This window comes from Urocitellus parryii, chromosome 6, assembly GCF_045843805.1.
Source record: "Urocitellus parryii isolate mUroPar1 chromosome 6, mUroPar1.hap1, whole genome shotgun sequence".
Lineage (NCBI taxonomy): Eukaryota > Metazoa > Chordata > Mammalia > Rodentia > Sciuridae > Urocitellus > Urocitellus parryii.
In genome coordinates this window covers 186,980,422-187,119,426 of record NC_135536.1, presented here as the reverse complement: position 1 = coordinate 187,119,426, position 139,005 = coordinate 186,980,422, and the positions used below count along the sequence as shown (strand labels likewise).

General features: G+C 55.2%; 3 protein-coding genes across 6 annotated transcripts; all 3 read left to right on the top strand.

Moving 5' to 3' along the window:
• Window positions 1–17,932: 17,932 nt before the first annotated feature.
• Window positions 17,933–32,023, top strand: Spo11 (SPO11 initiator of meiotic double strand breaks). Of its 3 annotated transcripts, XM_026406793.2 has the most exons (13): window positions 17,933–18,063; window positions 19,941–20,054; window positions 21,645–21,733; window positions 22,051–22,117; window positions 22,346–22,454; window positions 22,908–22,994; window positions 23,946–23,982; window positions 24,441–24,550; window positions 27,721–27,820; window positions 28,107–28,144; window positions 28,887–28,963; window positions 31,281–31,392; window positions 31,904–32,023. In XM_026406793.2, exons 1-13 carry the CDS (start codon window positions 17,933–17,935, stop codon window positions 32,021–32,023), a joined length of 1,191 nt encoding a protein of 396 aa, XP_026262578.1. The 3 variants fall into 3 exon arrangements, with proteins under 3 accessions (XP_026262578.1, XP_026262580.1, XP_026262579.1); XM_026406795.2 differs by lacking the exon at window positions 19,941–20,054 and having other exon boundaries at window positions 24,453–24,550; XM_026406794.2 differs by lacking the exon at window positions 19,941–20,054.
• A 4,219-nt stretch (window positions 32,024–36,242) lies between these two features.
• On the top strand, window positions 36,243–54,999 carry Rae1 (ribonucleic acid export 1). 2 transcript variants are annotated; one of them, XM_026406786.2, is made up of 14 exons: window positions 36,243–36,426; window positions 36,689–36,786; window positions 38,185–38,306; window positions 39,117–39,213; window positions 39,741–39,845; window positions 41,783–41,875; window positions 44,461–44,547; window positions 45,483–45,569; window positions 45,675–45,746; window positions 46,895–47,002; window positions 50,450–50,556; window positions 50,639–50,714; window positions 51,261–51,455; window positions 53,983–54,999. In XM_026406786.2, the coding sequence occupies exons 3-14, from the start codon at window positions 38,272–38,274 to the stop codon at window positions 54,067–54,069; spliced, it is 1,149 nt and encodes a 382-aa protein (XP_026262571.1). In that variant the 5' UTR covers window positions 36,243–36,426; window positions 36,689–36,786; window positions 38,185–38,271; the 3' UTR covers window positions 54,070–54,999. The 2 variants fall into 2 exon arrangements, with proteins under 2 accessions (XP_026262571.1, XP_026262572.1); XM_026406787.2 differs by lacking the exon at window positions 38,185–38,306 and having other exon boundaries at window positions 36,244–36,426.
• A 13,667-nt stretch (window positions 55,000–68,666) lies between these two features.
• On the top strand, window positions 68,667–83,708 carry Rbm38 (RNA binding motif protein 38). The gene is made up of 4 exons (XM_026406775.2): window positions 68,667–69,040; window positions 69,756–69,879; window positions 70,356–70,410; window positions 82,214–83,708. The coding sequence occupies exons 1-4, from the start codon at window positions 68,804–68,806 to the stop codon at window positions 82,515–82,517; spliced, it is 720 nt and encodes a 239-aa protein (XP_026262560.2). The 5' UTR covers window positions 68,667–68,803; the 3' UTR covers window positions 82,518–83,708.
• Window positions 83,709–139,005: the final 55,297 nt, after the last annotated feature.

The window sequence follows — 139,005 nt, the reverse complement described above, 5'->3', positions numbered from 1 at the left end:
TGCTCCTAGAGAGGGTGGGAGGACGCCTGGCCGGGAGAGCTGGCCACAGAGGTCAGATTCCACTGCAGTGACCTGGAAGGGTTGTCACATACCGTTCACAGGGACTCTCAAGGGCCAAGTGTGGCTTTACGTGGGTGACCCGAGGGCCGAGCTGGGAGATGGTCTGCTGGTCAGAGGTGCAGGCCATCAAGAGTGGGATCGCGGGCTGGGGATGTGGCTCAGGCGGTAGCGCACTCCTCTGGCATGCGTGCGGCCCAGGTTCGATCCTCAGCACCACATACCAACAAAGATGTTGTGTCCGCCGAGAACTAGAAAATAAATAAATATTAAAAAAAAAAAATTCTCTCTCTCTCTCCCTGTCTCTCACTCTCTCTTTAAAAAAAAAAAAAAAAAAAAGAGTGGGATCGCGGTGCTACCAGCCCACCTGGGCCACCTACCGAGATCACTGCACGCTCCAACCATGGTGTCTTTGGGTCTGGAGGCGACAGACGGGTTCCTCCACCCTGGGGTGCCACCACCCACCCCTCCTTCCCCGTCTCTCACACAGCATTCTCAGCCATGGTGAGTTCATGCAATGACACAGGCCCTCTGGGTCACGGGCACTGAGGAAGTCATCGTGGGTCCCCCGGGGGCCTCGAGCGTGCTGAACCCTTGCTGTGTTCCTTACACTGCGCCCTGGAACAAGCCTGTGGGTGGCGGTCAAGAACCTGAAGAGACTGAAATGACTTATCTCAAGCCACACAAATCAGAAATGGTGAAATTCACAAATTTGAATATCTTGGGGTTCCTGGTACGATTGTCAGAAACTGTAAATGCTAGAATTTCAACTCACTGCCTGTTGAAATCGTCACAAAACAAAACAATAAGTAAACCAATCAATGAACAAGAATGTCCTTACTGGAGAAGCTCTTCAGAAATTCATCTTGTTGCCCAACATTTTTACCAAGTGTCTTTGCCACCCAGCGACCTGTCCACCTGCTCTAGGTCCTGAGAGGCTGCCAGGACTTCAAACAGCTCCAACACCTCCCAGGACTTCAACTAGTGTTTTATTTATATTTTATTTTATTATTTTGTGTTTGGGGGATGGAATCCAGGAGGGTTCTACATTTCCAGCCCTTTTTTATTGTGAGATTTCTCACTAAGTTGCAGAGGCTGACCTCCAACTTCCAGTCCTCCTGCCTCAGCCTCCCAAGTAGCTGGAGTTACAGGTATACACCACTGCTTCCAGCTTCAATTCGTGTTTTGAAGTGAATGCAAGAATGAGTGAGTGGCTGTGAACAAGGATCTTTCACCTGCACTTGCCATACCGAAAGTTTACTTTAAAATTCCTAGGTCAAAACCTAGTAGATGTATTTCGATGAGTTGGGGAAGGGAACACACTTGTCCTAAACAGGAATACACATTTTCAAAAACGTAAATGAGTGCACAACATAATTCTCCACCCTGATCCTATAAAACCTTAGTCGACTGAGCTTCAGGCTTATCTGAAGCCTTTCACAATATCATTTAAAACTGTATTTCCTTATACTGGTGTCTAGAACTTATTCTGAAACAAGTCCAGAAGGTAAGATGGAGTGACAGGTGGCAGAGAGACGGGGAGTGAGCGACGAGAGACAGCAACTTGAGTCAAATGTTCCTGATGGAACCGGGGCTGCGGGGCTAGGGGTGTCGACGGTATGATTTTTTTTCTCACTTTTGTTTGTGATTTTTTTCCCCACTTTTTTATGTCTTTGAAATTGTCATGATCAAAAGAGAAAACATGTGGGCTTCTTTGTGGAGCAGATCTTAAGGTGTGGCCTTAATTACTCATGCTGATGTCTATCTGTTAATGAGCTAACTGACCATAAACTCTGTGTTTCATCTCCTGACAAAAAAAAAAAAAAAAAAAAAAAGAACACAGGAAAGAGAGACAAAGGGAACCCATCCAACAGGAGGAGGCCGGACTCAGACGTTGATGGGAACAAATCAGTTGTTCTCTGGGCAGATGATAAACTTGGCGCCCTCGGGCCCTGGGAGGGAGGGGCCACTCCAGGGCGGAGACCTCGTCCCAGACTTCTGCAGCCCAGTGAAGCTGGGGACCCCAGAGGCCCTCCTGGCTGGTCCTTGGCCACAGGGCAGGACTCGGGACACCTTCTCTGTTTGTCAAACTCCCCTCCAGGGCTCTCACACCCTGCATTGCCCAAGATTGGAATGTTGGGCAGAGAAGTCCACCCTTTGGCTTGCCCTGCGTCTTTGAAACTGGGCACAGATGACTGACTCCAAGACTCTGCTCCCATCCCCATCTCCTGGTATCCAAGTCCTGTGTGACCCTTTCCCAGGGACCTGCTGGCTTATGACTTACTTTTCACCAACAGCAATCGGCAGTGACGTAGGGGTGTTCCACGCTGGTTGGGCCACAGGAGACCGTAGCTCTCCATGTGACCAGCTGCCCCCTGATGATGGGGGCTTCCGGGGTTTCTGTGCTTTTAAAGGTCCCACCACAAGGACCTGAGGCCCTGGATTGCACAGCCTGGAAGACACCAGATCCTGCCAACAACTTCAGGGAGCTAGGAACGTAGCCACACCCTCTGTGCTTTCAGATGAGACCTCGGCCCCAGCCAATGGCCTGACAGCAACCTTCAAAGAAACGAGGTGGCCGAGAGCAGCCAGACTGGCTGTGGACTCCTGCCACAGGCTGAAATCATATGCATGTGTGGCTCTGAGCTGTTCAGTTTGTGGTCATTTGCTCTGCAGGAAAGCATGACTAATGCCTGGGGCTAGTTTATCTTCTGATTTTCAGTCTGTTTGAGCTGCTGTAACAAAATACCTTAGACTGGATTCTTTATAAACAACAGAAATGTGTTGCTCACAGTTCTGGAAGCAGAGAAGTCCCAGATGGAGGTACCGGCAGGTTTGGCACCTGGGAGGGCTGTTCCTCGTGGGCAGTGCCTTCTGGGTGTGCCACGTGAAGGGGCACACACCCTCCTGTCAGCCTCTCGAGGGAGGACCCCCACCCTGCATGTCACACACAGCTCCTCTAGCCTACGGCTCGGCCCTGCCTCCTGGGCCAGGTAACTTCTCATCAGTCAGACCACAGCGCGGGCCTCACCTCTGAGAAGTCAGCCCCAACTCCCTGGAGGAAGCCTCTCGAGGGCAGGCCTCAAGGTCCAGAGCACATGCCTGGGCCTGGTGTGAGTGTGAGCATGGTCATCTGTGCACCAGGCCGGGCTGGACTCTTCAGGAGAGCAGGGCCACGTCTCTCTGCTGCCTGTGGTCTCTCTGGCCCCAAGCACAATGCCCCAAGGATGCTCACCGAGTGACCACTGCAGGAGCCACAGGAAACATGCTGGAAAGCTCTGGGACATCCCAGAGGTGGGGAGGGGCTGAGTGGTCCCCAGCTGGGACACGCAGGAGGCAGGGAGCCAGGGCCTGGCGGGGAAAGAACCCTGGAGAGGACAGGGACGGGGCTGCAGGGCCATCCTCTGAGCAAGGTCCCCCACAGTGTGTCCCTTGGCCCAGCTGGAGGTGAGGACATGCGGGGCCTGGGGGGTAAGACACGACCCACAGGGACTCATGCATCTGCACGGAGGAGATTCCGACCTTCACCTGAAACTCCTTCCCCCACTCATCCTACGCAGTCCTGGTGGGGCTGCAGGCCCCTGTGCCCAGATCTCAAGGCCCTGGTGTGGGGCACGAGACTCACCACCCAAAAACCCCTGCACCACAGCTGCCTTTATGATGAAGTTAGATATACCTCATCAATAGACCTTTATTTTATTTATTCCTATGCTGAGAATCAAAGCCAGGGCCCCACACATGCTAGGCAAGTGCTCTACCGCTGAGCCGCAGCCCTACAACAAGATTTTCATGATGCAGGGAAATGGCTCCACACTAAGCCGCGGAAACGCACAACTGAGACACCCAGTGAGCTCCGCCATGGAGAAGGGCCTCTGCTCACGGAAGAGGCTGGAAGGACACGGGGCTTCTTGGGGTGCAAGGTTGTGGGTGTGTTCTTTTTCTATTGTTTCTTACATGGTCACATGATCAGCTAGGAGGGGAGATGATTCCTGAGCAGCCCTTAGCAAGAGCCTGCCCCTCAGGGTCTGGAGGAACAGTAGGTGGTACATTGGGAGTGACAGCCAGGGTTTCTGTGGCTCCCGTGGTGACACTGGAAATGCAGCAGTGTGGACATGAGATCTTTGTTTATTGAAAGTCCTAGTGGGAGACGGAGTCCTTGCCTTCTCGTCCTGTTGGACGCCCTCCTCTGTGTGCTTCTTTGGAGATTGATGTGGACTGAACATTGGGGTCACCCTGGTTCTGCAGTTCTGACCCCCAGGAGGCTTTGGGGGAGCAGGGGACAGGGTGAGGGGAGAGCTGGTGGGAACAGTGCCCCTCCGACCTGCTGCCCACTCCCCACACAAGAGCCACACCAGCAGGCAGACGTGTGCTCCCACCTGGCAGAGTCCTCCCCACTCCCTGGCCCCGCTGGTACCCTGCTCCAGAACCTCCAGCCTCCAGAACCGGAGGTGCCCCTCTGTGGCCTGAGCCCCAGCCTACAGCAGTGGGCTTCAGCAGTGTGGGGGACCAGCATGGAGACCACCCTCCAGGCCAGCAAGAGGTTCAGGCGGGGCGGGGGCTCTGTGTGTGCAGGAGCCAATCAGAGGGTGGCATCCCCACCCAGCCACAGAGACTGCTCAGCAATGGACACCGAACAGGCCAGTGAGTCAGAGCCAGTGCCACTCAGGCCTGGGCTGCCCTTTGAAATCCTGGGAGAGGCATTTATTTCTTTCCCAAAGAGAAACGGGGCATGAGGCTGCAGCCCTGACCACCATCTTTCTGGGAGAGTGCCTGCCTGAGACGGCAGAGAAGAGCACTGTCCGAGCACCTGGAGACAGCCTTGCCTGAAGCATCTACTCAGCAAATTTCAGTTACATGAGCCAATATTTGTTCTGTTGGGCTGTGCAACTAGGTTTTCTGTCACTTGCAACCTGGAGTCCTGCTGATATGCTGATACCCAAAGGCAGAACACACACACACACACACACACACACACTCACGCTCACACACACACTCATACACACGGCCACCCTTGATTAACAAGAATTCGTCACTGGGTGATTTTCCTGGTGGGTGGACATCCCAGTGCACTTGCTCAAACCTGGCACATCCCACCACCCACCTGGGCTGCAGGGATCGAGTGGGGTTTGCACAGCGGGGTCGTTATGCAGCACGTTATGCAGCTGCTTTTGAAGCTGGTTTGGTGACCACACCTCCAAGATATGCCCTCGAAGTTCTGCAGATGGCTATGCGCTGACCCTCCTGCCCAACAGGTCTGGCTCCTCTGGGAGGCCTGGGGCAAACCATCAAGGCCACCAGCTCACTCCCTGTCGCCTGCCATCCTTTGTCTCTCTTTGTCTTCTCCCCTTCTCTCCTTCAGAGGTGGTCTTGTTTCCTAAGGAGGAGAACCGTGGACCGGTTAAGGCTCAGATAAGGAATCTGGAGTCATCCATCCCACCAGTGAGGCCACCAAGCCCCGACCTCCCAGCTGTGGGATCCAGGAAGGTTTCTGAACCTCCCCAAGATCCAGTTTCCTTTCCTGGGATGTGGATATAATAATTCCTTCTCGTGGGAGTTTTAAAGAAGGGCCTGGCCCAGAGGAAGCACTGATGGCTACTACTATGAACTTGACCCTCTCTCCCCAGGATGTTGTAGCCTGAGTCTACCACAAGGCCCATGTTCATCAGTGACCTTGAGGACTGAGGAGCGTGCCGGCCCTTGGCCAGATCCTCGGATGTCTCTGTGAAGTCATCTGCAGCATGATCGTTGATGGCTTCACCCCTCAAGTGAGGCCCACCCCCCGGAAACGCCGGTCTGCTCCGCCAGGTCCTCAGACTGTAAACACCACCATCCGCCAGGTTCAAAGACAAGGGCCAGGTAATGACTACCCGTGGGCCCTTCCCAGGCAGGTTTCGGCTTGCTGCCCGGGCAAGGGTGCTTCTGTGGCGAGGCTGCAGCCCAGGTCTGAACTGCAAGGAGCAGTGCATCTCAGCCTTCGGTATAAGCAGCGTGCAGGAGCCATGCTGTCTGGCTGCATCTCCAGGCTCAGCGTTTGTGAAGCAGGAAGGAACTGGCAGTCAGCGTGTGCCCTGCCGGAGGGCACGTACCGAAGCCCTGAAGCTGCACTTGGCCTGCGAGCGAGTTAGAGCAGCGTGCCCTGGACACCGTCACCTGCAGATTGCTGGGTAGGGATCTGTATGGTTGGAGCTCTCCCTGTTCACAGGGAGCTCTTCAAACAGCCTAAAGTTCATGTAAAAATCTTCACAGCACGTGACACCTGGGCACCACCCAGCCCGTGTCCTTGTGTGGAACCAGGTGAGTCAGCCCGAGGCTTTCAAATCACGGAATACAGGTTTGGGCATAGGCTTGGGAGGGTCCTAGTGAAGCGCAGTGTCTGCACTTGACCTTTGTGTGGGTAAGGGGAGTGGTACTGGGGAGTGAACCCAGGGACAATCTACCACTTGGCTCCACCCCCAGCATTCTTTTTTTTTTTAAGATGGGATCTCCTAAATCACTGAATCTGGCCTTGAACTTGTGATCCCCTGGCCTCAACCTCCTAAGTGGCTGGGATTATGGGTGCCACCATGCCTAGCTTACACCTGATCTTTTCAAAAGTGCGATGCATAGTTCGGTTGCTGTTTGCCAGCCTCCTCTGGCACAGGAGACTGCAGGCCACGAGGGCTGGATGGCTCTGATGGCCCCCAGCCGCGAGCACTCCACAGGCTCCTGCCGTGCTCCAGCTGCTGCACGGGGATCCTGACAGTCTGCTGTGGAGGTCACCCAGGAGTGGACTCCTTACCCCACTCTCCTGGCTTTCGGATCAGCACAGGGTGAGGGTAGGGACCAGCCCCCAGCAAGAACTGGCCACATTCCTCTCTGCAGGCAGCTGGACGTCTTGGAAGGGGCCTCTTGCACCTGCATTATGCCTACTGTCCAGCCGCTGGCAAGAAGACCACCATAACCTCAAATGTGACTTCATTATCTGTGACCAGCACATAAGAAAACACAACCCTCAGGTGGCATTCCACAGGGTGCCAGCACAGGGCCGCACCCCGGCAGCCGCCCAGTGCAAGACGCTCATTCAGAGGGGCATCTATCGGCACATGGCGAGGAGGACAGCCTCCTGGCTGCATATGATGCCAAAGAGGGTGGGAATCGTGGAGCTGCAGATAAATGGATAAGGAGAAGGAAAACAGATCTGCCTGTGATCATCTCCCTGTCCTGAGTCACGAGGCACGTGAGCCCCAGGGTGGCTGTGATCTGCAGGTTGCTGGCCTCCACTGCCAGCCTCCGCTGCTGCCTCCTGGTTTCTCGGCCTTCTTTGAAGACTCCAGGGAGCTCCGTGGTGACTTAATTAGCGTCCAGCTACAGTGCTCCACAGGGAATTGACCGTGAAGTGGCCCTATGAAGCCGGCCAAGGAAATCCACAGGCAGAGTGGGGCAGGGTCTCAAAGCAAACAGAAGTGACATTTTCTGTCCCTGGGTTTCCCCCGGCCTGCATTCTGCTACCTAGGAGATGTGAAGGACGTTGAGAGGACCCCCTGGCTTCCCTCCCGCTTCACGGGCTGATCAGATGGCAAGACCCCCAGAGAGGGTGTCACACCACCACCATTTGCTGCCCCAGCAATCGAGGTCTTGCAGGCTGACATTGAGAGTGGCCTCAGAAGAAGGGGACAGGACAGAAACAGGAAGAGTATCCAACAACAGAAAAGGCTCCCAAGGCTCCCTCAGGGAAGCTGGACTTGGTGTGTGACTAACAGGCCCTCTCTGTACCCCTCCCGGAGACCGAAATGCCTGGGCTGAGTGACATGTCCCTCTGTCCTGAGGATGTGGCCTGCTTCCTGACAGAGCACTCTAATTCTACCAGTGAGGCCTCTGAGCCAGGGGCCTGGGGCTCTTCCCACCTCTGCAGCTGAGCTCAGGAGTGGGGCCCCTCCACCCACAGGTGCAGCCTCACCTGCCAGTACCTCCACCTGAGGTGTGGGCGGGGCTCCTGCCCCAGGGGAACACCTGGATAGATGAATGCTGGAGTGTTGGGGACCGGCCAACACTCAGATCCCATCCCCCCACCTTCTCACTGCAGACCCTTAATGTCCCTGAGCCTCAATTTCCTGGCACTTAAAATGAGGATGAGAATAGTGCCAACCTCCAGGGCCCTTTGCAAGGACTCAGTGAGCTATGGAGCACTGAATGACAGCCAGCTCGGGCCAGCAGGAGCCCCCGGGGCGCTAGCTTTGCTGCAGTCACCCGGTCAGAGGCTCCTGTGTTCCAGCCACCACGCGGCCAGCCTTGATCCAGCGCACGCAGGCAGAAGTGCTGCGCTAAGTGCTCTGTAAACAAGGCTACTCGGCGACTTCTTGCAGCCATCAGCGCCGAAGACTGTTGCTATGCCCCCAGTCAGAGTTCATCTCACAGCAGAGCCCAGGGGGACCGAAGGACGGGGACAGAGCATCCTCCCCCAGCACGTGTCTCAGCACAAGTCTTCAGGCCCTCAAACCCGCCCTTCCTCTTGCTCCCCAACTATGCAAACCAGCTGTCCTGAGTGGTGGCGGGAGGCCTGGGGGGTAGAGCCCATGCTCCTTGCTCGGGAGGGAAGCCTCCCCCAGCCTGCGGCCCTGTGTCCCCTGGGCCCGTGCACTGGAACCTCGGACTGCACCTGGACCTGCCCCCACCCCTGCTGAACTCCACTTTTATTCATTGGCGTCTGCGGCTGGGAAGCTGGCCCGCTCTCCGGGAGCCTCTCCTGACAGCTGAGCCTCAAGCCAGGTTTTTGAAAGAGATGCCAACCCAAGTCCCCACTAAACTCAGTAGAGGGAGGAGCCCTGTCACCTTGGGGCAGTCTCCAAGAACCTCACCAGCAGCAGGTGTGACCACTCCTCTTCCTGCCTGCTGTTTTCTCCCCCAAAAGTGACCTGTCTGGACTCCATGCTAATGAGTTCACCCAGAAGGTCTGAACCACAGAGCATGTTTCTTCACGAAACCGACGTGGCGCTGGCAGGCAAACCCAGGGACGGGAGCCTGCAGGGGTGTGGAGTGCAGGAATCACGCTGGAGGGACCGTTGCATTGGAGGGGTGCGCAGCGCGGGCAGCACCTTCACAGGGAGAGCTAAGCACGGGGAAATGGCTTTCAAGGTGGGTAGAGGAAAGCACAGCAAGAGCTGGAGAGATGTTGACCCACTGACCCACGCACGGCTACTCCGGAACAGAGGCTAAGGGCCAGTGGGCATCTGTGCCACCACATAAGGCCACCTTCATAAGGACAGGTGGGCAGGGCATCCGCGCAGGGCAAGAGGAAGGCCACCACACCCTGACAGCAAGACCACAGTCAAGCCCTGGAGACTTTCTGAACTCCACTTTTATTCATCATCAAATTAAGAGTTCCCAAAACACCAGTAACAAGGTTTTCTGTTTTCAGGATCCCCAAACTCTCTGAAATGGAGCCAGGAAAGGTGGGGAAACAGACTCACAGAAATTCAAAGCTCCAAGGTGAATTCCATCACACGAAACTGGTGTCTCTTCTTGATTTTTTTCTGATTACAAAAGAACTCTACCTTATAATACAAAAAAAAAAAAAAAAAGCTTATAAAACAGCTTAAACACTCTAGAAACACACACACTATGGAAGGTGAAGTCCCCAAAATGTATTTTACTATGTTTTTCTAATTTACTATGTTTTTCTTCCAAATTCTACGCAGGCACCACTTGGTTCCTGTCTTGCTGTGGCATTGCATGTATGCAAAACACGGATCGAATCGATCTTATATCACTGAACACTGAGTGTCCGCAATGTTTGTTTGTTTGTTTTTGCTTTTCCAAATAGTGAGGGAACGATGGTACTGTGCCCATTTTTAAGGACACCCAAAGCTTTAGAAGAGGCATCGGGAGCCACTAGAGCCTCGGAACCAAGGGTGCTCTTGCTATTGAGCACCTACTGCATGTCTTTCTATGGTCAATGCATTTAGGCCCTATTTTACAGGTGGGGAAAATGAGGCTCAGGGAGGCTGAGACGAGCTCGGAGCCATGGGCTAGTAAGGGGTGGGGCTGGAACCGGGATCGAGCACCTGAGAGGAAGGGCTGCACCGGATCTGTACACAGCTGGGCCACGATCCAGAGAGAAGACCAGGGCAGAGCGGGAGAGGGAACGGGAACCCAGGCAGAAGCCAGAGACACACCTGGACCCCTGTGTAACCACGCACAGAAGAAAACAGAGACTCTCTCCCGGGGCTGGAGAAGTAGAGCGACAAGGCTGCCCAGCTCGATGAAACATCTTGCACTAGGTGCCCATCACCGGGCTTCACGGTCAGGGAGGGAAAGTGGCTCCCACTGACTGGCCAGGGCCTCAGGCTCTGGGCCGATACCCTGGCTGTGAGGTCAGCAGGGTGGCAGGGCGGCTGTGCGGTGAGTTCTCCAGCTCCACATCTGGAGGGCAAGTGCCTTGGCGTCCCTGAAACCTGAGCGGAGCCCTGGACAGCCGTCAGCCCTCAGAGTCCTCCTCTGTTCAACGAGAATTTGAACCAACTTGCTGCGGTGATTATCAGGAGCATGAACTAAGAGGGTGCCCGTGCCTCCCTTAGCACAGGGTTGGGCACTCGATGATTGGTGGACCCCCAGGGCTGTGCTGGGACATTGTGACTCTGCCCTACTGGTCACAACTGGCTGGGGCCAGAGAGCCTCTCAGAGGTCATGGAGCTGGCTCTGCCCTTTCTTGTGGCGTTGAGCAGAGGAGTGAGGGGCTGAGCCATAGGGCTGTGTGTGTTACAGAGTGCTGCAGGCAGAGGGGAGAGCATGTGCAAAGGCCCTGAGACAGGAGAATACCCAGTGTATTTCAGGACCAGTGAGGAGGCCACGTGAGAGGAGAAGTTTGAGCAGAGGGAGGTGGGAGAGATGGAGTCCGAGGCATGCACTGAGAAGGAGGGAGGCTGGAGATGTCTTTACAGTAATACGGAGATTACTGGTATTTGGGGAAGGGGCTCTCAGATAGAGCCAACCAGCTCCACCCTCCTGGAGCCATCTCCAACACTGCCCTTAGGAAATACCACGAGAAGGCCCAGTAGTCAGCGCCTGCCCCCAGCCCTATACAGGCCGAGCACCCCCGGCCATCCTCCCGGCCCCCAGTCGACCTCTGATCTGGAGTCCTCCTCCTCACTGGCTGGGGAGCCTCAGCTGGCTTCACATTTGGCAGCAGGTCCTCATTTGTTTGGGGCTTGGACTGACTCTCTGAGCAGCTCCCCTCGGCAGCGTGTGCCTGTTTACCAAGCCTCAGCCGGATGGGCCTCCCAGGGCTGCTCCGTTTCCCAAGCATCTGTGCAGCCGATTTTCTCTACTTATTTCTCCAGTAAACAATCAGGGTACAGGCAGGTTCTGTCCTATTTCCAGGACTCCCGCTGCGAGTGCCAAGATCTCATAGAGATAACGAGGGGCGACCAGGGCACAGCAGAGCAGGAGGCTCCGAGTCTCCGCGCAGCAGCCCTGTCGTCCGTCCTGAGTGCTCCAGAGGCGGGGACCTGTCTGGCCTCTCTGCAGGACATCTGCAGACGTGGCCACCAACATCTGTTCCCTCTTGTGCTGCTCACAGCATTCCAGCGAACCTCACCCCCACAGGACAGCCCTTCGCTCAGTCCCGGGGGTTTCCAGGTGGGCCCACAGCCTCTGCCCCGACCCCAGAAACAGGTCCCCGGCCAGGGGAGGCCACGACTTTGTTCTCTTCTCAGTTTGGGGGTTGGTTCTGCAGAGGTCACGTGCCCCAGCCAGGCCAATGCACACCATCCCCAAGACTTCCAGGCAACCACTGGGGGAAGGCGGAGTCTCTGTTGGACTGCCAAGGTGGCAAAGGGCGGACTCAGAGCGGCGGTGACAGTTGCAGTCATCATGGTGAGGAACCTGCCTGAGAATAAAGACAAATGAAGAAAGCCGAGCAGAGAGCTGGGGACATGGGGACCCCCGGACTGAGCTGCTGGCCTCGGCTCGGACTGCAGTTCTCGGCTCTGGAGGTGGCGTGGTCTGTGCTGGTTTCCTGTCCCTCACTCAGCAGGGCCCTGACTGACTCACATACACACGAGGATAGATGGACAGACAGAAGAAACGGAGGTGGGACGGTAGCACAAAAGCTGGGCAGGATGAAAAGCGAGAGCAGGGAAATGGGTGAGAGCCCCTGGGGGGGCCTGGCAGCTGTGTACTCTGGGGACCCCAATCCTCCCTACAGCAGGCACGGCCCTGCCTGATCCAGCCACCACCTCTGGGTCCCATCTCCTCTTTCTCCCCCTTGGGCCCACAGCCTCTATGTCCGTTTTTAAGCTGTAGAGCCAGTTGCCCCAAAGACAGCAGCTGAAAGCCACCCCTGCCAGGGGCTGGCCATTCTCCAGGCTGGAGCTTAGCCCGGCGGCAAGGCTACCATCTCCACTCAGGCCAAAGCCAAGGCATTGCCAGCCACGTTCCCACCTGAACTGGAGTTCTGTCCCAAGTTGGTTCTGGAAACTGGCAGGATTCAGTTGCTTGTGGTTGCAGGACTGTAGTCCCCGGGTTCTTTGTGGCTGTCAACTGAGGACAGTTGCCTAGAGAGGCCACCTGAGTTCCCAGTCTCATGGCTCCCTCCCTCTCCAGCCAGGGGCCATTGATTCCTCCTTCTTCCAATTCTTCCAATCCCTCTGATGTCTGATGCCAGCCAGAGACAGTGCTCTGCTCTCCAGGGCTGTCCTGATTAGATCAGGCCCTCCAGGATCACCTCCATATCCTGAGGCCACCTGACCTGTGACTTTGTTAAACAGCAAACCTTTCCCGGCAGCACCAACACACCTGACTGACTGAATAACCAGAGAATGGGAATCCTGGGGGGCAGCACTGGGATCCACCTCCCACAGCTTCCTGCGGTTCCTCAGACACGCCCAGGGGCTCCCCCGCCAGGCCTGGCACATGGTGCTCCCTCTGCAGGGCAAGCTCTTCCTGCAGGTAGCCCCGTGGCTCGCTCCCTCCTCCATTCCAGTTGGTGCTATTGTCCCTTGTGGAGAAGGCTGCCGGAGCTCCCGGGGGACACTACTCCCCAGGCCTGGGCTGCTGTGCTCTCCTAGAGCCTGTGAGATGCTGCAGGCTTCTGCATCTCCCCACGCTGGATGTGAGCCCTGGAAAGAGGCACTTTGGTTCTCAGACTGGCACAGAGCAGGTCCTCCTCGGATTGACTTGCTGGCCCTGGGCTCCTGGGAGGCAGAGTGAAGCCGAGACCAAGAGGCCACAGGCGGGAGCAGACTGCCTGGCTTCACATCCAGCCCTCTGCCTCCCAGAGCCTGTTGCCTCACCTGCAAAATGGGGACCCCCTGAGTGCCTCCCTCCCACAGTCTTCAGGTGCTCACGAAAGCAACCCTGGTGCCCTGCCTGCCATCCTGACGAAAAGCCATAAGGCGGCACTGCTTCACGCCCATCAGCTGGGCATGGGACACTGCCAGTGGCAATAGGACCCTGGAGCTGGGAATGCCTGGTGCAGTCGCTTCAGAGATCCCCGGGGCAGACCCTAGTGAGGCGGAGCTGCACACTCCCGCGTGCTGCCCGGGGACAGCTCTGGGCTTCGCAGTCGCACCTACCAGCACATGGGTGCTTCATCTGAGAACTGTGGGCACACTATGTGTGCTTCATCTTAGACCTGTGGGCACACTGTGTGCGGCTGCGAGACACCAGAAGAGGGCCCAAACGACAGGGAATTTCAGTCAGACGGCAGGGAGTGTTCAAGAGACCCAGTGAACATCAGGGTGACCACAGTCCACAACGGCCTACTGGACTCTTAAAAAGGCCTGCAAAGGTGTTCTCACTACCAAAACGGTCAGTGTGTGTGATGGACAGACGTGAACAGCTCAGCGGGGCGCAGACATTTTTCAAGATAACATATTGTGCACAATAAACAGACGATATTTATCTTCCCATTAAAAATGATGTTTTTTTTAAATGGAGAGCGATTCGTGAACTGGGAGACTTCCACAGAGAGCACGTCTGCGATGTTAAACAGCCACGGGGAGCAAGCATCTTCCTGTGATTAAGGAATCCTTGGTTTTCACAGACACATATTGAAAACGTCATGGATGGAATGATTCAATGCCTTGGGCGGGGGGGGGGGGGTTCAAGACAACCTGGTGGGAGGGAAGCAAGTGGGGGGACGCATGGACTGAAAAGTGTGGCCATGAGTGGACAGTCACGGAGGCTGGTTGGGACCCTGGGCCTCCATGTGGGCTCTCTCTCTCTCCAAACAAATGGACCCCATGCCTCTGTTCATAAAATGACCCAAGCTTCCAAATACATGGGTGATATTTTTTTTAAATTAGATTTAAATTTCCTTTATGGATGTGCTTGACGTCCCACATGCTATTTATTATTCAATCGCTGGCTACGGAGAGTAGGCAGACAGATGCACCCATCAGTACGCATCACCCTGACTTTGGGGCAGTATTGTGCAGCAGCCTAGACCAGTACTTTGTCACTCGCTTCTCCCTGAAGCCCAGGGATTTTATTTATACTACTTCTCAGAGCCTCAACCTTCTCCCTTGTGAAAAAGGGAGGAGGTGAATGATATTTTGTGCACAGAGCGAGTGGCTCTGACCATCAGCGAACTATTTGCTGTTATTACCAGATGGGGATGAAACCCAATGACCAGGTCACAGAGCTGCCCCCCGAGCCATGCAGTCGGCCAGCCTCTCCCCCGCTGTCTGTCTGCCAGGGGAGCACAGCCTGCTGCCCTCCTGGGGCTTACAGTGCAGGAAATGCAGACAGGTGAGATGGGGAGGCAGGAGGCAAGACCTAAGGGACAGTTCAGGAACATGTCCAGAGGGCCATCTGCAGGATGCAGCAGAATGAGCCAAGGTGGACAGAGAAAGGAGGAGAAGAGTAGGAAGAGCAAAGGCCAAAGGGTTCCAAGCTGCTGAGGAAGGCCAAGTGCTAGGCCCCTGGAGAAGGAGGATGATACCAGGGGTGGGTGACTGACAGGTGGAGCCCAGGGCACCTGAGGGTGGAGTCAGAGGGCCACAGTGGGCGGGGCTTGCTTCCAGTCCTGCTTCGTGCACACCCCAGTCAGGTGGCTATTTTATGAGAGGCCTGTATCATTCTTATAATTTCTTAAAAGCCAAAACAAAAAACAAAAAAACTCACAAGAGAAAGATGCCTTGTAAACCCTCAGAGAGCAGAGAATGTTTTATGGTGTTTTCTCTACTTTTCTTTCAATAATCCATAATATTTTAAATGTCACTCACATCTGCTAATGAAACCACCTCATTTTTTTAATATTTATTTTTTTAGTTTTAGGTGGACACAATATCTTTATTTTATTTTTACGTGGTGCTGAGAATAGAACCCAGTGCTTCGTGCATGCTAGGCGAGCACGCTACCACTTGAGCCACATCCCCAGCCCTGAAACCACCTCACTTAAATATAACCAGTGCCATGTCCTCCCGACTGGTTTGTTCCAAGGGCCTCATCCTTGTGGACCTCCTTTCCCTTGTGTTAGAGGTGCCGATGACAATCGGATAATTGTGCCTAATTTAAAGGCTTCCCACCCCAGCGGCCCTCAGACAGGGTTCAGGGGGGTGGGACAGAGGTTGGAGGACAACGGTCCCCTAGTGAGACTGGGGAGAAACGCTGGTGGCCTGCAGCATGAAGGAGCTCCTTTTGGGGAGGGCGCAGCAGGCTGCGAGGGGCACGATGTGTTTTTTGGTTCCTTCTCACAGTTGGGGGCCCGGGCGCTGATGTGAAGCAGGGGTGGTGCAGCAGCCACTGGGCTGGAGTGGGGCTCTGGAGCGGAGGCAGGACGCCTGGCGGGCAGAGGCCCTGCTGCAGCTGCTGGAGGGACTTGCCAACCCATTTTTGTCTGTTGCAGAAGGAACTCCAGGGACGCCCTTTCACGGGGCACCTTGCAGTCTCTCTGCAGGATGGCAGGTGTAGCCTGGGTCACCTCACTTCACCACTGGGCCTCCTCCCCGTGCCCCCACCCACCGCATGTCAGACTGGGAGGCTGCAGCTTCTGGGTGAGTCTAGAGCTGATGACACAGAGGGCTCTGTCAGAGAAGAGGGGCAGAGAGATCTAGTGCAGGGAGAGGTGGGGAGGCCACCAGCTGCTGGGCCCGCGTGTCATCGCCTCTGTCCTCCCAGGGCCTCTTGCCTGTTTCTCTTTGGGGTGATCAGTGAAGGACCCCGGCCACAAGACCCTCAGCTGAGAGAGGAGAAAACTGAGGCAAGAGGGGTAATTCTGCCACCAAAGAAACCCCACAAAATGGCCACAGCCTTCTAACCCGACCCCTGGAGGTGCCTCGCACCCTAAAATCAAGAGCATGAACCTGGAGTCAAGGTTCCCTCCTACGCTGTCACTTACTGGAGGTGCAGTCTCCCCAAGACTCAGTTTCTCCGTCTGTGAAACAGGGATAATTCACGTGTGTGTGTGTGTGTGTGGGGGTGCTGGGGATTGAATCCATGGATGCTCTACTACTCAGACATAGTCCTTTTCTATTTTGAGACAGGGCCTAGGATTTGAAGTCTTCCGGCCTCAGCCTCCTGAGTAGCCGGGATGACAGGTGTGTGTCACTGGCAATGGGGATAATAATGTTTATCCCTTCGGGTGCTGATTTATTTAAGTGCACTTTCATGCTGCCAACACAGCCCAGAGTTCACCCGCTTGTCCTCGATTCCTGCCTGCCCTTAGACTGTGAGGTCCCTAAGTGCGAGGACTCAGTTCCTCGTCCCCAGGAGGTGGCATGCTGAGTGCAGGACTGACAGTGGGAGGTGGCGAGATGGTGATATTGTCAGGCCTCAACACAGCACATGCACATGGGGACATGCGTGCAGACACCAGCACCAACACAGGGTGCCCATTGTTTATGGTCAGAAATCAGTTTTAGGTTCAAAACTATCAAATAACCAGGAATAGAAGGAAAGAAGAGTTCTCTGGAGTGGGTCTGTGGCCCCGTGGCTCTTCTGTGGCCAAGCCCCAGCACTCATCCATGAAGCATGGGGACCTCACCCCTCTGTATGTCTGTCCCCAGCACCAGGACTCCTTTCCTGGGTTTCAGAATTCCCACTTTCCGCTCTGAAAGTAGGGTGAGGAGTGCTAACCAGGTCTGCAAAAGAGGATGTGGAGTTGCTAGATAAGATACACCCTGCCTGGGTAAATATGAATTTTACATGAACAACAATATAATCATTTAGTAAAATGCTGTCTCAACGACTATGTGGGAAGCAGTTACCCTTTGAAAAGCACTCCTTGTTTATCTGAAATCCGAATTTAACTGGGTCACCTGTATTCATTGTGCTAGGTCCGACAGCCCACAGCATGATGGAGGTGCGATTTTAACCCAGGCCTACCTGGACAGAGTGGGCCCTTCTATGTTCTTGCAAAATTAGGATGGTGCATGAGGAACTTCCTGGAATTAAGGGAATTAGAGGAAAGGCTTAGTGAAGAGGGCTTGGTAAGCCTTCAACTACTTGAAACTGAAGTTGTGTTTGCCTCACTTACAGATAAACCCAGGACTTGGAATTGCTTCCCACACGAAGGTGGATCTTCGTGTCATTCGTTCTTGTTGTTGGGTGCTGGCTTGGAACCCGGGCCTCGCACACACGAAGCTAATGCTCTACCATGGAGCTACTTTCCAGCCTCATAACTGGTTTAATGAAAATTTGTGGATAACACTTTCCCAAAATAGTCCTGCTCCCCAGAAATAGTATCAGCTCAAGTAAGCCCCAGTGGGCTGGAAAGCGCGGCTGCCCAGGTGCGTGACTGACAAACACGTGCCACCAGCCCTGCGCTGCTGCCCGCGCATACGTGGCCCTGCCCACACTGCCGCGGAGTGCGCATGCGTGGGCGCCCCCCTCCCCCAAGGCTGTGGAGCGCGCATGCGCAGCACAGAGCGCGGGAGCGGCCTGCTTGTGAGGCCGTATGGCCGCTGCGCCGGTGGGGCCTGGGGCTGCGTTCTTCGAGGTCCTGGACCGGCACCGGGCCTCGCTGGTGGCCGCCCTGAGGAGAGGTGGCCCGGAGGCTGGTGCGCAGGGGACCCGCTTGGCCTCCAGGTAGAGGATCCCACACGGCCCGAGCCGTGAGGAGCCGTGAGGACCCGCGCGGCAGCCCGGCCTCCTCGCCCGGAGCTCCAGGCCAACGGCCGGTGCAGGGCTGCTCGCCGGGGCGCCGCAGTGCCCTAGTCCAGCTCCCGGGCTGGGCACCCGGCCGGCGCTGGCTCGGGCCGCCCGCACCATGGATAGGAAGGCGAGCCAGGAGGTGGCACCCGGAGAGCTAACGGCCCGGTCAGCGAGGCCGGCGGCGGCGTGTCCGGCTGGGCAGCACTGTGTCCCGGCTGGGCAGCACTGACCGCGTGCAGATTTAAATGAGATTCATTTAAAGTCAGCCACAGAGCTGGGCGCCGGCGGCGCGCACCTGACGGCACTGTGACTCGGAGGCTGAGGCGGGAGGACCGCCAGTGCGAGGCCAGCCCCAGCAACGTAGCAAGACCCTGTCACAAATAAAATACAAAGGGCTGGGGTGTAGCTCGGGATAGAGCGCCCCGGGTTCAACCCCAGTGTCCAGAAACCCCACGGGGACTGCACCCCTGTGGCCCTTGACAGAGGGCAGGTTCACTGGACCGGCCTCCTTGGAATGGCGCTCCTTCTTTGCTTTCTTCAACCGTTTCTTCATCCTAAACAGTTGCTTTTAATCCCAAACCAACTACCAAAAACCCCACAAGCAAACCAGTTTTACCAAAGGACTTGCACTGAGGGGGGACTCGGGAGGGTCGTGCACTGCGGGCGTAGGTCCATCCCAACAAAGGGGCTCACAGTATCGTCCTATGACTTCTTTGCCTTTCAGGCTCGAAAAATAAATGAGATATTTGGGGTCATTTTGACCTCTCAAAATCAGTATTAAATGTTTTAAATTTTATTTTCTGTTCTGAATTTTATTCTATTTTCAATAAAATCTCCAAAGTTTCTGTGGAAAATTAAAGTTCTTCAACATTTTGCCCATTTTCTAGCATTAATTTGATTCCCCTTTCTAGACAATATGCTAATGTTATTTCTAGTAGAACAATTTTTGAAGCTGATGGCTTGTGAAATTAAAAGCCAGCTGACAAGATATGAGGCTGTGTCTTCTTCACATTTCGCTGTACAGTGGCATATAGTAGTTGCCAAATCAACCATTAAGTGCAGAACTCATAATTTATTCTTCTCATGGTAGTAATTAAACTTTTTTCTTTTTTCAAGCAAATTCAAAAGGGCTGATTTTAAGGAATGAGATCAATTAGGGAGTGTGCTACAATAAATGTTTCTTTTGAAATATTTTTGCATTACATTTTGGGAAAGAAATTCTGAACCAATATTATATAATTTTAAATTAATGTATTTCAGGCCAGTTTATATTTAAATTCAGCTTATATTTAAATGCAGATTAAAGTAGGCGAATATAAGTAGATAAAAATATACTTGTAAGTTATATCATTAATGAAAAAGGAAGAGATTACTTCAGTTGCAATTTGAGAAATGAAATTACAAGCAAATGAAATACTAAGTACTATTGTAAATTCTATTGTTTTAATGCAGTATTGATAGGAGATTTAGCAGAAGAGATCATTACCTACATGGATTTCCAAGTCTTAAAAAACAACCAATGATCTGGAAGCTGACGCAGGAGGATCATGGGTTCAAAGCCAGCCACAGCAAAATCGCAGCACTAAGCAACTCAATGAGACCCTGTCTCTAAATAAAATACAAAATAGGGCTGGGGATGTGGCTCAGTGGTCAAGTGATCCTGAGTTCAATCCCTTATACCCCCCTCCCCCCCCCCAAAAAAAAAGACAACCAATGAAACAAAAAGTAACTTTAGTACTAATAGAGCAAACATTACATATTGAAAAGCATACTTTACAATTAAAATTGAATCACTGTGTTTACTGTTTCAGTGCTGAGGTTCTCGCATCTATAGAAAACATTATGCAAGACATAATCACAAGCTTGGCAAGAAATGAAGCGCCTGCCTTCACAATAGACAACAGATCCAGCTGGGAAAATATAAAGTGGGCATTTTGCAGTTCTATTTTTAAATGTATCGGTGTCATTCTTTCAATGTATTTGATTTAGAATTCTAGTTATTTTTCACTCTTTTATTGCCTTTACCCAGCCAAAAAAATGGGAATACATATCATACAGGTAGGTTGCAAAAGCTATAAGAAGGTATAAAAGATAAGGAAAAGAGGGGCTGGGGTTGTGGCTCAGTGGTAGAGTGCTCACTTAGCATGCATGAGAAACTGGGTTCAATCCTCAGCACCACATAAATGTAAAAGATAGTGTGTCCACCTAAAACTTAAGAATAAATATTTTTTAAAAAAGATAAGGCAAAGAAAAATAAGGTTAGGGGAAAAAAAAGGCACCAAAAGAGGTTAGAATTTCAAATGCTGGGACCTTGCTGAAAATAGGCATCAGGCTTGGATCTAAGCTTCCCAGCAAGTGGGGAGGGGATACTGTGGGTACGGTTCTCATCCGCACCGCAAAAGCAAACCCTTACTCAGAGCAGCCATCAGTCCTGAGCTCAGGCTGAAGTCAAGTGTCCTGAACGTGGAGCCCATTGACCAGGCTGCCTTCTGATGATCTACTGCTGAGTCCAAGGGCTCCACCTGAGTTAGCACCAAGTGATAGAGTGTTTTTCTTTTTCCCAGCCTGTAAAATCTTCTCTACTGAATATGGAAAAGCAGTACAAGAATGGTTCTCAAATCTGAAAGAGTTACAGAAACAGAACAAAGGGAATTTTGAAACTGCTTAGTTACTATGGCCAATATAATTGATGTAGACTGTATTCTCTTTTTTTAGAGAGAATTTTAATATTTATTTATTTTTTAAGTGGACACAACATCTTTATTTGAATGTGGTGCTGAGGATCGAACCCAGGCCAGGCGAGCACTCTACCACCTGAGCCACATCCCCAGCCCTAGACTGTATATTTGGAAAGATGGATCTTATCTAGCTTCAAAGAAGATGACATCTGGTGTCTTTGCTTGGTGCCTTCTGCCACCTTTGGGAGAGGCTTGGTGGTTCCATTTAACAATCTAAGATAGATGTTATTTTATGTAATGTCGCTTTGTGGGCAAATTAGAAATAAAATATTTCAAAACTTATTGAGTCAAATTATTCAATGAATAAATTATTAAAATGAGTAAAATTCTAGTCAAATTGTGAAATACTTGAAAACATTTTACATATACTTAATGTCTTCCCAAGAAAGAAGTGTACACACACACTCCATAATAAAAGGTATTTATTTAAAACACTTTATCTTATTGCTGTATGTCACAAAGCTAATTACCTAATTACCACCTGGACTGATCTAAGCTCACAAACCAGGTCTATAAAATTTTAGTGCTTGTGTCAAGAAGAAATGTGGGGTTTACATGATGTTCTCAGAAGAGAACATTAAATGTGTATTGTTGGGGGCTGGGATTGTGGCTCAGTGGTAGAGGGCTTGCCTAGTACACGTGAGGCACTGGGTTCGATTCTCAGCAACATTAAAAATAATAGAAAATGAATAAAATAAAGTTAAAAAATGTGTATTTCTTGGTGTTAAGAAGTTAAGTAATTTTCATTTTATTCCTTTGCTTTAAACAAAATTACAGGTTTGAAGATTCTGTTGGTCTTCAGATGGTGGCTCATTGTACCACAAGAAAAATCAAAAGCAATTCTCTAAAATCAGTTAAAAAATTTGGTAAGTTGATCTTTCTTAGCTTTGAGTGATGAACAAATAAATTTGGTTATTTTCTAGATTTTTGTTGTTGCTAGTTAAGGGAATTTACTTGGTTTATGATTCAAGATAAATGTATTCTCTCTGTTTTGAGTCCTCAGAGCAATTAATTTTATCTAATTTTTCAGGCAACTATTTTATACTTAATTCTTTATTTCAGAAAGATAATTTTTTAAATGTTAGGAATGGTAATTGTGGACAATTAAGATTCTTGATAGCAGTGTCTTTAGAATCAGTAAGATAAATGGCAAGCAAACTGTTTATTGCATTTTATCTTCCAGCTCTAATCCTTAAAATATTGTCCATGATTTATAAATTAGTACAGAGCAACACTTATGCAACTAAAAGGTAAGTATATTGTTCTGGTAAAGTATTTTTAAAGGCAACATGAGATTTAGTTGGATCAACTTTATTATCTCTTTTGAGGAGTCATATAAGACTACCTTCTGGGAAAGAAATTACTTTCCTTATATGTTGTGTTTCATTCCGTTAAAGTTTTCACAGATAGCACTCCAATATTTGTCATATTCCAAAAGTACATGGTTAATTAGAAATGTGTGTTTTAAACTTTCATAGAGACATCTATTATACTGACAGCCAGCTCTTTGGAACTCAGACTGTCGTGGACGACATTATCAATGACATTTCCTGTATGCTCAGAGTGCCAAGGAGGAGTCTGCACATAGTAAGTGGTACTCGGCACAAAGCTTTTCATCTTTTTTCTGTTTTACATATCTATTTGAAATAGTAAACCCATTATATAACATAAACATGATACTTAAAGAAAAACAATATTTTACAAGTTAAAAGAATGACGCTGTTTTACAGTTTTGCAAACAAAACCTTCCATTTTAAAATAAGATATTTGTATAAAAATTACAATAAAAGTAATCTTTGCCTTATTTTGATATCATTTGATATTATATTTTTCTCATAAATTTATCATCCTTTTAGATGAATGGATTAAAACAGGTAAATTATCAAAAAATTTTAATTCCTAAATACCTTTACACATTTTCTCCATATCTAAATTCCATCTGAGGTAAAATACAAATAATTTAGAAAGTAACATGAAGAATGCTTAGCAGCATGAAATATCATAGTGGAAAAGTTTTCAAATACATCTATTATCTTTCAGTTATCAACATCCAAAGGGCTAATTGCAGGCAATTTAAGATACATTGAAGAAGACGGCACCAAAGTGCATTGTCCCTGTGGCGCAACAGTAAGCATCCTTAAGGCTTCACATGCTTTAACTACCTTTCAGGTCACTCAGTTTTGAGATGTATCTTATTTCTAGCTCTGTTGAATAATTTGGAGCTTAAGATTTTTAAATAAAAAAGGATGGAAGGATGAGTTAGGTACATGCTTTATGGAGTTGTGTAACACATAATTATATGCCAATTGTCATATTGAAATAAACATACATATATACTCTCCTTAAATATGTACTGTTAAGCTGGACATCCTAGTGGCTCAGGAGGCTGAGGCAGGAGGATCACAAGTTCAAAGTCAGCCTCAGTAATTTAGCAAGGACCTAAGCAATTTAGCATGACCTGCCTCAAAATAAAATTTAAAAAGGTCTGGGGATGCAGCTCAGTGGTTAAGCACCTCTGGGTCCAATCCCCAATACCAAAAAAAAAAAAAAAAAAAAAAAGAGAGAGAGAGAGAGGGGGGCGGGAAGAAAGAAAAGAAAAAAACATGACATTACAGGTAGAGTGTGGCTTACCCATTTTAGCAAAGTCATTTACGTAATTTCCATAAAAAATTACTGGTTCTGAAACTAATAAGTTTAACACTAAACCTTTTGCTGGGCTCTGGTACATAGAAAACATGCAGTACTGAACCAGCACAGCAGTTTGGATGGGTGACCATTTAGGACAGTGGAAGATGATGGCCCTGAGACCCACATCAGGACATTTAATTTCCTCAGTCTCTGCTTAAAGTCACATATCTACAGTGCTTCCCAGAAGTTCTCCCTGCTGTGAAGTATTGTAGCTTATGTGTCTGTTTTCTTATTGAGGGATTCATCTGTTTCTTACTGTTTCCTCACTGAGCAATAAGACTCTTGTGACTGGTAGTCAAAGAAAATGAAAATATAGGATTTTTGTAATAAATTGTGTCATTTTTATTTATTTTCCATTTAAAATAAAACTTGTCTTTTATTTTAACTTAGGCTGTTGCTGTGCCATCTAATATTCAAGGAATTCGGAGTATCCTTTAAGTGGGAAAGCTAATTAAACTTCTGGAATGTTCATTCATTCCTTTGATAAACCAAGCCTTCATAATATTTAACAACAAAGTTAGACCCTGTAGCCATCAAGATGAACACACACAGTCCCTGCTTTAGTACTGTTTTAGGAGCTCTCCATTATGTGAGAGAGACATATCTAAATATATGTTTATATATTTAAAGGTAAAAATCAAAATATTCTTTCTACAGCTATTTTTTAATTTTTTATTAGTTGCTCAAAACATTACAATGATCTTGACATATCATACATTTGATTCAAATGGGGTATGAATTCTTATTTTTTCACGTGTACATATTGCAGTATCACATTGGTTTTACAGCCTCTACAGCTGTTTTTAATTGATCTATATGGTACCATAAGATAGTTGATTAAATTGAAATACTGTCATCTTCAGTTTATCAGCCTTAATTTCACAGATTTAATTACAGATGCAAAATTTCTGTTAATTGTAGAAAAAGATGCAACATTTCAGCGGCTCCTAGATGATGACTTTTGCAACAAAATGTCTCCATGCATCATGGTCACGGTATAGTACCTACCTTTACTTCACTCCAGGACTGTGGTGACCGGTGAGGGATTCCTAACATTATCTGTGCAATTTGGGCCACATTCTATTTTCAGTACAATGCATTGTTTGGGGTCATAGAACAGGAATGTCTACAGTGTGTATTTAAACATCCTGAACCTAACCTGGAAGAGATGCTCCTGACCTGTTCATACCCATGATCTTGCAACACCAGGGTGAGCCTGCTGGACCCTCAGCCACCCTTGCACCAGTCTCACAGTGGCTGTCTGTCTGTCTCATGTCAGTTCTGGGGCCTGGAGAAAGGATGAATGAACTGGGCTGTTCTTTTTTTCCTCACACACATTTGTATACCATTAATTTCATGAGTTAGTCGAAAAGAGCTTGCTATTTTTAAACATCTCTGTGCTAAGAACACAGAAGCATATTTTATGATTCCCATGGGTGAGATAATATGCTGGGAACTATAGCATTGTTTAGCAAAAGGTGTTTGCTAGTCCATGCTGCCCTAACAGAATACCACAGACCAAGGGTCTTAAACAACAAACCTTTGCTTCTCACGGTTCTGGAGGCTGGGGAGCTCCAGATCTGGAGTTTGACGAGGGCCTGCTTTCTGATTCACTGGTCAGTCATCTTCTCAACAAGTCAAGAGGACCCTTCTAGGCTCCCTTTCACAAGGGCATTATTCACATTCAGCCCATGGGAGCTCCATTCTCATGACCTAGTCAGTTCCCAAAGGTCCCACTTCCTAGAACATTGCACTGAAGGCAGGGGAGACAGGTAGTAAGCATCCTGCTATAGGTAATGTGAGTGGAATCCATAAAACTGGAGTGATTTGATGAAAACTGCTGCAGTAGTAAGGGAGGAGGTGGAAGTGAAGCTGGGCTTTGCACAGGTAGAGTGACTGCAGGGGAAGAGATGGGATCATGTTCTGCTCCTTTATAAGCTCTTTTCCCAGCTTCTGCTTTTATAGATCTGTGTAAAATCCTAGTTCTTTGAAGAAGAAAAGAAAGCTCTTCTACTTAAAATTCTTCTGGCTTATTGGATTAACAGTAAGTATGGTGTTTGTGAGGTATGTTTGTGGGAGCAGTGAGGAGAGCTGCCCTGGAGAGGAAAGCAGGACTTTGGGCGCTGGGCAGAGTCCTGAAGGCCTGGACAGTCCCAAGGAGGCATCCTGATTTAGTGCAGAAATACCAGGCCTCAAAAAGTTTTTGAACTGGCCAGGAGGGAAGTGACAGGATTAGTGTGATAACGCATCTGTTAGATAGAGATGACAGGAGTCAGGGAGCTATCAGGAGGCTGAGTTATCTCATGTGAGGATGAAAGGGGCAGGACAATCGGGAAACAGCTGGATCAGAGGACATTTCAAGGGACTTGGTGACCACAGGATGTGATGAGCCAGTCAAAATGGCTCTGGTATGTGGACCGTCACTGTAGTATCACAAGGATAGCTACAGGACAAGAGGCAGGAACACCCAGCTGCTCTTCATGAAAGATCTTGATGTGATTTTAGAAATAAAAACTTCGGGTGACAGTTGAAACTCTTGGTGGCATCTGCCTAGTTTGAAGTTAAGGGACAAGAGTGAAGATGGAAAGTACAGACTGAGAGCTCATAAGTAATAGGCCATGTTATGGAGCCTGAGATGGACCAGTCTCTCGTGGGTTGTCCTACGCCTCATTCTTTGGCTTAGTCCTCTTCTTTCAGTTCTCAATGCTGAGAGGCCATGTTTGTCCAGCTGTAGACAAGCCACTCCAGAGAAAGCTGCAGTGGCTCTGTTCAGCCCTGGTGTTTGGAGATGCACATCAAGCAAAGCTCTTGTCCCACTGGGTTGAGGAGAGGCATAAGAGTGCTTATAAAGAACACAGGTGCAGGGAGGGGAGCCTCACCCAGAATCCACTGTTTTTGCTCTCTGCATGCAGCCCGCCAGTCCTGCTGAAATACACATGCATGCAGCCCCATCCTGGTGCCACTGGTGTCCACTGATGATTGCCATTATGCCCACAAGAAGCTGGCCAGTGGAGCTGGGATAGAGGGTCAGGCTAGGAAGAACCACTTAGACCAGATACTATTGGACTCCTCTACTACGTCCATGTGCTATCTTTTCCCCAAGGAAAAAAATGAAAAATGCACTACCCTTCACTAAGTGCTGTGACCACCAGGAACACTTCACCTAATAAGAGTTCTCATGTATTGCCATTGTCACATATCAACTTGTAAAGACTTTGAACAACTCTGCGAGATCTGTAGTCATTACCTCTGCTTTAATAACAGGAGTTACAGTGCAGGGAGGTGTCTTCCACAGGCCTGTGGCTGCTCAGAACTAGGGCTGGAATCAACTAGCTCTGTGTGGTGATAATGCCAGAACTCCTGGGCAGGCATGTTTACTGTGACCTTACAGATAGAGCTAGAGCATTAATACTGACGGGTAGGGAGCAAATTCAAACTCAGCTCTCTGCTGCAAGTCCATTTGTCATGGGAACGTAGGCCCTGCTTCCTCCTCTGCCCCATTTCATTTGGATTTCTGCTTTTCTCCTCCATTATTGTAATGCTCTTTAAATTACTTTTCTACATTATTGTTTAAATGACTTCATATTGTTCCAGCATGCAGGGTTTATTAAACTCCAAAATTAAACCAGGCACTCTTCTAAAGACTTTATATTGTAAAATAATTTCATTTATATAATAACCTTTTAAGAGGTTACAGAGTCCTAAACTACAGGGAGGTTTCCATACTCATTTACCTTTGTGCCACTGGGAAGAGCAGAGCCACGTGCCAGCCCAGACTGACTGATTCCGGAGCTGGTTTCCTGGTGCTGCCCTGTCCATGTCCCTGCTGTTAGATTTGTGGGATAGTTTTTTTTAATTTTTCTTTTTTCATTTTTGCCATTTTAAGTATTACCACAGTGGGCATCTTTAAGTGTGTAGGGTTTTTATTACTTCTGTTTCTGCTAAAATATTTCCTAGGGCTGGTATAATTGAGGCAAAGATATGAATGTACATGGGCTCCTTCACCCTGCACATATTGGACATTGGTTCACTGTGAACACCAGTCTTCTCCCATCTGAAATTCAAGGTGGGAGGTCTCTTTTTTAAATTACTAACCAAATAAGGGTGTAGCTGTACCCATTCATCTTACTGGAATTAAAATACCTAATACCTATCTTGCTTTTAGGGAAAGGGTGTACCTGATCTGAACACAAGGCTTTTAGTCAAGAAGCTGTGGGACTCCTTTCACATTCCTGTTTTCACACTAGTAGATGCTGATCCACATGGTAAGTTATCCTTGGACTATTTGGAACAACAGTCATAATTAGTCATATTTGTAGTTGTTTTCCTGCTTTTAGAATACTTTCATCAAAATATTTTAAAAATATGGTTAAAGTGAAAGAATGTAATCATTTAAGGCAATTTATATGACATATGAGATGGAGAACCACAAGTTTATTATTGGTAGTGTCCACAAAACTAAAAATTGCGGATGTTAGATAAAATATGAGTGCAAATTATTTAACCTGTATTATATAAGACTAATTTTAAAGTTAACTTTTTTTTTAACAGGCATAGAAATAATGTGCATCTATAAGTATGGGTCTAGGGTGAGTATAGAAAAGTAGTTTTCCTTTCTCCACTATTTAGACATTTTACATTCATTGGGATGATGTGCTTACTTATCACCCCTAGTATGCAAAAGACCTCCAGAATGGACTCAGGAACTAACGTCCCATTCCAGGATCTTCTGCTGTTCAGTGGCTGGGAGTCCAGCTTCCAGCATGACTAGTACACACAGGGAATAGATGAGCTGTGGGCAAAAGCCATTACCATCCTGCACCTTCCAGCCTACTAAAGTACCTGCAAGGTCCCAGGGTAACAATAGTGTCTGATCACCAAACATACTCTGAATCTTACATCTTGAATTTTGACTTTGAGATCCCTTTTCTTCCACTATAAGGAAGAAGGAAAACACCACCAAATTTCACCACTAGTCTGCAACAACCATACATCAGGGCTTCTCCAAATGTGTCTCTAGCTATCAGCATCCACATCACCTGGAAATTTGCAACTCTCAGTCCCCATCCAAACCTACTGAACCTGCACCTCCATGTGATTCTGATGCCTGGTTAAATTTACTACAGATAAAAAGGATGGCAGAGCAGGTGGAGAGACGGAATAAATGCAGATCAGAGAGGTTAATTTGTAGTTTGCTCCATAAAAAATTAATACAGAAATAATACAGAGCATTTCGGTGCTTTTCCTTAGAAAATGATTTGTCTATGAAAACCAGTATGCTAATTTTCTGCAAGTTAGCCTCACCTAACATACTTTTGCTCTTTGTTTCAGTCCATGTCTTTTGAAGCCCACAACCTCACAGTTCCAGCTATGAGATGGCTTGGTTTACTCCCTTCTGATATTAAAAGGTTATTCAGTATAGCAGAAATAGGACATTTAAAGTGATTTATTGTGATCAATAACAATAGCCTGAAAGTCACTGTAAGGAAAAGCTCTTAATGTTGTTTTTAATTTATATTGTTCACTGTGATTCAAGATTACTAATTATGAATTTAATTTATCAGTGTTTCTGCTGTAGTACTAAAATACTTAATGAATAAGTTTAGTTAATTATAACACTTGCAGCTAGCTACAAATTTTTATTTTATGGTTAAAACATTTTATAATTTTTTGTACTTAGAGTATAATACATGGATTCTAATAATGGTAATCATTGACAACATCATTTGCCATATGAATCAATTTTTTTATCATACATTTAAATTTTTAACTTCATAAAAATCTCATTTGGGGATGATTTAAAGTTTGGGAACCTCAAGTGGGGCACATTTAATATATATTGTTCATTACAGAAAAAAAATTAATAACAAGATAAAGATCACCTACAGTTAAACAGCTGTGCTTTTGTAGATTTTCTGTGCACAACCATACTTTTTCACAAAGATGTGATCATACTGTACTGTTATTTTGTGTTTTTCATACAGCACAATGTGATCACTTTTCCCTACCAATACATTTCTCTTTATGACCTCATTTTAATGTGTCCTACTATAAGTTCCAATTCTGGATATTCTGATGTTTGTGTGGCCAGTCCCTCATAGCTAGACACTTAAGTGGTTTCCAAATCTCTGATAGTGCTTGATGGGTTCCTTAAACTAAACCTTTACCAGCATCTTTAAAGAAACCCTGAGGCAGAATTCCCAGAAGAATTGGTGGCTAAAAGATTTTACACATTTTAAGACTTCTTCTTTTTTTTTTGTACTAGAGATTGAACCGAAGGGCTCTTAATCACTGAGCAATATCCCCAGCCCTTTTTATTTTTTATTTAGAGACAGGGTCTTGCTAAGTTACTAAGGCTGGCTTTGAACTCTGGACCCTCCTGCCTCAGCCTCCCAAGCTGTTGGAATTACAGGTGTGTGTCACTGCACCCAGCTGGATAGGTTGTTTTATTCTCTCTGCAGAACAAGAGCCAGTATAATCTCTCCAGCATAAGATAGTAACACTTTTTCCCTTTCTACTAATGGGATAAATTTTGAAATGTTTCTTATTGTTTTAATTTGCCAGTGAAAATGAATTTAACATGCTTATTGGATTTCTTTAAGCAGTGCACACCTTGATTACAGGTGCTTGTTTCCTAAATTGGGAGCATGAACAGTTTTGGGGTAGACACTTATTACAAAATGAGAGAATGACAGGAAACCTTTCTCTCTCTCTTTTTTTTTTAACATTTACATCCAGTGAATTAAAGTTTTGTTCAATTTGATGTTATGTGTCATGACCACAATGCCTTGGAGGTGATCTATTTGTATGAAGGCCATTTCTAACACTAATTCAGGACACATGATCTGCTCATTTTTAAGTTAGAGGGCCTAGGGAAACTCTAGCTGCATCTTATAAATTCCACAAGTGTCCTCAGAACCACCCCAAATACATATACAAAGGAGCTATGCAAACACACTGTAAGGGAAATGCTCTAGGTCTCTCTCAATCAAATTGTCACATCTACCCAGAAGCTGTCACTGGCAAATGGTCATAATTATGGGGACATAGAAAAAGACTGAAACCAGAGATCCTTTGAGAAATCTAGAAGGATCTAGATTTCTCTTTAAATCTAAAGTTGTGACTTCAAAAAGTAGATTACACCCTAAATCCCAGACCTCTCATGTTCTATTTTTAAACACATACCAAGATAAAATTACATTTTTCTTTTTTCAAAGTTAAAACTAGATAGGTGAGTGTGTGTATGCTCGAGCACACACATGAATGGGAAGCACTACACAAACAATGTCCTCAATGAATCACAAACAAGTAAGCACCTGTTGGAACCTAATGTCCCTCAGTGAAATGCAGCTTCTAGCCACCCCCAGTGGAACTCAGGGCTCTGAATTCAATGCTTTGGGATGCTTAACCACACCTTGTTCAACTGCCCTAGTATGACATACACAGTGCCAGTGCTGGGGGCATGTGCTTAATAACAAAAGTGTGTCTTCCTGTCATCATCCTGTGATGAGAAGAAAGTAAAATGCTTAGGATTTATTTACTGTAGAAACAGACTTCCACTACCTGCTTGAAAACTTGCTGATCTAGGATTCGACAGGGTTGTATTGATTTTCTTATCTGTCATTTCTGAGTTTTTTGAAATAGTATAGTAAATACAAGCAAAACATATGTGTGATGGGAACAGGCTTTTTTTTTACTGATTTTTTTGCATTTATTTTTTACCAGGCTGAATGTACCTAGAGATAGTTTGATCCCACTAACAAAACGGGATCAAGGGAAACTTGACAGCATCCTCAAGAGACCTTATATTACTTGCCAACCATTTTGGAGAAGAGAAGTATATGGTGTTTCTTTTTGAATTCAAGTGTTGTATAAAGTTTAACTGCCTTTTGCTTTAATGGTGGCTGTTCACATAATATTTTGAAAACATACTTGTAATTTTATATAACCAACAACTAATGTTATTGTGGTTTAGCAGTAAATAGTTGTTGAAATGGAATCATGTGAAGGCTAATAGATGAGGTCAGCCAGATGCAGCTGGTCTATTTTTACCCTTATCATGGTTATTTACCCTTTGTTGATGGCCCTATCATAGTTTATGAAATTAAAAAAAATGAAAAAAGAAATCATGAATGGTCCCAGACCATGCCTCATTACTGCAGCATCTGTACTGGGTATTCTCTCCTCTGATGGTTGCTCCTGTAGCAGCTCAGGATATCCTGGCTGATCCTGAAGACTACTGTTGTGGTTGTGAATAATAAAAAAAAGTCAAGGCTGATTAGTTTGTTGAATTAACAGAACTGCAGCAAAGAACTCTGATTTTGTGATATTTTACCTCTTATTGGCAGATGGAAATAATGGCAGAATCCAAAATGAAGGCAGAAATCCAAGCTTTAACCTCCCTGTCGTCAGATTACCTTTCCAGAGTGTACTTACCCAACAAGTTAAAATTTGGAGGATGGATATAAAAGCACACGTGGAGGATGGAAGAATCTGTTTTCCAGAGGCCCTTCATTAGTTTAACTGGCAAACACTGTTGTGTAAGGCAAATAATTTCCATTAATTATATGTTTTGTCAAAATAAGTGCTATATTCTAATTTTCTCTAAAAGATTTTATGTAGGGCTGTGGTTGTGGCTTGGTGGTAGAGTGCTTGCCTACGTGTGTGAGGCACTGAGTTCAATTCTCAGCACCACATATAAACAAATAAAAGTCCATCAATAACTAATAAAAATTTAAAAAATAAAAGATTTTATGTAGACTGATTTTTATTCTATCTTCTAAATTATAAAAGAATATGATTTTGACTTTTAAATTTTATTTGGAAAAAATGTTTTATTTGAATAAAAGTCTGAAATATTTGTCTTCTACAATATAACTAATGTAAGACATATGGGATTTTATTAGTAACAAAAATAACAATAGTCAACATGAAATGTTGCAAAGAAATTATAGCATCTGGTAGTTTCTTTTTACATTCTCTTTTGCCTTCAAGAATTAATTTACTTGTAAATTAATTTACTCTTTTGTCCTCAAGAATTAATTTACTTGTAAAACTAGTAATATTTACCCCGAAATAATACTTGAATTGATGTAGTCCTCCATGCTTTGCTTTACTTTGTTTGGGGCCTACTTTTTTATCGACTGTATTACTAGAAAATTTTTCTCCAGGGGTTGTTCATTATTGCCCCAATTCAAGTCCATTATTCTTTAGTTTAGATCAATAGAACAAAGAACTTCTTCAGTTTTAAGATTCACAGAAGCTTCAAATTTTAATAGGTGCTTCTCCAACAGTAATAATGTGATCTTTTCCCTTTAAAATTTACCTTAATTTTGATATACATGAGTTTTATGATTTTATTCTGTACTTTCAGTAGATCATTAGCTGCACCAAACATTGCTAGTGAATTCAAGCAAGAATATGTATTTATATCAGTACATAAATGTTGGGTTGGTTTATAAAGATAAATGGTAATAATAGCATTTCTGAAGTCTTAGATGTGCCAGTCACTGCTCACACATGATCTCATTTCATTCTCTAAAGAACCCTGTGATTACTCAGCAATTACACCAGGGTTTATAGGTGACAGCACGAAAGATGTTACTTGTCCAAAGCTACAGTCACACTAGGGGACAACAATACCATCCACTTCAAGAGCAGCACCAGGTACAGAATACGAAGGCCAAAGGCAAATTGTAAGTGGGAACCCTTGTTCTAAAGTTAAGAATCTCAAGAAAATAGCATAGGGAATTAAACCAAACACAGGACCCTTCTTAGCCAGGGGTCCTGTGTGACTACACGGGCTACGGGATGGCCTGCCTGAAAGGCTGGAGTAAGGGTAAAGCAAGTGATAACAATTTAAAAATACTTTGCTGGCACTTGGTATGTGCCAGGTATTTTTCTATGTGCTTTGCAAACAATAACTCATTTCATACTTACACCCCTAGGAGCAGGTACTTTTTATTATCATCCCCATTTACAGATGAGAAAATAAAGGAACAGAGTTTAAGTAACTTTCCTAGGGTCATATAATTAATAAGTAATAGAAACTGGGCGTGGTGGCACATGCCTGTAATCCCTGCAGCTCGGGAGGCTGAAGCAGGAGGATCGCAAGTTCAAAGCCAAAAGCGAGGTGCTGAGCATCTCAGAGAACCTGTCTCCAAATAAAACACGAAATAGGGCTGGGGATGTGGCTCAGTGGTAGAGTGCCCTGAGTTCAATCCCCAATACCGCTCCCTGAAAAAAAAAAAAAAAAGATATAGTCTAGACTTAAACATGAGAGTCTGGGTACCACTACTCTGGTACATGTAAAGTGCTTCACATTTGTCCTGGCATGCACCCTCTAGGTGAAGGTCTGTGATTCTTATTGTTGTATGCCAAACTAAGGTCCCCCTGAGGACATGTGTATCACATTAACAAATATTTATATTCCCTGGACACTTGAATATCAGACATTTCATTTTGAGAGTATTTCTGGTATGCTGTTAATTTGACTTGCTTGAGAGACTATTAAAAATTTTAAGCATATTATTATAAATTTCAAAGTTTTTCTTTGAATTTATACCATACCTAATACCTTAACATGTAACAATGTCACTGAATTTTGACAGATTTAAAGGAGGAAATTACTAAGTTAGAAATCTATTTAACTCACAAAACACCTGCGTTAGGATACACTGTCAAAAATGGGAGTGACAAATATACAATATTATTAAATATATTGTATATTAAATATACAATATTATTAACATTTGAAAATTATTTTCAGATATATTTCAGTTCAGATAAGAAATCTACTCACTTTTTTTTAAGTGAGCAGTAAACTAGTACAACAAAAAGATGTCCAGTCTTTTTTTTTTCTCAAGTGCTCATAAAGATCCTTGTAAAAAGCTGTTTATAATACCCATTTTCTGAGAAATTTAAACCATGTAGGTATCTGTTCAGTGCTATTGAAGAGAACAGGTGCTCTCAAAACTAAGCCATATGTACATATACACTAAAAGCATCTTCAACGGGATGTTTTTGTAGTAAAATATTGAGCAACTCTCACTTTGGTTTGCTAGGTAGACTTGGGTTCACCATTCCCTGGTGTCCTAAGGTCACAAAACCCCCCAAACAAGCCAAGGTTGCCCTCTGCTGGCAGAAGCTCATTGTTCTCTCATCCTTCCACTATTTTGGGTAGAAATTCCTTTAAAATATTTTCAAGTCATTTTTTTTTTTTTTAAAAGAAACAGAGTGGAACAATCTGAAACACAAAAATAGAGATTGGGGAAAATCACCAAGGAATTACATGTTGAGTACTTCTTGACAGGAAACCGCTTTGAATGTCCCAATTCCTGGTACAGATAACACTCAGTGTGTACACTTTGCAAACAAGGTGATTAGAAATCTTAGGCCAAAATATTAGAACTTTTTAATTAAAATTTCAAAATTATATAATTTAAAATATAAATAATTTATTCTAAAATTACAAACATACTCAGTTTCTATTCATCTAAAAACAGAGTATAAACTATCATTCATAAATATCCACCTGTGTAAAAACGGCAGAAAAGTTTGCCAATGTGAATGATGACCACAATAAAAATTTAATTTTAATTATTTTGCTTTAAAATTATTTTCGCCTATATAGTCCATGGATACAAATTTTATAGATCTTCCCTTCTAGGGGAAAAGTGAGCCGCCAGCATTTTGTCATCTGTAAGTAGCCCTGTGGCTGGGAAAACTGCAGTCTAATCTCAGTTTCTGGCACAAATGTGGGCTCTCCGACGGAATCTGCGCGTACACCAAGATCCCACGGATCCCGGGGATGCTTGAGGCGGTCACGGCATGCAGACCAGGCCGAGTAGTGAACTGGGCCGAAGGTCCCGTGCTTCTCTGAGTGGGCACAGTGGACACGGGTCCAAAGGACCCACAGCTCCTTCTTAATTCAGCTCAAGGTGGCCCCTCTTTGGAACTGAACTCCTGCACTGGGCCGGCAGAGCAGACGGACGGAGTCAAAAACGGAGTCACCAAGCTGAAACTTGTCATGTGACCTTTCAGAAATCAAGCAAACTGAGGTCACGGCCACGCGTGCTAGACCGCCAGCTTCGGTCGGCATGACAACGAGGCTCCCTCCGCCTGGACGCCCGCCACACCAGCAGCCTGGCCTCAAGCAGTGGGCCGCTTACCGCTCTGCGTCCGCGAGGCTCACCCCACGCCGACGGCAGGACCCTCACCTAACCCCGCAGTCACCTTGTCTCCCGACGCCTTGACGTTTCCACCGAGCGTTACCGGTGGCAGGAGCCTTCGCGTGACATCGCACCGGCAACCTAATCAAGAACCTGGACTCCAGGCCCGGTTATCCCCCGAGGGCGGAGAGGATCGCGCAGGGGGTCTCCCCCAGCCAGGTCCTGGACATTAACTGGCAGTAATCAGACCTTTGCTTTTTTTTAGACTTTTAATCACGACAAATACGAGAATTAATTCACAAGCCGAGAGTTAACTACCTTCCACTAGCCTGGTCGGCCAATTTACAAAATCGGTTGCTCGGCAACATGCCCCGCTCCGCCAATTTACCGCCAATTCGCAAACTGCTAATGTAAGTACTTCCTCTCGACGTCAACGACGCTTTTGCGCTTGAGCCACCGCCCCGGAAGGAGGAGCCGATTTCCTCAGCGCTTTCCGGGAGAAACCGGAAGTGTCTCCGGAACGCATGCGCTGTCTTTCCGCGGTAATTGGGGCTGTTTCTACCACCAACTGGAGGAGACTCGGGCTCCCGGTGTTTCTGCCCGGGCTACCTTGCCAGTGCTCCTCCGCGCCAGAGCAGGTCTGCAGGCTCCTCGGGTCCACCCGCGGCCCGCCCCCGGCTGCTCGCCGCGGCGACTCTCAGGTAGGCCCCGAGCCGTCCGTTGCAGCGCCTCGCAGCCCGCGGAGGCCGGAGTCCCCTGAGGGGTGCGCCTGGCTGCAAGGCCGCGGCGCGAGCCGCCTGTTGGCCGAGCTTGGGCAGAGGCTCTGCGAAGCTCGGCCGGGCCGGAGGGGGCCTCGGGGGTCGCCTAGGGCCTGGTCTCGTCGTTGCCCTTGTAGGGAAACTGAGGCCCCGGGGAGGGTCTCCCGGGGTTAATGGCAGCGTTGTCGCCTTTTCCTTCCATCAGGCACACGTCGCCTCTTAGCAGAAGCTCTCCTGACCGGTCCTCTGCACAAAGGCCTCCCTCGCAGGTTGCTTCGTCGCCCTTGCCGCTGTCGGGAGCAGGTCTGTTCCTTGGTCTTCCCTGCCGCGCGTTTCCCCCAGCGTGTGCGTTTGCACTCCCCGGGCCAGGCTCCGTGCTGCCGGACCGCTGCGCCCGGGGAAGGACCCAGGCAGCTGCGTGCGCTCCTGGAGCTCGGGACGGACCAAAAACCAGAAAACGCAAATCGGTTCCGGGCGCCGCCACTAAAACAAGGGGGTGTGGCAGAAAGTTGGAAATGTTAAATTAGGGAAGCCGCCGAGGGGATGATTTTTAAAAAGAACAGGGCTGACAGCTTCATGGAAGTCCAACTTACAGGACGTGAATTTCCCAGCTAAAGGGTACATTTTGACGAAATTGGGAACATTTCCATCACCTCAAAACAGTCTGAGGAAGCAGCTTTTGGACTAGAACGTGAAGATTCAAAGGGAGGCAACTGGGGGCTGGGGGGAGGGTGAGCCATTCTTTGGGGTCTGAAGGACCACTGGTAGGATGCACCCTGTGTTCAGGGCAGAAGCAGCCAGCAGATCTGTGGCTGGGGTTCAGCAGGGAAGAGATTGACACGTTGGGTACATGCCCTCTCAACTTCTCGGGTTCCCATTGCCCAGCACAGCATGTGGCTCATACTAGGTGATAAGTGGTTGAGTGACTATTACCTAGAGTCCTGAAAGTCCATCCCTGATGGCAACCTGACTGTTGGGGGGTGGGGTGGGGTCAGAAACAACATTTGTTAACAGCCTGTTGTGTTTCAAGTATGATGTGCTTGACCTTAACTTATTACTCTGTGAAATAGATATTAGTGTCTTTATGTACAGTTGAAAAAGTCAGAACTAAAGAACTTTCCCAAAGCCACAAAACTGTTCCCAGACCCTGGTTACAGAAGCCCTGTGATTCCTTCGCTTGTTTGATCCTGTAGCTAACTGATGCTTCAAGTGCATCTCTACATCTTGGAGCAGAGATGCAGTTGGCAAACACCATGTCCTTTCACAAGGTTGCCTTCTGAAATGTCGATATGCCCATAGCTGTTGCTCTAACCTATTATGTTTTCACTTTATTTTTTCATTAAGCCAGGGAACTCAGATGCCTTCCCCAAGTTCCTTGCAGTTTCTCCATTCTGTTGTCCTGTTTAAGGATATTGCCCTCATTAATCAGTATGTCACTTAGCCGTTAGGCTTCTTTTGGAGAGATGACTGATGTGGTAGACTTCTAAATGTAAAGATTTGCTAACCAATTGAAAACATAGTATCAAAGTATGTGAAATCTTTAGGAAATTATGCATAGACTTTCTCCTTAGAAAGGAAGAAAAAGAAGGAAAAACTGCTTATTGTACTTAGTATGTGCTAGGCACTACACTTTCTGCAAATTCTGATTTGATCCTTCTTGCAGACCTGGAGAATATACAATATTTTTTTCTCTGTTTGCAGTGAGAAAAATGAGGCCTGGTGAGATTAAGGTTCCAGCTTAATCTGAGTGGCAGAGGTTCTATTCAGACTCTGGTGGGCCTGCTAGTTATGCCCTGGAAAAAACTCAGTGGAGATTCTTCTAGGTATATGTCTGTGACCTAATGCCAAACCTTTTGGAATTCAAATGGACCAAAGTGGATTACTTTTTAAAAACCACTAAATATAGTTATTGAGTCCCTTCTAGGACTGGTTGTTTTTCTAGGTGACTTCATGCAGATGTTGACCTGACCAGAGCACAGCACTGGGAAGAAAGTGAACTCCCCCCAGATGGGGAACTGAAATGTGGGGATCTTCTGTCCTTTCTGTTGTGTATCTCTGGTGTGGAGCTTAGTGTCTCTGACTATTTAAATGAGCAGATTTATTTCCTAGCTGGTAACTGAAAACTGCCCTGGTGTACCATGTCAGTATTGGTTCATTAGTGGTGACAAATGTGTCATACTCTATCAGATACCAAAGGGGAAACTGGATGTGAGGCATATGGAAATTTTCCTGTCTTTTTGGTTTTCTCTAAATCTTAAACTGTTCTAAAATAGAAGGTTTTTTTTTTTGGGGGGGGGGTACTGGGGATTGAACTAAGAGGCACTGAGCCACATATTTTATTTAGGGACAGGGTTTCACTCAGTTGTATAGGACCTTGCCTTTTGCTGAGGCTGCCTTTAAACTTGCAGTCTTTCTGCCTCAGCATCCCGAGCCATTGGGATTATAGGTGTGTGCCCCTGTGCCCCTCATAAAGCTTAGTCCACTTAGGCATTTTTAGATCTCTTCTGAAGAGAGGAGCCTGGCATGAATCCACTATTTTCTTTCTGTGACTTAAGATCTTTATATATTGCCTCTTAGTGGATTTTATTACTTAAGAAAGACCTCTCCTTAACATGTTGCATTTTATTGTTTAGACACAAAATGAGTCTGTTCGGAACAACCTCAGGTTTTGGAACTGGCGGGACCAGCATGTTTGGCAGCACAACCACAGACAATCACAACCCTATGAAGGTACTGCATGAGGCCTCACAGGGTTTCCTACATCTGTGACCTCAGGAGAAACAAATGGCTGGGGATCCTCCTTTGGAATGAAAGCTCTGGAATTTTGTCTAGCCCAGTTTTCCTGAACCTTGGAGCCCAGAAATACCTGAATCCTGGCCTAGTGTCCGGTTCCCTCTTGACTTGTCAGGTCTCTATAATCACCCAGGTGCCTGTGAGAAGTGCAGATTCTCAGGGCCAAGCTGAGGACTGTTGGATCAGCATTTCTGTGGGGTGGGAGGTGGGTAATAGATGTGAAGGATCACTTGGAGCAAGAGTGAACTGGGGGCCACCATGTAGAAAAGGTTTGGGGTCTTTCATTTAGTGTGCTGTTTATAGTCCCAGAGGGCTTAGTACTTTCCTTGGCTTATTTGATCAAAGTAAGGGAAGGTCTGAGTTCTTGAGACAAGGAAATTCCACCATGGCAAGTTCAGTGAGAAGGAAAGCAGTTTTGACATTGTGATGATGTGTACATTTTAATATTGACTTTCCCTCCCCAGGATATTGAAGTAACATCTTCTCCTGATGATAGCATCGGCTGTCTGTCTTTTAGCCCACCAACCTTACCGGGGAACTTTCTTATTGCAGGATCGTGGGCTAATGATGTGAGTGCTTCTTAAATGCATCTTCTCTAATCCTATCTTGGTATGGATAAAATTGGCTTTTCCTTAACTCCAATCTGTACCAAGTGAGTGGATCAGAACTAAGACTTATATACATGGTCTTTTTCAAGAAACTGGCATAGAAACTGTGAACCCTTCTGAATGGAGATATCATTATGCATTGCTCAAAATTTCCTACTCTAGTCCAGTATGTTAAAGCATATTCCCAAACCAAGAGTACCATTCACTGAGAAGAATGTTACCCACATTGATGCACACAATTTCTTTCTTTGTGTCCTGAAAGTGCTTCAGGCCTGTGTTCAATTTTAGATGATAGCACCAATCCTGCATAGACATTATAATTATCCATTGTGTTCAGAAAGAAAGATTAATCATAATGTCCAAAAAAGAATGATAAAAGTTAGTAGAATAGTAAGCACAGGATGTGAAGAGGGTCTTCACAAAAGGAGTAAACTGAAACCATTTAGCCACCTTTATATCACTAAGAGAAAAATTTACATGATAAATTATTTTTTTCTACCCAACAAAACATTTTAAAGACTAATAGTACTGGCAAGGGTAAGCTTCAGCCTTTCTTGTACTGCTAGTAGTATGCAAATTGGAACATTCTGGGTAGTAATTGGCAGTATTTCTCAGAGATCCTTAAGTCCCATTGATTGTCCTAGGACTTGAGAAGGAAATCTGATAAGGAATTAGTCCTTACATAGAGAAGCACTGTGTGCTTATTGTGTCCATGTTATGAGTCAGGATGCTGAGGCTTAGGAAGCAGAACAGCTGGCCCGTTTTCCACAAGTGGTCAGCCAGGGTGCACAGGGAGATCGGGGCTGTGTCACTGCTGCCTGACAGTACCTCATTAAAGACTGACTTTGTGCCAGTGAAGATGTGAAAGGTTTTGCCTTCAGCAGTGGTGACAATTATGTGCTCAACGGATGGAATACCACTTTCAAGGTTTCTGGAAGAGCAAACTGGCTTACAGGTGGGGGATGAGGGAAGGACTAGGGAAGAGGGAGGTCAAGGTTGGGCAAGTTTATATGTAGTTTTTGTAAAGAGTGGTGTGCTTTTTGATTGGTTGTTTTTTTGTGGTGCTTAGAGATTGAACCCAAGACCTCATACATGCTAGGCAAGCACTCTATCCCTGAGCTACATCCCAATTGTGAACTAGGAGTCATATTTATGACATCTCCAAGTAAATTGCATTACTTTTGTAAACAGAAAAGTGAGGTAAAAGTTAAAGCATTCAGAGTAGAAAGGTAAATTTCCACTTAAGTTTTGATTTTCTAAATAGTTATGATTGATAGTCTATTCTTATTTATACATTATGTATTTAGTTTTGCAAAACTGGGTATTGGACCACAGCCTCTGTACCACTCAGCTATATCCCACCCCTTTTTATTTTGAGACAGGGTCTCACTAAGTTGCCTAGGGTTGACCTTGAGCTTTCTTTTCTTCTGCCTCACCCTCCCAAGTAGCTGGGATTACAAGAGTGGGCCTCTACTTCTGCTTTAAAAGATATCGCATATATGTGTTGAGGAAATTACTTGCAGTTTTAGATGTAAGCAATAGGATTTATATATTTTAATAGCTTAGAAGTAGGAAAATAGCTCCTTCTATATGCATTTTGATGGCTTTGTTCTTAAAAATTACATGATTAGACTAATAGAGGAGTTTGTATAAATTATAGGGGGCTACAGATATAGCTCAGTAGGTTGAATGCTTGCCTTGCATGCACAAGGCCCTGGGTTCAATTCCAAGCACCCCCCCCCCAAAAAAAAAAAAGACACTATGAACTATTAACCTATCTCTTTACAAATTAGAACAAATTAATTATTTAAAAAATCGTACCACATCATTCCTGGATAACAGTGCTTCTAGTGCTTCACGAGTTGCCTCGCTTGCTTTAATTGGTCTTGTTCTTACAGGTTCGCTGCTGGGAAGTTCAGGACAGTGGGCAGACCATTCCAAAAGCCCAGCAGATGCACACTGGACCCGTGTTGGACGTCTGCTGGAGTGATGTATGTTCCAATCCATCTCCCACATTCTCTTCTACATAGCGTGCTGTGTGACACACAAAAGTTTATAACACAAACACAAGTCAGGTGTCCCGCGTCTGATATGCTTGATGGCACTGAACAGTGAATAGTAATTCATTGTCACTCTTAATGTTAACTTCAGTTAGATACTCTCTCTGGAAGCTTTGCTTGCATTAAAGCCATTTGTTTTGTTGATATGTTTGTTTTGTTTGGGAGGGGGTATAAGGGATTGAACTCAGGGGCACTTAATCATGAACCACATCCCCAGCCCTGTTTTGCATTTTATTTAAAGACAGGGTCTCACTGAGTTGTTTAGGGCCTCACCATTTCTGAGGCTGGCTTTGAACTCATGATCCTCCTGCCTCAGCCTTTAGAGCCACTGGGATTACAGTGTGTGCCACCGCGCCTGACTGTTTTGTTGATATGTTACCTGGAGCAAGAAATTATATCATTTCTTGAAACCTTTCCTGTATCTAAACACACCATAAGCTTATGGGTTTTTTTTTTTTTAAATATATTTTTTTAGTTGTAAGCGGACAAAATACCTTTATCTTTATGTGGTGCTGAGGATCGAGCCCAGTGCCTCACACGTGCCAGGCGAGCGCTATACCCCTGAGCCATAACCCCAGCCCTAAGTGTATGTTTTAAAATCAGAGATTTTATTATTCCAGAAATACCTAGAGGGGAAAAAAGAATACTTTCTGTTATTAGATATTTGAATTGTATCAGTTTTCAACTTCTTTCTCCTCCTAAGATCCTGAATATAAGCACTTGCACACATTTATTCTGAGCTTTTCTTTTTTCTTATTTCTTTTTCCCTCTTTTCATATTTGAGGAGAGCGTAGTGATGAAGGGACCATTGGCAAGGCAACAGATGGGAGGCAAGGCACCTGTGCTGCTCCCTGGGAGGGACAGCTGAGCTCTGGAGGAGCTGCTGCTGTGGAGGGCTGGCCACCTTGGCAGCAGGTTGGCTCTTGCCTGTTCTCCTGCCCCTGCTGCCTGGTTCCTGAACCCAGCAGAAGCAAGAGGCAGGTGTACATGACGCTAAGGAAGCCAGGCCTCCAGGCCCTTTCCAAGCTTTGTTCCTGTCTTTTCTGACCAGATTTATTAGGTTATTTTCAGACATTTATTTATTAGGTATATAGTAAAACTGAACCTTTGAGGTCTAGCTTTGTTTTGAGGAACAAAGACCATGTTCAGTTGTGGAACATTCCCTCAGCCCCAGATACCCTCCTGCCCTTCTGTAGTCAGATCCTTCCCAGCTCTCAGCTCCTGGAAACCACTGATCTATTTTCTGTCCCCAAATGTTTTGCTTTCTAAGAATGTCATATACATGGGATTGTACAGACTGGAAACTGTAAGTCTAGCCTCTTCCTCAGTCTGCTACTTCGGAGGTCATCCAGGTGGGGGCATCACTTCCTCCTCTTCATTGCTGAGCTGGGATCTGTGTGTGAGGTGTTCCTGTCTAGTCATCAGATTGCTCTGCATCTAAGGTTTATGGTGTCACCACTGTAAATTCATTCATGGAATGAGGGACAGGCTTCCCCTCTTTTTCAGATGGAGAAGTGGTGGCTTCAAAGGGGAGAAATTTTTGCCAAGGAAGAGTGGAAAGTCTGTGAGCTTTGACACCAGAAGTGAAATATCCTAGGCCAGGGGTTAGCAGACTTTGGCCGTGAGCCCGATCAGCCCTTGCCTGCTCCTGTGAGTGCACTTTAATTGAGCCCAGCCTCAAGCATTCACCACAGATGCACGTAGCTCTTTTAAGCAGTGCTAGGGTAGGCCTGCTCCGTGGCTTCTGTTTCTGAGTTTATCATTAGTCAGTGACTGCTGATGTTTTGAGCTAGTTTGCACTTTATACCAGCGATTCTTATAAATTAGTGTAGTTTTATCACACATACTTTGGAGTGCCATTAGACATAGAGCTGAACAAGCTAACTGTGTGTGTGTGTGTGTGTGTGTGAGAGAGAGAGTGTGAATACATGCGCTGGGTGGGGGCAGGCGGAGTAAGTGTGGCATATGTTTACAGTTGGTGAATCTCGGTGAAATGTTTACATTTATTTATTTTTCTGGCATTGGGGACCACTGAGCTGTATCCCTTCCCCTTGTTTTTGTTTTTGTTTTTAATTTTGAGACAGGGTCTCACTAAGTTGCCAGGCTGGCCTCAAACTTGTGGTCCTCCTACCTCAGCTTTGTAAGTTGCTGGGGTTCCAGGCGTGCACCCCTATGCTGGAACACTTTGTATTATTATTGTAATTTTTCTGAAGGCTTAAATTTCTCAAATAGAAAAAGATTTTAAAAGTAGACCAAAGTTGCCTTTAAGGGATGAGATTTAGTTTTCATTATATAACTTTTAAGTGTTATTTGGTGGATTTTTAAAATATTCTATTAATATATTATTTCTTAGGTCAATAAAATATAAAGCTAGAGCTGAAAGTGTGTTTTGTTTATGACACTATGGCTTGCAGTATGGTGGCCCCCAAATAATTGGAAAAATAAAAATTGGAAAACAAATGTTCAACCTAGTATCTGAATTTACATAGATTTAATTTTTCTCCATTTTATTTTAGGATGGGAGCAAAGTATTTACAGCATCATGTGATAAAACTGCCAAAATGTGGGACCTCAATAGTAACCAGGCAATACAGATTGCACAGGTAACACAAGCCCTTTGCAAATCAGCAGGATAGGACTGCTGCCCAGGGTTGTGATGATTGTAGTAATTCCCTGCTATAGAAAAGAACAATGAGAGTGTACAAAGTCAATCAGATTTAAGTGTACTAGAAAGTTCTTAGCACAAAAATAATGTTTTTTGGCCTTTTTTTGTTGTTGTTCGTAGTATTTTCCTAGAGCCTTTTGCATGTGTCTTCCCTGTATGTGTGGGTGGTGCCATCAGGAGTTAGTGGCATTAAAACCTATAAAGACAAGGGCTAGAAGTGTTCCTCAGCATGGCCATGTGGCCTCCCTACACCTGTGTGTGACTTGTCTTTCACCAGCTGCGTTGGCTTGCTTGCTCTTCAGGTGTTTACTGAGTGGCCATGTGCCAGGCACTGTCTTCAGGGTCTGGAAATACTGCCTCAAGTAAGCGGGACACCTCCACGTGCCCACAGAGCTTTTGAAGCATGTCTAGCTTTTGTAGCAGGCAGGTTCTCCCATGAAGAATGCCAGGAAGGGGCAGCAGCAGTCATGAAGGCAGGCAACCTGCAGCTTCAGGGCCTGCCTAGGGGCATTCACAGAGCCTCTTGGCAACCGTGTGTTTTCAGGACAGCATCGTGTACTGAAGTCCCAGTGCCACATGCTGGGGCCTCTCCATCTCTCCTTGGTACATGTGTAAAACTGGCGTGGTTCTCACTAGCCATTTCTGCATATCTCCCCAGGGAGGGCCATGCTGTCACTCTTAGTTATCAGTAAGTCAAATTGAAGTTTGTAAAATGGAAGGTGGGTCTATGCTCTTGTGTCAGATGGACTACTTTTGGTCCTGGGGAAGCACTGAAATATCCTTTGATAATTAGTTCCTTTTCTTCGAATCTCTAGAAGTGTCGAACACATTGTTAGGTTACATTGATCTGCTTGTTTTTTGTCTTGTTGAAAGCATGATGCACCTGTTAAGACCATACATTGGATCAAAGCTCCAAACTATAGCTGCGTGATGACCGGGAGCTGGGATAAGACACTGAAGGTGCAGTATGCTAGAGGGAGTGTATGGCCCCGGCATGGCAGACCTAATTCTTCCCTGGGTAGATTTCAGCTTGAACACTCACACAGTGCTCCTTTTGGCTTTTAGTTTTGGGATACCCGGTCATCAACTCCCATGATGGTCTTGCAGCTCCCTGAGAGGTGTTACTGTGCCGATGTGGTAAGGAATTTTATTTTCTTTAAAATAGCAAAATAGCACTGGGCACAGTGGCTCACACCTGTAATCTCAGCAGCTCAGGAAGCTGAGACAGGTGGATCTTGAGTTCAAAGCCAGCCTCAGGAATGGCGAGGCACTAAGCAACTCATTGAGACCCTGTCTCTAAAGAAAATACAAAATGGGGTTGGGGATATGGCTCAGTGGTCGAGTGCCTCTGAGTTCAAACCCTGGTACCTCACCACCACCAAAAAAAAAAAGCATTTTTTTCCTTCTGGCATCCTGCAATTAGTAGGTAATTGAAAAATTCTCCTTTATTAATAGATATGGGGAAGGGGTATAGTTCAAATTACCCCAGTCACCTAAATTGGTTTAGGGGTTGCATTTGTTCAGAACTCCTAAATACTGATGGTCACTTTTTAAACATATGCAGCTAGGTATGTGCCATCCTACTGTGAATTTGTTGTGAAATGGTAGCAAAACTTGTGGTTATTTTGTGATGTGATTCCAGTTTTCACAGTCCTGTCTCTGAGATGGAAACCGAGGTGCTTTTTCCATCTGTTAGTCAAGAGCCAAAGTTTTATACCAAGTGTCCCAGAAATTCCACTTTTTAGGAATTTATCATGAGAAAAATGATGGGTACAAATGGTCTTCCCTTGACATAATGTAGTGAAACATTAAAAGTGACCGGTGGACCTACATGGTGGGCATAGTTAACCACGCCCCCTGAGCTGTGGCATGTTTGAGGGAACACGAGGCAGCCACTGTGATGTTCTCGGATAAATGTGAGTTCCTCACCGATGCTCATAAAGCACAGCTTGAGTGGAGGACACGGGTTTCACAGCACAGTGTAGACACACAAGGCTCAGAAGACTTGAGTGTGCCGTGGTGTTAGCTGTGAGCTTTTGAAGGCCTGGTATAGGTGATTATCATTTCTTCTCAGTTCCTCAGAATATTTTCTAAATGTTCACATATTTTATGGTTTTAAAAAACAAGGCTTAAATATATATGAATGTTCTGCCTACAGATAGTTTCTCTAGGTTTTTGTGAAACATTGATGCCATTGAATAGTTAAACTTTTAAGAAGTTGAGGTTTTCGTGAGTAGAAAAGCCCGCTCCTTCCTGTTCAGTGTCTGTTTCCCTCCATTCCCTAGATCTACCCAATGGCCGTGGTGGCGACTGCAGAGAGGGGCCTGATCGTGTATCAGTTAGAGAACCAGCCCTCTGAATTCAGGAGGATAGAATCTCCACTGAAGCACCAGGTAAGCGGAAGCCCGTGAGGAAGCATGTGTTGAGCACTGCTGTGTGCAGGATGGTGCTGCATAGAGGACAACTGTATCTGCTTTAAAAGCCTGGAAGTTACCTAGGGAGTAAGTTTAAGGAAACAAACAGATGTTTGGTGAGTAAAAGCCACCCATCCGTGGGTGAGCCCACCTCACCTGTCTTCTGTGGGTGGCCAAATGCTGCTGAATAAACCACACACTTGCTGAGTTGGCTCCCGGGCAGTTCATCACTTCCAGCCTCAGCTCTGCCTTCATCGTGTGCGCGTGGTTGTAAGGCCCCCTCCAGCTTTTGTACTCACCAAAGACTGTGTCTCCTTAAATCCCTAGAAGTAACTGCCAGCCTTTCCAAAGTAGGGGCAGCCACACTGTATGCAGCGGCTTCATCTTCCCACTGGCCACAGGACTGCTGGGCCTGCTTCGTTCTCCTTAGGCTCCCTTTAGCCTTTGTCTCAGTGATTGAATTCTCCTGTTCAGAGAATAAAGGAGGGTCCTTGTCTTCCTCCTGCTAGATTTGCGAGTCTGTGAACCTGCATCCTTCCCTGCCTCCCCTGTCAGGTGGGGTTCTTAGGCCAGTTCTATGGTAGCACCCCTTGCCCTGCAGCTTAGCAGGAAAGATGATCTATTTTCACTGTCCTGTAGCTTCTGGCTCTTAGTTCTTCACCAAAGGGTGCCCAAGCCTATGCGTCCCTCCGCACAGATCTCCCTGACCCCTGTCCTCCTACAGCTCACCTGCACACTTGTTTCCTTTCGTGGTCAGGTGTCTAGCATGGCCTGTGTTTGTCCCCTTCCAAACTTAACTGATGACTTAACTGAAACTGTGGTGTGACCCCTGCTCAGGTCTGCTCATGAGCCACTGGGCCTTGGCTCCGTGCTGCCAGCCTCTTCCTTGTTGGCTCTTTGCTGAATGTTGAGATCCCCCCTCTTCTGCCTGTGCGACCACCTTCCAAGCCAGACTCATCTCCCATTCGTCACTGTCCGCAGTCATGCTTGCAGGCTAGAGATGTGGGTCCCCAGCAGACCCTGCTACTATGCTCCCGACAACGACACCCACACTCTAGTAGCTCCCTTGTTTCTCCCAGAGGTCCCCATCCAGCAGCACCCTCTCCAAACCCAGGACCCCTTTCTGCATCGCCTTTCAAATATTTTCCTCTCCTTGGGATTCTCCTTAGCTGTGGCCCTCAGTGCCATGGTGCGTGTGTATACATGTAAACACCGGCAGGTCTGGACCTGCCCCTTCCACCACTCCTTCCTGTTCTTCCTGATGCACTTGTTCCACATCTCATTAGGTGGGACTTCATTTGCTTGGTTGTCTGAGATGGAACTAGAAGTCATTCTTGATTCACCCTCCTTCTTTTCTCCTCTCCTATCTCATTTATCACCAGGCTCCCTTACTTCCACCTGGGAACTATTTAGAATCTGTTCTTTTCTCTCCCTTCTACCACCATATTTGATCCAAGTCTTCTTAGCACTTAGATCAAAACTTTATGACATTGGCTTGGCAGTAATTTCTTGGGTGTGTTACACCAAAAATATAGGGAACAAAAGCAAAAAAAAAAAAGAAATGAACATCTACAAATCAGAAAGGTTCTGTGCAGCAAAAGAAGCAATCGGGTAAGAAGGCACCTACCAGTGGGAGAAGACGTCTGCCGGTTACGTATCTGTCCAGGGTAACATTCCAGAGTGTGTGAGGAACTCCTGCAACTCGAAGAAAAAAAAAAAATTGCCCCAGTTTGGACTGAGTCTTAAGTGGACATTGTTCCAGAAAAGACATGCATGTGGTCAGCGAGTATGGGAAAGGTGACCACTATGGCTTCTCACTGGGAAATGCAAGTAAGAGCACTGTGAGGCATCCCCTCACACCTTTGGGACCACAGTTACCAAAATGTGAAAAGACGAGTCAGCAAGGACCTGGAGACGTGAAGCCCTGTGCACTCCTGCAAGGCTGCAGGGTGGAGAAACCACGGTGGAGTCAGCACTGCAGAACCTGGTGGTCTGGCCCCTGAGTGCTCACCTACAACCATGGGGCCAGGATTCAAGCTGTAATGTTCACTGCCGTAGTCACCAGCCAAGTGAGTGGCTGCAGGAAACGCGGTGTGCATGCTGTGAGTACTCTTCAGCCACCGGAGAAGGAGGGCAATCTGCCGTGGTGACAGCATGATGAGCCTGGAGGATGTGCTGTCTTCACACATTGTTCCTTTACGTAAGATCCTCCAGCATCTCCCTGGCTTCCTGAGACGCAGCATAGTGGCCTCTGTGGTTACCTGCTGCGCAGTAGCACACCCCAGCTTCTGCCTTCTAACGCTCGTAGCAGTGCGTACACATCAGGGTTCCCCCTCCCCTCAGCCTCTGGGAACTACATCTCTCCTGGCAGCTTCTGTGGGAACTGCTTGATAAAAAACCATAATTATTAACATATTAATTGTTCACATTAATGCGCTTCACTGTGATGTTTCCATACATGCACATGCTATGCTTTGATCATGCCCACCTGCCTTTTTAAAGGATATGATGCTTGTCTTCCTACGTCTGGCTCATTTCATTTACCATGCTGTCCTCGAGTCCTTCCATCTGCCTGCAGATGACGTGATTTCGTTCTTCATGGTTGACTACTTTTCACATGCTATGTTTTCTTCATTCCTTGGGTGATAGGCACTGCGGCCGATTCTTGTCTCGGCCACTAGTAGTAGTGCTGCAGGAAATGTGGCAGCTCAGGGATGGTTCTGCATGTGGACGTCATTTCTCTTGGATAGGTCACAGCAGTGGTATAGCTGGAGCACGTGATAGTTACAGTCTTTGTTTTTAAGCAGCCTCTGTCTGCCTTCCATAGTGGCTGTGGTAGTTTATGTTCCCTGCAGCAGTGCATGAGGTGCCTTTACCTCACACCCTGACCAGCATTTCTCATTTTTTTAATAATAGCCTAAAATGGTCAAGTTCATTGAGATAAAGAATAGAATGCTGTGTCACTGTGTAGCATGTTCAGTTTATATATCAAATGCTGTCCTGTCTGCTGTCTCCACCCTGTTGCCCCCTAAGGTGGGCCTGGCCAGCACTGCTGCCCAGCTGGAGAAGAGGAGCCACACAAACACAGGTCATAGCAGTACATACACGGCTGTGGGGCACTAGCCTAGCTGGTGATGGCTGCTGATCCAAGGGAGCACCTGCCAGCCCAGCAGGGCCAGTGCCTGCATCGGCCAGTATCCCCAGTGTGCTCCACTGGGGAGAATATGGCTTCCCAGGGTGGCAGAGGGAGAAGGGACAGTTGCAGTTAGTTGTACAGTTGGGTCACAGAATCTCGTGGCAGTTTAGAAGTTAGAAAGCAGTGCTAACGGTGCAGGAATGCCTTCATCATGGCAGAGTGGGGTTTCTGGTGACCGTCTTACATTTACATAGTGGTAATGTACTTTTCCCCCCCCCCCCAAACTTTAGCATCGTTGTGTGGCTATTTTTAAAGACAAACAGAACAAGCCGACTGGCTTTGCCCTGGGGAGCATCGAGGGGAGAGTTGCTATTCACTACATCAACCCCCCAAATCCGTAAGTGGAATTCAGTCAACTGGAAATTTCACTCAAGATTTATTTTTTAAAGGGAAGACTTATATGTGCCTTTGTTTTTCAGTGCCAAAGATAACTTCACCTTTAAATGTCATCGATCCAACGGAACCAATACTTCAGCTCCACAGGACATCTATGCGGTATGTCTCTAGAAACTTAACTTTGACATGTAGAATCCAGACCTGGAGTGGGCTCACCAGTGATTACAGGGTCAGAAAGGACACATCCCAAGAGCACTGAGGAGCCTCTTATGTGTTCTCTGGGGGTAAATGGCTTCTGCATTGGTTTCAGTTTTCTGTTTTTATGAACGTATAGTCTGATTTGTTCTTAGTCTGTTTTGAAATGCAGGCTTGAGACATTTGGGGAAGTGTCTCATACCTTCTTCATGAGAGGGTGCTGGTCAACAGTTTTCACACACAGCCAATAACAAATTGCTCTTCACTGATAAAGAAGAAAGGCGCTTTCCTGAGATGCGCCCTGTGGTGCTCCTAGCGGATGCACACGTCAGTTCTGTGCCCTCAAGGGGGGGCAGGGTTTAGCTCTGTGCTGGCAGTTGGTCCAGGAGACTTGGGAGTGAGGGACGACTTTGCCTTCTGCCTTCTGATTCCTGCAGGAAGCAGGTGCTGGCACGGACCTGCTTCTCCACTGCGCCTGCCTCTGCTCTCACTGTGTGTCGTCCTCTGCAGGTAAATGGAATCGCATTCCACCCTGTTCATGGCACCCTGGCAACCGTGGGATCCGATGGGAGGTTCAGCTTCTGGGACAAAGACGCCAGAACAAAGCTGAAGACTTCCGAGCAGTTAGATCAGCCGATATCCGCCTGCTGCTTCAACCACAACGGGAACATATTTGCTTACGCTTCCAGCTATGATTGGTCCAAGGTGAGGGTGCCCGCCTGCTCCCCGTGGTGTAAGGCAGCAGAGGCAGGCTTTGGCCAAGGCCTGCAGTTGAGCTGTGACTTTGTTCTCCAGAGTTGCTGTTGTCCCCTTGGGAAGATCCTGTCACCTCCCTGAACTCGTAGGCCTGCCTTTAAGGCGCTGTGGGTGCAGTGCAGGCTTTAGTCAGACCCACCCAGAGGTGCTCCGCCAGTGCAGGCCGTCGCCAGCTGCTTTCTCCTTAAGCACAGAGGCCTGGGCATGCAGGAGGCTGGTGTCTGGGAGCTGGGGTGGTTCCTGTGGTTTCTGGAAGGGTCATAGGCCAGGGCATGGAGCTGTCACCTGGGCGGCCCTGGTGGTTTGCTCCTTGGCAGGAGAAGTCAGGAGCTGTTACGGTTCTGCCTGCCTTTCCAGGCATCAAGTTTGGTGGTCAATCGCAGGCCAGGGCTGCGTCCCACAGGGGAAGGAGCGGTGGCATGCTGGCCTCCCTGCCTGCTCCTGTGGGCTTTGGAGAGCGCAGCTCTGCAACTCGTGGTTCTGTCTCCCTCGCCTCTCGCCTCTCACCTCTCCGCTGCAGAGCAGCTTTTGAGCCCTTTGCCACCTGACCCTTGCTCCTGGCAGGGAGGTCACCAGCCTCCATCTCCCCTACCCATCTCCAGCTCCCTCCACCCTCGCCACTTGCCTCCACATTCCCCATTCTGTTCCTTTCTATCCCTTCCTGGACTCCTTCCTTGTCCACCAGAAGCTGCTTTCTATGTCGGGCACAGTGGTGCACATGCTCCTCCCTCGGCCTCTCTGCTGCTGCTCTTTGCTGCTGTGTTCCTCTTCCTACCGCTGATCGGGCCTGTTTTGCCAGCTTTCTTCCCGCCTCAGCCAGGTTCTTGAGATGCTCCTGCATGCCCGAGGCCCCAGCCCTGGCCTTGTGCACCTGAGGCTCCTTGGTTCCCACATGGCTGCTAACCTCTCTCCCCACAGCACTGATCTCAGCCCGGCCAGCTGCACCCGCTGGTGCTCCTGAGGTCACCTTAGTTTTACCTCCTCAGAAGAGCTGGGCAGTGACAGGTTCTGTCTCTTCACATGGCTAGCCTGTGTGTGTCCCCTCTTTGGGCTTTTTTTTTTTTTTTTTAAAGTAACCTTATCCGTGTGATTGAAGTGGAGCACGCAGCATGCGTTCAAAGTGCACAGTTTGATCAGTTTCGACGTCTGTAAATGCCTCTGAAACCACCTGTCAAGATAATGAGTGTGCCATCTTCCCCCAAGGTCTCCACCTGTGTGCTGACTCCTCCCCCCTGCACACACTGAGCTCTGGATCTGCTTTCTGTCACTGTAGACCCACATGCACATTCTAGGATTTCTTGTAATAAGAGTCACACACCACACACTCTTTTCCCCCGGCTTCCTTTACCCAGCTTCAAGGTTTTGAAATGCAATGTGCTGTTGGCACATGTCACATCACTAATCCTGTCATTTCCCATGCCAAGTAGTGTTCCATGTTGTGGACACACCGCCATCCCTCTAACCACAGCTTCAGCTTTGCAAGAATGTGGACTGGCTGCTCCACCTGGCTGAGGTTGGGGTCTGGAGACCCCTAGCCCTGGCCATGGGCTCTGCTCTGAGTCTCCCGTGCCTAGCCCAGCAGCTGCATCACAGCTGCTCCTTAAGCCACACTCAGGGCTCTGCTCGCCGTGCAAACATTTAAAAAAGTAGTAAAGTGAGAAGGCTTATCTGCTTTGAGTGCTCCTTAAAAATTGTGATGCAATTCTTCCAGGCAGTTAACGTCAGCTCACATTGGGTTGTATAGGTCACAGTCAAGTTATAAAAACACCACCTCAGGAGTTTTCTGTAGTTCTTAGCTCAAGCACTATTAATATTAGCTTGCTGCTTGACTGTAGCCATTCAGAAAGCTTCACTTTATGTTATGGTGAACATCCAGAACTTTCTAAGCATACCTGTTGGGATGTCATTGCAGCACAAGTGGCAGAGTTTGTGAGTTGTGACCACCTGTCTCTCCCAGGCCTGGGCTTACATGCTTTCTTCATAGTCGCCTGCCTTGCCCTCCCACTTGGCTCTACCTAAAGGTTGGATCTGCTGGTGTCCCTGACCTCTTTGACAGTTTGGCAGCTGCCATTCCTTCCTGTGGGGTGATGTTCAAAGTGCTCGTCTGGCATTCCAAGCCCCAGGCAGTGTGTCTCCCCCACCCCAACAGGCACACAACCCTGGGACCCCTGCTTTTCTCAGCTTCCCAGGGCCAGCTGCACCCTCCCTTAGGTCAGAGCTATCTTGACTCGAGGGTGCAGTGGTATTGCTCGTAGTTATGTGGGATGCTGCGGAAGGACCTGAACCAGGCCCTTAGCCTTCTCTCTGAGGACTAAAGCTTTTAACGCGTGACTTCTCCTTCTCTCTACCTTGGTTTGTTCTGTTCCAGGGAGGTTTTGCTTCTAGCACTTAGCACAGGAACCAGCATATAAAAAGGGTCACAGAAGTTGACTGTTTTCTTTTAGTAAGAAGATCCTTGTGTTTTTTTCCTCTTTAGGGACACGAGTTTTATAATCCCCAAAAGAAAAATTACATTTTCCTTCGTAATGCAGCTGAAGAGCTAAAGCCCAGGAATAAGAAGTAGCAACCTGAGATTTCTGGTTGTCCAGAGTTGTTTTCTCTCCGCTCTGAGGGCCCCAGCTATGGGTACCTCTGCCATGGACGTGGATTCCAACCCCTGGAGGACACAGGTCACTGCTGAGCAGGCAGCCCAGCTGTCCACGGCAACTTGCCGCCTCTGTTCTACTACTTGCTGCAGAGTTTTCTTATAACTCTAAGGGGAACAAAATTATTATAGAAGTTAGAGTCTTGTGGGCAGTGCCAGGTATTTTACTGTGCTTCCTTCAGCAGCATATGTGTTAGAGAATTTGGGGAAACCAAGTATCAACCCTGTATTGTATTTTGTAATAAAATATTTTGAAGGTTGCCGCTAGCTCTTTCTGTCCTTCTCCCCTGTCCTGCCTGCCCTGAGTCCTCAGCAGTGATTATCCTGCTCAGCATCAACACTGGGCTGTGAGTTATTTTCACCCATCTTGGGAAATGGAGAAATCTCGCACCTTAGAGAATGAATCCCGAGCTGTGATCACCCCTGCCCTGTGGCATGTCCCAGTCCCTCCATGTGTTGGCAAGCAGAGTGGAATGGTTTTCCTTTTGCTTCCCTTTAGAATTCCCAGTGCTCCCCGGCTCTACTGGGTAGTTTCCTGGCCATTCTGAAGTGGGAACTGTCCTCTTCCTAAGAGACAGGACTTTGGTGGGCTGCCTTACAAGGCCCAGATGGGTGGCATTTGTGTGGTCTTCAGGTTAAAACCAGGTCCCCTGCGTGGGAATTGCTCTGAACTTGTGCCCCCAGTGGTGGTCATGTTGAGGGTTGCTCTTTCACTCTGGAAATGCCCTGACTGGTAAGTATCCAAAATGAAACTCGGTGTTTGTTGTTTGAGGCTGTTGTACCCTGTGGTTCCAAGCACTGCGAATGCCATGTTGCTTTGGGGTTGCTGACTGTGGAGATCTGACATCAGTACTGTTCCAAGATGGATTTGCCTGTTCAGAAGCAGCAGTAGAAATAAAGTTTGCTGCCAAAAGAGTTTGCCTGTAATCCATGCTTTAAATTCTTTGTAGATCATGAATAAATTAGACCTGTTAACTCTTGGCCCCTGTTTTTCAGCCTGCAAATTTTATTTTTTAGTGAGTAAAAAAGTAGGTACACAGGGCATGGTGGCCATGCCTATAATCCCAACAGCTCAGGAGGCTGAGGCAGGAGGATCACAAGTTCAAAGCCGGCCTCAGCAACTTACCGAGACTCTAAGCAACTCAGCAAGAACCTGGCTCTAAATAAAATATTAAAAAGGGCTGGGAATGTGGCTCAGTGGTTAAGGCCCCTGGGTTCATTCCCAGGTATCAAAAGAAACCTGTTATTCTCAAGTTAACTATTCAGAGCTAATTCTTCCCTGTGTGAATCAGCCCTGTGGTTTTATGGCCCTATATATATGTGAAGATGGAGCAGAAAGCAGAGATGTGTGGAGAGATCCAAGCTTGAACATCTCCATGGCCAGCTTTACTTGGGACTTGTCAGCTTTAACTTGGTGCATCATTCTTTTAAGTTTCATCATTCTTTAAGGAGCTAGTGACTGGCTGTGGTTGAAAATGACAAGTCCAAGTCATGAATCTGTTAAGTGGTCATTTTCCAGGATTGGGCCATCCACATCATCAAAGGGGGGATAGTTTTTCTAATTGGCAGGTTTGAAACATTTGCTTAAACCCAGGATTGGACTTGGGCTGCCAGAAACCCAGAGTGAAGGAGCTGGGTGCCCACAGGTGGGAATCCTAGTTTAGACACCAGGGCTCATGTCTCCGCCACCCAGAATCTGGAACATAAAGTGTGACGAGCCAGTGTTTGTTGAAATCATGAAGCTTCTTAAAGTATTTGCTTACACATTTCCTAAAATGTACCTGGACTCTTCGAGGAGCTTCCTCGTCCCTGCAGGCTCCTGTACTGAACGTTGCTTGAGTAGCTGCCCTTATGGAAGGGGCCAGGTGCCCTTGGCTGCTGTGATAAAGGTCAGGAGTTGTTCTACCACTGAACCTTCACCCATGAGCCTGTTGAGAACAGCTGCACCTATGGAGCCCTGAGCCTTGTGCAAAAGACTTTGAGTTCTTTCATTTCATGTTTTCAAACATTTTTATTAAGAAAATTCACAGCATAGAAGAAGGGGGAGAGATGTGACAGAGACACCCTGGGCTCATGGAATGTGGACTTGCCTCTCCCATTCTTGCTACCAAGCTTTCCTCTCACCCCTGGTTTGCAGCACCACTGCCTTGGCAGCTCGTCAGCACGGGCTGGTCCCCAGAGCTGCAGGCGAGACGGTGCTGGGCGAGGTGGTGTTGCAGGTCTGGAGGCGTGGGTGGGGGACAGTGGCAGGGGCATGTGGCCTTGTGAAGCCTGCCTGAAAGCCCTGTGGGCACATGCACCTGAGAGTGACCAGCTGACCCCTGCCTCCCAGCCCCACTGGAGATCGCTTCATGCCAGAGGAGCCTCTGGGGGAGCAGAGCACACACCTGCCCATGTGGAGTGTGGAGAGTTAATGATAGCTTTCCCGGGCGTGCACGTTCAGCCACCTCCTCCCTGTTTTTCACTTACTTTTCTTAAATTCACCCTAAAAAACAAAGTGTTGAAAATTTTAGTCCCCAAGGCAACAAACTGTGAAGAAGTGACCACTAGGTCAGGAGGCTCTGCCCTGGCAAGTAGGTCAGTGCTGGTGTCCCAGGAGAATGGCTCCTAATAGGAGGAGTGTGTTCCCTGCCTGCAGCGTGCGCTCAGGCTCTTGCCTGACAAAGCAGCAAGGTGCTAGCACCTTGAAATTCTCTTCCTCACCTCCAAACTCTGAGAAGTTTCCTTATAAATTGCCCAATTTGTGGTATTCTTTTACCAACACAAACTAAGACAATTAACTTTTTTAAAATGTAAAATAAATGTCAAGTTTATAGGAAAAAAAAAACATGGAAAACTAGGATCTTTGTGTAAAGTCAGGCATAAACACAAGAACTGATACAATGAAAATAAACAACAAAGATGAGACCTGGGACAAGAGAAAATGTGCCAGCTGACAGCATCCTGGGGTCACCTCACTGGAGAGGTCTGTCAGCCGACGTCATTTGACGTCATTCTGTCTCAGCTACTTGATGGAGCCCATCTCCAGTTCTGGGAGTGATTCAGGAAACTTTTTTTTCCTTGTTTAACCAAAATCTTGAGTCTCCTTTGAAGGAGGGTTCTGTCAGGAGTGAGCTAACATGTGCCCCAAACACGGGGCCATCAGGCAGCCTTTCCCAGGTGGAATCACAGCCCACTGTGAGTTCCAAAGTGAATACAGTTGTGGCACCCGGAGTTTAACTAAAAAATAGAGCCACAACAGAGCCCAGACCCTGCCGAGGAGCACCACTGGAGGCAGCTTGGTGGCCGCCTGTGGTGCCCCTGTTGCTTTGTGTCATGGATCTTGACACCCATGGGTGGGATTTTCCTCCGCCTATTGTTTGGGTGGTTTAGGATGCACTCTGAGGTCCCATGGCCTTGAGTCGCACCTGCACATGGTAGTGGAACTGTTTCTTTGCATTCCTCCCAAAGAGGGGGCGACCATGGGGGTGGCTGACATTGATGATGTGGTATTCGGCACTTGCATATGCTCCTGGAGTGGACGCCTGGCAGCAAATCCCTCCCCTCACCACTGTGCAACCTGGAGTGTGTGATTGGAACCTCTGAGCCTCAGTGGCCTCAGCTGTAAGACAGTCAAAAAAGGTTGCTGTCTGTAGTCAGCGTTGAGGCCCAGAGGGGGGCTCCATGGCTGGCCCATGTGCTGTTGCCAACATAACTGCCAGATGGGGTGGCGCCTACCTTGGTTGTCCTTAAGAATTCCCGTAGTGGAAGGTGGTTTGGGTCAGGCCAGCAGATGGCGCCAGTGAGCCTGGTGCCAGGACTGGAGCAGGTGCTGGTGTGTGGTCCCAGGACACTGGCAGTGAGAGTCATCTGCCTGGCCAGTTTGCTGTTGTCACCAAGCTGACAAGATATTTGAAAAATGCCGTTGAAAGATTGTTTTTCCTGTTGAGAGAATATTCTTCATACTTTGTAGAACGTTTGGTGGCCTCCTTGGAAAATTGAAAGAGACAATTTGTCAGAAGTCGGATTCCTGATTTCTCTATTTCATACGTAATGTCCCCCTCGGGGACACTGGAACCTGGAGCCCACTGGGGCTCTGGGCACTTGCTTCCCTGAGCACTGTTTGTGACCTGGTTTGGGAGGAACCGTAGGAAATGCAGATCTCTGTTCCAAGCCATCGTGGTCATTCAGGGCAAACAGGGTCATTTAAGAGGAGATTTAACTTTGAAGGCACCGGAGTTGGTTGGCCTAATGCACAGCAGACTCAGATCTTAGTACAAAAACTTGGTGTAAAAGTCTCCATTTTTATACCAGTTGGTTACATGTTGAAATGTTGATGTTCTGGATAATAAAATGAGAATTTCCCCTGCTTAATGTGTTTTGTGTCACTATAACAATCCCTGAGACTGGGCACTTTACCAAAACAAGAGGTTCATTTGGCTCACGGTTCTAGTGGCTGAGGTCCACACAGCACCACAAGGAGCCCAGCTGCGACACACGCTGGTGGTGGCATTGGATGGCGGGAGCTCAAGGCAGGTGAAGAGGGGCTCATGGACAGAGAAGAAGCGTGGGAGCCCTGAAAGCAGGACTTGCTTGGCAGCATGAGGTGCAGCCCCAGAAGCGACCCTCCTGAAGGGCACTCATCCCTTCCCAGGCCAGTGGCCTCTGCTCTCCTGCCTCCCAAGGACCCAGCACCTCAGCCTCCCATGCTGAGGCCATGCCCCAGCCCTGGCCTTGGGCGATGGAGCACAGCTGGACCACAGCAGTGCGCTTCCACCCTAGCCCTGGGAGAGCTCCGTGGCCCACGCACTGGCCTCTGGCCTGGGGAGGTCTCACCACTCATCCCCCAACTGTTAGCACACGCTGCACGATCTTGTAAAAGCAAATTTTTGCAGAGAACTATTCACATTTTACTTCTGAAACTGCTTGGCAGAGTCAGTGAATTTGCTCCTGTGTCGACTTCTTAACCGTCGCTGACTCCAGGGAACTCTTGGTGAAGCCACAGGCCTCCTCAGATGTGCTGGATGTCAGGACTCCAGAAGGCTTGTGTGCTCCGTTTTCACGGCTGCAGGGCTGTTGGACTCGGGGTTGAGGTCGAGTCTGTGTGTACCCTAACATCCTCGCTCTGGCTCCAGGGCACAGGGACAGCCGTGTTGGCACAAGCTTCCGTTTGTTTCCTGTGAGGCGCTGGCTCGACACCCAGAGAGTGACTGTTTCACCCTGGGAACTTCTGCCAGCTGTGGTCAGCTGTTTCTAGGTTTCACGTACCACATGGAGATGGGAGAAGGCAGGGACCTTGTGGCTACAGCTCCTGTGACATGAGGTCACTACAGGCAGACACGGAGAGTCAACCATAGCCGTGCGTGGTACGTGTGAATATTCTGACACCATGTCCCCGTCCCCACCCCACCCTACCCCACCCCACCCCCAGCTGGTACTGAGGATTGAACTCAGGGGCACTCGGCCACTGAGCCATATCTCCAGCCCTATTTTGTATTTAGAGACAGGGTCTCACTGAGATGCTTAGCGCGCCTCACTTTTGCTGAGGCTGGCTTTGAACTCACGATCCTCCTGCCTCAGCCTCCCGAGCTGCTGGGATTATAGGTGTATGCCACAACACCTGGCTGATAACCATGTTATTAAGGGATGATGGGCCTACAAAGAGCTATACGTGTTTGAAATACACCATTGGATGAGTTGGGAGGTGAACATGCACCCATGAAGCTGTCACCACGGTCTGTGAATGTCGTCCCAGGACACGAGGAACATTCTTTAAGATGAGGGCTGTTCTCAAAGCCAGAAACCCCGGGGCACGCTGGCTCAGCAGCAGACCTGCTTCTGAAGGGTTGGCAGCCTGTACTTGCTCTACCCTTGTCCCTCCTGGGGTGGGACAGGGAGGCAGCCCGGCAAGGAGGTAGAAAGCAGTCACCAGCGGCATCCACAGGACATTGTGCCATGCTCACTCCGTATCTTCATTTCCTGCCCTGGCAGAACCACAGCCGAGTGCCCCTGAGTTCAATCCCCAGTACTGAAAAAAAACACACGGGGTCAAAATATTTAACACACACGGGCTGTGGTTGACTCTCCAGGAGTCCCATCACTACCGTGCAGCCCGAGGGCCCATTGGACAGCGCTGTGGTCCTCACTCAAACTTACCTAGCTAATGGGGGCCAGCAGGAACTGACCCCAGCTCTCCAGACGAGCTTCCCCGCTGTGGCCACCTTCACTGAGGAGACTGAACTCTGGGTAGAACCGCCCCCCTCCTGGCCTTGGGCACCTCCACTGTACGGAGCTTCCCATCATCTCTCTCTCTCTCCAGGATCTTTCTGGCTCCAGGGCTGACCTTGAAGACAGGTGCAGAGAGAATCCCTGAAGTGTGGTGCCTCCTGCAGAGTCTGGGGCCTCCGGTCCCTCAGGTCTTGGGACTTCATGTAAACTGGTCCCTGAGCTTCTTCTGTAGGGCCACTTTGAACAGGGCAGAGGGTTCTGTCTAACCACTGACACCTGCCAACAAGCCACATTGTATCGGTGATGCATTGGGTTGTGGCCCCTGCCTCAAATCCACAGGTCGAAGTCCTAACCTAGGGCAACCCAGATTTTGGTTATATTTTGGATAACAGCCTCCAAATAGGGAACTAAGTGAAACAGGTTTCACTAGCAAGGCCCTCATCCAACAGGTCTGGTGTCCTTCTACGAAGAGGAAATGTAGAGGCCGAGGAGGAGCCACCTGAAGACGCCAGGAGAAGGTGGCCACCCACATGCCCGGGAGAGGCTGGAGGAGTGGCCTTGCCACCCCCTGGGCTAGGCCTCCCGCTTCCAGAATTGAAAAGAAGCAAACTGCTGTATTGCCAGGGGTCTGCGGTGCTTGTCACAGCAGCTCAGCTGAGGCCCGGTCTCCCGGGGCCTTTACCCTGCAGCCGTGCGCCACGGTGTCTCCACCTGAGCAGACCTCATCCCTGCGTCTCTGCAGGGCCAATCGCAGCAGGCCCTCATCACCCTGGAGGACAAGCTCTGCCGCCTCCACTTGGCTCTCACCGAGGACTCAGCATTAGCTGTGGCCACACTGAAGCAATGACTAGCACCTGCTGGACGGGCTCCCCCGCCCACCACCTGCGACCTGTAAAGGCTGAAACTCAAGTGTGTAACCTCCAGGAGAGACCCCTGCTTCTCTCCCTGTGTACAGCCCAGCGGGGGCTGGTCATCTTAGGGTGACCACTCACTTGACTTCCTGGCAACTGGTCTCAGCTGGAGAGATCCTGGCTCTTTGTAGCACTTGGTCTTCTTAGCAAGAAATGCCTCCTCACAGAAACCAAAGTGTCCAGGTGCGCGGCCAGGGGAAGCAGCATTGGGCGGGGCCTCCAGAGTCTCTGCCCGACACAGACCTGTCCCCTGCAGGCATATCTGTTCCTACTGCCTGTCCTTCTTGGGAAAGATCCTGGGGCATGGGATCGACTCTGTGGACAAGGGACCGATGAGTTATTTCCCTATCCAAAGGGAAGGCAGCTTTTCCCACTCTCTTTGCCCCTGGGCCTAAGGAGCAGAGCTGTAGTTCTGGGGGCCAGAGGTCCCACCCGAGTCCCACGGGGTTAAATGCAAGGTGCCAGCAGGACGGTCCTTCAGAGACCTCAAGAGAGTCCGCGTCCCACTTCCTGCGTCTCTGTGGATGCTGCCTGCTGAGCATGAGTCCACACTGCCTCAGCCTCTTGCCTCTTGGTCATGTCTCTCCTTCCTCCTGGAACTACAGAGGGCCTCCTGGGTAATCCAGGGCACCATCTCCAGACCTTCAACGTCAGCACGTCTCTGCAGGCCCTGTTGCCACAGGTGAAACATTCACAGTCCAGAGGTGAGGACCTCTTTGGAGGCCAGGATCCAGCCTCCCACTTGGGTTGGTGTCTTTCTTTGCAGTCGGGGCTGATTAGGTGCCAGCAGTATTTGACAGCAGGGGTGTGGCCTTGAGGGTACCCTAGAGGGGAGACAGGCCTTTTGCCCCACCAGCAAGTGTGACCCACTGTGGATTGGGGCCTCAGTGCTCGATAGGGTGTGTGGGTGCCACGGACACTCCACTCAGAGCCATGATTAGGGAGGTGCTCTCCTGGCAAGTCCTCGGCCTTTCTGGTGTCCACTCTGGGGACATGTCTTGGCCAGCAGAGTGGTTGAAGGATGACCTCGTCCCATCTGGAATTGTTTATTTGGGTCCTGCTATTTCCCTGGGGCTCTTGGCTCCAGCATCCAGGGCCACAGGGTGGGGCAGGTGGCTGCCAAGAGCCTGGTGCCTGGGTGAGCTTCCCGAAGTGTCTCTAGGGCAGCATCTCCTGCTGGAAGCAGAGCAGGCAGAGCCACAAGTGCTAGGTGCCCGAGAGGGAAACCCATCCCTGGGCACCAGCAACACAGTGACCCAGGCAGCCTTCACTGTGCAGCGTTCTCTTGTGGTCACTTGGTGGTGGTCGGGGGGTGGAACCCCTGGAAAGCTGGGGCCTCAGGGGAGTGGCAGGCAAGTGGGCAGAGGGAGGCGAGCTGGAGGGAGGCGGCTGCTGCAGACCCTCCCTGACAGAGGGGTTCACTGAATGGCCAGAGGAACTGAGCTCAGCAGGTCCAGTTCTATGAAACAGTGGGTCTCTCTGCTCCTTTGGTCTGCTGGAAAATAGGTCAGCCTGTGTGACCCCATAGTGCCAGGGAGTGAAAAACCCCAAAGCTGCAGGACAAGTGAGAAAGAAAGGGGGGTGCAGCACAGCCTCATCCAGAGAGGTCCCTTGCAGGACCAAAGGGACCTGGCAGATGGCATCTGTGTTCTGGGCCTGAAGAATGGGAGACCAGAGTGTCCTGGGTTACCCGGTGGCCAGTGGAATCCCCAGGCCCTTGGTGGTGGAAGACGGAGGCAGAAGGAGGCACTGGAGTGGCACAGCTCCGGGAAGCTCCGCTGGCTGTGGCTGGCTGCAGGGTGGAGGGCACAGCCCGGGCTGCGAGGGCATCCGGATGCTGGAGAGGCCGGGAAACTGTGGGCTCTGCTGAGAGCTTCCTGCCAGTGCCCACCGAGACCCAGCCACTCTGGCCCACAGGGTAAGAGAATGCGTGTCACCGCAGCCACAGGGGGCTGATGCAAAGGAGCTCTTCCTGGACCCACAGAGGCCAGCGCTGCCCGCAGGTCTCTGAACTCCATGGACGGATCTTGTCTTCACCAGTTGGAGCCCAAGTGAAAGAGGACCACTGTGAGCACAGGTAACAGCCCAGCGCTCGGTGGCACCTTGGTCTCGGATGCCACAAGAAGTCACGGAGGGTCTGTGCCACAGGTAGCTGTCACTGTCGCTGACAGTGTCTGCTCCACCACACTTCCAGTCTGCGGGCCACCCAGCACCACTCCTCTTGTCCCTAACACACAAAGGGGGGCTCTGCTGCGCCACGTGCCTGCTGCAGCTTTTAACAGCGCTGCTTGGCTGCGACCTTTGCAAAGTGGGACATTTTCAAGTGTCAAAGCCGTGGTTCTGAGAAGGGCTCTCAGGTCTCAGTAGGCTGCCAAGAGCTCCCTGGCCCAGGGAGACCCCTGGGAGGAGGCATGGGCAGGTGAGGTTGGAATGGAGTGCTGGGCGGAGGTGACTCTGCCCCTAGCCTGGGGTGAGAGGGAGCAAGGTGGGCAGGTGCCAGCATGCAGGAGGCCTGCTGGGGGTGGGCAGGCTGGCGTTAGCTGGGTATTGACTCATTCCAGCTCCCAAAGCCCTGCGAAGAGGTTGCTGTCATTACGCCCACCTTGAGCTGAGGGAACCGAGGCCCAGAGAGGTCCTCACCTGCAGTATGGTGAGTGCAGGGGATGGGCTGAGGCCACCCGCTCTCTGTCAGGTGATAGGCACTCTGCAGTTGGGGCTGGTGGCCCAGCTTTGGCTTATAGCCCCCATGCTCCTGGGTGCCCCCTCTTTGTTGGGTTGGTGTTTTATTGTGAGACTCTTCTGGGACTGCATTTGAGTGGAGGTGGCCGGCACACTCCCCTCCTGCAACCTGTCTCCAGCTTTGAGGTGAGGAGGAAACCTGCATTGCTTTTTCCATCTGTCACAGCCCAAGGATCTGTACTCAGGGGAGGAGACACAACTCCAGAGTGGAAGCCAGGCAGCCACCATTACAACACACCTGCGGACTTCCCCTTCCACCTCCCCGGCCCAGCCCAGAAGACACTGATGTTGTCCCCAGTGTGCAGAGGAGCTGAAGCTTCAGCGGGAGCCAGCTCAAGGTCATGACTGAGGGGGGCTAAGGTTAGAGTCTAGGCTGACTCCCAGCCCACCTGAGCAAGGAAGGTGGGGAGGGAAGATCTGCTTCCAGGCCCTGCCGACTGCTGAGTAGCAGCTGTCAAGCTGCATCTTCACGGCTTGGGAAAGCTGCTTCTTGTCCCCAGGGCCTGACAGTGGCCCAAACACATAACAGGGTCTGGTTGTCAGTGTTGGGTCAGCACAGGGTTTCTCAGTCTCAGAATTACTATAATTTGAGGCCAAATAATTTTTGTTGGTGGGGGAGGGGTGGGGAGCTCCTCAATTGTCAAGTGCTGGCAGCTTCCCTGACCTCCGCCCTGAGGCGGTGGGTGTACTCCCCCTCCAAGTCCTGACGACCAGAAACATCTCCAGCCATTGCCAAATGTCCTCTGGCTTTAGTGTTTTCAGGACCAGTATCTCTGGATCTTGCCAAAGCATCACAAAACGTTGGTCACAGCTTCGGAGGTCCATCCGATCTCTAGGCAGAAAGAATGCCCAAGGACTGGTACCAACAGCCTTTCTCTCTCTCTCAGCAGGAGAGTGGAAGCCTTCAGGGGCCCCATCAGACTTCCACTTGGATCACACTGGCCACAGCAGGGTGACATGATATGGTCACCCCTTTCCACAGGGAGGCAGGCAAAGGAACTCTTTACTTCCCCCCCCCTCCCTTGAGCTAATGGGTGGGGAGCAAGGCGGGGAAGGCTACTGTCACCAGCCCACAGGGCCCGCCAGAGCCAGGGCTTTTATGAAGGGGCTCTGTCTCCACCAACATCAACTGCCAAACTGGCTGTGTCCACGTGCTCAGGGAAGTTTGCAGAGGTGCTGATAATGGGGGAGACCTGCCTAAGCGCTTCAGTGGGCTGAGCTGAAGTTCTAGAGAGCAGGGGCCTCCTGGGTCTACCAGTGGCCTTCGGATCTGGTTTGCTCAGTGCCGTGCTTGCCCTCAGGCCTGCCTCTCGCTTCCTTAGGGGCCCAGCCCCTCGTCGCTGGTCCCCTCTCTCCTTCTCGCCTTACCAGCCTTTCCTGGGATTATGGGACATAATTTCCCTCCCACTGGGAAGACAGGGGAGCCCCAGCAAGAACCCCCAAGTTAGTGGCCACTGGTGGCAGTACTGCAGGGGTGGTGTGATGGGTAGTGGGCCCCCCTGTGCCAAGGACTCCCCTGGCAGAGCCAGAGTTTTCTGCTGACCATGTGACAGGTGCTATAATTGTCTCCTGTCACAGAGGGTTGTGGGCGGTGTCCAGGGGCCTGGCTGTAGCCTGCCCCATCCCTTCTATCCATTCTTGGGCAGGCTCTTCGTGGCCATACCATCAAGAGCCATGTCAGGGTGGCTTTCTGACAAATGGCCTTTGCCACCATGGTCACGGGGCAGGCCTTGTGGACTCTGAGGGACCAGGACTAGTGAAGTCCAGAGGCTGGTGTGTCCTGATTATGTTGAGAACGGTCTCTCCCAGGTCTTCTGTGCCCAGCAAGGAGATGACAGTTCATGACTGGTGGGTTGGGCTGGCTGGGGACGCCGAGGGCCGCGGAGTTGTGCGCCACCCTGGAGTTCTGCCCTGACTGCTGCCCCTCCTGGCAGTATGGGCAGCTCACTTAGCCTATCTGAGGCTCCACGGCTCAGCCCCCCAAGTGGGGAGATGAGTCCCCTTCCAAAAGCTGTTTGAGGACAAGATGGGATTCTGCACTGGACCTGCCGCACTGACCTCAGCAGCCTTGCTCAAGGGATTTTGAGGCCCAGTCCGCTTCTCTTGAAACTGGCTCACAGTGCCTACTTATGGCAAAGGTTAAGTCACCTCGTCCAGGACCTGCCCCTTCCCAGGCACTCAAAGGCGCTGACTTCCATCATTATTATCAGTGACATGTGAGGAACTGGCCACATAGCTGTGTCTCTCACCTCCGAGCCTTTGCATTCTCTGTTCCTAATATTTCATGGCACTGACGCACTCTTGTGACCATCAATTCCAGATGCTGTCCCTGGCTTTAAAGGACACTGCTCACTCTTTGCCTTCTCCCCTGCCCCTTGTTTTTGCACCCTGTTCAGTACCTGCCTGGGGAAATTTACCTAAATATAAACACTGCCTGCTATTCAGTCAGTCATTCATTTGTCAGCTCGTGCATCCATAGAGTCCTTCGTTGTCCCTTTGTCTCTTCACCCCTTTATAACATGGGAACCTCCGCTTCCCGCCTGCTGTATCCCTGGGGCCTAGAGCTCTGTGCATTAACGAGTACATGTTTGGATGAATGGCTGAGTGTTGGTGAACTGGGGATGTGGGGCAACCTGACAGGTGGAGAGGCTGGTGACTGATGCAGGAACCCAAAGGGGCCAGGGGGTGGAGTGTGGAGGAACTGTCCTGGGGCAGCTCCTATTTCAGACAGGAGGCTCCTCCCTGCCCAACCCCCTCCCCCTGGCTGCAGCTGCTGGTGCCCTGTGGGGCAGGGGAGGGTTGGGAAGGTGACAGTGCTGGGACTTGTAGGGGGCTTCAGTCAGGCCAAGGGAAGGCCCTGAGACTGTTAAAGGGAGCCAGCAGGCCCAAGATCACACAGCAGGACAGCCACTGTCTTCCTGGGCCTCCAGGAGGCAAGTCAAGGTTACAATTTAATAAGTTTTCCAAGAGCTTGGAGGGGCTCCTGGCTGGTCCCCAGCTCTCCTGGCCCAGTTCATTCCATCCTGAATTCACTCTAGAAGCACTGTCTGAGGGCCTCTGTCGCCAGGCCTACAGCTTGAGCAACACATCCCTGTTTTCATGGCCCCACCTGGCAGGCCAGGAGATGCTCAAACAAGCAGGCAAATGTGTATGTGCTGGGGGTCGGAAAGTACAGGAGGGGAAGGAAAAGCTGGTGAATGGCAAGTGTGAGGCACAGGCCCCAGAGGCCAGAGCTGGGGAACAGCAGGCAGGAAAAGAGGACATACAGAAGGCTGTGTCTCCAGTACACTTTCACAGACTTGGGGTCCCTTCCATGTGAAGGGGGCTAGGGTGGGACCACTGGGTCCAACACAGCCTGGGCAGAGAAGAAGCTGGGCAGACATTGGAAAGATGGGGCTGAACCAAGTAGCCTCACTGTGCCCCTCAGCCAAGGAGGGCCACTTTCCACAGATCCTACCTCTGTCCCACTGTGTCAAGAGGATGCCACAGGGCTAGGGCCAGGAGGGACCCCATCTACAGCTGCAGCTCCCCACTCGCACAGGTCCCAATAGCAGTGCCTGGAAATGCAGAGGATGTAAGCCCCAGACCCAACTGCACAAGATGGGGGTGCTGAACCAGGGTCCTTCATGGGCCTGTAGTGACCTCAAAAAACCCAGAACTTCCTTCCAGGCTGTTGCCAAACTAAAGTTTGTAATAACCTTTGTTTTTGTTTTTTTTTTGAGAGAGAATTTTTTTAATATTTATTTTTTAGTTTTCGGCGGACACAACATTTTTGTTTGTATGTGGTGCTGAGGATCGAACCCGGGCTGCACGCTTGCCAGGCGAGCACGCTACCGCTTGAGCCACGTCCCCAGCCCCTTGTAATAACCTTTGAACACGGTGCCCTACATTTGATTTTTGCATGGGACCCAAGAATTCTGCAGATGGAACTGCCTGGTCCCAAGGAAGCCCCAGGATGGACCTCCTTTTTATGTCTGGGGACAGGGACAGAGAGAACAGGGATCAGCCCTCTGCTTGCTCTTCCCTTAAAGGAGCCCCAAAAGAATCCCTAACACCAGCCCCAGTGGGGCTGGCTGGAGCTTTAAAAGGCCCAGACCTTACTGTACCCAGCTCACCTTTCAGGGGTGGCCTCTGGGACCACTGAGCCCAGCTCCACTGCAGCTCTCATCTAATTCCTCCGGAATGTATATCATGTACTTACTGTTTAATTACTTCTTCACAGAAGCTCGGAGGGGCCAGGAGGTGTGCTTTGCTGTAGCCTGGTCCTAGAAGGCTTGTCCCCTAGGGGCCCTGATAAATACTCCTCCAGTGAAACTTTTAATATGATTATGCTGTTGGCCCCTAAGTAGCTAGGTAATAATCGGTTACATCTAATCCATGAGGGCAGAGCCTGGGCTGTCGGTCTGGGTACGGCGCCCGCCGAGTACTGGGTCTGGCGCGTGTGCAGCAGGTGCTCAGCTAAGAAGTCCTGGTGCCCGGGGCTCCAGGCACGCCAGGGCGCGGCTGGGCGGGGCCGGAACTACACTTCCCGGCAGCCCCCGCACCTGGGGCGGGCCCTAGATGGGCGGGGCCTGACGACGGGGGCGGGGCCGGCTACAAAGCCCGGGGGCGGGCGCCTGGGCGCAGAGTCCGCGCAGCGCCGGTGCCGAGCGCAGCGCGGCGCGCACGGCGGGAGCGGCGAGCGAGCGGACGGGCCTGGCGGCTGGACGGGCGCCCTCGCCGCCCCACGCGCTCCTCGCTGCCCCCCATGAGCGCAGCCCCGCGCGGCCCAGGTCCGTAGCGGTGGGGCGCCCCCTATGCTGCTGCAGCCCGCGCCGTGCGCCCCGAGCGCGGGCTTCCCGCGGCCCCCGGCCGCCCCCGGCGCCATGCATGGCTCTCAGAAGGACACCACGTTCACCAAGATCTTCGTGGGCGGCCTGCCCTACCACACCACCGACGCCTCGCTCAGGAAGTACTTCGAGGGCTTCGGGGACATCGAGGAGGCCGTGGTCATCACCGACCGCCAGACCGGCAAGTCCCGCGGCTACGGCTTCGTAAGTGTCGGCGGCCGCCCTCCCCCGCCCCGCCCCTCGCCGCGGCCGGGGCGCGGAGTCAACTCGGGCGCTCGCCGGCCGCCTCGCGGGTCCGCCCGGCGCCGCGCGCCCGCACCTGCCGCCCGCTCCCCGCCCCCACCGAGGCCCGAGGGCAGACCGCCGGGTTCGGTTAGGACGGAGCGCCGAGAGGGCCGGGCCCACGCCCGCAGCCGGGGCTTTTCTGGCGCAGTCCGGGGGTCCACTGTGCCGCGGGCCCTTGGGCCTCCCCCACGGCCCGGCAGCCCCTCAGCCGCCCCGAGTCAGCGTCAGTTTAAGTACAAACGACGGAAGACACGCTTCCTACTTCCGAACGACTGGAGGGTGCCGACTCCTCCCATGGGGAAATTCGGGGCCCCACCGGTGGACCCGCCAGGCCGGATCCCCCGCCCAGGGGGTTCGGTTTTTTTGCCCTACTCCCAGGGGATAGTTTCTGTCCTTGAAGGCAAGATTTCCCAGCACTTGAACTTTGAGGGAGGAGCTGGAATCCAGGGGGCAGCCTGGGGGAGGGCCCTGGGCTGGGGTCAGAGGGCACTTGGCCCAAGGGTCCTGAGTAACAGATTCTAGGAGGAAGGGGAGAGGGGAGGGGTGGCCTGGTGCCAGGGTGATCTTCTGCCCCTTCCCCACTTCCTCAGCTCAGCAGTGGAGGTCCTTGACCGTCTCATCTGTGCTTCTCCAGGTGACCATGGCCGACCGGGCAGCAGCTGAGAGGGCTTGCAAAGACCCCAATCCCATCATCGATGGGCGGAAGGCCAACGTGAACCTGGCATATCTGGGTGCCAAGCCCCGGAGCTTGCAGACGGGTGAGAGCTGTTTTCCTTCCCTGCTCTTCTCAGTTTCTATATTGAGTGTTGGTATCTGCTGGGTGGAAAAAGGCCCCCCCCTTCCCCGGGAGTGGCAGTCAGCTATCATGTGCCTGCAGGACTGTCACCGGGCAGTCACCCCCAGCTAAGGAGCTTGGCCCCTTCTTAGCAGTATGTGGCCCTGAGGGACAGGGTGGGGAGGGTACATCACCCCAGTTGTCAGACGTCCTTGCAGGAGGAAGTCAGCCACAGGGCTGAGGGCCAGGAGGCCAATACAGAGAGGCTGCTGCCACACGGGGCCCTGGGCCTGCTTTGGCCAAGTGTTGGAGGTTCATGAGCAGGGCCGTGGTGGAAGTCTTGGCAGGGACAGAAAGCTGGTTGTCTTTGTGTGTGGCCTGCATGGCTCTGCCTCCCTGCGTGTGGGCTTGGGTACCTTGCATGTGCAGGCAGTGTCCCTCACTGCTCTCTCGTTCTAGGCTTTGCCGTTGGTGTGCAGCAGCTACACCCGACGTTGGTCCAGCGGACTTATGGGTGAGTCAATGTGGCTGGCTTGGTTGGAGATGAAGTGGGTCTGCAAGGCTGGGGAAATGACAATTTTCAGAAATATGACCATGTTTTGGGGGAGAGGAGGTAGGAGGAGATCTATTGCATTTCTCTATCCCTGGCAGAGTTCACACCACAGAAGGGGAAGCATGAGCCCTGGAGCCTCTGCCTGGTGCATCCCCACTCCCCACCTGTGGTTGGGTGACCTTGGGAGGCTTACAGGCCATCTGTGTCTAGGTTTCTTCATCGGTACAATGGGGATAACAGCCGTCTGGAAGCTGTAGGATGTACCTGGAGCAGGGTGGCACTCTCCATGTTTGTTGATAGTGTTAGGGACAGTGGCCTGGGCTGTTTCCCAGGTACCCCTCTGACCTCCAGTGCTGGAAAGGTGGTAGCAGTGGGTCACTGCTGACCAGGCTCTGATTTTTGTGAATGCTGCAGCAGGTGAGATGTGACAGGGACCAGGTATCGCTGGTCTGAGTGGGCCTGGCCTATGGGCCTTTTGTGACTCATTTTGGAGCTTTCTGTCCTATCTTCCTTCATCCTAAAAAGACTCCCACATCCCACCTCTCCCTGCTGATGTCTGACAAGACCTCCCAGCTGGGTGGGGAAGGACTTGTGTGATGTATGGGTGCCTAGGACGCTCCACCTGCTTGGATTTCCCAGCACAGTGATTCATGGGGGCTGTTTGATGTTGTTGATGTGGTTGGGGTACCTGGGGATGGCTGCTCCTTAGACAAAGTTGCTGTTTCTTAAAGCTTTCTGAGTCTAAATTCTGGCCTCTGGATTTTGTACCTGAGTCTCGTGCGCACGCACATGCGTTCATTCACACAGTTGAGGCTGGGTCCTGACTCAGGCTACTCTGTGTTCTGGTAGATTACATGACCCAGGGGAGAGTGCTGCTTGCCCTGTGAGACAGCACTGTGGCTCCCTGGCTCCTGTGCTGTGACAGGAGCTGCAGGTGGTGGAATGTAGCCTGGACCCTTCCAACATGCGCTCCGCCCTCAGCATCTGTGTCCTCCTGGGAGGGAGCTTGGAGGACAGAGTATGAATGGTTATGGGCTTCCTTCTCACACATGGAGGTTTTTCATACGTTCAGAGCCATCTTGAAAGCTGCCTGGGGACACCCTACCCTTTGTGTCTTCATCCCAGGCTTTCCTCTGGGGTTGAGGCCACACAGGGAGGGCCGTCTTGGCTTTCCCTTGGCCTGCTGTGGTCCAGGTGCCCAGGCCTGGGCAATGGCCTTCACTGCTCAGAGAGGAGGATGTGTGACTTAGCACCTGCCGGCTCCTGCCAACATTGGGCAGGGCCTTCCCCCAAGGCCTGGGCTCTGCTTATCCTTTCAGCTGCCTGTGGGACCCTAGAAACTGTCAGCACTCAGCCTCTGGAGCCCACAGACCTAGGTTCAAGTCCAGCTTGGCCAGTAGCATTCTTTTCAGTTTTCTCATCTGGGAAGTGGGAACAGTGCCCTTTAAACACAGCACACTCCCCACACAAACTTCTGGGGTCATAGCTGGTATTGTCCTCATTTTATAGATGGGGGATACTGAGGCAGAGACAAGTTAAAGAAAGGATAGCAACCTGTCCAGGGGGCAACATGACAAGTATCCGGGATGAGGTTTGATCCAGGTGGCTGGCTCTGGAACCCACTCTCTTTGGTTGCTCTCTGGTGGGAGTAGGAAGGGCACCCTAACTTTTCCCCTTGCCATCTTGAGCCTGTGGGTGCCACCTGTCTGGGGAGTTAGAGGCTCTGCCACAAGTCTCACTGCCTCATGCACGCAGCTTTAGGCAGCACGATTATGTGTCTAGACCGCGGGACTGGCCATTTAATCTTGTGACAGGGCAGAGGCCTCACTCTATTTGAAGGTTGCCAAGGGATGGAGACCCACATGGATCTTCTTGTCCAGTGAGTGTAGATGCTGGGAATGTGCTGCCTCCTCTAGGCACTGCCAAGACCCAAGCCCAGCAGCCGGGAAGCCCCTGTGATATGGCCACAGAGCTGGTGTGGGGTCAGCTGTGAGCTCCAGTTGCTGCATGCCCCTGGCCAGGCTGGAGAGTTGGGCTGTCAGCGTCCCCTTTGTTTTTGCAAACAGTTGGGCCCCCGGGCAGAGCTGGGCCTGACTCAGCAGTCAGTTTTGTTGCCTGGGGCTGGCAATGGGGTGACCTGCAATGGCCTCGGGCACCATGGGACCCAGATCCAGGGTAGTCAGAGTCTGCAAATGCCTGGCTGAACTTCTCCCAGACTTTTCTGGCCCCAGTCCTGTGCCTGTGACAGCTCTGAAGATTCCACCACCCGCTTTTAGGCTGAGCACTGCCGCTCTATTGCCTGCCTGGTCCTACAGGGACCCAGAGAGCCAAGAAGGACTTGCTGTGATTAGAGAGCATCCCCAAAGAACTTCTGTGCTTGATTGTTTGCCTGGGTCCCCTTTTAGGCTGCTGTTTTAATTTGAAGGGGTCCTCTTGGGACTTAACATTCTGTGTGATCCTGCTGTGTAACTGTGTAGAGGCCAAGCCCCAACACATGGAAGAGCTGCCTGGGGTAGGTAGCAGGTGGCTCGTGCCAGCCCCTAGGTCTGGGCGAGGTCACAAGAGGAGGCACACTGCTGCAGACGACCCACCCAGGGTCTTTTGGGGCTGGTAGGACATTCAGTGGCCTGCAGGCAGGAAAGGAGGTGGAGAGTTTGGGATCATGTGTCCAGGCAGAGCACTAGCCTGGCCTGAAGGGCTATCTGTCTACTTAAGACCAAAAGCATATCAGGGGCTGAGGTTTATGCCAGGCCTGGTTGGATTTGGAACCTCTCCTGGGGCTATTTTAGAAGGGCCAGCTGCTTCTCTGCAGGTCGCCTTCCCTGTTCTTAAGGGGACCTTGCTGTCAACTTGACATCCATTCACTGAGACCTTTGCTGCATACCAGGTGGAGAGCCAAGCCCTAGGGGTCTGTGATGACGGTGCAGGGTCTTGGGGCTGCTGGGCATAAGGCATGCCCTGTGTTGGAGTTAGAGCTTGCAGGACTGCCCCAGCTGAAGGCCAGGCCCAGTTCAGTTATCAGGCTCCTCCCTATTAGGGTAGTGGGGATAGTGACAGTGCCAACTCACTGGGATTACTTGAGGGCTTAGCTAGCACCCATGTGCAGAGCTCATTGATCAGGGCCTGGCCCCAGGAGGCCTGGGATTTGCCCCACATTGTCTCAAACAGCCTGCAGCGAGGTCTGTTGACCCGTCTGCCGCTGTGAAGCATCTTGGAGCCATGGGAGACTTCTGGGGCTCACCACCAGGGTTAGCCCGAGACAGGGATCTGAGCTCCCTTCCCCAGCTCCACACCTCCTGGTCATGTGGCAGCTCTTGAATGAATGAGCCAGACTGTTGGCCTGTGTAGAGTCCCTATCATGTGCCTCCCCACTGAACGTGTTGCTTTGGTGACCCCTGCTTCCTCCACATGAGGGTGCCTAGTGCCCAGGTGGAGACACGTGGCCCTCACTGTCACCCAGCCAAGGGCCTGAGCAGAGCACAAGTGGGAATGGAGGGAATAGAAAGAGCTGCTCCGGAACCATCTGCACACCCGCTGTGTGCGGGTACCTGCCATGCAGGAAGGCCTGGTCCCTGCTGGATCTCAGGTGCCCACGTCTGTCTATCTCTGCTGGCGTGGTCAGGGCTGGTGCTGAGCACAGTTGGACAGGAAGCGGCTGTGAGTGCCTCTGTGGGAGCGAGCAGCCTGCGTGGTGAGCGCAGCTGGCTAGGCAGACCTCTGCGTGTCAGATAAAACAAAAACAGCACGTGCCAAACTTGGGGAAGTCCAACCTGGGCCTGGTGTCCAGGTCCCAGCCCTGCGCAGTTTCCTGCATGGGAAAGTGCATTTGCTTATGTGGATGCCATCCTGGGGAGGGAACATGGGCCCCCTTTGCACCTTTAAATTTCTGAGGAGTCTTATGATTTCATAATACAAAATGAAAAATAAGGCCAGGACGGGGTTGCAGGTGACGGCAGGGTGTGTGGGTGGCTTTTCATGGTCTGCTGGGGAAGGCCTGCTGGGGAGGGGTGAGGTGGTGAGGAGGTTGCCCCGGAGGTGCCTGGGTGGAGTGCTCCAGGCAGGGGAGAGGTGTGTGGGCAGCAGGCCCACGGGTGGGGTGGGCTCGGCTCAGAGCCGGCAGGCCATGGGGGCCTGACCCTCACGATTTTCCCTTGGGGTGTCTGCTCGCTGCGTGCACCGTTGCTTCCTGTTGGCATCTTGTCTGGAGCAAGGCGTAGGCTGCACCTGGCCCTCCCCACGGGCGGCCCTGCCGCACCTGTTGTTTGTCCTCAGCTGCTGACAGAAGCCAGCCTGCAGGCGTTCTCGGGTTCCTCGCCAAGGCTGAGTTCCTCGCCCGCCCTGCGGCCCTGCTAAGGCTGGGGAGCCTCTTCCGGAAGCCTCAGGCAAGGGGCCCAGGCCTTGGTCCCATGGGAGAGGCCTGGCCATAGGCAGCCACCATGCTGTCCAGAGCAGGGAGCGGCACTAGGTGGGCCAGCCCGCACCCTCAGGGTGCTGTGGAGGAGCAACACTGCTTCCTGCTCCCTCTGGAGCCACGTGGGTGTGACCCTGGCTTCCCACCTGGTCCTCAGGTAGTCTCAGCATCCCCACTCATGCTGGACAGGCATGCTGGGAGCCTGCAGTGTGCTCCTCTCATGTCCCCTTGTGTGCTGGCCAGGGGCCGTGTGCTCACTGGTTAGCTCATCTTGTAGGGGTTTGCTGAGAGAGACCCTGTCTCAGCCTGCAGTTACAGTGCCCCCAGGAGGGTGGGCTGAGAGACCCTGTCTCAGCTTGTAGTTGCAGCGCCCCCAGGAGGTACATACGTCTTAGCCTGTCTGAGTGGAGACAGGTTGGCCTCTGTGGGGCAAGAGGCAGCCAGGCTGTGGAGGCAGAGGTGGCAGGCAAGTGGGGTTCGGGGTGGCCTCAGCTTGTGTGGGGCTGTAATGACAGGCCCAGGGCACTGGGACCACACTGGGTGGCCTGGTCCTCGCAGGTGCCGAGCAAGGAGGGCAAGTGGACTTATGTTTGTGTTTAAGGCAGCCTCTGTCTGCTGGGTGGGTCTGGACTGCTGAGGGGCCAGATGGAGGCTGTTGGGGCCGTGGGGAGAAATGGTGGGATTCCGCAATATGTGTTTGAAAGGTAGAAGCTTCCAGAGCAAGTGGAAGAATGTTGGACTGGCTTTGATGGCGGGGACCATGGCAGGGCACTGGGAGGAGCAGCGGTGGGACGTGGCCAGGGTCAGGTGGAGCTGCTGTCTAGAGCCTGGTGTTGCGCAGAGGGCACGGATCTACCACAGCTGCCTTCCCAGCTTGCCTGGCCTCTCTGTGGGACCCCAGAGAACCCGAGCGTCCCGTGGCCAAGGCCTGGTTTCTTGCCTGCCAGGAGGCTGCACAGAAGGCACCCCCTGCCAGGCCTGGAGGTGCCACTCTAGCTGCTGCCACCTTGTCCCTAGCCTGGTGGGACAAGGCCCCAGAAGCAGAAAAAGTGAAATGGGCTCATTTGCCATTTCGTTTTTATTTTCAGAGGTGGCTTTGTGTGCAGGAAATGAGCCCTCCTGGGCCGCGGCCAGTTATTTTTCGCTGAGAGTTTTGCTTTGAGTGTGGCGGGGCCCCTGCCTGTCTCCTGGGCACCATCTGCACTGACTGTTGCTCACAATGCCCTTGCCCACTGGGTTCCCAGAGACCACTGCTCAGAGTCGCACGTCCTCCCCTGAGGGGCAGCTAGGATCCAGGGGAGAGCCCACTGTGCTCTGGCAGCCGTGGCCAGAGGAGTGAGGATTGTCCTTGGGGCTTCACTGGCATAGCCAGAGTCTGGACCTGTGGCTCTTGCCCTGGGACCCTGGTCTCTATGGGCTGAGTTTGCAGGGTGCTGTTGGTGAGGTGGGAGCTCAGTGGAGACATGGGCCTGTTGCCTCAGCAGGAGGTAGAGAGAGAACTAGTTGTCCCCTCCTTAGCTGCAGCTCCTCTGTCCCTCCCAGAGCCCAAGTAGGGCCCCCCAGACTTGGCCTGGTGCTGTTCTGGTACTAGGGAGGTAGAGAACCCAGGCTGTCCTTCCCCCACCCCACCTGCTATCGGGGGCCCTGTCCATGGGCCGTGGACTTATGTGGACCAACTCCTGTCTCATCTGGGCGCCTGAGCTGGTCCTGCCCTTGTCACCTGCCCAGGGGTGCCCACTTCTCCCGCTGACATCTTGCACATGTGGTGAAGGGACAGGTTTCATGAGAGGGCAGGACTCAGGGCCACAGGGTTCCAGGACAGGAACCTCCAGAAGCCAGGAAGGAAAGGGACGGTGGTGTCTCCTGCCTTTGACCTGGTGTCCTGGCTGGGAACAGTCTGCGGTAGCAAGTTCTGTGTCCTGTGAAGAGCACCCTGAGGTGGCAGTGGGAGCCTGTCCCTGGAAGACCATGCAGGAGCCTCCCTGTGGGCCTGGGCCACCTGTCCTTTGGGTTCCCTGCATGGAGGCTGGCTGCCTGGCCGCTGGTCTGCTGCTCCCTCCAGGGCTTTCTGGCAGCCACTCTGAGCCTGAGGCTGATCTTGAGGAAGAGGAAAGGCCTGTCCAGCCTTCTTCAGCCAGAGGACGGGGTCGTTGATTCTGCCTATGTCTGGGGCACACCCAGCAGTAAATCCTCATGCATCCCCGTGGGCTGGCCTCTCGTGGAGGCAGCAGTGAGGGCGTGTGATGCTGGGTGGGCACTTGACGGGCAGAGTGAAGCTGGTGGGCCCTTCCTCCCCTCTGGACCTGCCGAGCAGAGCCTTGCCGCCCCCACCCCACCTGCCTGGCCGCAGCTCTTGGAGGCTAAAGGCTTTCTCTGTCATCTTGGGCTGGAACTTCTGGCCCAGGAAGCAGCTAACAACCTGGGGAGGCTCCTTTGCTACCCAGGGGCCTGCAAGTTGGTTCTGCCCCAGATGCTCAGTGCTTGGGACATTCTGTGCTGGGCACTTGGGTCAAGGCAGAAGTCTCATCCTCTTGGGACATGTGATGCCCATGGCCATTTGAGTGGCTTCAGATTGTAAGAAGAAAACTAAAGTTGGGGGTCAGGGAGGACCCTGAAAGGTGAGCTTTGAACTGTGGAAAGAACCAGCAGGTAAAGAAGCAGCAGGTGCCAAGGCCCTGGGGTGGGAGGAAGAAGTGGACCAGGTCTGGAGACAGGAAGAGCCCAGGGTGGTGGGAGTGTGCTTGTGGAGGGAGCAGGCAATAAGGGGAGAGGAGTTGGAGAGAGGGGTTGGGCCTATTCAGGGGCAGTTTGAGTTGATTCTGCTCCTGGGGGGTGACGAGGTCTGGAGGTCTTCTAGACAGCTGCTTCACTGGCAGGTGGGGAGGCGGTGGTGGGGGCCTGGCTGGAGAGGTGGAGAGGAGGGGTAGTGAGGGTGGAAGCAAGGGCTCCTGGTGGGTGGGGGGGTTGTAGCAGTTGGGGAGAGGTGTGGTAGTCGGATGGGCCCTTCCCTGGGGCAGGAAGGTGATGAGGCCATCATGGCCTGCAGGCCCTGGGAGGACAGGCCTGTGCATGGAGATGCTGAGGTTTGGTGGCCCGACAGCTTGTGCCCCAGGCCTATGCCCTTCCCTGCACGTGAGGGCCGGGCACAGGAGGCTGTGGCACCCGGGCCCTCCTGAACCTGGGTCAAGGTGTGAGTGGGTTCCCCTGCGCCAGGCAGGACTTGGCCTCTGAGGTGCAGGCCCTAGGGCCAAGCCGCCCTCCCTGTCGATGTTGCCGGCTGCCATCTCCTGACTGGTGGCTTCTTGTCTGTATGCGTGTGCTCCTGTGTGTGCACATGCCCCGCCTCGTCACCCCGCCTGCCCTCTCCAGCCTCTGGCTGGGGCATCTGTGACTGCAGCAGCAGTGACAATGCCTCGTGCTGCCTGTGGCATGGTAGTTTCTGGTATGTGAGGCAGAGCTTTCGACCTCTGCACTAGTGACATTTGGGGCTGGAGAGTTCTGTGCTGTGGGGACTGTCCTGGGCATTGTAGGATGTTAGCAGTGTTCTGGCAACTGTCCCCACCCCAGCTGTGACAACCAGAGTTATTCCAGACCCTGCCATTTCTTCTGGTTGGGAGCCACTGCCCTCGTGCAGTCTGTGGCCCCATAGCTAGCCGCGACGGGGCTTGTGAGACCATTCTGCATCATGGAGGTGGCCGGCGACTCGCCTGCGGACAGAGCCAGGCCGGCCAGGAGAGAGACTGTGAGAGCCCTGTCGCTGCCCAGGCCTCATGGTCCTCACTCCCGGCCTCCCTGACCTGGGCTCCTGGCACGGCACAGTTGGGCCCCCTCCCATTCCTTCCTTTTGTTTTGACCCAGGCCTGGGCCCACCAGTCTTCAGGGCACAGGTGCTGTGCAGCAGGTGGGCAGTGGGTGGACTTCACTCGGCCCCTCCTTTGTTGTGTGGTTTGGGCCTCTGAGCATCTTTTTCTCTCAACAAATGGGGCAGAACTGCACCTGTTCTGGGCTTTGAGGATGAAATATAAGGCCTCGGGCTCCTCGTATTGGTGGGGCTGACCTGAGCTGTCCCAGGAGGCACAGCCGAAGACACACAGATGCAGGGTGTCCCTGGGAGCCAGGGACGTGGAGGCAGATCCCCTTGGATGGCACTGGGCCTCGGTAGAGGTGGTGGGGCCAGTGGCCTGTGAGTGCTGGAGCCTGGCTTTCAGCAGTTGGCCCTGTTCTGAGTGGCATTGCTGGCACGTGGCTGGGGACCAGGACCTGGGCCACCTTGGCAGGTCCTGCCCATCTGACTGCAGTCTGCAGGAGGTCCACCCCTGTGTGACTCAGGGCCTGTGGCCAGGTGCCCTGCCTATGTTTGGAGGAGGTCTAAGCTCAGGGAGGAGTGTTCCCAAGGGTTCCAGAGCAGGTGGGCACCAGGACTGCAGGGCAGCTGGTGCAGCGTCAGCATGGCTGCCCTGTCTGTCTGCTGTCTCTCTACTCCCAGCTGGGACCCTGCCTCCCAAAGGCTTACCCCACCCTTCCAAAAAAAAAAAAAAAAAAGAGCTTTTGATTCCTGCCAGGGAGCAGGGGCAGTGCAGGGAGACAGCAGCAGGCCTCTGGTGAAGGCCAGGGTGGGAAGGGCCTACGGGCACTCCCTCCCAGGGACGGCTAGATATGCATAGGGGGACAGGCGTGGTTGGCACAGCAAGGATTTGGGGGTCAGGGCTGTGGGGGCCATGTGCATGAAGGGTGGCCTAGTGTTCTTGTCCAGCCCCTCCAGTGCTCACACTTGCCCCTGCCTTAGACTCCTCTCTGCTGTCCTCTGTGGCCAGCTTCTTGTCCTCAGGTCTCAGTGTGGTCTTCCCACCTTGGAGGGGCTTCCTGTCTCTGCAGCTTGCCACCTCCCAGCCCTCTGCCCTCTCAGTTCCTCAGAAGCTCTGGCTTCTGGCTGATGTGCCTTGTTCTCCCCACCCTGGAACGGAAGCCCTCAAGGACAGGGTCCTGTGTTCCGCTGGTCCAGGCAGGTGTGTGGGAAGGTGTCAGCCTGCCTCAGGATCTGAACTCAGGCCTCAGCCATTCAAGGCTTGAGTTCCCTTGGTAGAGGCAGGGTTGGACCGCAGAGGAGCCCGGTGAGGTGAGGGCGGGCAGGCACCTCTGTGGGGGCCTGGCAGAGGCTGCCTGGCCTGCAGACAGTGGCTGCAGGATGTCTTCTGTGCAGGGCCCAGGGTGCTGCCTGCTGTCTGTGTGTGTCATTGCAGCCTCTGGGGGAAGGCAGTTAGCATCTCTGAGCATGCTGTGGCATAGGGACCTCCCGACAGGAACTGGGGTCCCTCAGGCATGGGGGCATGTGGGCCCTGAGCCCTGGCATGGTTCCCTGCTCTGCTGTGCTCCCCTGCCATGCATGTACCCGCACTGGACACCCCTCCCTACCTCGGGTTGTCCCTGGCCTGCATAACCTCACTGTGGCAAAAGGGACATGCTCTGGACCCCACTGTCTTGACCAGTGCGGTGGCAAGTGTCCACAGAGCTGTGTGGCTACTACCACTGTCTGCTGCAGAAGTCTCAGCCCCCGGAGGAGGCTACTGGAGCCCCTCCCCTGGTTCCCTGCTCCCCAGCCCTTGTCTGATTGGCCTCCTGGGCCATTCACGCACATGGACCCATGGGAGATGTGGCCTGGGCATGCAGCTTTCCTCGCTCAGGGTGGCCCTCCAAGGCTCTCCTACGTGGGGCCCGTCACTGCTGCAGATCACACCTCCTTTAGCCAGTCCTGAGGGGGTGGGTGCTGGGGCTCTTCCTTCCTCCTAACCTTTCCTTCTTTTGTTTCTTTCTTTTTTTTTTTTTTTTTTTTTCCGCACCAGGGATTAAATTCTGGGGCGCTTGACTGGTGAGCCACATTCAGCCCTTCTTATTTTTGAGACAGGGCCTCACTAAGTTGCTGAGGCTGGCTTTGGGCTTGTGATCTTCCTGCCTCGGCCTCTGAGTGGCAGGAATCACAGGTGTGGCCACCGGTAAGAGTTGGAACCGACATGCCCCCAGCCTCCCTCATCTGTCCTGTGTCCACCCTGCTCTGCAGGGGAGTCAGGAGTGGCGTGCACCCCTGCGCAGCATCGGTGTGCGCTTGGCCTTGTCTGGGACACCTGGAGATGTTCTGCATAAACAGCATCGCAGGTGTGCTGCTGACCGACCTCAGCAGTGCAGTGTGTGCTCTGGAGGGATCTTAGACACTGCTCTGTCCCCTCCGGTGACCCGGGTTTTCCATGTAGCACCCTGGGGCTGCCATAGTGCCCTCCCAGGCTGCCAGCTCTGTTTGGTCCAACGCATCTGCGTGGCCTTCTCATGGTGGCATCTTTCTGAGTTGGTCCAGGGGTGGGGGCTCCACCTGGGTCACTTTGCCCTGGGTAATTCACACGGGCACAAGTGGAGGAGCACTGGTGCTGTGGTGGCCACGTCTCGCCTTGACATGGTCATTCTGCACCTGACACTCAGAGCATCTTGCAGTGGTGCTCTGTGGGTGCTGCTGCTGCTGCTGCTGCACAGGCCGTGAGGCCCAGGTACGCACAGCAGCTGGGCAGAGCTGCACCCACCAGGGCAGCGCCCTCTGTCTGCCTCCCCCGCCTCCTGCTGGCCCTGGGCTGCCATTCCCCCCTGGCACGGGGACTTTCCCTCCCATGGAGGGCTGGGGCCCTGTGCCCAGGACACAGGGTGATGTCTCCAGCGCTCCTGCACGGCAGCCTGGTATGTGGCTGCCCAATCTCTTCCCTTCCTAGCAAGACGAGGGTCAACTGCTCCTGGGTGAGGAGCACTTTGTGGCTTGCCACCTGTGGCGGGTTTTGCCCTGCTGCCTGTGGGATCGCCAGGTGGCCGTGCCCCGGGTCTCCCCGTCCCCTCACTGTCGCAGTCCTTCTGCCTCTTTCTCCTCCTGCTGTGCGCCCCTCAGCAGGTGCTCCTCACTCCTGCCTTGGCCAGTGCCAGCGGGGTATGAGTGGCACTGAGCTGGGGACAGGCAGGACAAGCAGCCTGTGAGGGTGCCCTGGGCAGGGCGTGGGCTGGGCTTGCTCCAGGCTCGCTGCTAGAGCTGCCTGGCGTCTCTTTGGCCATTCTAAACATCACACAGGGGTCCTGGGGGAGGCAGGTGGGGCGTGGGGTGGCTCAGCCGGGAAGGCCTCCCTGGGAACAGGAACCATGGGCGCTGCCAGGCCCCCTGCAGGTGGAGGGCATGTGGGCACGCAGACTGGGTAGGGGTTGCTAGTGCCGATGGTGCCGCTGGGGGATGAGGAAGAGGCTGGGAAGGGGCCCACTGTGTCCTGCTCCACCTGGGCCCTGCGTCTCCCCACTCTGCCTGCTGGCCCTGACTCTCTGCTTGGCCCACAGGCTGACCCCCCACTACATCTACCCGCAAGCCATCGTGCAGCCCAGCGTGGTGATCCCGGCCACGCCCATCCCATCGCTGTCCTCGCCCTACATCGAGTACACGCCTGCCAGCCCGGCCTACGCCCAGTACCCACCAGCCACCTACGACCAGTACCCATATGCCGCCTCGCCTGCCACAGCCGCCAGCTTCGTGGGCTACGGCTACCCAGCCGCCATGCCGCAGGCCCTGTCAGCCACGGCCCCCGCGGGGGCCGCTTTTGTGCAGTACCAAGCACCGCAGCTGCAGCCTGACAGGATGCAGTGAGGGCCGTCCCCGCTGCAGGGACTGCGGTGACGTTGCCCACCCAGCAGACACATTTGGGCCAGTGGCCGGCTGAGCTCTTGGCTCCACCAGCACCTGTGCCTCCAAGACCCCCTGGCACGTCCAGGCGGTGTCTCTTCAGGTCTAGGTCCCATCGTGCCTTGAGGGGGACTTCAGGACGGAGTGACCAAGTAGCTGTCTGAAGAGGCGAGTGCAGGCCCCTCGCCCCTGGCCCACCCCCAGGCCTGGCTGCCCCCCACACTCCCGGTGCCGTGGGCCACGCTGACACCCTTTCCACCGAGGTGCCTTCTCAGGGAGACCTGGCAGGGAGAACCCAGGACTGTGGCCGGCTGCTGTGTGGGGACCGCCCTCCTCCTCGAAGCCGCTTCCTGAGCGGGCCGCCAGGTCCCCCCAGGTGCCAGTGATGTCCCTTTCAGTGGACGCACTGCGCCTTTTCCTGTTCTTTGTTTGCTACTGAGCGATTCCAGAATTTCAGTCTATTTTTTTCAACAGACACTGATGCCACCAAGAACCCAGAACCTAATTTTGACTGAGAGACTTGTTTTTGTTGATGGCTCCACCCAGAGATGATGACAGTATTTCTGTGGTACAGTGTCTGCCGCCGGTCGATCTGGCCCTTGGAAGGCAGGCATCATGGGACGAGAGGGCCCTCCTGGGCAACTGTCCACTGCCTGCTGGGCTGGTGAAGTGTGTCTGGCCACCATGGTGAGTTCTCAGGTGTCTGTCACCACATTGTTGCTGCGTGTCTCCCTGGGCCCTGCTCCTCCCACCCGGGAGTGCGCGCCAGCTGCTGTGGGACAGGACAGTGGCAGCCCAGCCCTCTGAGGCCCCTGCAAGGCTCTGAGTGCAGGTTCTGCGCCCACTCTCCTGTCGTCACCTGCTGCACGCAGCCCGGAATGCACCCTTCCTGCTGCTAAGAGGCGCAGTGGGGGCTTCTGGTTTGCTGTGGCAACTCCTGTGGGGCCCGGGACTGGAGGGTGACGGGCTCCCAGCACGGAGGGGGGCCCCCAGCAGGCGGGCAGCTGGGCTGTGCCTTTGCCCTACCTCAGGGAGCCGAGTGGCCGGTGTCCCATGGCACGCCTGGAGTAGAGAAAGCCCGGAGGCAAAGTAGCTAATGTTATGGTATTTTTATTAGAATGTTCTGATTATAAAAATAAAACTTGTTCTCTGTAAGGAGAGTTGGTCTGTAATTTTTCTCTTAAGCCCAGTGGCCCTGGGTGGCCTCTGCCTCTGGCCCTTGCAGCCTGGGCATCAGGGTGACAGAACGAACACGGCCCCAGAGCGCCTTCTTGGGGGAGAGGCAGCCCTGCCCAGGCAGGTCCCCGCAGGTAGGGTGGGCGGGGCACTGCCATCCTGGCTGCACAGGAGGCCTGAGCTGGGGGTGCCTGTGGGAGCTGCCTGGGATGCTGCCCGGGTTAGAGAGGATGTCCGAGCATGCCCAGAACTCGGAGCCAGGGAGCAGGGTGGCCGTGCGGGGAGGCAGCAGGAGTGAGGAGGAGTGGACCCTGACCACTGCAGCCGCTCGCTCCTTCCTTCCCTCCAAGAAACGTGCGCTGGTCGGTGGGCAGAGTTCTGGGGAAGGTGGTGAGCAGAGCATGGTCCTACCATCAGGGTCTGTGAGGGGCACACAGGCCACTAGTCAGCCCGATGGTGACCAGCCCTGCGAAGGAGATACTGGGAGGCCGATGGAGAAGGGCGGGCTCCAGGCAGAGGGCAGCAGGCACAGAGGCCCGGAGGTGGGGTTCGTGGACCAGGAGGCCAGTGGAAGGAGGTGAGCTCAGGGAGGTGGTGAGGCTGGAGCTGGGCCCACTGTGGGGTGTGTACACGGACATGCCACCCAGCTCCCTGGGCACAGGGTGATTGGGAGACCCAGAGATTCGTGGGAAGCCTCTGAAGGGTGGCAGGGCAGTGTCACAGCAGAAGGCACAGAGGGTCATCAGGGCACTCCACACGAGGATCACCCAGCTGCTCCCGACAAGAGGCAGATCCGAGCCACGGCTGAGGCAGAGGGAGGCTTGGACCTCTCTCAGGTGCTCGTACCCCAGCCCCTCAGGCAGGGCTTGAGCCCTGGATAGGTGCAGCTCCAGCTGCCCCTCACCTGCCATAGTGGCCAGGCCAGACACCACCCCCGCGGCCCTCCCCACCACACCCCACGTAGCAGATCCGGGGTTTCTGCTCCTGAGCCTGTTGGGAGTCTTCTCCAGCTGCGGGCCCCCACCTCCCCTCACTGTCCGATTCATGTCACTGTCCAGAGCTTTCCTCTCCCCCAGCCCCAAACCCTCCATGCTCCCCATGGCCCTTGAAGTGGCCGCCCTGGCCTCGCCTGCTGCCCGCCCCTCGCTCATTCACGTCCAGCATCAGGGCTCCAGTCTGTTCCTGGACACACAGGCAGATCCTGCCCCAGGGCCTTTGCCCTGCTGGCCCTCTGTCGGGAACCTGTAGCTTCACCAGCTGAGCACGCTGTCAGCTGCTCCACTTAGTCTGTGTCCTCACCTGTCCTTGCCCTGCTCCTGCTGAGCAGGGACCAGGAGCTTGTACCTTGTTCGCTGCTCAGCAGGGAACCTGGTGCTGACGTAGGCTTTGGGGGGTGGACTTGGTCTGAAGGCCAGCAGGCCGCAGGGATTCTGACAGAACAGGTCTAGCAAGTGCCAGTGAGGGTTTAGGACCACCCCTGGGTGGAGGGTGCCTGGCTGCCGGTGGGGAGAGGTCTGGACACACGCTGGGAGGAGCAGCCTCTGGAGCAGAGGCACAGGCAGCGTGAGGAGTGGCCACCACCACTGAGCCCTTGGTGTCTCCTGAAGCCCACCTGCTGGCCGACCCACCTGGGGGAGGGATGTGAGTGGGTGCATAGTAGAGTCCTCTGTCAGTGCCGCAGGGTCGCCCTTGGTTGGCCCTGGGCTTGGAAATCAAGAGAGGTCACCCCGAGGGGGGAGGATGTCGGGTGGACCTTCCCCACCTGCTTCTGGGGTCCTGGGGCCCCTGCTTTGGCTTTTCCCAGTCGGTTTGTCTCTGACGTGCAGATTGCCCCTCTGTGGTTCAGGCCCAGGCTCTGTCCAGAGGCCTGCAGAGGCCACATCAGGTGGAGTCTGTGGGCTTGCTTTTCTCCCCAGGGCCCTCCCTGCCCTTCCCCCACACTGAGGACCCACGGCCTCCCACCCAGAGCAGATAAGGGCCAGAGGTGCCACGGAGGGGGTTGTGGGCACTGCCAGGGTTATCGGGAGGGCCACTCGCGGCTACCGCATTTCCTGTCCCTATCAGCCAGGGGCAGCCTCTGATACAGGCCTTCAGGACGGCCTCGGGTCTTGGGAAACACCCTCTGGGTTCCGGTACTAAGGACCCTGGACGGGCAGACTTAGGAGAGAGGGTTCCTGAGGTCACCTGTGCTGAGCCGAGGTGCAGGGCCACAGGACGCCAGTGAAGACCTGGCCCCAGCCGCTGACGTTCACAGGCTGGCCACTGCCAGGCACTCACAAGCATTTTCCATGGATGTCTCAGTTGCCCACGAGAGCCCAGGTGACAGCTGGGGACCGAGACATGGAAGAGTGAAGTCCCTGCACAGCCCCAGGAGGCCTGTGGAGGCACTGCCCTAGAGGTGAAGGGCAGGGGGACCTGGGAGGCCCTGACCCCACCCAGAACATGGTACGCCCTGAGCCTTGCAGTGCAAGGGGCCACGATCATCCTCCCGAGGGCAGGGACGTCCTGCCCTCCGCTGTGTCCCTGGCAGCAGCACAGTCCTGACAGAGCAGGTGTCGAGTGGGTGTGGGCTGCAGGGCATCCTCCCCTGTGTGCCCCTGACCTGTCGGCCTGGCCCGGGTCCCACAGAGCTGGGCCCGGAGCACAGCCAGCCACACACCTGGTGCACCGGGCGGGGAGGTACACGCAGGCACGGTCACGCACGTCCACACCGCCTCACGAATCTCCTCCTTCGCCCTGACGCACTCAGGCACGGTGAGCACTTGCAGGTGTGCACATATGTGCGTGTGTGGAGGCTGACACGTCGAGGGCCAGCCTCCCTGGCTACGTGCTCCCCGAGAGCCATGTGCCCGAGGCCGGAGTGGCAGGAGGGAGGTGGAGCTGATGGCAGGCCTGACCCTGGCGGCCCTGTGAGGCCCGGGTGGTTCCGCCCCGTTCCTGCCCGGCCTGGGCTTGCTTGGGGTGAGAGTCCCTAGGGCCTGAGCCCTGGTTGCCGTGTAATGGCCTGCTGTGCTGTGTGCCCCCAGGTCCCTACCCTCTCTGACCCTGCTGCCGCGAGTTACCCGCAGGAAACCACTGCTTGTGGGGCTTGTGCAGCAGCAGGGCCGCGAGGAGGCCACGGTCACGGCTACCCTGCTGGACTGGGCAGGGGAGCCCTGAGGCCTGTGACTGGGGGTGGTTCCTCCTGTCTCAGGAGGTGGTGAGGCTTGGGATGCGGAGCCGTGGCAGTGTGGCCAGGGTCCCCGCCCACTGGGCCACCTCTAGCTGTTACCCTGGAAGCTGAAGGAGGACACCTGGGGGAGCAGGACCAGCCTGGACGTGAGACCCCAGCGGGGGCAAGGGCGGACACAGGGTCAGGGTCCCGAGAGCCATCCCATCTGTGGCCTTCCTGTCCCCCCCACGGCCAGGAACCTCGCCTTGGAGAGGAGAAAGGGCTTCTCCACGGCCACTCTCAGGGGCAGCCATGAAGGGCCTGGGCTGGCCACAGCGTGGGAGCCACACAGCGGGTCACCCTGCCTGCTGCCTGGGGAGGGCGTCCCTCGTTCCTGCTCTGAACCTGGGTTTCTTTCCTGTACAGATTAGGTGCTGCCTGCCCAGGGCCCAGCGCCTCCACGGGCAGCAGCTCTGGGGTTCTCAGGACAAGAGGTTCAGCGGGCTCAGTGGGCCACTCCGCCTGCTCCACAGTGAAGACCATCGCCCCAGCCCCTGGTTCAAGGCTATTTGCACACCCCAGTCGGGGTTGTGAGTCAGGCTGAGACTTACACTGGAACCCTTGGGGGAAGCCGAGCTGGGGACAGATAAGCCCAGAGCTATTGGGGGAGGGATTTGTGCATAGGAAGAGGCTGCCCAGAGGAAGCCTGCCAAGGGACAGTAGAGCCAGGAGTGGATAAGAGCAGAGATGGGTCTTGGTGACATCTATGGGGCTCCCTGATCCCACTCTGCCTGATGGTGGACCCTAGACGTTTTTATTGCAAAAGCTCATGTTCCCCCTTTCACTTAAACCTGCCTGACCTGGTCTTTCGATCCCATGTAACCAAGACTGGACCTACACAATCTCACATGGTATGTGGTACTTAGAATTAGGTTTAGTGACATATTACAGAAAATCCATTGTAATGATTTTAATCTGTTTCTATGTGAAAGAAACATGCACAGTCCAGGGCTGGGGTGAGAGCACTGTGGCATCAGGAACGCAGGCTCTTATCTTCCCAAGTACAATCTTAAAACATTGTTTCCTTCCTCAAAGTCATCTCATGGACCCACATGGCCACGGGAGCTCCAACCATCAAGTCCAAGTTCCAGGCAACAGAAGGAAGGAGGAACAGCCAGGGAGGGGGTGCCTTGTTCCCACTCTGTCTGAGCCTCGGTTTCTTCCCTGCAAAGATTAGGTAGAGCTGATCCCCTGGGTGATGAGCTGAGCCATGGTCAGTTCAGCTGTAAATGGGCTAATAACTGTGGTCCCCTCCCCCCCAGCGTGTCACGGGACGACAGGACCAGTCAGGTGGCACTCAGTGGAGCCTTGTGTGGTGTTGGGTGGAGCCCCAGCCCCACAGCCAGCAGGAATAGCAGAGCAGGCAGCAGAGGGGAGGTGAGAAAGTGCCACTTGGGCCCTGTGGTTCCCGCAGGTGGACCAGGACCTTTGGCCCTGTCAGACACAGCCTCTGCCTCAGCCTCATCCCTGGGCCTGCGCTGTCCTCAGCCTCCCAGGACTCGGGAAAACTGCTGTCCATCGAGCACTGCTCGGGGATCCCCGCCCATGATCCCTGAGCCCTCCCAGCGTCCTGTGGGGGCTGCCTGTGCCCACTCCACAGCTGGGGAAACCAAGGCAGGGTCCAGAGAGTGGACTGGTGGCCTCCTGGACCCGAAGCCACGTGGTCTTCCCCAGGACCCAGTGGGCCACCGCCTGTCTTCCGTCTCCCCACTCTAGAGCCAGTGGGTGTGTGCCCCCCCGCCCGCCTCTCTGCTGCTCCTGCTGAGTCACCTGTCTGTCCCCTGGAGATGTAAACACCAAGCAGGCTCCAAGCAGCAGGTTGGGGCTGTCTAGTGAGGGTGACAGGGCGCTGGGTGTCACCCGGGGCATGCACGAGGCTGGCACCTGGCCCTGCAGATACCTCCTGGGCCTCCCGCTGTGGCCGATAGGGCCACCCTGCTTATCAGCCTCTGCCTGCCCACTCCCGGGCCTCAGCGGACCAGTGGACTGCACCTCAGAGCCCAGCCATGGGGGACCCCACCCGGCTGAGCGCCACACACCGCAGCAGCCCAGGGAAGCCAGCCAGAGACACTGGAAACGCCGTGTTTCCCCAGGTCACGAAGCACGCTCCCGGGCGACTCCCAACTAGACACAGTGTGTTCCAGTAAGATGACCAAACAGGCAGTGACCAACACGAGTGTGGAGAGTCAGTAGCCGGACGAGGCGCTGGGCAGCTGGAGGGGGCGCTGGGCAGCCGGAGGAGGCACTGGGCAGCCACGGGGATCCTAGGCAGCCACAGGGGGTCCTGGGCAGCGGGACAGGGTGCTGGGCAGCCAGAGGGGGTCCTGGGCAGTGGGACGGGACACTGGGCAGTAGGACCCGGGGCCTCACTCTGTTCTTAACCAGCTGAGAGCTGGAGCTGGACTGGGAGTCGGCGTGGGCTGTTGGTCACGTCACCACACTCGGGCAGCTTCTGTGTCCTGCATGTGCCCTTTTGTCCCCTGGGTTGAGCTGGGGCTGCCACTGCTGCTCCTCCAGCCACCAGGCTCCTGTCTCTGGTGTCCTGCTCCATCTTAAAGCACAGGGCGGCCTGTGCTGTCCCCTTGCGCCACCTCCATGACCCATGTGAACTGGCTCTGCCAGCCCCAGGTCCCCCTCCTCCCGTGTCCCTCGCCCCCCATCGCCCCAGCCCTGCCCTAAAGTCACCTTCAGAGAGCCTCGGGGACTCCTTGTCTGAGTGTCTCTCCGTGTCCTCAGGCTCTGACGCTCCCTTTCTGAGCCAAGTCCCTCTGCTGTGGTCACTGGGATGGGGGAGGGTCTGGCTGTCACTTGCTCCTCCTCCCCCTGGGTGACGCCCCCTCCTGGAGGGCCCAGGGCTCCCCAGCCCAGCTGGGGCAGGTCAGTGTGCCCCGGGTCGGCCCATCCCTGCCCTGGACAGTGCTGTCCAGCTGGAGTGGGAGTTCTGTGGCCTCCAGGGAGGGGACGCTGCCAGGCCCAGTCCCCCATCCCGAGTCCAGGCTTCAGGCAATCCTGGACGAGCAGGGGCTGTGGCCGTGTCCCCCAGGGCAGCAGAACAGGAGCCTCAGAGAGGCAGCCTGAGCCCAGTGTCATGGGGGTGCCTGCCCGGGCCACACAGCAAGTGGCGGAGAGCGGGACCCAGCCGTGGACCCAGCTGGGGCCCGTGCCAACAGTGCGCTCCCGGCCTGCTGCTGGCAACCCACTGGTGGCACCCCACTGGTGGCACGTCCCCAGGGGAGGGCCCCGGGGCCCTGAGGACAGCACTGTGGAAGGGCATGCACGCAGAGACGTCTGCCATGGAAGGAGCATGGGAGCAGCGGGCGCTGCCCACTGGAGCTGCGCTGCCGCCTGAGGGTGAGCGCCGGCTGCCAGCAGCCCCCACCTCTCTGCACTCAGCCTCCAGCCCCAGGCTGGGGGAGAGGGACCCGCCATTGAGGTACAGGTGTGTTTGATCAACTCCCCCATGGACTGGGCTACAGAGAACCCTCCTGCCATTAAGCCCTGGGCAGAGGGAGGCCAGAGGAAGGCTGTTAAGGAAGAAGGGTGGGCGGGGGAGATGGAAAGCCGGAAGGAGGGGGGAGGGGGGGTGGGGAGGGCTATGGGGAGGGAGGAGGGAGGGGGAGGGAGGGGGACCCCTCCCGGCAAAGCCAGCCTCGCCTGTGAGGTGGTCCCCTGGCAAGGGACAGTCACTCAGGGGCTTTGGATCAGCATTCCTGTGTTTGAATCTGCCTCCCTTTCCTTACCAGCTGTGTGACCTTGGCAAGCCACTTGCCTTCTCTGACCCTCCGTTTCCTCATCAGTAAAGAGATACTACTACAACCTCATGGTGCCCCCTGGGACACAAAGCAGAGTGGGCACCTAGGGCCTGACGGAGGGAGAAGCATGGACCCGAGCCTCTTATGTTCCTGCTGCTGCGCCCAGCCTGCCCTGTCCCGAGAAAGTGCCCTCTTCATCAGTCCTGGATACCAGCATCCTCCTCACCACTTCTAAAGATATTGGGGTCTCCCTGGACCAGCACCACCCCCGATGGCATCCGTCCCCTGCTCTCTGGCTCTAGCCCCAGCTGGACTTGCGAAATCTGTCCAGACCCAGAGACGGCTACGGCAGGCCCAGAAGGGGCCTGGCATCCCCCGGAGCAGCTCTAGGTTCCGGCCACCCGGCCTAGATGTGGCCCTGCCTCTGCCGCAGGGACCCAGCTCCAGGGAAGGCCGGCCCTGGCATCTTGCCATGAGCCACTGTGTGTGGCTCCGCGGACTTTTCTTGGTGCCCCCACCGCCTGCTTTTCCTTTGCTTTCCCTGGTCTCTTGAGCCGTGAAGCAGCCCCTGCCCTGGAGCACTGAAGAGTCCACACTGGGTCCCTCCAGAGCTCTGAGAGTTCAGTGTGACGATGATTCTTTGTTAATCCACTTAGGGCAGCTGTTTTGGGGGGATGGGGCCCTGCCCCCTTCCCACTCCTCTGTGTGGCTCTGAGATTTCTCCCCAAGCCTGGCATGAGGCTGGTTTTTATTAACTTAAACTGGGTTTAATAGGTGACACTCACCTGATGTGGTGGTGCAGACCTGTAATCCCAGCAGCTCAGGAGGCTGAGGCAGGAGGATGGCAAGTCCAACGCCAGCCTCAGCAACTTAGTGAGGCCCTAAGTAACTCAGCAAGACCCTGTCTCTAAATAAAATATAAAAAAGGCTAGGGGTGTGGCTCAGTGGTTAAGCACCCCTGGGTTCAATCCCTGGTACAAATAACTAAATAAAACTAACAGTGCAGAATCAAAGCAAACAGGAACAAGATGCCACTTCACACCCACCAGGATGGCTGGGACCAGTAAGTCCCACTCGCTGGGGATGACACAGAGACAGGAGCCCTCACCCACTGCTGGCAAGGATAGAGAAATGAAAACCGTCTGTCCAGAGCTTTAAGTGATTAGACACAGAACTGGCACACGACCCAGAAATTCTGCTCCTAAGAACACATGCCCGAGAAATAAAAACACATCCATCCCCAACCTGGACTTCACTGTCCTGAGCTGCACTGTGCTTAACATCCCCATAGCAGAAACCACCCAAGGGATACACCCAGTGTGGTGGGCCACAGGTGGAATATTATGTATCCATGAACAGGAACTTAGTACTGATGAGTCTTGGATACACGTTTCCCAGTGAGAGAAGCCGGTCACAAAGCCTCTGGTAGGACTCCATTTGTGTGAAATATCCAGAATAATCAAATTCACAGAGTCAGAAGTAAAGGAAGTAGCCGGGTAGAGTTGCTTAGGGCTGGGGCAGGTGGCTGCCGCCCACCAGGAGCTCCCTCCAAGCAGGCATCCGGAAGCCATCGGGCCAGAGCTCTGAGGACAAGGGGACTCTGCGAGAGAACACATCAAAACTGGGGAGGGGAGGTCTGCAGGCCCTGCACTGCGACTCCCACCCTCTGTCCTCAACGGCGCGGCTCCTTCCCCTCCTCCTCACCATCTGCACCCACAGTCCCCGATCAGCTGGAATCCTGGGGTGGAAGCAGGGAGGTCAGGCACGGCCTGCATCTCGCTCTGGCTGGGGACATGGGCCCTGCTTGGCAGAGGCCACAGGAGCCAGGGAGGAGGCGGGTGGAGTCGGGGGTCCACCATGGGGCATCCCCAGGCCACACTGGGAGCCCCAGCCCCGTGTGAGCAGACAGAGCTGGTCGGCCCCCACCAGGCCTCTGCTGCCACTCCCCAGCCTCTGCTTCTGGCCTCAGTGACACACACCTGCCCAGGTTCAGCCCTGGACAGGACTGTGAGGGGGCCCGTGGAGTCAGGGTGGGCTGGGCGGAGGGCCTGGAGAGCAGGGACTTGGCACTGTATTCTCATCTTTGTTCCTAGGGACACCCCAAATGTGGGTGGCTCTGTCCTTACAAAACCAGCAAAGACCAAGAGCAAATGCTGTGGCGGCTCCCAGAGGCTGCAGTCTGAAGGGCAGTCCCCTCTAATCCCGCCCGTCGGCCTGCCCTTCCCTCGTGCCCCTGCGGAGTCACAGCCTGGGCCTTCCCTGAGCTGCATCCGCCCTCCCGCCAGCAAGGATCCAGCAAGGAACCAGGGGCCCCTCCTGCCCCCAGGCTCTGGGCTTCCACCCGAGAGGAGGAGACCCAGGTGGCCTCTAGAAGAGTCACTGCCAGCAGGTGGGTGAGGCTGGGAGGCTGAGGGCTGGCCCGACATTGCTGTGGGTGGACACACTGCGGCCTCCAGGGTCCTGGGGGACAGCTTCGCTCCCCTTCAGGCCGCAGACTCCAGTTTTGACCATATTTGCCGCAGAGCTGTGTGGCCCCCTGGGCCGTGGTATAAATAACAGTTATTTGCTCTGCCTCCCAGTGAAGCAGCCTCCAAGGAGCCCGCGGCTCCTGTGCGCGGCCGTGCAGTTTGGGGACATGGCCCTCTGCAGGAGGCTGTGTGGGGCTCTGCTAGGCTGGGAGGGTTCTGGAAGTTTTGACTCATCTGTGGGATGCTGGGGACAAGGGTATGGGTGTCCCCCTGCCCAGGGCAGCCTACAGAGTGAATCGTCGGCCTCCAGAAACTAAGGTGAGGCCACCATCCTCAAGGGTGGGCCTTGACCTGGCCCTCTCCACCAGTGGTCCCGAGGCTGCTGCCTGAGCTCCCGCCACTGTGCCCAGGTTTCTCCTGGGAGCCAGCCTCCTTGCTCCCAGCCCCGAGTCTCGTGGGTCCGGCTCTACACTGGAGTAGGTGTGTGACCCTGAGCTGGTGAACAAGGACACTGCATGCTACCAGCCTCAGAGACTGGCTTAGGAATGGACACACGGCCCTGTCGAGACCACGGGACAGGCTCTTTCCACAGACATTCACCTGGAGCCTGCAGCCCGAAGCGGCTGGGACCACCTCCTGGAGGGTGAGCAAGGAGCAGCATAGGAGGCAGCCATAGAGGAGCAGAGAAATCAAGTCCTGAGAAGTGTTGAGGCTGCTGGATCCAGCTGTTCCTGAAGTGCACCTATGAGAGGGCCAGTCATCTTTTTTCATTAGACTGGTGGACTGGTCCTGACTAAGTCATGACCAAGACTCTGTTATGTCACAGTGTTAGGCAGAACTCCATCATGACGTGCTCCAACCAGGTCCGCAGTTTGGGTGTCTCTCAAGCTCCGAGTCCTTAGCAAAGGCTCTGGGGAAGGATAAATTACAGACACATTGCTTCATCAGGTCACAGTCCCTACAGGCCGCTCACCTTCCTTCTGATGCTTCCCACGTGATCCTTCAGAAAAGACCTCTCCTTTCTCAGCCTCCCTCTTGCTGCCTCCAGCTGGAGAACACTCTTTAAGGTCCATAACCTCAATCACATTTGCCAAGTCCCATTTGCCGTGTAACATATTCACAAGTTCCAGAAATTAGGACATAAATGTCTTGGGGGGCATTCTCCACACCACTGCAGTCTGACTTGGGCTTTCTGTCATCTGCAATAGAAAGGCTTTTGATTGGTTTGCTCTCTTTCTGGAGATTGGGTGGACTTGATTGGTTCATGTAGTTGAAGTCTAGCATCAGGAGTGGCTGGATCCAGCAGCTCAAACACTATCTTAAGGACTGGATTCTCACCATTTCTCGCCTATTGTGTTGTTTTGGGACTTGGGCTCCACGGATGGCCCCTAGCTTCCACCCTCTGGATTAGTCTACAGGAAGGAAGATGTGCCCCTTTCCATTGGGACCTAAAACAAAGTTAATCTCCTTTTTTTTCTTGCAGGAAAGTCTATTTCTGTTCTTAAACTCCTCACCTGGGTCAGACTCTGATGCTCCCCTTGATAGTCTCAGAATCACTAAGTATTTCCCCGAGTGACTGTACATTGAGACAAGGATTGCCCTTTGTACCTGCTGTGTGCGGGTGACAGTCCGGAGGGGGCAGTGGGAGAAGTGGGTGTGGCCACGGTGGGGTCTGTGAAGGGGGGGCGACAGGCGGGGCCAGTGGGCGGGGCCGCACTGGGGCCACCTACCTTGGAAGAGCTGGCTGGCGGGGAGGCGACAGCCTGTGTCCACCCCTGGAGCGAGACCCAGGGAGGAGGTGGGAGCAGAGGCCCAGCTGGGGCGCGTGGTCTCCCGCCGCCCTGCGGAGCCGGAAACCCGCGGAGGCTATGGACCAGCAAATTTCTGGGGTTTGAGCGCTCCCCCGGGAGCCCCCAGCACGCAGGGTCACACGTGCAGTGGGTGGCTGTCACTTCCTCCCGGCCTCCGGGAACAGCGCCGCCGCCTTGAGGTTTCCACCTCCGCGGGCTCCGTGCCCGCTGCCCCGCCCCGTGGAGGGTTGCCGGGGTCCGCTCCGGGTGGGCAGCGTGGACAGTCCCCACTGGGACGGGCCCCTTCACGCCTTCCCGCCGGCCCCAGAGCCCCGCTGTCCCCTCCTGCTGCTCAGGGACTGGCCGGCTCCCTCTCCTGCGGGTGCCCGCCGCGGTGGGACCCACAGCATCAGGTGCTGTGGGTGCAGTTCTCCTCCCCAAGCCCAGCTCCCGCGCTGGCGGCAGAGGTTTGTGTCCTGCGCCCAGCGGGTCTGTCCTGAGCACAAGCACAGCTGGCTCTTCCTGGATCAGTGGGGTGTGCCTTCCTACCTGTCCCCTGGGAGGGGGCGGGACTCCTGGTCAGTGTGGCCAGGCTCCCCAGCGGGCACCTGCCTTCACCTTATGGCCCTGCTCAGGGGGGCACATGGGGGCTGGGGAGCACCTCGAGGCAGGGGGGCATCACTTGCTTGATTCTTCCTCCCAGTTTGTGATCCTGCTGGACCTCGGCTCTGGATGGTTTCCCTGTCATTTCCGGGGCCACATATGTCCCATGCCAGCCTGGGAGAGCGTTGTGGGGGGTCCCCCTCCCCCCAGCTTTGCTCTCTCCTGCTGGTGCCTGTCACCCTCACTAGGACCTGGTGCCTGCTCAAGGTCTGCCTGCTCTGGACTGGAGAGGTGGGAGGGGGCCCCCATGACCCCTCTCCATCTGCCTCACCTCTCCCATCCCTGCCCTCCTTCCTCTTCCTCTTCCCTGCCCTCCTCAGGGAGAAGGACCCTGGGCAGGAATGGGGACAGGAGCCTGCGGGGTGGGTGGAGTAGAGACTGGGCAAGAGTGGGTCCTGCTGTGGGGTAAGGGCTGCCTTACAGCCCCATCCTCCCCCTCCAGATAAGCCCAGCCCCCCTTGTCCCCCACCGAGCTCCTGCCCAGTGCAGGGTCCTGGTGGGAAAGCCAGAGTGCACTGTCCCTGCTGGAGTGACTAATTCAGCCTGATTCGGGCCGCAGCCAGTGCTAGCCCTCCTGGCTGTGCTGTCCCCACCGGCTGGGCACTCCTCTCCCCCACCTGCTGCAGGCCTCCCTCCTTGCCCAGGGCCTCCTGCTGGCTCCAGGCAGCACCCTTCCCTTCTCTTTCCTCTGTGGCTCTGGTCACATTCACACTGCCGTCCCTCGTGTGCCCCTACCTGATACAGCGATGCCACTCATATGTCCATCACAGCGGGCCCCATGGATGCCAAAGCTTGGGGCGGGCATCTGCCTGCCATTTGCCGCCCTCCGCCCTCTGCCCTCTGCCTTCTGCCCTCTGCCCAGGACCTAGAGAAGAGCCTGCCACCTGCTCGCTGCTCGGCAGGTGTCCCTGAGCACTGCACCCCGTCAGCTCCTGGCTGTGGGTTGTCCTCCTGCTGCGGGGAACAGATCTGGCTTTTGTGGGGCAGATTTGGGCCCCATCTTTAAGAACCTGGAGATGGAGTTCTGTACAAAGCCAGCCTCAGGCCTTGTGCCTCAGCTGAAGGTAAACCTGCTCCAGCTGAATGGAACCACATCCAGGGGCGGAACCACGTGCAGAGGAGCCGGCCGCAGACGTGGGGAAAATGGCGGGAGGGTCTGCACCTCAGCTTGGCGGGGATCGGCAGGGATCGAGGTGTGCTACAGAACCCGGGGCCCAGCCAGGAAGTGAGGGACACGTGTGGCCCTGCTTTCCCAGGGATCTGGGAAGAGAGCCCAGAGAGATGACCGGTTCCAGCAGGACTGAACCCTCTGCCAGCCGGTGCTTTCCCACTCGTTGCTGGCCCCCCACACCCCCCGTTGGCCACCAGGAATGTGTCACCACAGCCTTGGGGTCCCTGGGAAGGCTCCTCGGGCCTGGCTGGAAGCTTCCTTCCTCCCGGGCCCTGGGTGGGAACCTGCCCTCCTTCACAGATGAGGCCGGGACAGGCTCCTGGGCCTGGGCCAGCAGGCTGGTGCTGCCCTCGGTGACTTGAGGACATAGGCCTGGATCCAGCTGCTGCACAGACTGCTCCTCCACCAGCTGCCTAAACCCTGTCCCTGGGGAAGGGTGCCCTGGTCCCCGCCTGCCTGGGATCCGGGCAGCCCTCTTCGAGGCGGGTGGAGCCAGTGCCTGCGACCTTCTCCCCTTGGCTCTCAGTGGCCCCTGGCTGGAGGAGAAAACCACAGCCCAGGTGGGTGCCTGATGAGCCAGGACCACTCAGCTACACCCTGGCCTAGCTGCCACCAGAGCCCATGTCTCTCTGCTCTAGAAACTGCTGGGAACAAGGCCTGTCCTCTCGAGTGGTGCCCGCACTGGCCCTGGGTGTGGTGGGCACCATCAGCTTCATGCTGGACCAGTGGCTGAGGTGCACGTAGGAGCCCCCTCCCCTGTGAGGTGGGCCAGGGGGAGGCACTACTCGTGCCTCTGCATGGTTCTGGTATCCTGCATAGCTGGGTGTCCATTAAGTGCATCTGGAGTGAACTGAATAAACAGGTGCCCAAGCTTTGGGGACCGTCATACTTTGCACTGTAGCTTCTTCCCAGATCAGTGCCCAGGCCGAGCACAGGGCCTGGCCCCCAGGGGGGTGCTGGAAAGTTCTCTGAGATTCATGGTGACTTATCACAGACCTTGCCTTCAAGCCAGTAAGCCTGGGGTTTCCCGGCTTGTGGGGGCCTCTCCTTCTGGCTTCCCAGCTCTCCAGGGCCCTCTGTGGCTCTTCCCTGCCTCAGGGCCTTTGCTTTCGCTGCCCCCCTCTGGACATCTCCTGGGCTGGCTGCTCTCCTCCCCAAAGGTGGCTTCAGCTCAGGCACCTGCAGAGGCTTCCTGGGCTGCCCTCAGCATGGCTCTCAGAGCTCCCTCTGCCTCTCCCAAACACCTTCCCGGCTTGTTGGGGCTCTTTATTTCTTTTCTTGAGTTTTGCTTCCAAGGCCTTCAGAATGGAGGAGGGAGGGAGGGGCCCAGATGCCCAGAGAAAAACAAAGAGGAAGGAGAAAGCAGAGAGGGAGGGAGGGAGGGAGAGATGAAGAAATGGAGAGACCAGAGGCAGAGACAGGAACAGAAACTGAAAGGGAAAGGAAGGAAATGGAGAAAGAGTGGTGGGAGCAGAGCGAGGGGAGGAGGAGGCGGCTGCTGGTCTCCCTCCGGGAGCAGGGACTCGTCGGGGTTGATGGTGGTGGCCGGTGGCCGTGGTGCAGCCTTGGCCGGCGCTGGAAGGTGGAGTGTGCAGGCCTTGGGGAAGGTCTCCTTGGGAAGCCCGGGAGCACGGAGCACCCCAGATGGAGTCCGGCTAAGGCAGATCCGCCACGTGCCCTCGATCTGCAGCCCGGTCACGGCCCGAGAGACAGGACCGATGGGAACCGTCCCTGGTGGCAGTGTGATGCGGGATCCTGGAGCAGAGGACTGGAGGGGCTCGGTGGCAAGGTGTAATTGGGCCGGGTGGCCTGGCGAGCTCTTCCATGCACCGACCCCTCGGTGTCTGCAGACAAACCCTGCAAGGTCCCCGCCCTGTGTTTGAGGAGGAAGAAGGCACCCCACACCTGGCTTCCCTGTGCCAAGAGGAAAGGGGCCCACCGAAGGGGACACTTCCTGTGGCCCCTGCGGGCACGTGCCTCTGCCCCCTTCTCCTGGCACCGGCCTGTGCAGGCACACAGGGGCTCAGCTGGTGGGGGGGGGGTTCCCGGGCGCCTCCTGCATGGGGGGGGGGGTGGCGTCCATCCTCCCAAAGTGAAGGACACAGGCACCTAACCCCCTGCCACCTGTGATGCGTTAGGAGATTCTTCTCACGTTTGTCACAAAGCTCTCGCTCTCTCTCTCTCTCTCTCTCTCTTTAAAAATTCTTCAAGAAATACAAGGCGATGCATGCACATGCTGCTGCCACTGCCCGCTGGGGCTGCACCTCCTGCTGGTCTGCACTCCCGAGTTGGCAGCTCTGTGGGCACCACCCGGTGGGCACCACCCTGTGGGCACCGTTAGCCAGCTTGTGCTGTCGCAGGGCTTCCATTTTCCACCAACAACACATTGGGGTGCACAGAGGAGGGTTGAGGGTGGGACCTGCCATGGAGGGAGCAGCCCACAGGCCTCTGTCCTGCACCGCCTGCCCTGGTGCCTTCAAGTGGAAACCCCTGAGGACCCCAAGAGAGAGCAGGTGGGCGAGGGGGAGGAGGGCGGGGGTGCCCTGGGAGGCGCCATCTGCCACTGTCCTAGGGATCCCCAGGCTCCTCCCACAGGAGTCCTGGTCACCACGGCTCGGTCGGCCATGGTGTGTGGCCTGAGCCCCAGGGGTGCTCAGAAGGGCCCTGAACTTGGGTGGTGCTCTCCTGGCCCCGTCCTGAAATCCTTAGTGACTCTCCAGTGAGGGACTGTGCGTCCCCTTGTCCTCAGACCTCACAAAGCCACCGCCGATACCCAGAGAGCCCTTGCCCTGGGCTGGCCCGGTCCTGGCAGCCTCTCCCTGCACCATCTGTGAGAGGCGCCTGGCCGTCACCCACCTGACTCAGGCGGGACACTGAGGCTTGGGAGCGGGCTCCTGACTCAGGCCCCACCTGCGTGGACCGTCAAATCTGGCCCCCCACCCCATTCTCTCAAAACTAAGGTCAGAGAGGACTGGCTGGAGGGGACCCTGCAGAGCCAGGTTCCCAGCTGTCCCAGCCAGGACCAAGGCCACCAGTCTGTGAGTGCAGAGGCCCGTGGGCCTGGCGGAACTCCTAGCCACACCTTCCTCTCCCCTGGGGCTGAGAGACCTGTCTCAGGCAGGGGTGAAGAGAGCAGCCGCTTCCTGTCACCAGACTAGGCTGGCCCTCTCGCGACCTGCCTCTATATTTAGATCTGGCTCCCAGGCGGGGTGTGGCTGGCCTGCGGCTGCTTCCGCCCCAGGAGGGAAGTTTCCTCCTGTCTCCCCCAGCCCTCAGGGCCAGCAGGGCCACTGAACAGGGTCCCTGGCTTCCCTGTGGCCACCCCCGCAGCCACGTGGGTGGGCAGGAAAACCCTGGTTCTCCCAGGGCTGCTGAGTGTCCCCTGAGCCCCAGGCCAGACAGGGCTCCTGGCCACATGGGGCTGCGCGGTGGTGATCTGAGGTTCGCCCTGGTGTCACGCGAGGAGAAGCAGGGCCTGGCCAGCTGGAGGTGGTCTGCAATGGTCCAGAGCAGTGGCCCTGCCCTGGAGGCCGTTCCTCTCTCCAGGGGACTTGGGCAGTGTGGAGGAGGAGCCACCAGCATCCAGCAGGGAGGCCAGGGGTCGGAGCTTGGTCCAGGGGAGCGGGGAGGTGACCAGGTGGTGGTGTGCAAGAGGGGGGTGGGGACCGGGGTGGGTCCTGAAGGGAAGCTGCAGCCAGGACAGGGGACTGCTGGAAGGAGGGTGAGGGGTGAGCTTGGGAAGAGGTGACCGTGAGCAGGGGCTTTGTGACCAGCGACCCCCGGGAAGACCCAGAGACCACTGTAGAGGAGGGAGCTCTGAGGTGGGCGGGGACAGCTTCTGCATCTGAGACCCAGCACGGGGCAGGGTGGACGGCAGAGGTGGGCATGTGGGCAGAGGGGAAGTGGGCTGGCCAGGGGCCGCGGGGCTCCCCAGGAGGGGCCTGGAAGAGAGGCAGCAGGAGCCCCGCACAGGACACCCAGAGGCCGCACTGGGTCTGACCTGGCTGCTAACTGGCCACCGGGACTTAGAAGAAATCAGTTTTGAGGCTCTGCCTCCACCCTGTGTAGTAGGTCAAGGCTGCCTCTGAGCCCAAGGGCTTCGGGCAGGGCCAGAGGAGGGGTGTGGAGCCCCAGGCGTGTGCAGGACGGATAAGTGACTTGGCATTCTGCTGACTGTCCTGGGGCACCCCAGGGCTGCGAGCCTGAGTCCAAGGACAGGAGACTCTGAGGCCCCGGCAGGGATCCCACCCACTGGGGTTCCAGCCCCATGCTCAGCAGCGCCCCTTGTGGTAGCCAGAAGCCACGCGGCCGTGGTGGAGAAGGCTGGGGGTCCTTGATGGATTCAAAGTGAGACGGAGGCCAGAGGGAGGTCCTGGGCTCTCTGTGATGTAGACCGCAGACACCAAGCGTCCAGGGAGGAGGCACTGGTCACCAGGACCGCAGGTTGCCGGTCCATGGACTCGGCAGGGCCTCCCAGGACAGCCTGGTGGGGGCGGTCGCTGACTCGGGGAGGGGCGGGCGGGTGGGCTTGGCGCCTGACTTGCTGGCTGCTCAGGAACAGAAGCAATTCCTTTGGTCCCGCCTGTCCTTGTCCCGGGTCTTGGGGCACTGTGGTTTATCTGGTGCAGGCACCCTGACCCCAAGACAGCGTCGCCCCGGCTGGCAGGCGCTGGAGAAGCTCAGGTGGAGGGAAGGCCTTCCACGGCTTCCAGGCTTCGGACCCCTCCCTTCCTGCTCAGAAGGCCCTCAGGTGGCCCTGCCAGCTGTCAGCCTGAGGGACCCTCCCAGAGACCACACGAGGAATAATCCAAGGAGCTGGACTCGGGGCTCACCCACAAAGAAACAGAGACAGTCAACAGTTGCCCAGGGACACACAGCCTGGCAGGCAAGGAAAGAAATGCAGACCAAGGCCCTCCCTGGTGCCCGCCGGTCAGTTGGAGGAAAACATAGATCCCAGAGTGCGCAGGGGCGGGGGAGCAGGCTGATTGAAGATGTCTCTCTGCATAAGAGCAGCACTAGGACATTGTCACCTCCAGGCCAGAGTGGGGCCACATAGCCTCAGGGGCAGCAGAGTTCCTCGGGTCACTGAGAAGTGGCAGGAGGAAGAAATCAGAAGCCCAGATGCCCCGGGCGGGTCCTCAGTGCCCACACGGTGGGAAGTGCTTAACTGTTTCCACCATTTGTAGATTGTGTCCTTGCTGAGTGACCAGGTGACATGGAGTCCAGCCCTTCCTCCTCTGCCACTCAGGTGAAGGTGGCAGGGCCGGGTTAAAGCCCAGGCAGCCCCACCTGCAGCCTGGCGCTCCTCCCTCCCCGCTGTTCCTGGGTAACCTGAAGGAGTTGTCCCCTGAAGAGGAGGTGACAAGCAGCTCCGTGGGTGTGTGGCCTCCAGGATGCAACCTCAGAGGAAAGGGCTTCTTTCCCTCTGCCTGGCAGTGAGTGCAGGCCGGCCGCCCAGCAGGAATGCCCCGTCGTGTGGTCTGGAATGTGGACTTGCCACGGGAGACCTGCCGTTGGTGGCCTGGCCAGACTCAGCTCTGGACCTGGGCAGTGCGCTCTCTCTTTGCTCAAGGACTGAGTCCTCAGCCTGCGGTGCCTGAATGGGATCTGGCCGCTGGCCTGGCCCCAGCTCTCAGGGCTTCCCTCTGGCCGGAGTCCCAGGGCCTCGAGGGGGTGAGTGCTGGAGGGAGAGAGGCCACTCCGGCACCTGAGGGAGACCCGGAGGCCGCAGTGGTGCGTTCTGAAGATGCCCTGCTCGGGCCAGAGCTTGGGGATTGCTGGCTCCTGAGAAGGGGCAGAGGGGACCACCCTGTGGCACAAAGGCCGATGGGAACTCTCAGGGGCACGTGACTCCGGGTCTTGGGAACGCTCCTCCCCATCTCTGAAGGACAGGGCTGGCCCCCAGGCAGGCAGGGACCCCAGGATGCTCCCGTGGGACCAGGAGACGCTGCTTCTTCCAATGACTTCTCTATTCTTGGGCTGGGCCAGCTTGGCGGCCAGGGTCTTTGGTACTGGCCGACACCTGCTTGTCCCCGTATTGCCAGGTCTCTGGCTCACGGTGGGGACAGGCCGCCATCTCTCCGGGTCCTGCCATGGGATTCAGCAATGCTGACACTGCAGGTGGCCTCTCTCCGCTGCCATGAGGGAGCGTGTCCTGCCGCCAGCGATGCTCTTCTCCATGTGTGGGCGCTGGGGGCTTCCTTTCAAAGTAGACATGTTTAACTAGGAACAGAGACAATGTTAAGGTCTGTAAACAAGTCAAAATAACACCTGGTATTTTGCCAGGGGAATGTTAGAGTTCCTAAACAAGTCTGGATGGTGCCTGGCAGAATGCCAGAGGGAGTGGTTTGAGAAGTAACACCAGCGAGCCATTAAGTGTGGAGATTCCTGATTGGTTGACTGATGTATCTAGTTTATGCTAATTAAGATGAGCTGTGTGGAATGTATAAATAGCTCTGTTGCCCTACAATAAACGGCTCCTACTCCTGCTGTATCAACGTGCACAAGTTATTCGTCACCCCCCGGCTATTCTGCTGCAGCTGGACTGCGGCAAGACAAGGTGATCCATTTTAAAGAAAAATATGCAGCAGAGGACACGGGACGGAGCGCGTCACTGTCACAGGGGTGCTGAAGGTCTGCAGCTGGGAGTCACCCAAGGGCCCTCCTGGGATGCTGGCGAGGGGGCTCCAGACCTGGGGGTGTCCCAGCCCCACTCCCCGTCCTGCTCGCCCCCCCCTGCTCTCCCCCCCCTCTCCTCGGCCCTCCTCCCTCCCCAGGGGCAGCGGGGGACGCAGCCCTGGGTCCTTCTCTCTGGAGGCTTTCCCTGGCCTGCCCTGGTGGGGCCGCTCCATTTCCCAGGCTTCCTTGCTCCTCTGCCCTGTCACTTCCCCGGGGCAGACGTTCCTACTGGGCTGCTCCACAGTCCCCTGAGGGGCTCCTTCCATGGGTTCCCGAGGAGCCTGCTCCACCAGGTAGCTGACCCTGGGCCTGGCGCCCTGTCGGCGGGGGCTCCCGGTTGTTCTGATGAGCGTCCAGGGCGGGGCAGCCCGTGGTCGGACCTCTGCTCTCACCGCGTGGCCCTGCTGCTCCTCTTGCCATGTGCATGGTCACCCGCTGGCCCGCTCTCCTTCACTGTGGCCAAGGTCACCCGCTGGCCCGCTCTCCTTCACGTGGCTGCCGGGTTCGAGGGCTCTGAGCTGGCCTGGGGTAGTGGACCTCCAATTCTGCCCCTGGGAGGTGATGCTTCAGGTCCACGGATCACACTTGAAATGGAAGGGGCAGATCGGGGGCAGCAGGCCCCGATGGACTGTGGGGCCTGCCAGACCCCACTTGTCCACTGCCCCAGGAGGTGGCCTGTGAGTGAATGGAGTCAGCTGTGTGCCCTAGGAACTGAACTCACACTTTCAGGTGCTGGACATGTTTGGCCCACAGGTCAGTGACCCCAGTACAGACTACTGTTCCTGTGGTGGCACTAGGGGACACCATCCCGGGCCTCTGCAGCCCTCTGCAACAGACCTCTGTCTTCTCTGAGATGCCGGCAAGCTACTGAGGATCAGAAAGGACCAGTCACTTGCCCCAGGTCACACAGCCAGCCAGGGCCAAGCCTGGACTCAAACCTGGCTCTTCTGATGGTGGAGCCCTTATCGCCTGAGGAGCTCAGAGCTGCAGTTTCCCCACCGGGCCCATCACAAGGCATGACTCTGTCTCTCTGCAGCTGACACACCTCCCAGGGTCGGTGGAGGTTTGATGTGAGAGTCACAGGCACACACGGGCACACATGGGCACACATGCACACACATGAACACACATATGGGCACACACACGGGCACACATGGGCACACACATGTTGGATATATTTCATTTGCTCCTCGGCTTCTAGGCACTTGCTTCGTGGGAAGAAAGCAGGACGGGGCAGGGCGTGGACGCAGGCCTCCGTGGGGTCCGGGTGCCCTTCCCTTCTCTGGGCTCTAGGCAGCCCCCAGGTGGAGGCTCCTGGACAGACGTGGGGGCTTTCTGCCTCCCTCTTTTCTGCCTCCCTCTCACACTGGCCACGGCCCCTCCCTGAGAGCAGACCTCCCTCAACCCTGTCCCCCGTGTGACTAAGGGACGGACAGTTGCAGGGGTTTTCAACCTTGGTCTTTGCGTCTCCCTCCTTCACGGAGCCTGGCTTGCTTGTCACTCATCTGGGAAGCATACAGAAGACTCTCCATCTTCCTGATCTAGAGCGCGGCCCCCTCATCACGTAGGCTGGTTCCAGGCTTTAGCTCCCTCTTTCCCCACCATGGACCCAAGGTCCCTTCTACACTCTGTCAGCCACTCTCGGTGCCTTGGCTTTCAGTCCTGTTGCTTCATGTTCACAAAGTTGCTGCCACTGCTCCAGAGCTCCTGACCTTACAGTAGCAGCATGAGCAGGACGGCAGGCTTATATCTCATTGGCTAGAACCAGGTCAGGAGGCTACCACCTGCTGCCAGGGAGGCTGGGAAAGCCAGTGTCTGGCAGGGGCAATGAGAGGCCTGTGAGGAGACCAGTGGGGACTCATCCCGTCACTGGTCCAACAGATCTGGCAGTCTGGTGGCAAGGCAGAGGTGCGAGTGAGACGGGGTCTGGTGGCCGGGAGCTCTGTGCCTGGCACAGCCCGCCCCATCCAAGGGCGCCCAAGGCCGCCTCTCTCTCCCTCCGACCTGCCCTCTGGCCAGGGTCCTGGTCCCTGGTGCAGCGTGGGTGCCCGACAAGCCCTGGTGGAGTTCATGGTCACGGGTGGGCAGGACACCCGGCTGTCCCCTCCCCAGGCCCCTGCTGTGCTGGCCAGGGCAGGGGCTGACTGTCCTGGCCGCCCAGGGCTGAGGGTTTCTTGGGGAACTTCCTTTCAGTTCTAGGACTGGGTGAGTCCTGGGCAGAGCTCGGCACGTCCGTCACTGTACCTGCAGGAGACCCGGAGCGGAGGGACGGCAGGCGCTGGGAAGGCCACCTCCAGACACGCCCCTCCAGCCAGGTGGCCAGGGGTTCTGTCTCCAGCCTGACACTGGCACAGACAGTACCAAGGGAGTCCCTGTCCTGCCCCAGCCCAGTGACCCCACCTCTGGGGCCTCTTTCCTCTTTGACAAAATGGGCACAAGGAGGGCGTCCCCTGGGGACGTGGAAACCTGACGAGAAGGTGAGCCAGCAGACGGAGTGGCGTGGAGCCATCGGCGCGTGACTGTCCCTCAGGTACCTGCTTCAGAGCCAGCTTTTACCCCCTTGGCCCCCGACAGGCCTTGAAGGGCCCGTGGGCTCTGAGCACAGGGCCTCCGCTGCCCCTGCTCCTGGCCCATGTGCTGGTGTCCTGACCTGGACAGATGGGCTCCCTGCCCCAGGGCCTTTGTGTGTGCAGCTCCCTCTGCCTGGGGCACGAGTCCCCTTGCCCAGGACGGGTCCCTTCCCCTCTTTGTGCTTCAAGTCTGCCCACGTGCAGAGGCCTTCCCTGTCCCCCTGATTTGAAGGAATGTCTGTCTCTGAGAGACAGGTCACCTCTGGGCTGGCTCGCTGTGGCCCTAGCCTGGTGCCTGGCCCAGAGGGGAGGGAGCTCAGGATGTGGTTGGGTGGACGAGCGAGTGGACATCACCTGCAAGTCCCTGGAGGCTGCAGGCAGGAAGCCCCTCCTCCTGAACCTTGGTGCCCCCCAGGCCGCAGGCCCCGAGGAGCACCCAGCTGCCCGGGCTTCAAGAGGCACCGAGAGGTGACCGTCGCAGGGTCTGTCCTCCACACCTGGCCAGGCAGACCTGGTCTGGCGGCCCTGCTGCTGGGACCAGGCACCCCCCCCGCCCTCCACTGGCCCTCAGGACCCCCACATTCCTGCCCACCAGGACAGGCCCAGAGGGCGGCTCTGCTGCCTTCCCTGCCCCCTGCCCAGCGATCCCCTGCCCCCTGCTGGAGGCCCCCCGCGGCTGATGGTCACGTGCCCACCGGCCTGGCGCTCGCCGACGGGCTCCCCCGGAGACTCGGGCACAGTGTGCAGCCTGTCAGACCATTCCCTGCCAGGTTCTGCAGGAATTCAGAGCCAGACACCCTCTGAAGACAGTACCTCTGGGGCCCGGGGCCAGCCCCAGGCGCCCGCTGCCGCGCTCGGCCTTATATAGGCAAAAGCTGGGGGCTCCCTCTCCCCGTCTGGGGGACATCTGCCACCACACTGACCCTCGGAATCTCCTGCCTCCAAACCTACTGCCCAGGGCCGAGGGCCAGAATGAGGAGGCCAGGTGGGCAGCAGTGGGCTGCCCTGCCTGGCTGGCCCTGGGGCCCGCTCAGAGCCTCCTTGTGTCCTGTCAGCTGGCAGCCTGAGTGGCCAGGCCGGCACAGGCTCTTACCAAATAAGGCCTGGGCAGCGGGCCTGGGCAGGCTCACATGCGGGCAGCCGGGCTGTGGCGGTGGCCTGCCTGTCCGTCCCTCCACCCTGGGCTGCCCGCCCAGCCAGCTGACCCTATGAGCTTTCGCCCTCAGGCCGCTCCAAGGCAGCCCAGCCGAGGGGCAGCCCAGACCTGTCCGTGTCCCCTGGAGAGGAGCCTCCACTTAGGAGCTTGGGAATGCTCATCTGCATCTCTGAGAGGGCGAGTGGAGAGAGACCCAGGGACCCCCAGGGACCCCGTGCAGCTGGGAGCCCCAGGCTGAGTCAGAAGGTCCCCTTCCCTGCTCCCCTGCCCCACCCAGAGGTTTGGGTGTGACCCGTGGCCAGCCCCTGCCCTGGGCCTGGTGGTTGGGGTCAAAGGGCAAGGTTGGCCAAGGGCTGGGAGAGGGCCAGGGTCTCAAGGGCAAACTGAGGGCCCAGGCAGGGACCTACCCCCACCCCATGCCTGGAGGGAGGGATGAGGGAGGGCGTGACACTGGCTAATGAGGGGCCTGCCCTGTGAACCCGCTCACGGCCCCCAGGGAGCCACCCTGCAGTGTGGTGGGGGACGAGTGTCAGGAGTGGCTTCAGAGCAAGGTGCCCGCGTTGCCCGCTGGCGTAGTTTACCATCCCTCAGACGGGTCACCGCTCACCGACTCCAGGTGGCTGCGGGGATCGGGGGGGGGCGGATACGTGGGGCCCTGGGGGCTGCCTGAGCGTCGGGCCAGACCCTGGGGTCCTGCTCTTCCTGGAGCTGGAGAGGGGGGCTCCGCCTGATCCTGGGGCTGCCCCATTCCGCATCCTGCTGGGTCCTGGGTCCTGGGTGACGGCGAGGTCCCTGCCACTGCCAGAGCAGACTGTGTGGGGCAGCTGTCAGCTCTCGCCTGTGTGTGCATGTGACGGTGTGTGACGGCGTGTGAGGGAGTGTGTGACTGTCTGGGTGTGCCCATGTGTGACTCTGAGTGTGTGGGGGTGCATGCCCCTGCGTGTGTGTAAGGGACACTAGACGCACCGCCGTCGAGGTGGCTGTCCTGAGCCTGGCGGGCGAGTGACCCTGGAGTGTGGCCTGGCCACGTGGCGGGAGGTGGCCTGTGGGGCCCCTCTCTGCCAGCCCCTCAAGAGTTCCAGGAACTCGTGGGAATGGGGACCCCTGCAGGCCCCAGAGTCCCTTGCCCAGGACGGGGGCCCAGAGCACACCCTAAAACTGGGGACCTTGGTTCCAAAAGGACCTGGGCTTTGAAGACGGCAGCAGGAGGGCGTGAGGGCAGGAGGCCCTTCCGAGGGCCCGAGTCCCACCGAGTCGCCGTCCCGTCCTTGGCTGGCAGCTTGCCTGTGTGACTGGGCAGCCCCCTTCTCACTCCCGCCCTTGAAGGTGGGTGTCACCAAGGCTGCTGCTCGGCTGGATCCATGGAGACCTCCAGGGTGGGCAGGGCTTCTGCAGAAGTCTGTAAAAGTGACCCTGTCGTGGGGACGCATGGCCCCTGATGAAGGGCGCTCCTGGGCGCTCAGCTGGGTGGGGCGAGTCCCTCTGTGGGGCTTGTTTTGGGCTTGGCTGGCAGCGTTGGCAGGACAGTGTGGGAGGCTGTCACACCTGGGATGTCCCCATGGCCAGACAGGCAGTGGGCAGAGCCGCAGGCGGGCAGGGCCGGCCAGCTCCCGAGAGCCCGGGAGCGTCCCCTTGACTCGGCCCCGGGGCCTGCACTGCTAGAGGCAGAATTTCTCGGTTGTCACGAGACGCCGCCATCCCTGGACCGTGCCCCCGGGGGTCACGGCTGTTCTGTTGGAACCTCGGGGATTCGCTCAGAAGCTTCTCCATCTGCTCCCCGAGGATGGGCACTGGGTTTGGCTCATTCCAGGGTCCTCAGAACCTGGGACAGTGGTGGCACAGAAGGACAGAGGGACCCACAGCCTTCCTGCCCCCTGGAGGGGCGGGACCCACCGTGTGGGCAGGACTGGGAGCTGGTGTCCACCGAAATCTCCACTGAGGCTGGGATGGAGGCCAAGGTGACCGCCAGCCGACAGCGTTTCCCGCGAGGGGCATCCTGCCACACCTTCTGCCTCGTTTCTGAAGTAGGAAGAGAACACTTCCCGGGAGTGTGCGGGGCGCTGCCCACGGCCTGCCCACGGCGCTGCCCACGGGTTCCTCTGGTCCTCTGTTCACGAGCCACATGCCGACAGCTCCTGTGCCCTTGGCAGATGCTCATTCTCCGCAGTGGTCAGAGGAGGAATGTGCTCTGGAGATAGCTCGAGAGCCCGACCCGGCTGCCATGTCCTAAGTACACTTGTCCTTATTTATGTGGTGAGGACCCCCTGCCCGAGCTAGTGCTGGGTGTGAAGAACAGAGGGAAATGAGCTGAAGGACGTCCTGCTCATGTGCACCCGGCTCAACTTTCTGTCTGACAAAGAAGAACCGAGCACCAGAGAGGTCGTGTGAGTTATCTAAGGCCACACAGTGTGCATGTGACTGCCTTTGGCTGGTAAGATGCTGACTGCGGAAGCGGGCCAGGAGACGGGGGAGAATGGGGTGTCATTTGCCAGGGCAACTGGTTCAGAATCCTTCTTTGGGAATTTAGGTGGGACTTCTCCCCCCAACTGTGTCTCCTCGACGGCTCAGAGTTGTGCACTGATTGATGCCAGCCAACACCTTGGAGCCTCGGATTCAGGTACCATGGGGACAATGACCACTGGCTCCTATGGTCACTCAGCAGGTATCTGTGGAGCACCCATCCTGGGCCAGGCGCCATCTGGGTGCGGAGACACAGCCACAAGGAGCACTCCTGTGGGAGTTGGCAGGGAGGTGGAAAAGCAGGTCTTCATCTGTCCTCACCCGCGGGGACAGCTCAGTGGCATGAGGAAGACAGGGGGACAGGGTGAAGGGAGAGCAGGACTGGGGACGGGCCAGGGGAGAGCGGAGCCTCTTCCCGTGCGGCCCGCCTTCTCCACAGCCGTCAGCAGCGGATTCGTGTTGACCTGGTCAGCTCTTCCCTCCCGGGACCCCCAGGGCCACCCAGCAGGCAGGGGCTGCGTTTCACAGATGAGCCAACGGAGGCTGAGCCGGTGGCCAAGTCACGAGCCTAAGATCACACCTTTTCTTTTTTTTGCACTGGGATTGAACCCAGGGGCACTTGTCCCCGGAGCCACACCCCAGCCCTTTTGGTGCTTTATTTAGAGACAGGGTCTCCCTGAGTTGTTAGGGTCTCCCTGAGTTGTTAGGGTCTCTCTGAGTTGTTAGGGTCTCTCTGAGTTGTTAGGGTCTCCCTGAGTTTCTTAGGGTCTCCCTGAGTTTCTTAGGGTCTCCCTGAGTTGCTGAAGCTGGCTTTGAACCTGCAGCCCTTTTCCTCCGGCCTCAGCCTCCCGGGCTGCTGGGACTTCAGGCCTGCATCACCGCGTCCGGCTCAGGACTTGCCCAAGCTTTTAAGTACAAAGGGGACAAAAGAGAGAGCGGGCAGGGGACAGGGCAAGAGTTTGAGGGCCTTCGGGCTTCCTGGACCGTCCCTGTCTGTGTGCAGGGCAGGGCCTGGCCCTCCTCGGGCTCCTCAGGGAGGCTCCCAGGGGCACTCCCCATCGTCCTCTGGGCTCCCAAGACCCCAGGGCAGGTGGCAGCTGCTGCTCCTCGGGGCGATGGCGGCCCTGCCCTGGGGCTGGCTTCCCTCTGAGCAGGAGCGGGCACCTCGGCAGCCCGAGGGGCTATTTTTAAACCTGTCAGCTGGCTTTCATCACGGCTGCTGTTACGTCGGTGGAAACTGCAGGTTCTGCCAACCTCGGAACCCGCTGCCTGGGAGCAGGAGAAGCTCCCGGGGAGGCCAGGGGACACCAGTGCTCTGTCCCCAGGGGAACCCTGGGGAGGGGGCAAGGGTGTCGGGCAGACATCCTGGAGTTGGACGTGCTCCCCAGGAGAGACCGGCCGAGGCAGGAGAGTCCAGAGCAGGCAATCCTGGTGGCTGTGGGCTCTCATGGCCTGGGTCCCTCTGGGGTGACAAGGTGGGGGCCTGGGTGAGCAGCCCCGGGTGGGTCCCAGCACAGCCTTCAGCTGCCATGTGAGGTGGGTGTACCCGCTGCCTGGTGCTGTGTGACAAGTCACCCCAGAAGTCAGCTGCCTCGGACACACGGTGCCACCAGCCAGCACTTCAGCTGGCACCGGGGCTGGATGGCCCTGGCCTGAGGGTCCCTGCCTCTATAGTCAGTGGTGACTGGGCTGCAGGCTTTGTTCTGGCTGCCGTCCAGGGTGGCGGGGACAGCTGGGCAACGTGGCTCTCGTCCTCTGCAGATCTGTCCTCCCGATGGCCACGGGGCCTGGGAGAGGGCAGTGTCCAGGCTGCTCGAGGCCCTGGGTGGGTGCAGCATCCCCTGCTGGGATCCAGCTGCAAAACAAGTCCCCAGGCCAGCCGGGGTCCAGGGGTCACCTCCCATGGGGGCAGCAACACAGCCACCCGCAATGGGCTGCGACTCCAGGACGGGGAGAATCGGCACCTTAAAAACCCGCTGGGCACCTGGGGGCCCGAGGGCTCCCACCCGTACGTGGACGCGGGGCTGCTGTGAGCACGGGCAGGCCTCGCACGCGAAGCTCTTGGTATGGTGCTTCCTGCAGACGGCGCCACGCTGCCGGAGCGTCAGGAGGACCATGAGGGGTGACCGCCACGGCCCATCTTGGGAAGTGTGCCCAGAGACACTGTCTGACGCCAGAACCCGAGTGGCAAGAAGCCAGAGGGACTCGGGGCCTTGCTGTAAATGCTTCTTCTACCCTCTGCCTCAGTGGAGGGACACAGTGTCACACTGGGCACAGGCGCACGCACACACGTGCTCGCAGGCACCTGACCTGAGCTGGGCCTTTCTCAGTCAGCCTGGGCAGAGTCCAGCCCAGGAGACAAGAGACTAATCACCCATTCAGCCACCCGGTCCTGTGTGACCCTGAGCCTGCTCCCTGCTGTCTCTGGGCCTTGGTCTCCTGGCCACAATGACTGCCAGCAGCATTGGTTGAGACGCCGGGCGGCCCCAGGTGGCTCAAGGGCAGACCAGGTACAGGCACAGCCAGGCCAGGGACAGGGACAACGACCTGGTGCAGGGCAAGGGAACCACTCTGCTGGCTGTTGGGAGGCCCCGCAGCCCTGGCGCCCGCTCTCCTGTGCACTGGCCCCCGCTTCACCCTGTGGCTGCTGCCTGCTGTGTCCCAGGGCCAGCAAGCTGGCAGCCCCAGGCAGCTGTCCCGTGGGCTCGGGGTTCACTCGTGATGAGCCTGACCTGGCTGCTGGTGTGGCCACCTGGACCGTCAGCCCGTCATCTCTCCTGGGCAGGGTGAGAGTCCATCTTCTCCTCGAGGTCCTGGCCTGGGGACCACTGGGGTGTCTGGTTGTGATTCTTACCAGGCTTCTGCCGGTGCTCGCCACTCGCCCCGTGGAGCCTGGGCTGGGAGGGTGAGGCTGGGGGCCTTTGGATGCGCCCTCTCCACCGGAAGATGACCATGGAGGGGACAGTCAGCTCGGGCCCCCAGACTGGGCACCAGGTGAGCTGTCCCTCCCCTACAGGAAAGCGCTGTGCTGTTTGCCTCCTGGCCGGGGACACGGCCCGGGTCTCTGTGTCCTCCTCAGTGGAGCCGGTCATGGGCCAGGGGACACCCAGCACTGCATGCTCAGGCAGCCCATGTGGAGGTGGACCCTGGATGGCTCGGCCAGGGCCCAGGTGGGAGACAGACACCCACGCTGGCCCAGGAAGGGGGGACGGTGAGGCCCTCCCCACAGTGCGGCAGCTGGTGGTGCAGACGTGGAGCCGGGTGGGGGCCGAGCTCATCTGGACACGCCAGTCCCTGACCTCACAGCAGCCTCCTGGGCAGGTGGGCCTCCTGTGTCCAACTGACAGAGGAGAACCCGGGGTCACCAGCCTGAGAGCCACCTGGCCTGCGGCTGCGGCCCTGACCTCTGGGCCTTCTCTCTGCACCGTCTTGAGAGGGGACTTGCCGCCCAGCCACAGAGGTCAGCAGGGCGCTTCGGTTGCGAAAGAGGAACCGGAACTTTGGAAGCCGCATTCTTATCTGCTCCCCTCGAGGGCTGTGCCCTGGTGACACTGCAGAGGGTCCAGCTCACCTGGTCACTCCCGGCCGGTTCTGAGGAGGCCTCCTCGTGGCGACCTTCTGACCCCGGGTCAGTGTGAGCTGGACCCTCCCCCAGTCCAGGCCCGAAGGCTCCACCCTCGCCCGGTTTCTCCGAGTGTCTGGCTCGCCGCTCCCTGTCACGGTCACTGGACTTAGCGCCCTCCCTGACCCAGCCTGACCCCTCTCCCCCAGCTGCACCTGCAGAGACCCCACGTCTGATCAAGCCCCCTCCCGAGGCTCCGGGTGAACCTGAGTCGGGGGACACTCTCTGGCCCAGTGCGACACCTTAGAATTGGGATGAGAGGACGGCCCAGTGGACATGCTGAAAGGGCAGGACCCCCCAGGGAAGTGCTGGCACGTGGTGGTGCCACCAGCCTGGACGTGACTGTGACTGTGACTGTGGGTGGGAGGGAGTGGCCAGGAGAGAGGGACGGAGGGCGGATCCCGCGGGGCCCGGGTGACATCACCTGAGAGCCAGCGTGAGGCGGGTGGAGCAGGCTCCCTGGACGCCAGGCGCAGCTGGAGCTGGCAGAGCACCCTGCTGCTCTGTAGTGACGGAGAGGTTAGTGCCTCCGGGGGGACGGCAGGGGTGGCCTTGCCGTGGATCCCCAGGGCCTCTCCTCCCCGGAGCAGGTCATGCCCTGGGCTGGCCTCCTGCATGGCCTGGCTGTGGGCCAGGGCCGGTGGCCACTATGCTGCCTGGGGCTCTGCCAGCCGCACCCAGCCCCTCCCTCAGCTCTCCTGGGCTGCCGGGCTTCTCTCGGGCCTCTGCTCCTCAGCCTGGCCCTGTCGCCCGCCCCGCCCTGCGCCTTCCTTTGGTTTTTCTCTGTGGCTGAGGCGGCCTGAGTGCTCCGCGCTGCTCCTGGTCCCTGTCTTCTTCCCTGGCAGGCCCAGCCCATCCTGCTCCCCAGGAGCGTCCAAGAGGGCCCTCTGTCCTCTTGTTGTAAATCCCCTGGCTCCTGGGGTCTCCTGCTTCGCACAGGTTGAGTCAGCTTAGACAATCATTCCTGCAAAGACCGGTCACCGCTGCGTCTCTGTTGCTGGGACCCAGGGACCCTGCCTGTTGTCTGTCCCGGTGTCCCAGCATGCATGGCCTGGGGACAGCAGCTGCCACTGTCCTGCAGAGACGGATATCTCTGAGGGCAAGGTGGGTCTGTGCCCTGAGGCTGGGGACTCAGTGACAGTGACTGGGCTATTTGGGAGTGGCCGCCTCATCTGTACAGGAAGTGAAGATATCACGGAGCCACAGCCCACACCAGCACTGCCACCACCTGCAAGCCACCGCCCAAGGCTCACTCAGGCAGCCGTGTTCTGTGCCTCCGATGGGCCCAGCTATTGATCATGGGTGGACACATGACCCAAGGGCAGCGGGTCACTGGCACCAGCAGGTGAGCTGAGCCAATCAAATCTCTCTCAGGAATTTGAATTAAGAAACTTTAGCTGGGTGTGGTGGCTCACGCCTGCAATCCCAGCGGCTCCGGAGGCTGAGGCAGGAGGATGGCAAGTGCAAAGCCAGCCTCAGCAAAAGTGAGGAGCTAAGCAACTCAGTGAGGTCCTGTCTCTAAATAAAAGACAACAAGGCTGGGATGCGGCTCAGTGGTTGTGTGCCCGTGAGTTCAAGCTCCAGTACCAAAAAGGAAAAAGAAAAGAAACCTCGAGCAAATAAGGCAGATGACAGTAGGACTGACGTTGGTCCCCGAGGCAGGGCCTGGCCACAGAGCACAGGTCGAAGGCTCCCTTGGTGCTCCTCATTCATGGCAGGCACATTCCCACCCCAGGACCTTTGCATGGGCTTTTCCCTCTGGGATGCACTTCCTGGGGCTGCATGGCTCATTCACTGTCTTCTTGGTCTTTGAATGCCACCCTTCCAGTGAGGTGTGCTCTGCCCGCCCCCTACCACTTACACTCACGACACTTGACCCCTTGTTAGTTCTGGCTGGCTTTCCGCCCTCCTTAGGACACGGAGCTGCTACTCGATGTGCGACACGGGCCCAGGCCGTGGAGCCAAGGAACCCTGGGTTCAATCCCAGCCCCAGCACTTCCCAGCTGCACACCCTGGGTGAGGGGACCAGGGTCCCAGCTCCGTCTCAGTCAGGGTCCGCCCCAGGCCCCAGTGGAGGCCAAGCTCAATGCAGGTGCAAGGGCTGAGAGGGGCCGACGGCCTCCAGCCTGCACCTCCTGTCCAGAGGGAAAGCCTTGGTGTCTGCGTCTTCCAGAGGACCAAGCGTTCAAGTTCAAGTCCCTCTGGCCAGTAAGCCACCGCTCGCTCGCCTGTCCTGGGACAGTGAGGCCAGGCTCCCAGGGACCGGCGCCCAGCCTGCCCATCCCGGAGGCCACTCACTCCCCACGACAGCCCGCCACGCAGCTCGAGCCTCCGCCCCCCTCTGTTGTCCCATCTGCAGAGGAGGAAACAGGTCACAGAGGGGAAGGGGAGGCCCATGGCACAGCCCGGGGGTGCAGGGACCAGACCCGGAGCCTTGCAGAGCAGTGACAACGGCAACGGCGGACCCCTCAGGTGACAGCCACTGGGCTTCGCCGCCTGCCAGGCTCCAATCCCACGCTCAACAGGCACAGCGAGCCCAGGCTGTGTCCAGGGGGCCAGAAGCTCACCGCTGCCCCTCCTGTCCCCAAAGGAGCTGTCACCCCTCTAAGTGGCTCAGGGGCTCACGGTTGCCTGGCCCACCCCTGCCAGGTGCTTCTGAAGGGATCCCACACCCGGCTGTCACCTCCCGTCCCAGGGCAGGGGCAGGGGCAGGGGCAGGGGGAGGGGCCACTTAGCTGAGCTCTGCCCAGAGCCTGGCAAGGCCGCCTTCTGGCTATCAGTGCCCCTGAACCCGCCCAGAGACCCCCCCAGAGACCCACCCAAGAGGCCACTGTGGGGGGACAGCGTCTTCAGTGGGGAGGGACGGGCAGGAGGGGCTGAGCTCACTGAGCAGCTTCCCAGCTCCGGGCCAGGGGTGGCAGAAGCAGAGCAGGAATAACGCGGCCCAGGGACAGGCTGGCACGGGGAGGGGCACTCAGGCCATCTGGGGGTCTCCCGGGCGCTCGGTGCCACCTCCCCTCTCCTTTCCAGTCATGGCGGCTGCAGGTGTCTGGAGCCGTGAAGTGGGGGAGAGAGAGAGGGGGCGAGTCTGGGTCACATTAATCTCTTGTTACAGTTTGGACAAAACATTTCTCAAAAGTTCAACGTGTCTCCAGGCAGAGCCGAGCCCAACTGAGCCAAAGGTTAAGGCAGCAAAGGGGAGGAAGGAGGCCAAGACTGCCTCCCGCTCCAGTCACCAGGGGACGTCTGCAGCCCAAGTGCAGTCAGCGTCCTCAGCAAAATCAGCCCTCGGTCCCTGAGCAGTAACCGAGCCAGCTCTGTCATCATGACCCACAAGTCAGAGGTCATCTACAGCAAACCAAGGGGACGCTGGCCATGCACGGCCTGTGACCTCCAGAATCGGTCATTTAAAGCCAATGAAGAGCAAGTGCAGCTGGAGGCTCTGCTCAGGTCCTCCTGGTGACCGTGTGTGCAGACCCCTTCCCACACACACCAGGCCTCTCCTACCATCTTGCCAGCTGTTGGCCGGGACTGCTCTCAGCTTCCAGAGGTGGCTCACAGGTCCTGGCCACGTGGACCCGTCCTCAGGCCTGTCCACTCTGCCTCTCAGCAGGGCACAATCCCTTTAGAGCTCACCTGCGCAGGCCAGGCCCCAGGCCATCTCCCCTAGATGACCCTCAGGCGGGCAACTGACTTCTGCGTGGGAGTGTCTCTACACCCAGGAACGGCATTCCACAGAGCGCCTCCTCCAGGAGGGTCCCGGAGTCATCTCAGCCTCCCTCGAACCAGGCATGGCGGGGCGGGCCTCTTCTGCCCTGTGAGGAGAGGCAAGGGCTCTCTTGGGCGGGACTCCCAGCTACAATGCCTCAGGAAGGAAACTTAGCAAGAGGCTCCGGCCCTTTCCAAGGGCTTCCTTCAGCCATCTTTGGGAATTCTCCTAATCCTGGACACTGTCTGGGAATCAAGGGTGGATTCACATCCTTGTGGCTGAAGCTTTCGTCACAGAGGGAGTCAGCGTATGGATAAGGGTGCTTTCTGTCATGAGTGAGTGACACAAAACCTGACTCAATGGGCCTTCGAAAAATTTCTGTGTAACTGAAATGCTCTTGGTTACCTGGCTTCAGGCACAGCTGGATCCAGGGCTTCCAACACTGATATCCTTTCTGCCGCTTCTGGCTCTGCCTTCTCCAGGCGTGCCTGGCAGCTCATGGTTTACCTCCCACCTCTCCTTCCAACAGAAACTGAGATTATTTCTTCCCAACAGTTTCCCTCAATTGCCAAGGCAGTGGGTTAGGGTCGTGTTCCACCCCTGAACCAGCCACTGAGCCCAGGGACGGCATAGAGATGGACCTGAGTCACATGTCTGCCCTGGGGCTTGGGATTCCAGTGGGACTGGTGGAGGGTCCTCTTGGACATGTGGAGTTTCCAGACGACGTGGGAATGCACGGGCCGTGTGGGGGTAGAGAAGCTCCCAGGTACAGATGGCAGTGCTCCAGGTGCAGGCAGCAGTGCTCCCAGGTGCAGACAAGTAGTGCTCCAGGTGCAGGCAGCAGTGCTCCCAGGTGCAGACAAGTAGTGCTCTGGGTGCAGACAAGCAGTGCTCCAGGTGCAGGCAGCAGTGCTCCAGGTACAGACAGCAGTGCTCCCAGATGCAGTCAAGCAGTGCTCCAAGTGCAGACAGCAGTGCTCCGGGTGCAGACAGCAGTGCTCCGGGTGCAGACAAGCAGTGCTCCAGGTGCAGACAGCAGTGCTCCAGGTACAGACAGCAGTGCTCTGGGTGCAGACAAGCAGTGCTCCCAGGTGCAGACAAGCAGTGCTCCCAGGTGCAGACAGCAGTGCTCCGGGTAGAGACAGCAGTGTTCTCAGCTAGGGAGAGAAGACCAGCATCGTGGCACTCCCCCCTCCCCGCCCACACCACCGGGGAGAGGACAGCGAGGGGAGGTCCTGGAGCTGGGGCACTGGCTAAGGGGAAGGGGGATTCAAAGCCCCTTCCAGAGGAGGGTGATGGAAAGGAGAGAGGGCCCCGGGAAGAGGGGGACTCCTAGTCTGGAAGGGAGGCTGGCCAGGTCTGCCCGTGATTAGCGTGGGCAGCAGGGCCTGCTCCCAGCAGCACTGGGCCATGCAGGCCCAGCCTCAGGGCCTCCAGCCTGGCCAGAGCCTGCAGATCTGCCCTGCTTCAGGCCCTATGCAAGGAGGCTTCATTGGGTGACCAGTGTGGGCCAGAGACCAGGGCATCCGGAATGTTCCACCTGGGCAGAGCCTGGGTTTTCATGTTCCCTGGGCAGAGGGGCAGGAGGGCCCGTGTACGACTGTGGCCAGTGCCCAGAGAGCATGTGAATGTTCTGGTCCAGCAGCCCTGAGTGTCCAATGGGCACCGTGGAGCACTGACTGCCGCTTCTGAGCCCAGGGCCCTGGGCCTGCCCGGGCCACGCTGTGAGGCCAGCCCAGACCCAACGGGGAGCCCAGCTTTCCCTGGGAAGTAGAATTTCATCCCACTTAGAGAAACCCAGCCTCGTGGCGCCTCCTGCCTACAGGGTCTTGATTAGGCATCCGAGCAGCCCAGGGCTGTGCTGTCTGTCACGGGGGTGCTTCCCCTGGGCCCCGCCCTCCCGGGCTGCAGTAAAAGGAGAGCCCAGCTGATCTGTGCCAGAGGTGGGATTGCTGGGCCCACAGCCCTCGCTTCAAGAGAAGAAAACGAACGAGACCTAGATCTGGGTTTGAAGTCTTCGATTGTCATTGATCAGCTTTGCGACTCCAGGGCAGTGGTTCCTATCTGACCCTCAGGTTCTTCCTCTGTAGAGTGTGTGTGTTCACAGTGGCATGTCAGAGAGCCATCGCTAGGTTAGCTGAGCCCGTGCAGTGCTGGTGGGCACCTCACTGTTCACTGTGACTGTTAGAGGAGTTCTGCGAGGGGTGGGGTACGCTCCAGGGAGGCACCTTCCATCTGTGGTCACTCTGTCATCTGGACATGGTGTGAGTGGGCCTGGTCTTCATCCATGGCCACCTTGTCTGGCTCGGGTGGGGTGAAGAGTTAACCCTCACTTCATCCCCCCCTCCTCCTGCCACCTGCCTCCCCAGCCACCAGCCCCTGGCAGCTGACCCCATGTCCCCAGCCAGGCTCCCTTTGCTTTGTTCTGAGGGCTACCTCTTTCCCAGCCTTGCAAAGGCTGCCGGCAAGTCCCAGGTGTGACTTGGGCAAGTGCCCTCCCTGAGTCTGTGGGCCTTGGGCCAGTCCTGCTGGTGGCCACTGGCCAGAGGTGTCCAGGGCTGTCCTGGGAACCCGTCCCCAAGCTACAGTTTCTGCCCAGTGCTGGCTCCACCCTGCAGCATGGTTAGGGCGAGGGCAGGATGCACAGTGCCCATCCACTGCCCAGAAGGGCCAGCCCTGCTTGGGAGCGGATTGTCTTCCAGACCACAGGGTCCTTTGTACCCCACTGTGAGGGTCTGTCCATGGCTGGCTGCCTGCCACCAATCGGTTTATCTCCCTGACCTGCCTGGTGACAACCTGACTTTTCCCAGAGCTCCCTCTCCATCTCTCCGTGCCTCTCCTGATAAAGCTGTGGGCCACTCTGACCTCTAGATCCATTTGAACTTTGACCAAGGAGGAACCCTGGAGAGGTGGGGGGCAGGCTGCTAGGCAGAGGCGTCTGTCGATAGTGGTTTCTGAATGGTGCTCTCTGAAGGCAGACGCTCAGAGCCCGGCTGGTTTGTGGGCTGGTGATTCAGGAAGCACAAGGGGCCCCAGAGTCTGCAGAAATCTAGGCTGCTGTTTCTGTCTCCCTCGGTGGGTCTACACATAGCTAGCATCAGGACTGTCCTGGGCCTGGGCCTATGTCCCCTTATGGCCTCGCCTGGGCCTCAGGGTTGCCTCCCAGGGGACTTGAGGGGCTGACTGCACCAGGGTCTCTGGGATGTGCCTCGGGGAGCCTTGTAAAGCCACTAAGACCATTTCTTTGCTGCAAAGAGGAAGGTGCTGATTAGGAACCTGAGCCGCAGAGGCCTCATGCCCAGCTGCAGGGACACCGTGGGTTCCTGCACATAGTGGGGTCCTGACACAGGGGCCCCAGGATTTCTCCTTGGAGGGAAACAGGCTTCTCAGACTTGGGGAGGCCCCTCACGCCTGGGAGCTCTTACCTTCAGAGCCCAGAGGTTCCCAGCAGCCCGAGGTCCTCCGTGCCTGACCACCCCGCATGGCCCTGATGCGGCTGGTTGGCGGATGGTGCTTGGAGCGAGGCTGCCCATGCGTCCCTGCAGGGGGAGGGCATGGGGGCTGCTGCTGCGGGTCACCCAGGGCTTCTCCTGGAAGATTCCTAGCCATGCACCTTGGAGGTAGGAGGGTGAGAGCAGCTGTCCAGCAAGTCCCCAGGGCCCTGTGCATCTCAGGGGGTTCCCTTGACCAAGTGTCCTCTCCCCTTGGTGCTGAGAGGCCCAAGGAGACAGGCTGGAAGCTTCTGTGGCGTCTGGTCCTAGGAGCTCTGGCGGGGGGCTTGCCCTGCAGTGGGAGAAGCGGGCACTCAGGCCCGACTGGAAGGAGTAGGCCCCAATCCCAGCCCCACCACTCAGGGCCTCAGACCCTCAATTTCCTCCTCTTAAATGTGGGCTAAAGCCAGTTCTTGTGCAGTGGGGTGGTGCAGGAGCAGAGGGGAAGCTCAGACTCTGTGGGTTTCCTGATATTCCATCTCCCAGAGGTAGCCCAGGACTCAAGGGTGCCTCACCACTGAGCGACATCTCCAGTCATTTTTATCTTACTTTTTGAGACAGGCTGATACTAAGTTGCTGAGGTTCTCACTCAGTCGCCCAGACTGGCCTCCAACTGGCAACCCTCCTGCCTTAGCCTCCTGAGTGTGGAAAGTCAGGCATGGCCACCGAGCCTGGATAGGGCTGCATCTTCCCTGTGGGAGGGTGTGTGGCTACACATCTCCTGCGGTCGCAGAGCCGTGGATTCAGCACACAGCAGGGATTCCCGAGCTCGAGTCTGAGTAGGGTGGTGAGGACCGTGAACACTGTGAAGACTGTCACAGGATGTGGGCTCTTGAAACCTGGAAGTGTGACCTGACTCGGGGAAAGTGCCCTTGAAAATGTAATTAAGATCTTGAGATGAAACCATCCTGGATTAAGGTGGGCCGCAAGCCCAAGGCCAGCGTCCCTGGGAGAGAAGAGAAGGGAAGCGACAGAGGAGGAGGAGGTGTGAAGTCCTCACGGAGGCCAGGGCCGTGCGGAGGCCAGGGCTGTGTGGCCACGAGCCGCGAAAGCCCAGAGCGTCCAGAAACTGGGGGGGGCAGGAAGGATCCTCCCGCTGGGGCTTGAGGAGGGAGTGTGACCCTGTGCCACCTTGATTTTGGCACCTGAGGGAGCGTGTTTCAACAACCTGGCCCCTGGTGGGGGTTTTTCTGTGGCAGACGTGGGAAAGGACCACGGGAGCCAGGGTGGTGAGGACGGTTTTCCTTCAGCCAAGCCGTGTCCACCTCCCCCCTGAGCGGCCAGGCGGGGTTCAGGCAGCCACGCCCCTCAGCCACGCCCCTCCACCCATGCCCCTCCACCCACGCCCCAGCCACGCCCCTCAGCCACGCCCCTCCACCCATGCCCCTCCACCCACGCCCCAGCCACGCCCCTCAGCCACGCCCCTCCAGCCACGCCCCTCCAGCCACGCCCCTCCAGCCACGCCCCCTTCGCCCGGGCTTCCTCAGGACGGAGTTCCTGATGGGTGCAGCCCCCCGCTTTGCCCTGTTGCGACAGGGTTTCGAGGAAGCGTTTCTGACACCCTGCAACCTGACTTGGCCAATTTCCTTGCTGAAACCAGACCTGGTCCCCGGCACGGAGCCCAGTGCCCTGTCGACACGGGCTCGGGCGGTGGAGCGGGCAGCGCTGGGGTGTGGTCCCGGGCACTCGGGGCACGTCCAGAGGCCTTTCTGTTCTCTCGGGCAGGGAGCCAGCGAGGGGAATTCTCAGCATATTTGGGGGAATGTGGCTGAGACATCCCTGGGGAGAAGGTGGGTTAAGAACCATTCTGCATGGACCCCTGCCTGTCGTGATGGCCGAGGGTCACGAGAAGCCAGGCCACCGCTCAGAGGTCCCCCTGATGCATCCGCGGAGGCGGTGCTGTGCTGGAAGGACAGCGGGACAGTGTTGGCCTCTGGGGCTCCCTGGGGCTGAGCCCACTGCTCCCGGTTCCAAGGACATTCTAGGTGGGTGGGACTCCCCCTGGTAAGGGCTTCGAGGGTAGGTTTGGGGGATTAGCACCCTGACCAGCCGCCCCCCATGCTGGAAGGACCCCTGTTTCCCATCAGTCGCAACGTGTCCTTTGGTTCTGGGACCAGCAGACCAGAGCTGGGGTTTCCCATAGGCCGAGGGGGTTCCTGGTCCCTTACACCAGGTCCCCTGCTCTATATTTTCCACTCTGCCCCTGGCATTCATACCCCCTGGGCGGGTCTCCCTCCCTCTGGGCCCAGGCGCTCAGAGGGCTCAGACAGACACCTTCATGTTCTTACCTGCCAAGAGCGAATGTCGCAATCAGATGGTGTTCAGAAAGCCGTGTGTGCTTGTTTGGGGTGTGGTGTGTGTGCTGGGCGCGGCTGGCCTAGGTGACCGCTACCCGCTGCCACCTGCCAGGTCACAGTGACAATGGATTTCAGTTGCCAGTTGGCAAACACGGGAGCCTATCGAGCCAGGGCTTGCGTCCCTGCTGCCGGGTACCACTGTCCCCAGGGCTGCGCTCTGAGTCAACCTTGCCTGGCTGCTGGCTGGGTTTCCCTGCCCACTCTCCTTGCTCATCAAACCCATGTCACACCAGCCTAGTGGCACGTGCAGCCCTGGCAGCTCCCCAGTCCTCCTGGCCCCAGGGGTCCTCCTGGTCCCTGGGGCACTGGCTCATCTGGCCTTTGCTTTTCAGGGGACAGGACCCGGACTCTAAAGCCCTGTGAGGGGCTTCTACATGTATCACCTCATTTAATGCCCACAGTATCCCTGCCAGGTGGTGGTGTGGCTCAGGTCAACAGGGAAATTGATGTCCCCAGAGCTCAGGCGGCTGCCCAGAGCCACACAGCCTGCCTGGGGCAGAAGGAGGACTTTGACACCGCCGTGTGTTCCTCGGGGCCACACAGCCTCTCCAGATCCCTGTGAGCAGGGCTGGAGTTAGGGGAGGGCAGACAGGCCTTCTCCTCAGGACCAGACAACTCGGCCCAGGAGAAACACTGCTGGAATACCAAAAAAAAGTCCAGGGTGTTCCCACACCACGCAGCCCCGCCAGCCCTCTCCGCGCCCCCCAGGCCCAGTTCCAGAAGCATGTTGGTTTCGAACAGCTGGGCGCAGGCCAAAGTGGGAAGATTCCAGTCTCCAAGGTGTGCGTGGATCCTCCCACCCCCAATTTCTATTAAGGTAGGGTCCAGTGGGCAGGGAAGTGGAGAAGAGGGCCAGCACCCTGGTGCTGACCACAGCACCCCCAGGGCATGGCTGGGAGCCCGGGCAGCTCTGGCCTACGCTGGCCTGCGGGACCCAGGTATGGAGAAGGCTGGTGCGACCCAGGCCTCACCAGTGAGTGGACCTGTATCCATATCTGGTCCCAGTTTAGTAACCCCTGGTTATTAAGTGCTGGACTGTCCCAGTACGTCCCAACCAAGTCTCATTTAGTCCTAACAACTTCTGGCTTTCAACCAGTCATTTTCTTCCCAGGGGACACGGGTGACATCCGCAGACACTTTGGGTTGTCGTCCTGGGGAGGGAGCTGCTGGCATCTTAGGAGGGCACAGGGAAGCCATAAATCCCTGCACTGCGTTGGACAGCCGCCCAGGCCTGCAGCAGGGTCACCTCTTGGACGTCAGAAGTGCTGAGGCCAGGCCCCCTGCACGGCCAGGGTGCCATCACTGTCACGGTCCCTGTTTGTCAGGGGAGAGACTGGGGTTTAGCGAGGGGAAGTTCCAGAATGACCACCCAGAGGTGGGTGGCAGGGCCATGTCAGCCCCCTCGGAGGGTCACTGTGAGAGGAGCAGAGGTCATCAGTCAGCCAGCTTCTTACAAAGCCCCTGCTCTGTGTTACATGCTGGGATTATTTCAGGCATTGGCATCCAGCAGGTACTCCATAAATGCTGCTGGTGCTCATAACAGGGGAGGATGAGGCTAGTTCACTGCCCAGAGGTGCATAATGGCCCTTTTCAGTGACTTGGTTTCCATTTGGACGCCAGCTGTCCTTGCTGGACCGACTGGCGACGCTTCCCTGTCCCTGGTGCCCAGCTCAGGGCCTTGCTGCAGACCGGGCTGCCCTGGGGCGTCCCTGGAGGCCTGAGCTCCCAGCCAGGCCCATCTGCTGCTGTGGGGGGTTAGCATCTTGCCCAGGTGCTGTCTGCAAACCTCCATTTGGGGGACAGGCACAGGGCTGAGGACACAGCCCCCTGTGGGCCACACAGCCGGAGGCCCAGCCACACTCCGGCGTGCTCACCCCAAAGACTGGCTTGTTGTTGTTGGAAGTTCCGATGAACCGGGTGCCCTGCATTTTCCTGGGAGGGTGCTTTCTGCCCCTGTAGTATTTTGTGTACGCTTTAATGAAGAGGGGAAGCCACGTGCGGAGAAGTGCACAACACTAAAGGGCCCAGATGTGTGACAAACACGCCAGGTCACCATCATCAGCTGGAGGGGAGGGTGACCCTAGGAGTCCTCTGTGCCCTGCTGGCCTCCCTGACACTCGAGGGCAACAGCTGTCCTTCTTTCAACTCCACACTCCAGCTCTCCCCACTCTGGATGACCACAGTGTGTTCCGATTGGGCTTCCACTCACGCTGGGTGAAGAAGTAAGTGTCCCAGTGGCCAGTGCCTTACCTGTTCTCAGCAGCCTAGAACATGCCGTCATCTGAGATGCCGCCATTTGGATGTCCCTCCAGACCCGGTTGGTGGACATTTGGATGGTTTTCTGATCTGGGCATGTCACAAATAAGCTGCTCAAAGCACTCTCACATGATCCCCCCAAACTTCATCCCAGCCTCTGGTCCCGTGGGACGTCCAGTGGCTCATCGTGGCCTTGTAGTGGGTCAAGGACCCAGACGGTCTCCCAGCACACAGTAGGTGCTCAACGCCCCCTGGGGAGTGAAAGAGCACCAGTCCCTCTCTCCCCGGGCATCTCGAGTCGGGGCTCCCCTGGGACAGTGCCCACTGAGGGTCAAAGCCTCGGGGCCTGAGGACTCCAACAATTGCCAGGCAGATGTTAGGGAAATGGGGTCCTTGGGCTCTGGGGGGGGACCTCTGTCCTCCCCACAGGCTGCCTGTCTGCGGCCTCCCACCTGCACTCAGTGTCCTATTTATAGGGAGCCGCGGGCTGCCCCCACTCTCCCCAGACAGTCTCCAGTGGGGACATTCCTGGGGCTTCTCAGATGCCTCGCCACCCTCTCCCGCTCAGGGATGCACGAGGAGGGATTCCAAGCCCAGCACAACCTGGCTGTCCAGACCCTTGCCCTCAGTCCATAAAAATAGCCTGCTCTGGCTATTCTGGGTTATGGAAAACCACAGAGAGACAGACTGTTCTCAGGGAGACCAAGAGGGGAGCCCAGAGCCGCGACACCCGAGGGTGGACAGAGGCCCACAGGCAGACCCCACTGCAGGGGGATCCCCTGCAGATAGGAGAGTCTACAAACTTCAAATTAGCAGCCTGTGCGCAGGAGCAGCGGGAGTGAGGGCAGGCGAGTCCCGGGGCTGCCTCCTGTCCACCATCTGGGCTGCTGGCCTGTCTGGCCCGAAGGTCAGTGAGCTGCGGCCTGCATGGCTTGACTCCTGCTGGGCGGGCCTGGTGGCTTGACAAGGTCTTGGCAGGAACACACTGCACCACAGTGGGGCAGCCAAGAGCGGTCATACTGCGTGTGGACCATGAGGAGGCCGAGGCCGGCACACACCCTACTGTCCGGCAGAGGGCTTCCCTTGATGGGAACGGCTCCCCCAGAGAAGCCCAGTCCCTCGGAGTCTCTCTTTTTCTCTGTTAAAACAGTGTTGAAAGCTAATTTGAGAAGAAAGAAGGCGGTACAGCCCTGCGGTGGCCCAGCTGCGTCCACGCTGCCTGTCCCTTCCCACAGTGTGAGCTCCGCCCACTGCACCACCTGTCCTTCCCAGTGTGAGCTCCTCCCACAGCTGCCCATCAAGTGGCCTCAAGTGCCAGGAGGAGCAAGGACCTTGCCAAGGTGCACGGGCAGTGGTGGTGGCCACTGCCTGCAGACACGCAGAGCTCTCCGCAGGGCTCCCTGCAGGGCTGACCAGGGCGCGCAGTGGCCGTAGTTCCGCATCCTAGGCTCCACCGTCTTGCTCCGACCAGCCAGCCTCGGCCCCCCAACTTGATAAATGGGGCCAGTGACAATCTCACAGCCGGTTGTGTGGGCCCAGGGTGATGCGGGGAGGGTCCACACTGGGAGCTGAGCTGCCCCGTGGGGTGCGTATCTTCCCTGTGTCCCCGCAGCCCATTTCTTGGTCATTTTAATCCCATTTGTACCCCGGGGCTCTGCAGTCCTGTGCCCACTCCTTCTGTCCCCCTCCTCAGGTGAGCCTCTTGGGAGCAGCGTGAGTGCCACAGGCCTGGCCTCAAGGTCCAGCGGCCAGCATGGTCAGTGCCAGGCTGTCTGAGGACCACGCCACTGAGGGTGTGGTCTCTGTGAAACCCCCACAGCTGTCCCCAGGGTCCCGGTGCCTGGCTCCACTGCCCTTCTGGACAAGGAGCCTGTGTGTGCAGAGGTGTGGCCCAGCCCCTGTGGCCGAGGGCTGCCCTTCCAAGATCAGAGAGGCCCAGTGCCCTGGGTGTGAAGGGACGGGCGAGGCTGGCTTCCTTCTTATCCCACCCACCCCATGGTCACCCCCCGGCTGTCACAAGCGGCAGCAGTTTGATGTGGGTCCTTTGGCTCCTCTGACCCTTGAATCTAACTGCAGGTGGGCTGGAGACTGTGACAAGGACACACTTTACTGAGCCGGACTCACTCTCCACTTCTATTCCCAGGGAGCAGCAGGGGCAGGGCTGGCCAGTGGAGCCAGGGCTGTGGCCACCATGCTCCTGGGGCGTCCCCTCTCTCTTTAGAGTGACACTGGGGTGGAGTGACCGTGGGGGATACTGAGGCCGACAAGGAACAACCCCTGCCCATCCCAGGCTGGCCCTCCCTGTTGGGAGCCTGGTCAGGCACCCTGTACCCAACAGCCCAGTCCATCCCCGAGGGGGGCCCTCCCCAGGATCCTAGACACCCTAGCCGGGGTGTCTGTGTGGAAATCTGGGGCCTCCTCTCCCAGGAGGCGGAGGAGGCCCAGGCAGCCAGGGTGGCGAGGGGCAGGGCGTCTGGGCCTGAGGCTCGCGATGGCTGATGAAGGCAGGTTGGGCAGCCCCGCCTGTCCTTCCCAAGAGGCCTCTGAGTGGACAAGCCCTGGAGAGCAGAGGATGGGTAAGAGGAAGGCCACCGGGCCTGCTTCTCAGCAGGTGGCTCAAGCCCCGACCCCCAGTAGGGCTGGGGACAGTGGGGGTGGGGGGCGAGGGCAGGGTCTCTGGCCGAGGGGGTGGGGGGCTTGTTGACCTGTAGAGGGGCCAGGCTAGACTTCAGCAGAGGCTCGAGGAAGCCCCCAGACAGGGTGAGGCTCGGCTCGGGCTTCGGGGTACAAGAGCCATATGTGAATCTGGGTTGGCATCCCATGAACATGACCTCGTCCCTCTGCCCTCCAGCCTCTATATTTGTGACGTGGGCCATCCTGTGGTGCCCGGGCATCACTGGCACTCCCACTGCACCCCAGGGCCTTTGCCCAGCATCCTGGGTCCCGTGACTCTCCTGTGCCCACTCTCTGATCTCTGGCTGTCCGCCTCCCTCCCAGGGCGCCTGTGCCACCCCCATCCTGCTTCCCTCTCTGGTGTGATGCGGGCTCCCTCGGGACCTTTCACTTGCCTCCTCATGGCCGACTTTCCCGTGACACCAGCCCTACCCGGGTGAGCTCGGTGCTCCATCCCTGGCACCCAGGGCCTGCCCCAAGGGCGGCTCCACAAATATTTGTCCAATCGATTGGCTTGTTTGCTAATGGTGTGGCTTGCTGCTCACTGCTGGTAACGGAGCTCAAACCTACGTCGCCAGAACCTTTAGCCACCCTGCCGCTGGGCACCGGAGCTGTGGGCTCCACACACATGCCAAGGAGCCGGTCACTATGCAGGACTGCTCAAGGGTCAGAGGCACCCCAGCCCCTCGGCTCTCGGCCTCACGAGCCTTCTCCTCTCGGGAGGGGCGGGCTGTTCGCATCTCCCCTTCCCTCTCCTGGCTGGAACTCCTGGGGGGCTTGGGTGCCCCCGAGCCAGGCTCTACCGAGGTTGTGGAGTCATCCGTCCAGGTGTGACATGGACACCAGGATCTCTCAAGGGTTCCCGGGGAATTCCAAGGCACGGCCAGGCTTGAGCACCACAGGCCGCTGGATCTGGCGAGGGGGACCGTGGTAACTGCCCTGGGTCAGACCTGTGTGCAGATGCTCTTAGCAAACGTCACACACCAAGCTCCCTCCAGGGCCAGGCAGGGGCTGGAGCTGCAGGGTGGTGGTGAAAGGCCACAGGGAATGGTGCAGACGGGGGACAAGGTGGGTGGGAGCCAATGTCTTAGAGGAACAGCCACGACTTGGTGGCTGGTGGGCAAGGTCCCTGGAGCGGGCCCCATGGGCGGGACCTTCCAGATTCTAGAAAATCAGGGAAGCTGAGCTTCAGTGTGAAGTCAGCCAGTTTACAAACATCAGCAGGAATTCAGATTGGGAGGAGGGGTGGAGCAACCCTGCCCACAGGTGACCACTGCCCACAGGGCCAGGTGAGGGTTTTGCTCTGCGTCCATGGTAGTTTTGCTCCCTGTGGCACCCGGCCTTAGAGACTGCTGTTCTCTCCTCAGAGACGAGGAGGCAGACTCGGAGGGAAGTGGAGGTCGAGCTTCTGTGGTGGGTGGTGCCCCCAGGTGTCCACACCTGACCCTGCGTCCTGCGACGGACGTGCCCACAGGCCAAGGGGAGCCCAGGCCGCCAGTGGACTTCTGGCTGCATGGAAGTTGCGGTGGACTTTCCAGCTGCCTGTGGGGGGTGACAAGGTCCTTTCGGTGTGGACAAGAGAAGCTGGAGGGTCAGCACCAGGGCCAGAAAGACAAGCCTGGCCTTGGCTGGCCTGGAGGGCGGAGGAAGAGGCTTCCAGCCAAGGAACGCAGATGGCTTCTAGACCTGGAGGGCAGGGACCTCTGGCAGGGGCACAGCCCCGAGACAACTTGGTTTCAGCTCATCTCGGGGCTCTCAGGGGTGACTCTGGGTGTGACCACAGACAAGGCACTTAGCCCTTCAGGCCACTTTTTGCTGGTCTTCAAAACAACTAACGTGGAACCACCTGTCTCTAACGTCTCTTTCCGTGGATCTTTCTTTGGGGCTAAGATCGTGTCATTGGCTGCCAAAGACAGTACCTGGAGCTGCAGATGGAGTGAGGGCTGCCTGCGTGGCCAGGCTTTGTGTCCTGGGGGAGGGGGCCTTGGGGTCGTCAACCCCTCCTGAGCCAGGCCCTCACAGATTGGGGGCTGGCTCTGGACGAGTAACGGCAGAGAGCAGGGTGTCACTTACTGCCATCGGCTGCACCAGGAAGCTATCTTCACTGACAAAAACAAAACAGGAATCACACTGGTTTCCTGCGGCTGCTGCAGTGAAAAACCATCAATTCAGTGGCTTAATCACCGTGGATTCATTGCCTGGTCGTCCTGGAGGTCAGCAGTGTGACCAGGCCTCCCTGGGTTAGGGTCAAGCTGTCTGCACCTTCTCGAGGCTCAGGACACAGCATCTTCATGCTCCGTGGGGGGCTGCAGGGCTCAGAGCGTGGCTCCAGATCAGACGCCGCCTGGGGACGGCAGGAGTGCTCTGCCTGCCCCACGAGCCTGCTCGAGGGTGGACGGTGGGCAGCACTGGGAAGCCGCTGTCAGAGACAGATGGTCTTCAGGAACCTGCTTCAAACCGCACTGCCCGGAGCTTGATTGGCCTGGGCTGGGTCGCAAGAACCTCTGGAAGTGACCCTGCACAGCGCCGTCTCCCGCTGGCCCCAGAGGCCTGCCGTGCTGGGGCTCCTCCTGCCCAGCCCAGGTCCCTGGGTGGCTCACCAAGGCCAGCTCGCCCCTCCTGGCACACACCTCCTGGCTAGTGGGCCCCCACCATACTCAGAGTCTGGGCCCAAGGCAGATTCCCAGCCCCAGACCCCTGAGGTCTGAGAGGACAGCTTGAGATCTGTGGGCTAAGCACGAATGACAAAGTGGCCCGAGAGCCCAGGGAGCAGAGCCGAGGTGCCCCCAGGCAGCACCCACTCTGAGACAGGTGTGGGGCAGGCTCTGGGCGGTGGGTCCATGGGCTTTGGTGTCTCCCTGCCCAGGGTCAGGTTGAGCTCTGTGACCTGGGGCAAGTTTCTTAACTTCTCTGTGCCTTGATTTCATTTGTAAGAGAGGGGAACAATGGTGTCCCTCAGGTTGTGAGGCCCACGTGGTGTCATTGCTGAAATCACCCAGCCTGGGGACAGCCAGGAGCATGGCACCTGGGCTCTGGCCTGCCGTCGCTGCTGCACCAAGGTGGGTGCAGCTCAGGGTGGAGTGGCCAGGGCAGAGCTCCGTGCGTGGGGGACACTGGCTCCTCCCGGGTTTGCCCCTCTGCCTCTCTCCTTGGGATTCCCTCTGCCCTTCCACCCCATTTCACAGTCGCTCGCACCCCGGACACCTGCTCGTGGGCTGCCCAGGTCCCCACAGCTCCCTGGGGCTGTGTCCTTGTGGTGGGCAGGGGTTTGTCCTTTGGCAGGCAGAAGGACTGAGCCCAGAGACATGAGGCCTGTGGCTGTGGGGGCTGGGTCCTACCGTGCACCCAGAGTTCTTCCACGTGACCCCAGTCACCTTGAGGCTGCAGTAGCTGGTCCCTTTCCATAGACGATGGCAGAGATGACATTAATGACCACAGGAAGCATTTGCTTAGCACTCACTAAGGACGTGGGTCTGTGCCAGGCACACGTCCCTATGATATCTCATTTTAAGATTCCCAGAGTCACAGGGACAGCTGTTTTACAGAGAGCCCCCGCCTGCCAGGGCAGCGCGACCCCCACCCACGGAGGTGGCGGCGGGATCTGCAGGGCGCGGGTCCCCGGGCTGCTCGGTGGCCTCACTGCAGCGGGGTCAGCCAGGTCAGGGGAACCTCGGACCCTGGACCCTCCGTCATCAGCCCCCAGGGTGAGCTTTCTCGCCAAGAGCTGGGTGACCTTGGACTGCGACCTTTGAAACCCTGAGCCACAGAAAACCTTTCCTCTTTTTAAGGTGACCATCTTGGGATTTTGTGGCAGCGTCGGAGAGCTGTCACCCACGCGCCCTGCTCAGGGTCCTGGCTCTTTCTTCCGCCACCTGAAGAAACAATATTTCAGGATTTAAAAAGTTCCCCGACACCCATCTTCTTATTGAGGCCACAAGCTCCACGAGGTGTGAATGCACTTGGGGTGGACGGAGAGGACAACACAACTTCTTCTGGTGGAGGCAGGTGGCCCGAGTGGACGTTCCAGCAAACCCAGGATGCCTCTCTACAGGACTTCAGCGTGGAGGGTCAAGGCCTGGCCTCCGTCAGATTCGGGAGGCCCTCGGAGAGCCGTGTGGCTAGAAATACCGAGCGTTTCCCATCTGGCGAGGAGTTTGGATCTCCCATCAGGTAAATGAATCCTACCTGTTGAAGAGAAGGAAGCTCTCGCTTCCTCCACCCACCTCAAGGATCAGAGGAGCTCCGAGAGCTACAGGTCAACCGCGGCTCGGAAAGTTCTAGGCCCACCGGCTGAGGAGAAGCCCATCTTGGGGAGGCCAGCCTGAGTTTGCCTCCAGCTGCTGCTTTCTACCCCTGCTTTCCATTCGCTCTGAAACTCACCTTTAAAAATGAGTCACAGTGGGGCGTGGTAGGGCATGTTTGTAATCCCAGGGGCTCAGGAGGCTGAGGCAGGAGGATCGTGAGTTCAAAGCCAGCCTCAGCAATTTAGCGAGGCCCTAAGCAACTCAGTGAGACCCGGTCTCTAAAGAAAATATTAAAAAGGGCTGGGGGTGTGGCTCGGCAGTGAAGCCCTTCTGGGTTCAATCCCAGGTGCCATACCCAAAACCAAAAAATCACTTTAAAAAATAAACCTAGCCACACTACTACTGTCACTGGATGACACCGTCACTTGCCAAAGCATGACAGACACAATCGCTGTAATGCACACCCCTTGAGCAGCTCTCTGGCGGGCTCTACGGCCGCGTGGTGCCCACCCTCCACCCTGCGTGGAGCTGGGCCCATCTTCCCACTTCCAGATGAGGAGAGGGTGGAAATCTTGCAGTCTGTCAGCAACGGTGGGGACCAGAGATGACCGGGACCTCCTCCCCAATCCTGTCACGAGTGTGAATCGCCTGATTCCTCTCTGCTTCCTGGCTCCTGCTTGTACTTAAAAGCTTGGGGACCTAGTATGAGAGCCCCTGTTCCCACTGTGATTGCCAGCTCTCTGTCCCCAAGGCCTGGGGTGACCGACGTAGAGAGAACAGGCCCGTGTGGCCCACAGGTTGGGAGTTTCAGTCCGACAGGCCTGTGGATTCTGGACCCGTGGGGAGGCAGCCATCACGTGGGCAAGGGCAGTCCTGCCTTGCTGCTGACCTCGTGGCCAGGATGCAAAACAGAGAGGAAGAGGAAGGACGGGACCACGGTCCCCTCCAGGACACGCCCAGTGCCCAGAAGGCCTGGGGCAGACCCCACCTCTCTCCGTGGGCCAGAGGGTGAGGACCAGCCTTCAGCACATGGACCTCTGGGGACAAACGACAGCACCTCCCACCCGCTATGAAGCACTGAGGCACCCAGCACCCACCAGCTAGAGCAGCCCCCACGGCCCCCAACCTCACTGAGGAGGGTGGGGAGAGGATGCGCCCCCAGCACGGGGCACGTGGTAGGTTCTCAGGTGAGGGAATGAGTGACAATTCAGACTCTGCCCCGGGGACCTTCCTGCCAGCACAGCGGGATGTGGGGGTGCCTGTCCACCTGGGCTCTGGCCTCTGTCCTCATCTGCACAACGAGGCTGTAGGTGCCAGGGGACCTGGCGTGCCTCTCTCAGGCTGCTGCACACATTGGACAGGTGAGCCAGCTACGAGAACCCTGCCCTGGCCCCTAGGGACGGATGCAGCCCGTCCATCCCCTGCTGGGACTGTGGATGTGGGAGAGGCCGGGCTCTTGGAAGGAGCCGAGGACACTTGGCTAGGACCCCAGATGCTCTTGCCTGTCTCCCCCGCCCCTGCTGGGGTGCAGCTCCGCCCAGACCCAGGAGGTATTTTTAGCACACAGGCACCCGCACAGCCCTGTACTCTCTGACCAAATTTAGAAATCTCAAGAGTCTTTGCTGCAGGCACAATGAATGAAAAGCCTCCAGCCCCGCGGCCCTGGAGCCAGCCGTGGGAGAGCTGGGCTGTCCGCTGACTGCTGGGGAAGCCCGGGATTAGGAGCAGGAGAGAGAAGGACGTGGGATCACGTGTGTGGCCTGGATCAGCCCGAGGAAAGGCAAAGCGAGCCCCACATGAAAACGTTGCTGGAACCTACCCGGCCGGCTGGAGAGGACAGCCGCTGACCATGGACAGGGGTGCAGGATGGGCAGGTGGTGGGAGGGGCTGGGGGGACTGACTTTGCCTTTACGCAAAGCTTACATTTACTGTTTCCTTATTCAAATAGCTCTGCATTTCTTCTGCGATTGGAAAGCCTTAAGCATCAAAAAGTTCAAAAATACCCTAAGATTGAAAAGCTTCAAGGGAATGCGTCTATGGGTTTTCATAGTGAACCAAGGCTGAGGCTGGGCGGTGGGCCCTGGTCCCCGGGATGCTGACCCACCTCCAGCTCCAGGGAGGGTGTGGCCAGGCAGGCCAGTCAGAGGGCAGCATGCCCTGGCTCTGCACATTGCTAGGTGCCCCGGGCCTGCAGCCTGTTGGGCCCCTGGACATGGTGTGTGCCTGGAGCTGCTGGGAGCCCAGGAGGTGAGAGTCCATCAGGGCCGAGTGATGCAGGAAAACTCAGCCACGAGGGGCCCCCTGAGCATGCACTGCGGAGCCCCAAGACAGGGCTCTTGCTGCAAGCCCAGGAGGCAGGGGGGTGAGACAGCTGCCCCCCACCACGAAGGCTGGACAGTAGTGCATCAGGGGTGTGTGTGCGGGCGGTTACCCAGCCTCTAGTGGGGCTGACTGTATACACTTGCACTCAATGAGCTGAATGAGAAGTGCGGGTAGGACGCATGCTCCACGCTCTCTCCCCCTCGCTCTTCAGTGGCTGCCTCCACAGTAGCCACGGGAAAGAAACTGTCACGCGCCGTGCAATGCCACGTACGTGGCCAGAGTCTCATGGTACTTTTGGGATGGTCAGGATGAGGGGGAGGCCACAGCAGTGGGCTGTGTGGCTGTCCAAGGGCCCCCGTGGGAGAACTTCCCCGAGCTGTCCATCAAGCCCCCCAGCTGGCCCAGACTCGGGGGACCCCAGGGAAAGCTCCGGGCAGAGGCTGCCAGCCCTGGCCGTCTTTTAAAGGTTGAGGGCTGGTTGGTTCCTATTATAGAGGTTGACCCAATGCCAAGCTTGCTCAGCTGAAATGGGGCTCAGCAGAACCACGCCCCACCCACCTGGGGCAGGGTGGGGGGCACACGTCCAAACGCATCGCAATCCCATGGCGGTGAGTGGCTGCAGAGGAACCCCTTCCCGGGAGCCACCCAGCCCTTCCTTGTCAGTGGCTCCGAGCTTTCCCTCTAACTCAAAAAGACAACAGTGGCCCTCTCTCCCCTGCTCCGATGCCAGCACGTTGGGAGGTGGGTGGCCTCCGACCTTGAGAACCCAGGAGCTGAGGACGACAGCAGGTGGCCCCGGGCTCCCTCCCCCCTCCCACCCTCGAGGGGCCCTGGGAAATTGGGCTGGACCAGAGATCCCACTCTCACTTCCCATTCAACATCCCAGCGGAGATTCTCGCTGGTGCCGCACGGCGAGGAAGGAACAAGAGAGACACACAAACCAGAAGGGGAAACCAATTCGCTTCTGTTGGCACGGGGCATGGCCGTCCACACCACACGCCGAGGAGCCTGCAGGCTGCGAGAACCAGTGAGTTCTGCAAAGCTGCAGGGCGCAGGGCCACCCGCAAAACTCCAGTGTGCTTCTCCACACTAGCACAGAACGACTGGGAACAAAGTTTTAACACAGTACAATTTATAATCGCACCCCCAAAATTATGAAAAACGTTGGCATAAATTCACCATTTGTAGGAGATCTGTGTGCTGAGAACTACAAAATGAGGACGAAAAATACCAAAGGAGACCTAACCACACACCGGGACCCATTCCTGCGCCCGTGGACTGCAAGGTTCACTATTGTTAAGGAGGGAAATCTTTCTCAAACTGATCTAAATCATCTCTCCAACAATCCAAGCAACATTTTGTTGTTTTGCATAAAACAACAAGCAGACCTGAAAAGAAAACAAAAATGTTGCTTGGATTTTTTTTTTTTTTTTTAATGGAAAGGCGAAGATCTAGAATAACCAGAGCTGTCTTGGAGAGGAACCACACTGGAGGACCGCACTGCCTGGTCTCGGCACTCACCGTGAAGCTGTGGCAAAGGAGACAGGGTGGTACTGAGGGATGGGCTCCAGGGAACAGAACAGTCTAGAAACAGACCGCACACAGGTGGCCAGGTCCCACACCTGCAGGGGAGAGTCAGTGGAGGAAGGATGGGTGTGGGGTCATTGGGGAGGGCTCAGCGAGTTCATTCATAAGCAAAAACCAAGCTTCCATTCACATCTTGCACCAGAATCAAGGTGTGGCCCCAAATGGATCCCAGACCCAAGTGTGAAGCACGCATCATAAAACCTGCAGCAGGAAACCTCGGAAAAGATCTTTTTAACCTCGGGTTATGCAAAGATTTCTTAGATGTGATATCAAAAGAATGATTCATCAAAGAAAAAATTGATAATTCAGACTTCATCAAGTTCTTTTTTCTTTTCTTTTTTTTTTTTTTTAAATCTGTTCTTTGAAAGACACTTAAGAGAATGAAAAGACAGAGGGGAGAAAGTATTTGTAAAGCACATGGCTGAGGAAGAACTTGTGTCCAGAATATGTAAATATCTGTTATGGTTTGGATGTAAGGTGTCCCCCAAAAGCTAGCATGTGAGACAATGCAAGGTTTGGGGGAGTCCGGGTGGGGGGCAGTGGCGAACACCTGTCATCCCAGCAGCTCGGGAGGCTGAGGCAGGAGGATCTCAAGTTCAAAGCCAGCCTCAGCAAAAGCAAGGGGCTAAGCAACTCAGTGAGACCCTGTCTCTAAATAAAATACAAAATGGGGCTGGGGATATGGCTCAGTGGTTGAGTGCCCCAGAGTTCAATGCCTGGTTATCCGCCACACCCTCAAAAAATAGAAGGTTTGGAGGAGAAATGTTTAGGTTGTAGCCTTGACCTGATCAGTGAATTAACAGTGAACTGACCCCTGATGGGATTAACTGGGTGGTGACTGGAGGCAGGTGGGGTGTGGCTGGAGGAAGTGGTTCATTGGGGGCGTGGCTGTGGGGGTTTATATTTTTTACCTGGCGAGTGGAGTCTCACTCTGTTTTCTGATCACCACGTGAGCTGCTTCCCTCTGCCACACTCTTCTGCCATGATGTCCTGCCTCCCCTCGAGCCCCAAGGAATGGAGCCGGCCTTCTATGCACGAAGGCCTCTGAAACCGTGAGCTCTCAAATAAAGCTTTCCCCCTCCACAGTTGTTCTGCCGGGTCCTTTTAGTCACAGCGTGAAAAAGCTGACGTCAGCTTCTCTCCCAAACAACCCAGGGTAAAAAACGGTCAGTAGAGGTGAACGGAAAGGTCACCCCAAAAGATGCCGATGGACCATCAGCCCAGGGAGAGATCTGCAGAATCTTGGCTTTTAGTGAGACCGCGCTGAGGCCTCGCCCACCTGCTGGGTGGGACACCCAGCCGAAGCCCGGCCACGGCAGGGAGGGGGCGTTTCTGGGGCCACGGGACGCCTGTACCTGGTGGGGAAACGCAGGGAGGCCGGGGGACTTGGGAGGTGTTTGACGTCCTCGTAGCACGGCTCCCTTGTGACCCGGAAATGTACCCCTCGGTGTCTGCCTAAGAGAAATGGAAATACTTGCTCACGCCCGGCCTCTATGGAGACGTGTGATGGCCGATTCCTGACCTCCCAAGTGGGAAGGAGGTGAAGGTCCCGGAGTGGGTGTCACAAGTGTGGATCTGAAGTGGGGCTCCTGTGTGCAATCCCCAGCCTGCGGTCCCACTGGGAGGCAGTGGAACCCCCCGTGGGCGGGGCCTCGTGGAAGGATCGGAGGTGACTGAGATGTGCCTTGAAGGAGATATTGGGACCCCAGCCTCTTTGTGTCTCCTTCCCGGTCTCATGAGGGGAACAACCATCTTCTGTCACATGCTCCTGCCGTGATGGACTGTGCCTCCACAGGCTCAAAGCCACAAGGCCAGTTATCATGGACTCAGACCCCTGGAACTGGGAGCTAACATAAACCTTTCCTCCTTTTAAGTTGATTGCCTCTGGTATTTTGTCACAGGGACAGAGAGCTGACTGAGGCAACTGGTGAGTGGATGAGTAAACTGTGGGATATCCAGAGAGATGAGGGGGAAATACTCAGCAGCACACAGGAAGGAGCAGGGGCCTATAGAGTGCAGGGCTGGATCTCCAGGTGCTTCTGTTGAATGCAGTGGATGAGCCTATCTATGTGATGTTCGGGAAAAGGCCAAACTTTGGGGACAGGGCTGAGTCAGAGGCTGCCAGGGGCTGGAGCAGGTTTGGTGCTGGCTACAAAGCAGGATGGGGGACATGGGGGTGACGATGCCAACCACCTCTGGACTACAGTGCTGGTGACACTGAGGCTCATTTGTCAGAACTCATGGACTTGAAAAGGGGATTTTACTACAGTTTGGGGTTAGGCCTCAAAATATTTAAAAATGTTTGAAAAAATTTTAAAAAATCTATAAATAATGCATTGTTGGAAAATAACACTAATAACACTGTCATCCATTCCCAGGTAATCACACACTACTTTCCATTTGGCCCACGTTTGAAGGCCTTAGCATCTCATGTCTAATTTCTGATTTTTTTTTTGGAATTTAAAAAAAAAATTTTTGTGGGGGGAGTTGCCAGGGATTGAACTCAGGAGCACTTGACCCCTGAGCCACATTCCTAGCCCTGTTTTGTGTTTTATTTAGAGACAGGGTCTCACTGAGTTGCTTGGTGCCTCACTTTTGCTGAGGCTGGCTTTGAACTCGCCATCCTCCTGCCTCAGCCTCCTGAGCCCCTGGGATTACAGGCATTCGCCACCAAGCCCAGCTAAAAATAATTCATTCAATGCCAAAATTCCCTGTGTGCAGATCCACTCATCTGCCAGCCCCTTCTGTGCTGCTACCTGCCGCAAGCAATGGTGGGAATCGCCTGTGGAAATCGCGGCTGCCCCGCCTGACAGCGGGTCTCCCCCAGGTGGAGCACCATCTTGGCAGCACAGAAGGGGCTGGCAGATTGGGACAGAGGACTTTCCGTGGTCAGCGAGTCCTGCTGGGCCTCGCGGGCCCTGGTGTGTGGCTGGCCTGCAGTGAATCCTGTGGAGTGACTCCTGTTTGTCACTGCGGGCAGCTGGCAAACTGGCCCGTCACCTGCCTGGAGGAGGCTGGCCAATTCCACCCCCAGGTCACATGTTGAAGGCAGGGGCTCTGCCTCACCCCTGGCCTCGGGGACAGTCAGCTGACAGG

Bases quoted from the DNA above. Each gene is read 5' to 3' on its own strand.
- Rae1 (XM_026406786.2), top strand. From the start codon at position 38,272: ATGCCCTGGAAAAAACTCAGTGGAGATTCTTCTAG. The intron at 47,003-50,449 runs GTAAGCGGAAGC...CCCAAACTTTAG, and splicing joins AATCTCCACTGAAGCACCAG to CATCGTTGTGTGGCTATTTT. The intron at 50,557-50,638 runs GTAAGTGGAATT...TTTGTTTTTCAG, and splicing joins TACATCAACCCCCCAAATCC to TGCCAAAGATAACTTCACCT.
- Rbm38 (XM_026406775.2), top strand. From the start codon at position 68,804: ATGCTGCTGCAGCCCGCGCCGTGCGCCCCGAGCGCGGGCTTCCCGCGG. The intron at 69,880-70,355 runs GTGAGAGCTGTT...CTCTCGTTCTAG, and splicing joins GCCCCGGAGCTTGCAGACGG to GCTTTGCCGTTGGTGTGCAG. The intron at 70,411-82,213 runs GTGAGTCAATGT...CTTGGCCCACAG, and splicing joins TTGGTCCAGCGGACTTATGG to GCTGACCCCCCACTACATCT.
- Spo11 (XM_026406793.2), top strand. From the start codon at position 17,933: ATGGCCGCTGCGCCGGTGGGGCCTGGGGCTGCGTTCTTCGAGGTCCTG. The intron at 21,734-22,050 runs GTAAGTTGATCT...TTTATCTTCCAG, and splicing joins AAAATCAGTTAAAAAATTTG to CTCTAATCCTTAAAATATTG. The intron at 22,455-22,907 runs GTAAGTGGTACT...ATTATCTTTCAG, and splicing joins CAAGGAGGAGTCTGCACATA to TTATCAACATCCAAAGGGCT.